The sequence below is a fragment of the Mus caroli genome, unplaced genomic scaffold (assembly GCF_978045245.1).
Source record: "Mus caroli unplaced genomic scaffold, Mus_caroli_1 scaffold_8, whole genome shotgun sequence".
In the NCBI taxonomy this organism is placed as follows: domain Eukaryota; kingdom Metazoa; phylum Chordata; class Mammalia; order Rodentia; family Muridae; genus Mus; species Mus caroli.
This window is the reverse complement of record NW_028227263.1, coordinates 59,700,331-59,844,509: the sequence shown is the minus strand read 5'-3', so window position 1 is coordinate 59,844,509 and position 144,179 is coordinate 59,700,331. Positions and strand designations below refer to the sequence as shown.

Genomic DNA, 144,179 nt, shown 5'->3' with positions numbered 1-144,179 from the left:
GATTTCTTTTGGCAAGATAGCCATTTTTACTATATTGATCCTGCCCATCCATGAGCATGGGAGATCTTTCCATCTTCTGAGATCTTCTTTAATTTCTTTCTTCAGAGACTTGAAGTTCTTGTCATACAGATCTTTCACATCCTTAGTTAGAGTCACGCCAAGGTATTTTATATTGTTTGTGACTATTGAGAAGGGTGTTGTTTCCCTAATTTCTCTCTTAGCCTGTTTATCCTTTGTGTAGAGAAAGGCCATTGACTTATTTGAGTTAATTTTATATCCACCTGCTTCACCGAAGCTGTTTTTCAGGTTTAGGATTTCTCTTGTGGAATTTTTACGGTCACTGATACATACTATTATATCATCTGCAAGTAGTGATATTTTGACTTCTTCCTTTCCATTTTGTATCCCCTTGATCTCCTTTTGTTGTAGAATTGCTCTGGGTAGGACTTCAAGTAGAATGTTGAAGAGGTAGGGAGGAATTGGGCAGCCTTGTCTAGTCCCTGATTTTAGTGGGATTGTTCCAGTTTCTCACCATTTACTTTGATGTTGGCTACTGGTTTGCTGTAGAATGCTTTTATTATGTTTAGCGATGGTCCTTGAATTCCTGATCTTTCCAAGATTTTTATCATGACATGGCTGCTGGATTTTGTCAAATGCTTTCTCCACATCTAATGAGATGATTAATGTGGTTTTTTTGAGTTTGTTTACATAATGGATTACATTGATGGATTTTTGTATATTAAAACATCCCTGCATCCCTGGAATGAAACCTTCTTTTTCACGATGCATTATTGTTTTGATGTGTTCTTGGATTTGGTTAGCGAGAATTTTATTGGGTATTTTTGCATCGATATTCATTAGGGAAATTAGTCTGAAGTTCTCTATTTTTGTTGGATCTTTCTGTGGTTTAGTTATCAGAGTAATTGTGGCTTCATAGAATGAATTGGGTAGAGTACCTTCTGCCTCTATTTTGTGGAATAGTTTGTGAAGAACTGGAATTAGGTCTTCTTTGAAGGTCTGATATAACTCTGCCCTAAATCCATCTGGTCCTGGGCTTTTTTTGGTTGGGAGACTCTTAATGACTGCATCTATTTCTTTAGGGGATATAGGATTGTTTAGATCATTAACCTGATTCTGATTTAAATTAGGTACCTGGTGTCATTCTAGAAATTTGTCTATTTCATCCAGGTTCTCCAGTTTTGTTGAGTTTAGCCTTTTGTAGAAGGATCTAATGGTGTTTTGGATTTCTTCAGGATCTCTTGTTATGTCTCCCTTTTCCTTTCTGATTTTGTTAATTAGGATGCTGTCCATGTGCCCTCTAGTGAGTCTTGCTAAGTGTTCATCTTTATTATTGATGTTCTCAAAGAACCAGCTCCTCATTTGGTTGATTCTTTGAATAGTTCTTCTTGTTTCCACTTGGTTGTTTTCGACTCTGAGTTTGATTATTTCCTGTTGTCTACTTCTCTTGTGTGAATTTGCTTCCCTTTGTTCTAGAGCTTTTAGGTGTGTTGTCAGGCCGCTAGTGTGTGCTCTCACTAGTTTCTTTTTGGGGGCACTCAGAGCTATGAGTTTTCCTCTTAGAAATGCTTTCATTGTGTCCTATAAGTTTGGGTATGTTGTGGCTTCATTTTCATTAAATTCTGAAAAGTCCTTAATTTCTTAGTTTATTCCTTCCTTGACCAAGGTATCATTGAGAAGAGTGTTGTTCAGTTTCCACATGAATGTTGGCTTTCTATTATTTATTTTGTTATTGAAGATCAGCCCTAGTCCATGGTGATATGATAGGATGTATGTGCCAATTTCAATATTTTTGTATATGTTGAGGTCTGTTTTGTGACCAATTATATGGTCACTTTTGGGGAACATATCATGAGGTGCTGAGAAGAAGTTATATCCTTTTGTTTTAGGATAAAATGTTCTGTAGATATCTGTTATATCCATTTGCTTCATAACTTCTCTTAATTTTAATGTTTCCCTGTTTATTTTCTGTTTCCATGATCTGTTCATTGATGAAAGTGGTGTGTTGAAGTCTCCCACTATTATTGTGTGAGGTGCTATGTGTGCTTTGAGATTCACTAAAGTCTCTTTAATGAATGTGGCTGCTCTTGCATTTGGAGCATAAATATTCAGAATTGAGAGTTCCTCCTGGAATATTTTTTATCTTTGATGAGTATGAAGTACCCCTCCTTATATTTTTGATAACTTTGGGTCAGAAGTCGATTTTATTCGGTATTAGAATGACTACTCCAGCTTGTTTCTTCAGATCATTTGCTTGGAAAATTGTTTTCCAGCCTTTCACTCTGAGGTAGTGTCTGTCTTTTTCCCTGAGATGGGTTTCCTGTAAGCAGCAAAATGTTAGCTCCTGTTTGTGTAGCCAATTAGTCTATGTCTTTTAATAGAGGAATGGAGTCCATTGATATTAAGAGATATTATGGAAAAGTAATTGTTGCTTCTTCTGAGGTAGTGTCTGTCTTTTTCCCTGAGATGGGTTTCCTGTAAGCAGCAAAATGTTAGCTCCTGTTTGTGTAGCCAATTAGTCTATGTCTTTTAATAGAGGAATGGAGTCCATTGATATTAAGAGATATTATAGAAAAGTAATTGTTGCTTCCTATTATTTTTGTTGTTAGAGTTGGCATTCTGTTCTTGTGGCTCTCTTCTTTTTGGTTTGTTGAAGGATTACTTTCTTGCATTTTCTAGGACCTGGTTTCTGTTCTTGTATTGGTTTTTCTATTATTATCCTTTGAAGGGCAGGAGTCATGGAAAGATAATGTGTGAAATTGGTTTTGTTGTGAAATACTTTGGTTTCTCCATCTAAGGTAATTGAAAGTTTGGCTGGGTATAGTAGCCTGGACTGGCACTTGTGTTCTCTTAGTGTCTGTAAAACATCTGTCCAGCATCTTCTGACTTTCATTGTCTCTGGTGCAAAATCTAGTGTAATTCTGATAGGCTTGCTTTTATATGTTACTTGACCCATTTCCCTTACTGCTTTTAATATTCTATCTTTATTTAGTGCATTTGTTGTTCTGTTTATTTTGTGTTGGGAGGAATTTTTTTCTGGCCCAGTCTATTTGGAGTTCTTTAGGCTTCTTGTATGTTCATGGGCATCTCTTTCTTTAGGTTGGGGAAGTTTTCTTCTATAATTTTGTTGAAGATATTTGCTGGACCTGTAAATTGAAAGTCTTCATTCTCAACTATACCTATTATCCATAGGTTAGGTCTTATCATTGTGTTCTGTATTTTCTGGATGTTTTGAGTTAGGACCTTTTTGCATTTTGTATTTTCTTTGATTGTTGTGCATATTTTCACTATGGAATCTTCTGCACCTGAGATTCTTTCTTCAATCTCTTGTGTTCTGTTGCTGATCCTCACATCTATGGTTCCAGATTTCTTTCCTAGGGTTTCTATCTCCAGCGTTGCCTCACTTTGGGTTTTCTTTATTGTGTCTACTTCCCTTTTTAGGTCTAGTATGGTTATGTTCATTTCCATCACCTGTTTGGATATGTTTTCCTGTTTTTCTTTAAGGACTTGTAACTCTTTAGCAGTGTTCTCCTGTATTTCTTTAATGAGTTATTAAAGTCCGTCTTGATGTCCTCTACCATCATCATGAGATATGCTTTTAAATCCAGGTCTAGCTTTTTGGGTGTGTTGGGGTGCCCAGGACTGGCTGAGGTGGTAGTGCTGGGTTCTGATGATGGTGAGTGGTCTTGGTTTCTGTTAGTAAGATTCCTTCCTTTGCCTTTCACCATCTGGTAATCTCTGGAGTTAGTTGTTATAGTTGTCTCTGGTTAGAGCTTGTTCCTCTCATGATTCTGTTAGCCTCTATCAGCAGACCTGGGATACTAGCTCTCTCTTGAGTGTCAGTGGTTAGAGCACTCTCTGCAGGCAAGCTCTCCTCTTGCAGGGAATGTGTACAGATATCTGGCATTCCAACCTTCCTCCTGGCAGAAGATGAATGCCCAAAACAGGGCTTGTCCCAGCATCTGTGTAGCTTCTGTAGTCCACACTCTCATCTGTGCAGACTAGTCTCGGTGGGATCCAGGAACCAACATGTTTCTCCCAGATGCCTTGTCAAAGCCCTCCCAGGTGTGGAGGACACCTGTTCTTTGGCAGGGAAGGTGCCTGGATGTCTGGAGCCTGAAACGTGGTCTGCCTCAGAAGCTCTGTGGCTTCCACCTGTCCCAGAAGCTGTTAGATTCTGTACTCCACAGTCTCACCTGTACAGACTAGTCTTGGAAGAATTTGGGAACCAAGATGGCTCGAGTTGAGATTTCTTGTCTGAAACTGTTTCTGTGTGCTGGCGAAGTTTGGAAGTTTTTGTTTGCAGTCATGACATCTCACAGTAGATGGAGACCCATGTCTTGAGATGAGACCTGGAGTGTGATTGGCAAACATGCTAGGATCCCCAACTGCCACTCTGGGGGAAACCTCAGAGCGAGGGGAAGGACTCCAGGAGTCCAACTGGGACAGCAGTGAGGAACAGCCCGACCTTCTGCATCCTTGGTTTGTTTTTGTATATTTGTCAGTCTTTGTGTGTGTATCTCTTGTGTCTGTTTTGTATTTTTCATGACTTGGACAATGGAACAGAATGTGACAAGCCCCCTAGTTTGACATTAGATCACTGGACTGAAGTTAGGTGGAGGGCCCACAACCTTTCAGTGGAAATCAAGATGAGACATTGGCAGACATTTTATGCCTCTGAGTGACCAACAGTTGAGGTGGGCTGGCCATCAGTTGGGACTTTTGACTTGACTGTAATCTTTGAAGTTAAAGCTGTTGTCTTTCAGGACGAACCTGGTTCCCACCTGGACCAGCAGCCCTAAATAACTGTGTGGCAAGACCTCCTCCAGAATCCACCCCCATGGGTCAAACTGTAGATCCTGCAGGCTCCCAAGCCCTGACTCTGTGTGGACCAAAAGTGAAAATATACAGACAGGATACCTGAGCAACAGGGAAACTAGATATGGTGAAAGAATACTGTTCAGAAAACTTTAGAAAAAGACCAATGTGCATACTGCAAGGAGAAAGACACTGGGCATGAGAATGCCCTAAGAAGGGGAAGGCCCCTAATGTCCTGGCTCTAGAGGAAAACCATAGGAATTGCTGCCAAAGCCAGAAACAATACCCTTGGACCACTGCATGTACTGTAGACTTAGGCAAAGGACAAGTGAGTCACTCTTTCTTGGTCATCCCTGAGTGTCCCACACAGCTTCTGCAGAGAGACCTTTTGACTAAACTGAAGGCCTAGATCAGATTCACTCAAAAGGGGACAAGAGTAAGTTGGGATCTCCTGCTTCCATATTCCTGGCCCTAAATCTTGAGGAAGAGTATTGACTGCTTGAATATATGAAGCAAGCGGTGGGGCTAGACCAAAGAGACTGGCTGAATGCCTTCCCTGGGGCATGGGTGGAGACTTGGAGAATAGGGATGGCTGTAAGAGTAACCCCTGTGGTTGTGGGACTGAAGATGGATGCTACCCCAGTGGGGATATGGCAATATCTAATGAGCCCTGAGGTTAGTGATGGGATTAGCCCACATATTCAGAGACTATTACAACAAGGTATTTTGGTGCTTTGACAGCTGCCCTGGAATACCCCTCTGTTGCTCTTAAAGAAACCCAGCAGGAGTGCTTATCGACAAGAGGATCCAAGACATTCACCCAACTGTTCCTAATCCCTATAAAATTGCAAAGGTCATGGTCAAGAAGATCCTGAAGGAAATTTTTCCACGATTCAGGATTCCCAAGGGAATGGGGTCTGACAATGGACCTGCTTTTGTGCCCTAGGTAAGTCAGGGAATGGCCACCCATCTGGGGATTAATTGGAAATTACATTGTGCTTATAGTCCCCAGAGTTCAAGACAGGTAGAGAGGATGAATAGAACCTTAAAAGAAACCTTAACCCAATTGACCATAGAGACCAGCGGGAATGACTGGATAGCTCTCCTTCCCTTTGCCTTGTTCCTTGTCAGGAACACCCCAGGAAAGCTTAAAGCCTTTATGGGTGGGTCACCCACTCACCGAGGCGGGGCGGGGTGCTAGAATTTAACCCTAGTCCTTCATTGTTTGCATGTATGAATGTCTTGGAAGTGGTCAGAAACATCCCCTGGGAGCAGCTCAAAGAGGCTTATGAACCAGGAGATTTGATGGTGCTACACCAGTTCCAGGTGGGAGACGCAGTTCTCATCCAACAATATAAAGCAGGAAATCTAGAATCTCATTTGAAGGGCCCCTATATCATGCTGCTGACCACCCCCCACCACTGTTACAGTAGAAGGCATTTCCGCTTGGATCCACACCTCCCATGTAAAGTGAGCTCCTGAGCAACTCCAGGATGATTGGAAATTGGAAAAGACTGCTGATCCTTTTAAGCTGTGCCTATGCCACCAGCGCAATTCAGAAAAAGGAGTGACAACCCATATCAGCCCATGACTCCTTCAAAAACGGAACACCCAGGGGCGTGGTGGCCGAAGGCCTCTTTAATAACCACCCTCATTTCCACTTTGATAGGACCTTTTTGCTGCTAAACTTTGGCCCGCTGATTCTTAATTGGTCAGTGACCTTTATAAGGAAAGGATTAGTGCAGTCCATCTATTGGTGCTGTGACAACAGTACCAGTCTCTGCAGAACCTTGAAGAAAAGATGGAAGTGTAGTTCTACGATTAAAACTAGTAACTAGAAGAAGTGGGGAATAAAAGATCCTGATAGCGAGTAAAAAAGTTATTTAAGCCCTTAGACCTGTATCCAAAATATCCCCAATGTTCCAGGATGCCAGGTTGTCTTATTCAGGGTTTCTATTCCTGCACAAACATCATGACCAAGAAGCAGTTGGGGAGGAAAGGGCTTATTTGGCTTATACTTCCATACTGCTGTTTATCACCAAGGAAGTCAGAACTGGAACTCAAACAGGTCAGGAAGCAGGAGCTGATGCAGAGGCCATGGAGGGATGTTCTTTACTCGCTTGCTTCCCCTGGCTTGCTCAGCCTGCTCTCTTATAGAACCAAGACTACCAGCCCAGAGATGGTCCCACCCACAAGGGGCTTTTCCCACTTGATCACTAATTGAGAAAATGCCTTACAGTTGGATCTCATAGAGGCATTTCCTCAACTGAAGCTCCTTTCTCTGTGATAACTCCAGATGTGTCAAGTTGACACAAAACTAGCCAGTGCACAGATGTTTGCGTTTTTTTTGCCAGGTGTTTGTGGATTTTGCCTTTCTATAGCCCAATGACTGGTGTTTGTGGTTTGTGTGTCTATATAAATCCCTTATCCCTTGAGCTCATTGACAACTCCTCTATCCCTGCATGGGATTCAAGTTGTCCCCAGTGCACTGGTATTTCCCGAATAAACCTCTTGCAGGTTGCATCAAGACTGTTTCTCATGAGTGATTTATGGTATAGCCTCTCCTGAATCAGAACATGGGGGAGTCCTCAAACTGTGGGTCTTTCAGTATCATATTGATTTTTGTAATGTCTGTATATTTTCACACCCACCAGTAATAGATTTGGCTTTTAAGTCCCTGATAAATAATTGTGTTAGACATTTTTTTAAAAAGTTTCTCAGCCATTTAAATTTCCTCTTTTGAGAATTCTTGGTTAGAAATGTATACATTTCTTAAGTGGATTCTTTATTTTCTTAATATGTAGTTTCTTGAGTTTTTAAGATAGTTTGAATATTAGCTCTCTATGGGATATGGAGTTGTAAGAAATCTTTTTTCCATTCTATAGGCTTCCAGTTTGTTTGAATGAATAATGACATACTATAAAAGACAACCACCTCTGTGTAAAAAACAAAACAAATCTTTTTTTTTTTTTTTTTTTTTTTTTTGAGAGCAGGGTTTAAACTCCAATTCCAGCAGAAAAAAAAAATCACAAATTCCACCTGAGTAAACATCCTATGCCAACCCACCCTTCTTATCCACAACCAGTAAAGCTCAATAACAGGACTATGGAACAGAGATAACCTAGTAAGTCCTGCAGAGAATAGATAGCCTGATCATCCTACTTGTCAGGTGGTTCTGCCCTCTGTACAAATCCTGCATATTATACAAGAAATGAAGTTTTTAAAATATTAACTTGCTGATATGTATGGAAATTCCCCAAGTTTGATGTAACTACAATAAAACCCTGAACCCCTAGACCAGGTGCTCTCACTCTGATTCACAGTGAAGTGGGAGATCTTCCTCTAGAGCTCATAATAATGACCCTTACGAGTTTTACATAGATATTGGTTCTTTGGTGGTCGTATGGAAGCTGAAAGTTGGGAATAACAATAGAACCTAAGTTTCATGAGGGACCATTTAATGGTTTTCTTAGATCTGTGTCCCAATAGTTTTCTGAGCCTGACAAATACTGATGCTGATACTTGCAGACAACCATTGCACTGAGTATAGGGATTCCAGTGGAAGTGCTAGGGAAAGGATTGATAGAGCTAAAGGGGTTTGCAACCCCAATAGGAAAAACAGTGTCAAACAACCAGACTCCTCAAAGCTCCCAGGGACTAAATTACTAATCAAAGAGTATACATGGAGGGAACCATGGCTCCAGCTGTATATGTAGCAGAGGAAGACCTTATCTGGCATCAATGGGAGGAGAAACCCTTGGTCTTTTGTAGGCTCTATGCCTAGTGTAGGGGAATGCCAGGGTGGGGGCAAGGGAGTGGGTGTGTAGGTGATATAGCACCCTCATAGAAGCAGGGGGAGGGTAAGGGGTAGGGCACTTGTGGAGGAGGTACAGGGAATCTGGATAACATTTGGAATGTAAATAGATGAACTATCCAATTAAAGAAAAACATTTTCCTTTGCTGTGGATAGCCTTTGATGCTGCTTCTAGGATATTGGTAAGTATATTTACACTAGGCTAGGAGGACAAGGGTACAGGCTCTGATAAGAATATTTACATTTGGGCTAATGCAAGGCTCAAGAAAATACAGACAAAGAATGTATGGTATTCGTTTTAAATTGGTCATTCTGGTAAGTCCTTAGAAAGAGTGACAATGGAACTTTATTTATTGTCTCTTTGATTATGTTGTTTTTTATCTAAGAACTGATCCTCTTCTTAGCAACTACCCAGAATGGTGTAAAAGCATTCTGGGAAAAAATAAACCCTCTTCAGTATTAGCTAGTGGCGTGTTATAAAATTGTCTAATTGTCTTTACTCTCTTTAATCCTTACTCACTCTCCTGAGACCCTGTGACTGACTGAGTTGGCTTGATCACTTTGCCAGTGAATTCAAGGTTATTCCTCACTTTCTCTCTATAAAATTCCAATATATCCACATTTATGTGTATATCTTTCACACATTAGTAATTTTGTCTTATTCAAGGAGATATGTGTCTATTTATATTTCTCTTCTACAAGTAGCTATTCAGATACAGGACCAGTACCATTTGTGGAAGATGGAGTCTTCTCTCCACTGCATATTTATGACTTCTTTATCACAACTCAGATGTTAGTAGGTATATGGACCTATGCCTGGACTGTTAACTTGATTGATTAATGTGTTTGTTTAATGCCAGGGGCATATGTTTATTTTTCAATATTTCTGTAGTACATTTTGAGGTCATTAATGGTGATACTTTTAGCACCTCTTTTATTAATCATGGTTATTTTAGTTACCCTGTATAGTTTTATGTTGTTTTGTATCTGTGTTTTCATATTAAGCTAAAAATTGTTCTTTCAAACTCTGTGAAAAGTTTTGTTGACATTTTGATGGGAATTGTATTGAGTTTGTAGATTGCTATTGGTAGCATGGTTATTGTTACTATATTAATTCTATCAATTCATGAGCATGGAAGATCTTTCCATCTTCTGATACCTTCTTCATTTTCTTTTCTTAATGTCTTAAATAAACGTTGTCTTACTCAGTATTTCCTTCCTAGGAAGAGATATCAAAACCACAGGAAATCTTATTTAAAGAAAGCATTTAATTGGTAATTGCTTATAGTTTCAGAAACTCAGTTAATTATGTTCATCATGAAAGCATCACAGCATGCAGGCATTCATGGTTTGCTAACTTTGGATTTTCTCTCTGCCTTTACTTAATTTGAATAAAAGTTGACCATTCTCATCAATTTCTCCTCGACCCCCCAAAAAAGAAGAAAAAGAGACTGTTACCATGATTCATAGTAGTTTTTCTTTTGTTTTCATTATTGTTTTTTTATTTCAGCCCTTAGTTTGATTATTTCTTGCCATGTAATCATTTTGTGTGATTATTTCTTTTTATTGTAAAGCTTTCAGGTGTGCTCTTATGTTACTAGTATTAGATCTCTCTAGTTTGTTTATTTGCTTTTTGTATTTGTTTTGGTTTGGTTTTCTTTTCTTTTCTTTTTTTTTTTTTCAGACACTTATTGCTCTGGCATAGCCACTTGCAAGCACCTTACATGAAAAAATTAATAAAAACAAGAAAACAATTGAATGAGTTTTTGTTTGCCAGTTACTCCTGGACCAGGAGTCTGTCCTGGAGTGTGATTGGTATACCCAGAGACACCCTAGTGAAGAAAACTCATTTGCCTTTCCCAGGAGATATCAATTGCTACCACCTCCTTTGTTAAAGTTGGGACTTTAAATCCACTTCCCCTTTTCTGTTCCCCCACCCCTGGATTTGTTTTTGTTGTTGTTGTTGCTTTTTTTTTTTTTTTTTGTTACTTATTTATTTAGCCTTGAACCCACACAGGATTTCTGCATCCCGAAAGTCTTGTTGTATTTCTTGCTTTGATTTTTGGTTTCTATTTTTATCTTTTGAGAGTGAGAGCAGAGGTTGGATTTAAAAGGTTGGATCAGTAGCATGTTGAGGAGGATCTAGGAAGAGAGTGATTCCCAGTACAGTGATCAATCCTAATAGCTTCTATGCATATGCAAATTGCTCTTTACTTTTCAGATGGAAATGATTCAAAGTACCAACTCTAATATAACTAGTCATTTCTTCTGAATTCTCCTTTTACATCTCACTGGGTGATTTCTTTGCTTTTTTTTTTTTTTTTTCAAACTTTACTGAGTAAATGTCACATTTACTTAGGCATTGAGTTTGGGATGTTTATAGATTTATTGAAAATTTTCTTTAATGAATTTTTCTTTGTCAGATGATGACTTAGTCAGGGTTTCTATTTGCACAAACATCATGACCAAGAAGCAAGATGAGGTGGGGCATGGTGGCACACACCTTTAATCCCAGCACTTGGGAGGCAGAGTCAGGTGGATTTCTGAGTTCAAGGCCAGCCTGGTCTACAAAGTGAGTTCCAGGACAGCCTGGGCTATACAGAGAGTCCATGGGGCAGGGGGGAAAAAAGCAAGGTGGCAAGGAAAGGAAAGGATTTATTCAGCATAAACTTCCATGTTGAGGTTCATCATCAAAGGAAGTCAGGACTAAACTCAAGCAGGTCAGGAAGAAGGAGTTGATGCAGAGGCCTTGAAGGGATATTATTTACAGGCTGGCTTCCCCTGACTTGCTCAGCTTGCCCTCTCTGTCTCTCTCTCTCTGTCTCTCTGTCTCTCTGTCTCTCTCTGTCTCTCTCTCTGTCTGTCTCTCTCTCTCTTTTTGTCTTTTTTTTAATTTTTAAAAAAAATTTTATTACATATTTTCCTCTATTACATTTCCAACCTATCCCAAAAGTCCCCCATACCCCCCCCCCCACTTCCAGAATAACAAAAAACCTAGGATAGCAAAAACTCTTCTCAAGGTGTCTTTTGCCTTGCAGAAGCTTTGCAATTTTATGAGGTCCCTTTTGTTGATTCTCCATCTTACAGCACAAGCCATTGGTGTTCTATTCAGGAATTTCCCCCCTGTATCCATATCTTCGAGGCATTTCCCTACCTTCTCCTCTATAAGTTTCAGTGTCTCTGGTTTTATGTGGAGTTCCATAATCCACTTAGATTTGATCTTATTACAAGGAGATAGGAATGGATCAATTCGCATTCTTCTACATGATAACCACCAGTTGTGCCAGCACCATTTCTTTCTAATGTCATTTTACATCACACACAGTTGAAAATTACTGTAAGCCATGATAGTCTCATTCTTTGCCAACTTTATACACAAATGTTTAATGTTTACACAATATCATATCACTCCTGGTATCAAAACTTTCAGTTTCATTTCACAATGAAAAATTTACTTTATCTTTTAATGTTTATAAAGTTTTAACAGCACCATTATTGTTCAGGAGTCTTCTCTTCAAATTTCTTTTGAAACTGAAGTTGACCCATGATCCGTGACCCTTTATAAAATCAAAATATAAATTACAAATTGTAAAAGCACAATGGCACAGTGTAAGAATTCCCACTGCAAAAATGAAAGGGATGGCAGTTCATAGCATAAAAAGAAAATGGTTCTAAACAAAACTAAGACATTAAAGAAACATCAAATGCTGCAGCTCCATATCTGATATTTGGGACATAGGATGGTATCATGTGGGCTTAAATAGCTTTTGGCAATTCCACAGCTCTACCTCTGGCACTCCCTCACTGTTATCCTTATTGAAACTGGACCATCTCTGCACTGACCATCTTTGGTAGATGTTCCAGAATCCTGGCATCACCCAAATTATAAAGTTCCCACTGCAATTTTGGATTCTTTTTCTATTTACATGGAATGACCAATCAAGGGCCTCTTGTGAGGAATTTTACCTTGCCACACATTCTCTAGCCTCTGCAGCCTGAAGGAACTTTGGTGTCAGCATCCATATTGCCTACAGTATAGAATCCTGACTGCAAATCAGTTCCACATGGTTGAGTATTCCAAGTTAGCCTAACACATATTGAAGATATAGCCAACATTCTTAGATGACAGTTATGGTACCAGTCTAGGGTATTGATGATGACCTCTTGGAAACTCTTTTCTGTACGGCTATTTGTGTGCAGAGGATCCCATTAGCATTTCTACTTTTAGTTGTTACATTTGAAGGGAGATTTCTTTTAAGTAATTTGGAGACTTTGATAGGAAGGTTTTGCCATTGGATCAATCCTCCTGTTGTCTGTGTAACAGCTTTTGCCACATCCTTAGTTAGACTCACCTATTTAGGAATTATAGACATTTGCCTTTACTACATTTACTTAAAACTTTTACCTTTCTTATAATTTTTCAGACAAACTGTCCATTGACCATATTTTCAGAAGATTAAATGAACAACCATCTAATCATCTGAAAAATATGAACTATTTTACTGTACAAGGTTAACTGGCCAGTACATGGTGATCAAACAGAGGTAACTGGAGCTTTGAGCATTCCTGTGATATTTAGGAAACTGACATCTGAGGCATCTGAGGGGTGAGCCTCAAAGAAATGCATCAGAGCTCTTATGCATGAATGAAAAAGGAGAGGGCATTTTGCCATAAACATGGACAGCATGTGAAATGACTAGTGTGGAGAAAAACATAGCCAATGCATGATGACAGGATTCTCAACAGCAAACTTACTTAGGTGAAAGAAGAAAAAAGTTTAGTGTTGTGATTTGCACTTATAATACCTGGAAGGCTGAGGTAAGATAATTACCATCCTGGGATATACAGATAGTTCTAGGATAGCCTTGGTTACAATATAAGGATTTTGTTTGAAATAATAGTAGTGGCAGTAGTAGTTGTTTTAGTAGTAGTAGTAGCCCTAATAAAATATCTGATAGCTTATCACACAGTTTTCTAAGCTCACAGTTCATGGGTCAACTTAAGTTTCAAATGAAATTTGAAGAGAAGACTCCTGAAGAATAATGGTACTGTTAAAATTTATGAACCTGAAAAGACAAAATGTCAGCCATGTTATTACAGAAAATATAGACATTTGAACTTTAGATGAGGATAGAAATATGTTTTAAATGACATTATGAAATGTTCTTTCTGGTACTGGTGTAGAAGGCGTTTTGAAAAAGAATCTAGAGGAAAGAAATTCACCCCTGAGGCCAGTAGACATGAAAACTACAGATTTAGGATTCATATAATAATGAGATATAATAGAAAAGAATATGGTAGTGAAATCAGAATTAGATTTTCTTGTACATGAATAGTGAGTAATTCATTTATAATTATAAGAATAGGGTAGTTTTATTTTTCTTAAGGGGAATGGAAATAACTGAGTTTAAAATTTTATTTTGTATAGCTCACAACTCAAGCTTTGAGAATATAATTGAGGGTACTGGCACATGTCTAAATTGAAATTCAACACACCAGTGCTTCAAAAACACATGACAACAAATGTATTATTCAAAATATAAATGGTAGTATTGATTTTAGCAAATGTACATGTCTTAGTTAGGGTTTCCTTTGTTGTGAAGAAACACGATGAGCAAAGGTGACCAAAAGCAACTCTTTCCTTTCTTTGTAATTCTGCAATATATATATATATATATATATATATATATATATATATATATATATGTTAATATATGAGATATAATATATAATATATATTATAATATATATTAGGGTATGAAGAAAAAGTTAAGAAGTTTGAGGGAAACTTTTTCTTCTTTTTTTAATTGGTTATTTTGTTTATTGATATTTCAAATATTATCCCTCTTCTTTGTCCCTCCCCCCAGAAACTCCCATCCCCTCTCCACTTCCCCTCCATTTATGAGGGTGCTCACCCACCTACCCACTCTTGCTTCAGCACCCTAGCATTCCCCTTTCCTGGGTCATTGAGCCTCCACAGGACCAAGGGGCTCCCTTTCTAGTGATGCCCAATAAGGCCATTCTCTGCTACATATCCAGCTGTAACCATGGGTCCCCTCATGTTTACTCTTTGATTGATAGTTTAGTTCCTGGGACCCTTGGGGTCTCTGGTTGGTTGATATTGTTGTTCTTCCTATGGAGTTGCAAAACCCCTTCATCTCCTTCAGTCACTACTCTAACTTCTCTATTGGGTACTGGACACTCAGTCTGATGTTTGGCTTTTCTTTTTATAGATTTTTTTTATGTGTATAAGTACACTATAGCTGTAGACAGAAGAAGAAGTCATGATATCCCATTGCAGATGGTTGCAAGCCAACATGTGGTTGCTGGGAGTTGAACTCAGGACCTCTGGGAGAGTAGTCAGTGCTTTTAAGCATGAAGCCATGTCTCCAGCCCTCTAAGGCAACTATTATAAAAGAAAACATTTCATTGGGGCATAGTTTACAGTATCTGAGATTCAATCTATTATCATTATGGCAGCATGCAAGCAGACATGGTGCTGGAGGAGCAAAGAATTCTATATTTTGATACAAAGGCAGTGAGTAGTCTGTCATCCAACATCAGATAGGAAAAGGGTTTCATCTACACTGGGCAGAGCTTGAGCATAGGACCTCAAAACCCATGCCCACAGTGACATGCTTTCTCCAACAAGACCACAGCTATTTCAACAAGTTCCATACCTTCGAATATTGTGACTTCCCATGGGCTAAACAATTCCAAGTCACCACAATACACAACAGAATATACTGCTAATGATGTACTTAAAATAAATTTTAACTAGGAAGTTACATAAATATTTACAAATGGCAAACATGACCACATTTCACTTGATATTGTTTGTATGAATGAATCAACAGGTAATGCAGACCTAACATCAAATGTAATAAAAGACTATTATATTCTCATATTAGAAGGACTGGGACTAAACTTTGTCCCATTAAATTTTAAAATGAATTGCATTGCATAGGCATAATACTTATATAAGAGTTGAACTAATATATATATTGTTATTACAAAATTTGTTTTATATTTTGTATCAATATTTAAAGATTCATATCAATGAAAACCTTAAACCTGTATCAATCTAGAAATTTTCACCTATTTGAATCTATAAAAATATTTATGTAACAAAGTATAATGTGAATTTCACATCAAAATATAACGATCTCTATCAGTACAAGATTATGAATATATTATTTGGTTTATGAGTAGATTCCATAATCCATGCCTATTTGTATAATTTCTGATATTTCATATACCCCAGTTTTCTTCTTAACCCCATTCCCTTACCAAAGGAAGAAAGAAAGAAAAAAGAAATCACAGAATATAACTTCCTATTTTGTTTCTTCCCTGTAAATCAAAACAACTTGTAAATCATCCCCTAAAATGACAACACATCTATAATGCAGATAATGACCAAAACCCATCCAACCCAACTTAAGGTATTGGGATGATGACAGTGTTCTCATAATTGCTTTCTGCTGAGTTGGGACAAAGAATTCCTGTTTGGGGGCCCAAAAGTAAATTGGAAAAATGGTTAAGTTAAAAGTATGTCAGTTGGCATCATTTGTTGTTGAGTCTCTATATGCTGAGAAAGTTTATGTCTTTACTGAAGTCGTAATTGCAACAATCTGAAAGGTTGGGTAAACCAAGGTCATAATATTCTTTTCTTTTTTTAAAGATTATTTCCTGTATATGAGTACACTGTAGCTGTACAGATGGTTGTGAGCTTTCATGTGGTTGTTGGGAATTGAATTTAGTACCTCTGCTTACTCCAGTTAGCCCTGCTCGTTTCGGTCAAATCTGCTTGCTCAGTCCCTGATTGCTCTGGCTCAAAGATTTATTTTATTATTATACATAAGTGCACTGTAGCTGTCATCAGACACACCAGAAGAGGGCATCAGATCTCATTACGGGTAGTTGTAAGCCACCATGTGGTTACTGGGATTTGAACTCAGGACCTTCAGAAGAGCAGTAAGTGCTCTTACGTGCTGAGTCATCTAAAATTTAAAATTATGAACTCTTTACAATAGAAACTCAGAGTATATACCTCATATCATAATAACTGCATCAGTAGAACTGAAACATGGTCAGTTTGGTTTCTGTCTGCAGTTTCTTATTTCAAATCTTTCTGGATGTTTCAATTATAAATTCCATTGAAACAGTATATGTTCATACTTGTTTCCATAGGGTTATTACTCCCCAGTTCTATTGTTTATGTAAAGGAGAATTTTTCTGGGAAAATTATTTATTAGAAATATTTAAAAGGCCAAGTAATATTAGTACGTTGATGACATATTTTTATCACCTATTTGAATTTATAAAAATATTTATTCCTAAAATGTGCTGAAGCTGGTTCCACATTCTGCAGCAATAACAACAACAACAAAAAAAAAACCAATATCATTTGTGGGTATAAGTTCATTCAAGGAAATTTGAGAAAATAAGTAGAACTAGTAATTCAGGAAAATACATTATAAGAAAGAACTTGAAATAATTGTTAAGTGTTAACACATTTTCAAAATATTGATCTTTAAGAATGATATGATATCTATGCTTTTAAGAAAAAGCTGAATTCCTAAGTGATTTTTATTATTTTTGTTATCAGCATCTTTGTTTATTGATACTCTGATTTTTTATGAGTTACACAACATGCAAGTAAATTCCACTCATCTCCCTCTACTTTTGTATCTGCCCTCTGCCCCTAAAACATCACACTAAAAGTAGAGACAGACAGACAGACAAACATATAGATAGATAGATGGATAGAGAAATAAACAACACATAAAAACATATTGCTTTGGACACTTTAACTTGTCACAGTTAATCCCACAATATACCTATTAATTGCTCACACCTTTACTTACAAATGATTGTTGTACTGAGTGATTGGTTTTTTTTTTTTTTTCTTTTTTCTTTTTTTTTTTCAGGTCATCTGGCTTGCCTACACTGTCAATACTGGATCCTCATGGAGTCTCTACACAGAAATCCTGTTGTTTCCTGTGTCATGAAGATCCTGCTACTTTGGGTCTGCTCTAGCAGTTCATAGATGAGGTAGATGTTAGGGTGGGCTGACATAAAACCCTGCATGTAGGTCTAGATGGTACCTAAATTGTGTATCCCACTATATCTCCTGCATACACAAAACCAGAGTGAACTCTCCAGCATAGCTGCTGCTAGCTCACCCAATTGTGCAGGTGGCAAGGGACAGGGCCATCACTTCCACTGTCAGGACCTCAGTGCTAATTTACCTGCACCCCTTCTTTAGGGTCATGTCAACTGTGCTTCTTAGATGAGGTGTAGGGCCTGATAACCCAACTGCTGCTGGGGAGGAGCAGGGTCACTTTTTCCATTCTCATGAACCTGGAGCCAATTCTACAGGAGCTGTAGGTGGAATGGGGTGGGGAGGATTCACCCTGTCTCATACAAAAGCACTACAGAATACTGGCAGAACAAGGTCTCTCCTATGCTTATGACCTAGGGCCAGTTTACCTGAACCTTTGCCACCAAATTCAGCTCTACTGTACTGCCCAGGTGAAGGGCTGTGCCTGCTCTCCCAAATCCTGCAGCCAATGAAGGATGGGGCTAGTTCTCCTTCTCTTATGATGTTTGGTTCAGCTCTCATGACATCTGTCACAGCTCTCCTACATGCAGCAGGAAGCAAGAGATGAGAAGGGAATATGTTATCTCTCCCTTGCCCAGGCTATACCAAGGCAGATAAATGGAACTGACAACTCTCTCATACTTAAACCACCAGCACCAAGTCTATTGTGCTTCTCGGGTATGGTGCAGGGCCCACTCTCATGAGTGCTGCAACCAGAGAGGAATGTATCCAAGCTATCCAGGGTACAACAGACAGTGGGGGTAGGCACAGCTCTGTACAACCCTTGTACATCAACATGATCCGAGGCAGCACTCAGACACGGGATGTCCACAAGTTCTTTAATAGTAAATATGAGCTTCAAATATTAACATAGACTGTGTTGCATGGTCAGAGATCCCAATATGACCTTTAATGACAGCACCAGCTGGGAGTTCACCATAGCCTCAGGTGGCAGAGCAGGCATACCTCAGGGTATCCTCTCCATCTTCATAGCTCCAATTCCACTTGTGTTCATAGTGCTCAAATCATTCTACTTCTTTTTTTCTCCTAGATCTCCACTACATAAAAACACATCATAGTTGTTCCTGTTTCTGGTGAGTCACACTACTGGGAGACCTGAATTTGATGTTGGCAGGAGGGACTCTAATAGAATAATTTATAGATTAGGTATACTAAACAAGTGTTTTATGGTACTTTGGTCTTCATTGGGCAGTGATTTTTATTATTTTAAGGAGACAGATTTTGCATAGTTTTCACTTTACTATTAAGAAAACAAGATACTCTATAAAAGAATCAAATTGATGTCTTCTCCTTCCAAAAGCCATGTTACTTTACCAAATGACATGATTGTTCTAAATCTGCCCCTGTAAATAACAGAATAGCACTTTCTTCAGTTTTTTAGCATAATACTCAATCATAAGAAACAATTCAAACATAATTTTACATTTTTAACATATATGATAAAATCATTCACTCTACATGCAAAATGCATACATTAAAAGGAACATTGCCTCACTTTAATAACATTGTCAAAATCACAAACGTCCTATTGGTAGTTATTTGAATGAGTCCTCCATTACCTGCAGATACTGAGGAAAGAAATGTACAATTCCCCCTAACTGTCCTTTGGGTGGTCTGCTTTGTTATTTTCCACAAACATAATATTATCAGTTAAGTACTGTCTGAATATTCCTTTTCGGCAAATATGTATAGCAAGCCTACTTATCAGTAAACTTAAAGGGAATGAGGCATCTCTTCCTTGCAATCATGGTCATGATGCACCCCCTGTGCACTTGGTAGTACCACAGTCTTTCTTCTTTCTCAGTTGCTTTTTCTTTTTTTATTCCTGTAGTGGACAGGTTACAGGAACATGTACATTGAGAAATCTTCTCTGAGAAGAATCATAATGTCATTCTTGTCAAAATAGTTTTCTCTAGGTATTCTCTTTGTTAAGGGTCAAAATGTTTGGCCCTGGGGACAGGAGCAGAGCAGAGATTCTTCCCAGCATAGAAACTAAGGATGGTGTTCCAAATGACTTAATCAATTGCAACTGCTATTGTTAGGACTCTTGAAATTATGACTATAGAAATATAGCCTTAGATATTTCAGCCTGAACAATTTTTCTTTCTCTAAAAGACAAAAAAAAAATATTATATGCAAACTATGAATTCCTCTGGATAGTTTTAGCTCCCTTGTCATATAGATCAAGTGACCATAGGTGTGTGAGTGAATTGAACAATATAGAAAAGCCTTCATTTATCTTGTTCTTAATCTATCTTAATCTATCTTAAATATTGTTTAAGAAGTATAAAACAAGAATACTAGTTTGGTATCATATAAAAAATTAAAATGTTTGGGAGGAAAAAAAGATATGCTGCAGTAGAAAAAGTCTGACAGTTTCAAGAAAATCATAGCTTCTACCATATTCAGAATGCATGCACAGATGAGTCTGACAGTTTCAAGAAAAGCATAGCTTCTACCATATTCAGAATGCATGCACAGATGGCAAGGTGGGTGAGAGAAGATTAAAATGCTGTTGAGTGAATACTGAGTTAGTAATTATGTTTTGTTAGAAAGAAAGAGAAAAAAAATTGCATTCAACAAAACATCTTGACCCCTTAAATATTTTGTTGTTTAGCAATAAATTATTGTTGTATATATTTTGAGACAGATAATGAAACCATGAGGTTTTTTTTTTATTTTGCTAAAAATGTATTGCTGTATATCAATCATATGCAATAATCAGATTATGACATCTTCTCAATGCTTAATTTTCCCTCTTTCTTTTTCTCCCAAATCTACTCTCAAGTATTCTGATTTTTCCTTCTAATTATTACTTTTCTTTGTAAAACTCTTGTATTCAAGTGAACACATGATAAATGTATTTCTCCCTTTGGGTTATTTTGTTAAACATGCCTGCATAAGATAGGGGACCAATAACAGACTCAAAAAAAATTCAACTTAAGTCCAATATGGTGAGCCCATGTGTCTTAGTCAGGGTTTCTATTCCTGCACAAGCATCACGACCAAGAAGCAAGTTGGGGAGGAAAGGGTTTATTCAGCTTACACTTCCATGCTGCTGTTCATCACCAAAGGAAGTCAGGACTGGAACTCAGACAGGTCAGGGAGCAGGAGCTGATACAGAGGCCAAGGCGGGATGTTCTTTACTGGCTTGCCTCTCCTGGCTTCCTCAGCCTACTCTCTTATAGAACCCAAGACTACCAGCCCAGGGATGGTCCCTCCCACAAGGGGCCTTTCCCCCTTGATCACTAATTGAGAAAATGTCTTACAGTTGGATCTCATGGAGGCATTTCCTCAACTGAAGCTCCTTTCTCTGTGATAACTCCAGCTGTGTCAAGTTGACACAAAAATAGGCAGTACAATTGACCCCTTGTCAACTTGACACACAGACACATCACTAGTAAGCCTCAACTCTTACATTCTTATTCATCCCCAAGATCTAAATAACTTTAAAAGTCCCACAGTCTTTACATATTCTTAAAATTTCAGTCTCTTTAAAATATCCATCTCTTTTAAAATCCAAAGTCTTTTTACAATTAAAAGTCTCTTAACTGTGGGCTCCACTAAAACAGTTTCTTCCTTCAAGAGGGAAAATATCAGGGCACAGTCACAATCAAAGCAAAAATCAATCTCCAACCGTCCAACGTCTGGGATCCAACTCACGATCTTCTGGGCTCCTCCAAGGGCTTGGGTCACTTCTCCAGCCATGCCCTTTGTAGCACACACGTCGTCCTCTGGGCTCCAGATGCCTGTACTCCACTGCTGCTGCTGTTCTTAGTGGTCATCTCATGGTACTGGCATCTCCAAAACACTGCATGACTCCTTCAGTCCTGGGCCTTCAATTACAACTGAGGCTGCACCTTCACCAATGGCCTTCCATGGCCTCTCACAGTGCCAAGCCTGAGCTGCTCTGCATGACCCCTTCATGCCTTCAAAACCAGTACCACCTGGGTGACCCTTACATATTACCAAGTCCCGCTGCAGAAGGAGTACAACCTTGGCTATCTCTGGAACACAGCCTCTTTGTGCTTTCAGAAAACACTTCCCAGAAGATGTCACCTCAATGATGCTGGTCTCTTCTTAATCACCGCTAATTTCTTAGCTCCAGCTAACCAGCATCAATAGTCCCAGTAATGCAAAGTTTTTGCTTTAGTAGTTCTGGTATCTTATTAATCACAGCTGATTCTTCAGCCCCAGCTATCCAGAACTACAGAATCTTCACAATCAAAACAGCAATGGCCCTGAAAAGTCTTTAATTTTCCCTCTGAAATTTCATAAGCCAGGCCTCCATCTTCTGCACTGTTCTCAACATTATCTTCCAAGCTCCTACAAAACATCTGACAGAGCTCTTAACAATGAATGGATATTCAAGCCCAAAGTTCCAAAGTCCTTCCACAGTCCTCCCCAAAACATGGTCAGGTTGTCACAGGAATACCCCACTCTGCTGGTACCAATTTGTCTTAGTCAGAGTTTCTATTCCTGCACAAGCATCACGACCAAGAAGCAAGTTGGGGAGGAAAGGGTTTATTCAGCTTACACTTCCATGCTGCTGTTCATCACCAAAGGAAGTCAGGACTGGAACTCAGACAGGTCAGGGAGCAGGAGCTAATACAGAGGCCAAGGCGGGATGTTCTTTACTGGCTTGCCTCTCCTGGCTTCCTCAGCCTACTCTCTTATAGAACCCAAGACTACCAGCCCAGGGATGGTCCCTCCCACAAGGGGCCTTTCCCCCTTGATCACTAATTGAGAAAATGCCTTACAGTTGGATCTCATGGAGGCATTTCCTCAACTGAAGCTCCTTTCTCTGTGATAACTCCAGCTGTGTCAAGTTGACACAAAAATAGCCAGTACACCATGAATGTACTAAGAGAACTAGAAGACTACTTTTAAGGTACTACTTGCAAGAGTATGGATTAATTAAAACAGTTGCATCACCAAATTATCTCAAACTAGTATAAAGAAAAAAAAAAACTCATTAGTGCTTTGTTATGGAGTTCCACATTTGATAAACCTTTTACTTCTTGTATAGGTAGACACTTTGCCGAAGACCATGAAAAGCAAAGAGTCAGGTGACATCATAGATGGAATCTAAAATTAAGATATTTGATTTCTCTGCTACCTTTTTCTTCTAGAAAGTCTTAATAACTCAATTACCAATATGCTAGACCTAGAAGTCACTATATTATCTCAGATAATTTTGTTGCCAAGACTACATTGACAAGTCACCCCAATAAGCCTCTATAGTGGCTAATAAACATGTCAAAATCTGATGAAACTCGTTTATATCAACATGCTGACAGTGCCCAATCTCTCAGTCTCACAATAGTAAGGAAAACCATGTTGTGGTGTTATTATTATTTGTTGTTGTTATTATTATTATTATTATTATTATTATTATTATTTTGTTGACTTCTTGTTGACTTGAAATTCAAACACAACTTTAACCCATTATAATTCACCATCGTACCTCAAGTCTCATGGTCTTTTTGGGTATCAACTAAAGAAGGCAAGTTGGACATGGCTTTAAGCTAATAATTAGCCTTATTAGCTGGTCTGAGACTCCACTTTGTGTTAAGGAACCAATTGTAACCCCACCCTTTCTGAATATGACCTTTTAAGCACAAAACACTGCAGCTATCTTTTTGTTGATGTTATTTTGTTTTGTTTTTAGAGTCTAGGATCCATTTTAATATTTTTTTCATTTGTTTCTATTTCATGGTTCCACCTGTGCAGAATGTGTGCTAAGATTCATAAAAGTCATTTGTCAGTTTGGAAAACATCTGTAGAGGCACATTTGGTCAAGTCATTAATGCATTAGTAATCTCAAGGGCCTATTAATGATTCCTGTTTGCCAGATGAGTGAAAACATAAGTTAGAATAACAGGCATCAAAATAATGGAAAGTGCCTAGGTTTAAGTTTTAAATATTAGACATGTTATAGCCCCTTTATAGTCCTCCAATATTAATTTGGACAGCACAAGTCACAGTGAATTTTGTCACTCAATGGCTTGACAGTGTGGTTAGTTTTTCTCTTTCTATGTAGTACAGGGGTCAGGTGTCTAAGCATAACCAACAATTCTAGATGACGTATGGCTTGGATTGAATAAGTTCAAGATGGAATATAGGTTGTTTTTCTGTAGTCCAAATAGTTATCTCTCCAGTATCTGGTCCAGGACAGAGGGTTGTGGGTGTTGTACCATGATTCTATCTATACTCATGACAAAGCCCAAAATATAAGACTCAGGAGGAGGTAGGGATTCAGGAAGTGAAAATATCTATGACCTAATGAAACCGTAATTTGTTCAAGTTCATACAGTCAATTGGGGACAGTCAATTTGGAGCTGTATTCCATCATTTCCATTATCTCCCTGGGTGTGGTGAATCCATACTGTAATGACAGCTACCTTAATGGTCATAGGAGAATCCTTTGCAAGTTGTTTTCAATGGGCTCAAACAAGGGGAATCTTGTAATGGACTTAGTTGTTGGCTGAGTCTTTTGGATACTCTGATGCATAGCCTCCATGGATGACTGGAGGACCTGCACTCACATAAAAAAAGAAATGATTAAAAAAAGAGTTCTGCCAAGTTTATAACTCTGGGCTATGAAAGGAATGAAGAAAGTTTTCTACCATAATCTCATAGTAAGTAAATCATCCCTATATGAAGCACACCAGGCATGAAGCAAAGCAAAGGAAGGAGGTCTATCTATTCTTTACACTAATAAGGGTTTTTTTTTTCTGAGAATTCTGAGGATTGTATTCACAATGACATTTTTTTATCTATGCCTAAATCTTGAGTTACTAATTGAGAAGTTTGGGTTATGAACATCAGGACATTCTTGGACCCTATTGCAGGGAGATGCCAAGTGATGAGACTAGTTCCTGAAGAAGTTTTTAAGCTACTTGAGGTTTACAGTCCATGTTGTAACTACTTCTAGATATCCTGAAAATGTTTATAAAGACTATCAAATATGCATATCCTTTCTTGGCAGGCTGCACCTCAGGCAACTGCTACCCATGTTTTCTGTCATGTTGAGCTCTTTTAAGACCTCTGCATGGGTAAGGGTTCTCTGTGTTGGATAGATTTAAGCATAAACCTGGCATTTGGCTGGGACATCACATGTCAGGTGTCCAATCTAGGTGTATCATACCATACCATGGGGCTGAGCAAATCAGAAAGTTTTGTGGACCCCAGATGAGTGGTTTGGTGAGAATTTATCTGCAGAGGTGACAGAATAGGCAACATAGTCCTATATTTCCCTAGGAGGTAGGTTTCAGATTCTTCTGAAGCATTAGGCAGTGATTGATCAAAAAGAGTCCAGGGGACCTGGAACGTCTAAGGCTGTATACTCCTTGAACCCCCTTGCCCACTACATTCTTCTCCACTGTCTTTGGCTATGAGAGTCCAGACATCTTGAGGTCTTTTGGGACTTCACTGCAGCCTCCAGATATGCTATGGGATATCTACCAAAGAGAAGGACTTTTATATAAATTTAATCCAGTAGAAATTATTTATTAGTCATTCAGAAACTATACTAGGTATTCTGTATTCCAGTGTTGCACTTAGCCATTTTGGGTATGATTTTTTACGCACAAATACTATGTAATGAATGGACATATTTTAGTTCACAAGAACAGTTAGCCAGAAGCAGAAATACAGAAGCCAAAAAATAAGGGTAGTACATTTATAGATTTTCTCAGAACTAAGACCTTTGAAAGGCTAGGTATTTTGTTTTATATTGGCAAGTAGCAGTGCCTGCCTGCTGAGTTTATGGCCTGATTGTTACTTACATGATGGAGGCAGTTATGCTAAGTTCTGGAATTCTGCTAAAAAACAATGGTCATATAAATACAAAATACACTCAGCCAATTTATAAAACCTCCAAATCTCAACAATTTTAATATGGTACAAAGCCCAGAAAGTATCTTCTGAATCTCAAAGCACTCTTAAATATGAATACTGTAAGTTAAAAAAATACTACCATTAAAATATGGTTCAGAATAATCATTCCCATTCCAAAAGGGGAAATAGGAGATAAACAATGGTAGACAAGACAAAAGAAAACTCAAAACCCAAACAGGGAAACCACAAAATCAGTCACCTTCATGTCTAGATCTGGAGTACTTCAGTGGCATCCTTAGAACTCCATGAGGCTTGGAAGTTCCAAAAATCCACTTCTAGTACTTACAGCAAATATGGTCTCTCTTAGGGTCACTTCACACTGTTTCTACAGGATTCTTAGGCAAATCTCTCACTGTGTTGGCACCTCCATTGTCCTAAAGTCTCCACTGTAATGTCAGCTTTATCTTCACAGCTTCCTACCACAACATCCCAGGGCTCTGATAAAGCAATGCAATCCTGACATTCATGCCTGACCTCATTGATATTATTGATCTTGATATATTCTTCCTGTGCCCAAAACATATTTGCATGTCCATTAATTGTGCATTGAATTGGTGATACTTTGGAATTATTCTACCAACTTGATATATAGCCTGGCCTTGTCTGCCATGACTTCTGAGTGTCTTAGTAATGGAACCTGGAAAGATGGAACCTGAGAAAATACTTGCAAAAAGGCTGTTTTGAGCAGGGAATCCTTAGTTGCATTCTCAGCTCATTCACTCACATTTTTAAATAAATCAGAATGTTTGTAAAATACAACTGTTGATAAATATGAATTAGTTTTCAACTTACTTTTTCTATTGTATCAGTGAAAAGTACATACTTTCCAATTGTTCTGCACTCAATTGTCTACAATTTTAACATTACTCATGTTTTGTTTTGTTTTGTTTTTTTTCAGAAGCTACAAATTCTTCTTTGGTTTTTTTTTTTTTTGGCTTTTTGGTTTTTTTTTTAGTTTGTTTTTTGTTTTTTTTTTTTTGTTTTGTTTTTTTTTTTATTTTACATCCCTATTATAAGCCTCAGTCAACAGGGTGATAAATAACCATGCTCAGCCTCAATTTTACAGTGTACCATTTTTTTCTCCATCAAACAACTTAGTTTAATTCTTTGAATTCAGTCCCACTTAAGTGTTCAGTGTGCATGGATATAGCCAGATTCTCCCACAGTAAACAAAAATTTTTGCTGCTAAAACTGACCCATCAAATGGCTGTTTCCTTCTAAAACCTCTTGAGATAGACAGCTACATTTCACATTTACTCTTGGCACTTTGGTCTTCTCAAATCCCACCAGAGTGGCCCATTAAGCTCTAATTACACCGTGCTAGACCTTTTCTGGTTCAAAATTCCAAATTCTTTCACATCCCTACCACAAACTACTTCCAATATTGTACTGGCTAGTTTTGTGTTAACTTGACACAGGCTGGAGTTATCACAGAGAAAGAAGCTTCAGTTGGGGAAATACCTCTACGAGATCCAGCTGCAAGGCATTTTCTCAATTAGTGATCAAGCTGAGGTGGGGGGGTCCCCTTGTGGGTGGTGCCATCTCTGGGATGGTAGTCTTGGTTCTATAAGAGAGCAGGCTGAGCAAGCTAGTGGAAGCATGCCAGTAAGTAACATCTCTCCATGGCCTCTGCATCAGCTCCTGCTTCCTCACCTGCTTGAGTTCCAGTCCTGACTTCCTTGGAGATGAACAGCAATGTGGAAGTGTAAGCTGAATAAACCCTTTCCTCCCCAACTTGCTTCTTGGTCATGATGTTTTGTCCAGGAATAGAAACCCTGACTAAGACAAATTGGAACCAGCAGAGTGGAGTATTCCTGTGACAACCTGACCATGTTTTCGGGAGGACTGTGGAAGGACTTTCGACTTTGGGCTAGAAGATCCATTCGATATTAAGAGATCTGTGGGATGTTGTGTAGGAACTTGGAAGATAATTTTGAGAACAGTGCAGAAGATGGAGGCCTGGCTTGTGAAATTTCAGGGAAGATTAAAGACTCTTTTCAGGGCCATTTCTATTTTGATTGTGAAGATTCTGTAGTTCTGGATAGCTGGGGCTGAAGAATCAGCTCTGAGTAACAAGATACCAGAACTACTAAAGCAAAAACTTTGCATTACTGGGACTATTGATGCTGGTTAGCTGGAGCTAAGAAATTGGCAGTGATTAAGAAGAGACCAGCATCACTGAGGTGACATCTTCTGGGAAGTGTTTTCTGAAAGCACAGAGGCCATGTTCCAGAGATAGCCAAGGTTGTACCTTGTGCTGTGGCTGGACTTAGTAATGTGTAAGAGTTACCCAGGTGGTACTGGTTTTGAAGGCATCAAGGGGTCATGCAGAACAGCTGAGGCTCACCACTGTGAGAGTCCATGGAAGGCCATTGGTGAAGGTGCAGTCTCAGTTGCAATTGATGGCTCAGGACTGAAGGCATCATGCAGTGTTTTGGAGATGCCAGTACCATGAGATGACCACCAAGAACAACAGCAGCAGTGGAGTACAGGCATCTGGAGTCCACAGGGCAAGGTGTGGGTTATAGAGGGCAGAGCTGGAGAAGTGACCCAAGCCTTTGGAGGAATCCAGAAGATTGTGAGTGGATCCCAGACATTGGACAGTTGGAGTTTGATTTTGCTTTTCATTGTGACTGTGCTCTGATGCTTTTCCCTCTTGAAAGAAGATATTTTATTGGAGTCCACAGTTAAGAGACTTTGAATTTTTAAAAGTCTTTGAATTTTAAAAGATATTGGATCTTTTAAAGGGATTGAACTTTTAATATGTAAAGACTGTGGGACTTTTAACGTTATTAAGATCTTGGGGAAAAATAAGCAAGTAAGGGTTGAGGCTTGATAGTGATGTGTTTGTTTGTTAAGTTGACAAGGGGTCAATTGTACTGGCTAGTTTTGTGTCAACATGACACAGGCTGGAGTTATCACAGAGAAAGTAGCTTCAGTTGGGGAAATGCCTCCATGAGATGCAGCTGCAAGGCATGTTCTCAGTTAGTGATCAAGGGGGGAGGTCCTTTTGTGGGTGGTGTCATCTCTGAGCTGGTAGTCTTGGTTCTATAAGAGGGCAGGCTGAGCAAGCCAGTGGAAGCAAGCCAGTAAGTAACATCTCTCCATGGCCTCTGCATCAGCTCCTGCTTCCTGACCTGCTTGATTTCAGTCCTGACTTCCTTGGTGATGAACAGCAATGTAGAAGTGTATGCTGAATAAACCCTTTCTCCCCTACTTGCTTTTTGTTCATGAAGTTTTATCCAGGAATAAAAACCCTGACTAAGACAAATATTCAATCAACTAAGAACAAAATGGAGCTGGTGGGCATAAAAGGGAGGGACAGAAATGATATGATTATATTTTAATTCAAATGTAAACTAAGTAATAAAATAAAATAATATTTTCAAAATCTTAAAAATGAAACAAAATAAATTCAGGGCAAATTCAGACCTCCCCCTTTGAAGAAATAAGCTGGGAACATAACATATATGCTTACCATCTCCTTACATACATTCTATGTCTTTCAGACTCAAACTGTGGTACTAGAATTATTGCTACTTCTAATCTTTATGTCTAAATAGGGATGTTAGATTCGTAGATATTTTACTTCCCAGTACCCAACACTGTAAGAACCAGGTTCAAAAAGTCTAATATTCAAACCTCCTAAGATTTTATGGGTATGGAGGTACAGTGTTGTAAAACATTTTTTTTTTAAATTATTTGACTGTGATTCCTAATTTACATTTTGGCATAATTTTAATAAAATTACAAATACTAAGAAAAGGAATTGGAAGATTTAAATATGTTTTTATAAACTCATGAAACTGAAAGGTGATATTTGTATGTGAGTGTAGGTATTAAAGAGATCCTGTTGCTGTCTCTATGTTGTGATAATTAATGGATGTTCAAAGTCTTACATCTGTTTTCAATCCTTTGGAGTCAATTTTTTTTTCCTTTTCTTCCTTTTGATTTTACAGAGGATGATAACTGGTGTGTGTGTGTGTGTGTGTGTGTGTGTGTGTGTGTGTGTGTGTGTGTGTGTTTGATGTCTCATAGATAATGATATTGTCTTGAAGAGAAGAGAGAAGGAGAGACTGAATATCTGCTTTGTTTTTTGGTTTCGAAAACTACAGATGATTTTGTCCTGAACTCTGTACAGGTGCCATACATATTGCTTCATATGAAGGATATGTTTCATATATTTTTTGCAGTGTTTCATTATCTCTATTATCATCTCCGTACTTTCAGGTGACTTAGGTGACACAATGTCTGGACCTTCAGACTGTGTCTAATGGTAAATTTTAATTGGGTCCATTCTTACCAGTTCTATGGAAACTATTACCTATCTAAATTCCATCTGGGCATTTTGTCCCAATTAAGGGCTGTGTTCTAAGAGTCTTTGTACTCAGGAGGATGCCAACATTTTAGATAAAAGAGAACAAGACTGGTGATTTCTTAAAATGCAAGAATGGTACTTTGCTAAAATGAGTACTTGTACAATCAGTTCTAGACAGGAATATTTGACTGACCTATCTATAAGATTTTGAATATTTTAAAGTGAGCAACACTAGCTTCATTCTCATTTTTGAGTGAAAAAACAATGCCTGGGTAAGTATACTGAGACCATGGTTTTTCCCTTGACCTTCCCCTTTTATTTACTGGTGAATTCTCCAGTAACTCTTTGCTTCAATTTGAAAGGTTAAAGAAGAAAAAGGAATTCTATCTAAAAGTATGGAATATTTAGGAAAAAATGCATGTCATATTTTTAAACTGACATACAACTAGTAATTTCCTTAAGAGGATATATGGAGACAAAGTATATTACTTTAAGAGAAAAGCAATCGCAGAAAAATCTTGCTATTTTATTGAGGTTTTATCTTAAGTGTGACAGCAATATCATGGAGTATGGTACATTACAGGGACATACAATATTATAACAGCTGATTATAGTGTTTCTGTGCCACTTGCCTAACATTTCACTGTAATAAATTCCTTTTCTTCATTCCATAGTAACAAAAAGTGTACAGATTATGTAAGCAAATTCCAGTGTATCTGTTTTTTAAATTTACATCATATTATATAATATTATTTATATATATATATATATATATGTATTATATACATGTATTGCACACATAAGTAGATATATATTGCTTTTTGTAAAAATTATGTAAATCTACTTTCATGACATTTTGAAAGATTTATTTTTTTAGTTTTTTTAAATTATAATAAAAGTATGTTCTTTCTAAATTCCCTTTCCTAACCCCAAAACATCCCATATGCTCTCCTTGCTGTCTTACAATTTCATGATCTCCTTTTTCATTTATAGATTTTATACACACACACACACACACACACACATTCCTAACACATATGTAGTATGGATGTTTTGCTGGCATGGATGTGTGCATATCATTTTCATGCAGTGACCTTAGTGCCCATAAAAGAATGTTGTATCGTCTAGAATTGGAGTTATAAATGGTGGGAACCACAATCTGCATGTTGAAATCTGAACCCAGTTTCTCTGCATGACCAGAAAATATCCCTAACAACTTAGCTAGGTCTCTAGTTTCTCTCCCAAAGGCTGTAAAGTTTTTTATGGTGGTGGGCTGAATCAAGAAGACTTTCCTTTGTGTATTTTGATACTTTATTTTAGTATAAATATATATTTAATATATGGAAATCATATAGATTCTTTTTTAAAGAGATAAATGATGCTTACTGTATCAAGTATATGAAACCACTCTTATGAATACTGATAAAGAGAATGTTCATTCTTATTAAACTCAACTTTCAAAGTTCCATTTCAACTATACATGACTTTAAGCAGAAAACCAAGAATTTTTTTTTAACATGTTAAAGTAAAAGTAATAAAATTTAATGGAAATTGATATAAAAACAGTTATAAATTTTAACCTTTTTATAAACATGAAATTACCACCTTTAAGACTGACTTAAGCTCTTCTGGTCAGAAAAGCACCGGGGCAGCTAGGGCTCAGGCTGACACTCGCCAGCTACCCACAAAACCCTCCACAGGATCTTAAGACTTCTGGTGAGTGGAACACAGCTTCTGCTCCAATCCAATTGCGCACGGGACCTGAGACTGCATTAGTTAGGGAAGCAGAAACAGGCCTGAGTAGGACCACAGGCCTCATCCAGCCGGATCAGCGCCGGGGTAGCTAGAGCACAGGGTTGCCTGACACCCGCCAGCTACCCACGACCCCCGCCACAGGATTTTGGGACCGCTGGTGAGTGGAACACAGCTTCTGCTCCAGTCCAATCACGCGGGACCTGAGACTGTTCTGGTTGGGGAGAGAGAAATCTGGCCTACATAGGGCCACAAGCCTCTTCCGGTCAGAAAAGCACCAGGGCAGCTAGGGCGCAGGGTCAGCTGACACTCGCCAGCTACCCACAACACCCACCACAGGATCTTAAGACTTCTGGTGAGTGGAACACAGCTTCTGCTCCAATCCAATTGTGCGCGGGACCAGAGACTGCAATAGTTAGGGAAGCAGAAAACTTGCCTGAGTAGGACCACAGGCCTCTTCCGGCTGGACCAGCACCAGGGTACCGCCAGCTACCCACTACCCCCGCCGCAGGATTTTGAGACTGCTGGTGAGTGGAACACAGCTTCTGCTCCAATCTTTAAACAGTGACAACGATAACAACTAACCCCAGAGATTACCAGATGGCGAAAGGTAAACGTGATAATCTTACTAACAGAAACCAAGACCACTCACCATCATCAGAAACCAGCACCCCCACTTCGCCCAGTCCAGGGCACCCCAACACACCGGAAAAGCTAGACACGGATCTAAAAGCATATCTCATGATGATGGTAGAGGACATCAAGAAGGACTTTAATAACTCACTTAAAGAATTACAGGAGAACATGGCTAAAGAGTTACAAGTCCTTAAAGCAAAACAGGATAACACAATCAAACAGGTAGAAGTCCTTAAAGAAAAACAGGATAACACAATCAAACAGGTAGAAGTCCTTAAAGAAAAACAGGAAAACACATCCAAATAGATGATGGAAATGAACAAAACCATACTAGACCTAAAAAGGGAAGTAGACACAATAAAGAAAACCCAAAATGAGGCAACACTGGAGATAGAAACCCTAGGAAAGAAATCTGGAAACATAGATACGAGCATCAGCAACAGAATACAAGAGATGGAAGAGAGAATCTCAGGTGCAGAAGATTCCATAGAGAACATCGGCACAACAATCAAGGAAAATGTAAAATGCAAAAAGATCCTAACTGAAAACATCCAAGAAATACAGGACACAATGAGAAGACCAAACCTACGGATAATAGGAGTGGATGAGAATGAAGATTTTCAACTCAAAGGACCAGCAAACATCTTCAACAAAATTATAGAAGAAAACTTCCCAAATCTAAAGAAAGAGATGCCCATGAACATACATGAAGCCTACAGAACTCCAAATAGACTGGACCAGAAAAGAAATACCTCCCGACACATAATAATCAGAACAACAAATGCTCTAAATAAAGATAGAATACTAAAAGCAGTAAGAGAAAAAGGCCAAGTAACATATAAAGGCAAGCCTATCAGAATTACACCAGATTTCTCACCAGAGACTATGAAAGCCAGAAGATCCTGGACAGATGTTATACAGACACTAAAAGAACACAAATTCCAGCCCAGGCTACTATACCCAGCCAAACTCTCAATTAACATAGATGGAGAAACCAAAGTATTCCACGACAAAACCAAATTCACATATTATCTCTCCATGAATCCAGCCCTTCAAAGGATAATAACAGAAAAAAACCAATACAAGGACAGGAACCACGCCCTAGACACAACAAGAAGGTAATCCCTCAACAAACCTAAAAGAAGACAGCCACAAGAACAGAATGCCAACTTTAACAACAAAAATAACAGGAAACAACAATTACTTTTCCTTAATATCTCTTAATATCAATGGACTCAACTCCCCGATAAAAAGACATAGACTAAAAACTGGCTACACAAACAAGACCCAACATTTTGCTGCTTACAGGAAACTCATCTCAGAGAGAAAGATAGACACTACCTCTGAATGAAAGGCTGGAAAACAATTTTCCAAGCAAATGGTATGAAGAAACAAGACGGAGTAGCCATTCTAATATCTGATAAAATTGACTTCCAACCCAAAGTTATTAAAAAAGACAGGGAGGGACACTTCATACTCATCAAAGGTAAAATCCTCCAAGAGGAACTATCAATCCTGAATATTATGCTCCAAATACAAAGGCAGCCACATTCATTTAAGAAACTTTTGTAAATCTCAAAGCACACATTGCACCTCATACAATAATAGTGGGAGACTTCAACACACCACTTTCACCAATGGACAGATCATGGAAACAGAAACTAAACAGGGACACAGAGAAACTAAGAGAAATTATGAATCAAATGGATCTGGCAGATATCTACAGAACATTCTATCCTAAAACAAAAGGATATACCTTCTTCTCAGCACCTCATGGCACCTTCTCCAAAATTGACCACATAATTGGTCACAAAACAGGCCTCAACAGATACAAAAATATTGAAATTGTCCCATGCACCCTATCAGATCACCATGGACTAAAGCTGATCTTCAATAACAAAATAAATAATAGAAAGCCAACCCTCACGTGGAAACTGAACAACACTCTTCTCAATGATACCTTGGTCAAGGAAGGAATAAAGAAAGAAATTAAGGACTTTTTAGAGTTCAATGAAAATGAGGCCACAACATACCCAAACTTATGGGACACAATGAAATAATTTCTAAGAGGAAAACTCATAGCTCTGAGTGCCTCCAAAAGGAAACTAGAGAGAGCACACATTAGCAGCTTGACAAAACACCTAAAAGCCCTAGAACAAAAGGAAGCAAATTCACCCAAGAGGAGTAGAAGGCAGGAAATAATCAAACTCAGGGGTGAAATCAACCAAGTGGAAACAAGAAAAACTATTCAAAGAATCAACCAATCAAGGAGCTGGTTTTTTGAGAAAATCAACAAGATAAATAAACCCTTAGCCAGACTCACTAGAGGGCACAGGGAAAGCATCCTAATTAACAAAATCAGAAATGAAAAAGGAGACATAACAACAGATCCTGAAGACATCCAAAACACCATCAGATCCTTCTACCAAAGGCTATACTCAACAAAACTGGAGAACCTGGATGAAATGGAGAAGTTCCTAGACAGATACCAGGTACCAAAGTTGAATCGAGATCAGGTTAATGATCTAAACAGCCCTATATCCCCCAAAGAAATAGAAGCAGTCATTAATAGTCTCCCAACTAAAAAAAGCCCAGGACCAGATGGGTTTAGTGCAGAGTTCTATCAGACCTTCAAAGAAGATCTAATCCCAGTTCTTCACAAACTATTCCACAAAATAGAAACAGAAGGTACTCTACCCAACTCACTCTATGAAGCCACAATTACTCTGATACCTAAACCACAAAAAGACCCAACAAAGATAGAAAACTTCAGACCAATATCCCTTATGAATATTGATGCAAAAATCCTCAATAATGTTCTTGCTAACCGAATCCAAGAACACATCAAAACAATCATCCATCCTGACCAAGTAGGTTTCATCCCAGGGATGCAGGGATGGTTCAATATACGGAAATCCATCAACGTAATCCAGTATATAAACAAACTCAAAGACAAAAACCACACGGTCATCTCGTTAGATGTGGAAAAAGCATTTGACAAGATCCAACACCCATTCATCATAAAAGTCTTGGAAAGATCAGGAATTCAAGGCCCATACCTAAACATGATAAAAGCAATCTACAGCAAACCAGTAGCCAACATCAAAGTAAATGGTCAGAAGCTTGAAGCAATCCCTCTAAAATCAGGGACTAGACAAGGATGTCCACTTTCTCCATACCTATTCAACATTGTACTTGAAGTCCTAGCCAGAGCAATTCGACAACAAAAGGAGATCAAAGGGATACAAATTGGAAAAGATGAAGTCAAAATATCACTTTTTGCAGATGATATGATAGTATATATAAGTGACCCTAAAAATTCCACCAGAGAACTCCTAAGCCTGATAAACAGCTTCGGTGAAGTAGCTGGATATAAAATTAACTCAAACAAATCAATGGCCTTTCTCTACACAAAGAATAAACAGGCTGAGAAAGAAATTAGGGAAACAACACCCTTCTCAATAGTCACAAATAATATAAAATATCTTGGCGTGACTCTAACTAAGGAAGTGAAAGATCTGTATGATAAAAACTTCAAGTCTCTGAAGAAAGAAATTATAGAAGATCTCAGAAGATGGAAAGATCTCCCATGCTCATGGATTGGCAGGATCAACATTGTAAAAATGGCTATCTTGCCAAAAGCAATCTACAGATTCAATGCAATCCCCATCAAAATTCTAAATCAATTCTTCAACGAATTAGAAAGTGCAATCTGCAAATTCGTGTGGAATAACAAAAAACCTAGGATAGCAAAAACTCTTCTCAAGGATAAAAGAACCTCTGGTGGAATCACCATGCCGGACCTAAAGCTCTACTACAGAGCAATTGTGATAAAAACTGCATGGTACTGGTATAGTGACAGACAAATAGACCAATGGAATAGAATTGAAGACCCAGAAATGAACCCACACACCTACGGTAACTTGATCTTTGACAAGGGAGCTAAAAACATCCAGTGGAAGAAAGACAGCATTTTCAACAAATGGTGCTGGCACAACTGGTTGTTAACATGTAGAAGAATGCGAATCGATCCATTCCTATCTCCTTGCACTAAGGTCAAGTCTAAGTGGATCAAGGAACTTTACATAAAACCAGAGATACTGAAACTTATAGAGGAGAAAGTGGGGAAAAGCCTTGAAGATATGGGCACAGGGGAAAAATTCCTGAATAGAACAGTAATGGCTTGTGCTGTAAGATTGAGAATTGACAAGTGGGACCTCATGAAACTACAAAGCTTCTGCAAGGCTAAAGACACCATCAATAAGACAAAAAAACCACCAACAGATTGGGAAAGGATCTTCACCTATCCTAAATCAGATAAGGGACTAATATCCAACATATATAAAGAACTCAAGAAGGTGGACTCCAGAATGTCAAATAACCCCATTAAAAAATGGGGCTCAGAACTGAACAAAGAATTCTCACCTGAGGAATACCGAATGGCAGAGAAACACCTGAAAAAATATTCAACATCCTTAATCATCAGGGAAATGCAAATCAAAACAACCCTGAGATTCCACCTCACACCAGTCAGAATGGCTAAGATCAAAAATTCAGGTGACAGCAGATGCTGGCGAGGATGTGGAGAAAGAGGAACACTCCTCCATTGTTGGTGGGATTGCAAGCTTGTTCAACCACTCTGGAAATCAGTCTGGCGGTTCCTCAGAAAATTGGACATAGTACTACAGGAGGATCCAACAATACCTCTCCTGGGCATATATCCAGAAGATGTCCCAACCAGTAAAAAGGACACATGCTCCACCATGTTCATAGCAGCCCTATTTATAATAGCCAGAAGCTGGAAAGAACCCAGATGTCCCTCAACAGAGGAATGGATATAGAAATTATGGTACATTTACACAATGGAGTACTACTCAGCTATTAAAAAGAATGAATTTATGAAATTCCTAGCCAAATGGATGGACCTGGAGGGCATCATCTTGAGTGAAGTAACACAATCACAAAAGAACTCACACAATATGTATTCACTGATAAGTGGATATTAGCCCAAAACTTAGGACACCCAAGATATAAGATACAATTTACTAAACGCATGAAACTCAAGAAGAATGAAGACCAAAGTGTGGACACTGTGCACCTTCTTAGAATTGGGAACAAAACACCCAGGGAAGGAGTTACAGAATCAAAGTTCTCAGCTGTGATGAAAGGATGGACCATTTAGAGACTGCCGTATCCAGGGATCCATCCCATAATCAGCTTCTAAACGCTGACACCATTGCATACACTAGCAAGATTTTGCTGAAAGTACCCAAATATAGCTGTCTCTTGTGAGATGATGCCGGGGCCTAGCAAACACAGGAGTGGATGTTCACAGTCAGCTATTGGATGTATCACAGGGCTCCCAATGGAGAAGCTAGAGAAAGTACCCAAGGAGCTAAAGGGATCTGCAACCCTATTGTTGGAACAACATGATGTACTAACCAGAACCCCGGAGCTCTTGTCTCTAGCTCCATATGTATCGAAAGATGGCCTAGTCAGCCATTAATGGAAAGAGAGGCCCATTGGACTTGCAAACTTTATATGCCCCAATAAAGGGGAATGCCAGGGCCAAAAGAATGGGAATGGGTGGGTAGGGAAGTGGGGGGCGCTATGGGGGACTTTTGGGATAGCATTGGAAATGTAATTGAGGAAAATATGTAATAAAAATATTAAAAATAAAAAAAAAAGACTGACTTAAAAACATGAAATTATCCTTTTAAGACTGACTCAATCCTATAATCAGATTTTATAAGAAGGTTTAAAATTATCTTTATAGATGGATGTGTCTAATTTTGATTATAAAAAATGTTAGTATATTACTCCCAGAAAATTCATTCTTTTCTCTAGGCTTATAAAGAACTTGATATATTTAATTAAAGTAGATATTTGTATTTTGCATTCAGTGTTTTCTACAACATTTGCTACTATACATGATGTTGCTACTATACATATATATTGACATATATGCTTGTATATTTTTTTCAAGTTTTTAATAGTTTGAATAAAAATATTAAATGCATCTGTATTGTACCAGTCTTAAAAGTATGCAAATATCAATATCCATCCTTGAAGGAAATGTTCAGACAATCAGAATATAATAAATTTACTTAGATATTTCTACAGAAATTAACATAGTGCTGGCTTGATTTTTAAACATCAATATTTAAATTTGCCAATTAAACACTATAGTATTTGAATTTTATCAATGCTAATTGGTTTTTAAAGATATCTAGTAAATATCTTACATTGACTGCCTGAAAACCCTTATACAAGAAATATACAGACTACACAAGCTTACTAAGAATATGCATGTGTATACAAACAATTAATGTATGCAATAGCTCATTGAAAATAGTGGCTATGGATATGAAGAAGAGTAGAACGATATTTAAGGAAAGATTTGGGTTAAAAGGTAATTATAATGTAATCTAAAACCAAAAATTAACAAAGAAACAACAACCACCTACACAGAAGCCCAGTGGAATACGTCAGGTTCCTTAATTTTATTTTATTATTTATATGCATGCTTTGGAAAATTTTTCCCTATAATATATTCTGTTGAGGTGATAAAAACAAGAGTGTCAATTTTGCCTTGGATCAAACCTTAGGAGGCGATTTTGCTTTCACAGAATAAACAATTTCTTTAATAGAAAGTTAAAAGCTATATAAATTGAGTGGTATTGAACATTATAAAATGTTTTTCCTCTTTGGTTGTAATTAACATGTGATTTTTATCTTTACATCTATTAATATGTCAAGATTATTGATTTCTTATGTTGAAATTTCTCCAATGCAAAGATAAATTATATTTATTGAAGAAGTTTGACATATTTAACGCACTAAATATAAGATCTGCAAATACTTGTATATCTTAAAATTTATAATTCTGGAAGTTAATTCACATCTGATTATTGAATGTGTTGGTATACATATAATATTCTTAGTTCTTTTTATTTCTATGCCATTATCTTTATTTATTCTTTCAATGAATTTTACCTAAAATATTACATCATTCTCCTATTTCCCTTGTATCCCTCTAGGCATTTCTATGTTCCCTCACTCCAACACCTAGTCTCAAATTGATGCCCTATATTCTTTATCATATATATAAAATATATGCACAAATATAAAAGCACAACCTTATTTGTTGTTGTTAAATATTATTTACTGATTAACTTGCTGAATAAAATAACTGTCATACTGTACTTCTTTGACATGCTGTATTTTCTAAGTTGTTTTTTATATCTTTAATCTATTTTTTAAATGGAATTCATGGCCATTTATGATTTTCTATTTTATCATTGATTTCTACTTCATTTGGATGTAGAAAAATGAATTTGATGTAATTGATTTGTCTTTTAAATCATTAAGACTTATTTCACCTCTACATATGATGCACCAGCCTTGTTTCACTCAGTGTAGTATTATCCAGGACCACCCATGCTGCTGCATAAGGATGAAACATGGAATGCAGGGGTCTTCACAGCTGGGGATTACCAGACTAAACACCTGATGGATTTTTTTATTAGATATTTTCTTCATTTACATTTCAAATGCTATCCCCAAAGCCCCCTATACCCTCCCCCAACCCCGCCCTGCTCCCCAACCCACCCACTTCTGCTTCCTGGCCCTGTCATTCCCCTGTGCTGGGGCATATAATCTTCACAGCTAGGGAATACTTTGTGTGCATTTATCTTGATACTTTTCAGGAATTTTTTCTTATATTTCTCTTAGATTATATTGGTATGTAGTATTCATACTTATGACTTTTAATTGAATTTCAGTAAGTTTGAGGTTGAATATTAAAATATTTTACATGTTTTCATTGTGATAGTTATTAAAAATTTTGTCATTTTGTTTTTAAAATCAGATGCTCAGAAGTTGATAGCACAGATATCTATAATTTGATTAGTTCCTTTTGATACCTTTTATTTGGTAATAATCTTTGGCTCTAGTAATGGCTTTTTACCCTAAGTTCCAAACTGTCCTAAAGCAGTTTTGAAGGATCTCCTAAGCACAATCATAAACTTTCTTAGGCTCTTGGCGGCTAATCAGCGCAGCTGCAGTTGAACAATTCCTTTTAAGTATGGTACAAACTTCTTGAAGACCTAATACAAAACTACATTGTGCATTCTTTCTGCTTCCTATAGTTTCATATAACTTCCAACATAATTTTTATAGTAGAAGTATATAAATACAGTTTAAAAAATCTTTTCACAGACATTTAAATTTTACAATATTTATGCCTTGACACCTTCTAAAAGTAGCTAGGTCTAGCTTTTCATTATCCTGTGGAGTTTAAACACAATAACAACTTATAATTTTTTCAAAAACTGGTGTTACATAATCATTCTGACATGGCCACCCTAAACCTTTGAGAAAAGATGCTCTTTGGAGGTATCCTTCACACTACCTTTTCTCTAGCATACTGCAGCTATAATTAAAATGAATGCTGCTTCCTGATCTGATCCCCAGTTATTCATTACAAATTGTCACTCTACGCTGCTGCTAAAGGTGACTCAGAACATATCGCAGACACTAGACTTCTCAATACTTGTAAGGCAGGTTGTCTACTGATAAAATTTGTATTCAGTATCATTTAGACTACAACCAGAAATGGGTTAGGTGATGTCATATTTAATTTAGATTTACATTTTAATTATGCTGCTCCCTTTATAATAACTCTCAACTAATTTATGGGCATTTTAGATTGTGATCTTGATGAAAATATGTCAAATATAACATAGTACAGATATGCCGATCTACTCAATAGATGTCATACTAATATACCTACTGGGACAAGTATTTTTCCTTTTGCTGCATTTGACAAAATGTATTATTACCCTTTTTAAAGATAAAATAAATTATTCAAATAAGAATTAAATTAGTTAATCTTCATGAGGTAATGCCATTATTTAATGGTTTCTTTAACCTTTGTGAATTTCATTCTGTTAGAATTTTGAACTTTCCAAAATAATTTACTCAATACATGCAACTGTTTCAAGGAAAAAAAAGTAACTCTCACTATTTCATCACTTGCCATTGCATTGTTGCCTACCTCTGTCTCTTTCATAGCTGCTATGTTGGACTCTTAAGCTGTTTTGTTTATAATTAATTTTATCACATTTTATAACATTTATAACATATAAAATTTTATACCATTAATATTTTATAACATGTAGAATCATTGGTGGTCGCCATGAGTATTTGATAAAAAGTGTTAGCTTATTTCAATAAGCTAATGGGAATTTATATTTAATTTCATACTCTGAACTCTTCACCAACCCTATATTTAATAATGAATTTTAGAACTTAAGTATTTATATACCACTCCTTATTCTGGGAAATTGACAGTATGTTGATCTCTACTAGGAAAACATGGTGTGCAATTTCATAGGGTACTTTGACATCAGCTACACTTGACTCAAACTGATAAGAACATAAAAGTTATCATGCATTGTATCATGTTTAGCTATATGTACAAAGCTGTCTTTGTTCCAGGATTTAGCTAGCAGAGCAATATTTCAGGTTTTACTATTCATATATCCAAGTACTCATTTTTAAGAAATTGAAATCATCATCTATAATATGACTAAATTTCTAGAAAACCGAAGGATCCCCCAAAAAGAAAAAATTCTATCTTAAGCATGTTACTTAACTCTGCCTAGGTTTTCAAGCAAATGGCCTATTTTAAAAGACTCACACATGCTAAAACATGAGTAAGATAATTTCCTCAGCTTTCACTTCTATCTTGATCAACTTTAGTTCTCTTTCCCAAACTATTTTTATGTCTTTGTGTCTCATCTTCATTTCTTTTCTCCAGCCCATTCCATATTGATAGACATATATGTGTATATTTGAAATAATCATACAACATAACTACATTTAATATCTAAGTACATATATTTTAATAAATACACGAACAGTTTTACAAATATATTCCACATGTTAAATACTCTGGGCATTCCTAATTGATGCTAGTAGTTTATCTAGAAGAGGAACTTACCATATTATATAACTTTATATTAAACAACATAATACTTATTAAGATAATAGTATTCATGAGACAGCTATCATTATGGAAATTAATTGAGTACTTAACGTCATGCCATACCATTTGACAGACAGCCAAATATATGTGTATTAACAACAAAGCATAATAAAAACATATGCAAGTCAAAGAAAAAATACTTGATTTTTCACACATAAAGGCCAGTTTTAGAAAACAAAAATAAAGTTTCAAGAGAAATGCTAGTGCTCTATCAATTAAGTTATTCTCAGTTGCTGCTTTTCTCTTCCAGATAAACCTCCTGTACTTTGAGACTATGATGAATTCTACCATGGTGACTGAGTTCCTCCTGGAGGTTTTTGCTGAAACTTGGGAGCTCAGAATCCTACTCAGTGTGCTGTTCCTGTTGGCATATCTGGGCAGCCTGTTAGGGAATCTTATCATCATCATTGTTACTACAGTTGACCAGACACTGAACACACCCATGTACTTTTTCCTCAGGAATCTATCCATTTTAGATATATGCTACATTTCTGTTACTGTGCCCAATGCTTGTATCAACTCTCTCACTGACCACAGGAATATTTCTGTGGCTGGGTGTGCAGCACAAATCTTTTTGGTCATCTTTTGTTCATGTGTAGAGGTTCAATTTCTTACCACCATGGCCCAAGACCGCTATGTGGCCATCTGTAAACCTCTCATGTACCCTGTGATTATGACCTACCAATTCTGTGTTCAGATGACACTGGCTTCTCTACTTACCTCTCTTATCCTTGCAAGTGTGCACACATTCAAAACTTTCCAGCTGTCCTTCTGTCACTCTAATATAGTCCCTCAGTTCTTCTGTGATATCCCCTCTTTGCTGAGGATTTCTTGCTCTGACACCTTTAACAACAAACTCTTACTTTTGCTGACTGCCATTGGGTTCAGTGGTAGCTGCTTTACCTTCATTGCCATATCATATGTTCTCATATTATCAACAGTGTTAAAGGTTCCTGTCAAAGGAGAAAGAGGGAAGGCCTTTTCCACCTGTGTCCCTCACATTATTGTGGTGTCTGTGTTTCTTAGTTCTGGTGCCTATGTGTATCTAAGACCTCCAGCAACCCCAGAAATAATTGAGGATATGACTCTTTCTGTATTTTATACCATTGTTCCACCATTCTTAAACCCTATTATCTATAGTCTTAGAAACAAACAGATAAAGGAGGCTGTGAAGAAAGTAATATTCAGATTTCTTTCATAGTTGAATAAAATAAAGAAAAATATGAACACACAAATACATACACACATTAAAAACATTTTAGACTATTGGACAGATTTTTTTGCATTATATATACTCCTTATAATTTTCCCTCAATCTACTCATCCCAGTTCCTTGCTCCACACCTGTCCTCACATCCTTATCCTCCCATCCATGTCCTCATATATAGACAGAATAAAAATTTAAAGAGAGAAGATTAAAGAAAAAAAGAATAAGACTTGACAATAAATCATTTTACAAGAATGTCTAATTGTATCCCTTGAGTTTGTTTTATCTTGGCCATCTACTGCCAGGCATGTAGACCAACTTTAATTGCAACTGATTTATCCAGTGAGTTTCCCTTGGAGGAAACTACATTTAAACTTAAAAGTATTCATCAATTAGAGATTTTTTTTTCTGGGTTAGAGATAGGGGCATGTGTCTACTTCTCATTTCAACTCTAGGACCCTGTCTGTTTGGAACCATTTATGCCCATGCATGCTTCATACGTTTCTGGGAATTACTATGTGCATAGACCAATTTAGAAAAAGAATTTTTTAGTGTCCTCCATCATCTCTAGCTCAAATACTACTTATGCATCTTCTTGCACAATGCTCACAGATCCCAGATGGGAGAGATTTGATTAGGGCATCCCACAATTTAGAGATGATTGTTCCAATGTCTCTCAGTCTTTGCATAGCATCTGGCTATGGGTCTTTGTATTTGTTCTCATCTACTGCAAGGTGAAATGTCTCTGATGAGGGCTGAGGAAGGCACTAATTTATGACGATAGTGGATTGTCATTAAGATTTATTGTATTGCTAAGTTCTAAAATTTAATATAATTTAAAACTTTGGGAAGGGTAGTATTTGTTATCACTTTATGTCCTGGGGCTACCAAATCTCAGGATCACTACAGTGGTGGTGGGTATGTTTTCTGAAGTCGGCATTCCTGTCAGTGTTTGGAGAGCAATGCATACACATGGCAATTCATTAGTTGTTTTGCAGATTACTATGGGATACTTTTATCGAACTATTCAATTTAACATAACCAATCCTAGTATTTAGGACTTCATTTGCTGATGGCACTCTGTCTTCTCCATTATTTTGCAATTCCCTGTGGATTGCCTTCATATGTGTTTATATTTTAAGAAGGTTCTACTTCATTAGGTTTCTGTAATACTCTTGCAACAAGCCATTGTTGTGAGCTAGGTTGCCTTCCTTATCCTCTTCTCCTCTCCCTTAACACTCCTTAATTCTTCCATTTTGGTTGCCACATCCCTGCCATAACAATTTATACTATTTAAACTTTCTATTGATATCTATCATTCTTACATACTTCTTTACTCTATAACCAATTTCAGTGGTTCTGTGGATTGTAGATTATCATTGACTGAGAGGCCAATATTCAGAAATAAGTTAATACATACCATATTTGTCTATCTGGGTCTGGGTTACTTCACTCAGGATCATTTTTTTTTTCTAGTTCCACCAGTATACCTGTGACATTTCTTGAATTCATGATTTCAACTTTTATTATTTTTTTCTCTTACATGATACATCCCAACTGCCATTTCCTCTCCTTCCCCTGCCTCCAGTGTTTCTACCTCATCTCTTCTCCAAATCAACTCCTCACATCATGGTTAGAAAACACAATCCAGTAAGAGGGGAAGGGTTTCACAAGCAGGAAAAAGACAGAGAGACCCCAACTCTGATTGCTAGAAGTCATGGGGTTTTTTGTTTTGTTTTGTTTTGTTTTTTCTTTTTTGTTTTTGTTTTTTTAAACAATGAGTTTATTATATAGTTAAGGAAGCTCATGTTTTGTTTTGTTTTGTTTTAAGATTTATTTATTATATGTAAGTACACTGTAGCTGTCTTCAGACACTCCAGAAGAGGGCGTCAGATCTTGTTGCAGATGGTTGTGAGCCACCATGTGGTTGCTGGGATTTGAACTCTGGACCTTCGGAAGAGCAGTCGGGTGCTCTTAACCACTGAGCCATCTTACCAGCCCCAGAAGTCATGTTTTTAACAAATGTTTCATATCCCTTTGTGTAAATGTATCACATTTTCTTCAGTAGAGAAATTCCTAAATTGTTTGAAATTTCTGCATATTATAAATAAAACAGCCATAAGCATGGTTGAACATTTTTCTCTGTGGTAAGATAAAGTGACACCCAGGTATTTGTCCCAGAACAATATAGCTGGATTTTGAGATAAATTGATTTCCACTTTCCTGAGGAAATGCTAAACTTATTTCCATAGTGTCTACAAATTTTCATATCAAACAGCAGCAGATTTGATTTGCATTTCCTTAATGATGAGGTGTTCTGGACATTTATTTAAATGTTTCTCAGCCATTTGATCTTCTTACTCTGAAGATTTTCTGTTTAGAAATATACTTCATTTTTTTACCTGGGTTATTGTTTTCTTGGTATCTACTTTCTTGAGTTCTTTGTACATTTTGAATTTTAGCCTTCTGTTTGATGTAGAGTTGTTGAAAATATTTTCTCAGTCTCTAGGCTATCACTTTGAATGATGTTTTCCTTTGGTATGCAGAAACTTCTCAGTTTCAAAAAGTTCTTTTTTATAAAACCATTTATTTTTTGTGAACTTCACAGTATTTTCTCCAGTCCCACTTATCTCCCCTTCAGCTCATATCTGGTTTTCATGCTTGCAACATACACACACAAAATAACACACACACACACACACACACACACACACACACACACACATACACATACATATACATATACACACACCATGTATAGAGAGTCATGGAAGCTGTAGTATGTCACAGTGTTTCCCACACTACATCCCTTTGTTCACACCTGTTCACCTGTAAATATTCATTGCAGTGAGTCATTAGTCTGGTTCCAGGTTTATGGCTTCTGTGACACCATTAATATTTCATTCTCACTAAGACTGCTCCCCTTTTTACTGTGTTTAATCATTAAATCCTGAAGTTTTGGGTCAGCATGATTGTCACTTTCATAATCATTCCCAGATGATATAGATTTAGTGGTGATTGAAAACAGAGCGTTGGATATGGGCCTAGCTATTTCCTGAGCTGGTCAGTGAGCTGCCTCTTCCTTTCTGCACTGCAAGTGCAAGCTCTCCAGCAGTGCTTCAACTAGGTCACCCTAGGCTGCCATCAGGCTGAGGCAGTCAGTTCTAGTGCTCTCATGCTCCCAGGGCCATTTTATCTATGAGCACACACACACAACTTCAGAGTAAGATCCATTGTGCCGCTTAATCAAGGCACAGGGCCTACTCTCCCAACTAATGCATCCTTACTAAGACTTTTCCTGGTTTTCCTCCTGCAGCTTTGGATCAGCAGGATTTGCACTTTCCCAATCATTCCCACATGGTATAGATTTACTGATTTTTTAACTCAGCCTGGGATCTGAGCTGGTCAGTGAGCTGCCTCTTGCTTTCTGCACTTCTCTTCCCAGCACTGCTCCAGCTAGATCACCATATGCTGCCACCAGAGTGAGGCAGAGTCATCTGTCCTGCTCTCATGCCCTCAGGTCCATTTTATTTGCAAGCACACACACCTTCAGAGAGGAAGCTCCATTGTGCTGCCCAGTCAAGGCACAGAGTCTACTCTCCCAAGTGTTGCAGTCTCTGAAGGGACAGAATCTCTCACCTGTTCTGATAACCTCAAAACTGGTTCATCTGTGCCTTTTCCATCAAATCTAGCTCCACTGTGATGCCGAAGTGCTAGAGCCAGTGAGGGGGCAGGCTCCCATGCCCTCAGAGGCTAAAACAGGTGACAAATGGGGAACAGGGGACAGGACAGCATCAACTTCATACCCAGGCCACCTCACCACAGGAGAGTAGGAGGGCCAGATCTTCAAGATATCACCTTCATGAGTGGCTCACCACAGACTAACCACCAGGGACATCTGTTCTGCACAGCCTGTGGACATGTATGTGGATCAATTTAGATTCTTCTAAGTGCAGCCATCCAGTTTTTTCAGCATTATTTGTTGAAGATGCTTTCTTTTTTCCAGTGTACATTTCTGGCTTCTTCATCAAAAATCAATTGTCATAAGTGTTCTATAGGTATGTGTATTTCAATGAACAACACATTGGATTCCAATGAAAAACATCTCCTTGATGGTAGTATCATTTTCTGTAGCACCTTTTGAAGTAATCAATGGTGGTACCTCTCATATCTCTTTTATTATTTAGGGTTATTTTAGCTATCCTGGCATTGCTTTGTTTGAGATATAGCTGTGTGGGTGAGTGTGTTTGTGTTTCCATATTAAGGTGAAAATTGTTCTTTCAATATATGTGAAAGTTGTGTTAGAATTTTTATGGGAATTGCACTATAGATAGATTTTGGTAGAATAGTCAATTTTACTATATTAATTCTACCAATCTATAAGCAAGAGAGATCTTTCTATCTTCTGATACGTTCTTCACTCTTTCATCAACATCTTAAAGCTTTGGTCATACAAGTTGTCTTAGTATTCTCTTGCTATGAAGAGACTCCATGACTACTGAAACTCTTATAAAAGATAACGTTTAATCTGAGATTGCTTACTTCTTCAAAGATTTAGTATATTATCATCAGAGTGGAGAACACAGGAGCATCCCAGCAGACATGGCTCTGGGAAAGTAGCTGAGAGTTCTACATTCACTTCTATTGCTATAAGGAATTGACATAAGGAAGAGATGTCAATAGAAGTGAATGTTGGACCTGTCTTGGACTTTTGTTTTTTTGTTTGTTTGTTTGTTTGTTTTTTTCACTTTTAAAAATCACTTTATTGGACCAGGATTGTAGTACACACCTTTAATCCCAGAGGCAGAGGCAGGTGAATCAACAAATTTGAGGCCAGCTTGGTTTACATTGTGAGTTCTAGGAAAGAGTGAAAACCTGTGAGTTCTAGGCTACATAGTGAAACCCTATCTCAAAAAAAGTTATTGTAATAAAGTCGCAAATAGAATCATCATGTAGCTATATTAATGTTCCTATGTAGACATCTGTCCAGTTCCAAATGCTATATATACATCTCAGTGATGATATACATCCATGCAGGTAGAATAGTTTTTCTGATCCCAAGGTTCACTTCATGGTTCATGCTTTTACTATCAATTACATTTTCATGTGTCTATCACACAAAAGTATATGTGTGTTCATTTGTATTGCTCTCTTGACTTTGTCCTCCATCTCTGAAATCATTCTTCTGCTTGTTCTTGTCTGTCCATGATGGCATCTGTTGTTTTTATTTGCCTGACCATCTCATTTACTTCAAGTGTTTCTGTTCATTTTGGTGGGTTTTTTTTAATTTTTAATATTTTCATTACACATTTTCCTCAGTTACATTTCTAATGCTATCCCAAAAGTCCCCCATAGCGCCCTCCACTTCCCTACCCACCCATTCCCATTCTTTTGGCCCTGGCATTCCCCTTTATTGGGGCATATAAAGTTTGCAAGTCCAATGGGCCTCTCTTTCCATTGATGGCCGAATAGGCCATCTTTCGATACATATGCAGCTGGAGACAAGAGCTCCAGGGTTCTGGTTAGTACATCATGTTGTTCCAACAATAGGGTTGCAGATCCCTTTAGCTCCTTGAGTACTTTCTCTAGCTTCTCCATTGGGAGCCCTGTGATACATCCAATAGCTGACTGTGAACATCCACTCCTGTGTTTGCTAGGCCCCGGCATCGTCTCACAAGAGACAGCTATATTTGGGTCCTTTCAGCAAAATCTTGCTAGTGTATGCAATGGTGTCAGCGTTTAGAGGCTGCTTATGGGAAGGATCCCTGGATACGGCAGTCTCTAAATGGTCCATCCTTTCATCACAGCTACGAACTTTGTCTCTGTAACTCCTTCCCTGGGTGTTTTGTTCCCAATTCTAAGAAGGGGCACAGTGTCCACACTTTGGTCTTCATTCTTCTTGAGTTTCATGCGTTTAGTAAATTGTATCTTATATCTTGGGTGTCCTAAGTTTTGGGCTAATATCCACTTGTCAGTGAATACATATTGTGTGAGTTCTTTTGTGATTGTGTTACTTCACTCAAGATGATGCCCTCCAGGTCCATCCATTTGGCTAGGAATTTCATAAATTCATTCTTTTTAATAGCTGAGTAGTACTCCATTGTGTAAATGTACCATAATTTCTGTATCCATTCCTCTGTTGAGGGACATCTGGGTTCTTTCCAGCTTCTGGCTATTATAAATAGGGCTGCTATGAACATAGTGGAGCATGTGTCCTTTTTACCGGTTGGGACATCTTCTGGATATATGCCCAGGAGAGGTATTGCTGGATCCTCCGGTAGTACTATGTCCAATTTTCTGAGGAACCGCCAGACTGATTTCCAGAGTGGTTGTACAAGCTTGCAATCCCACCAACAATGGAGGAGTGTTCCTCTTTCTCCACATCCTCGCCAGCATCTGCTGTCACCTGAATTTTTCATCTTAGCCATTCTGACTGGTGTGAGGTGGAATCTCAGGGTTGTTTTGAGTTGCATTTCCCTGATGATTAAGGGTGTTGAACATTTTTTCAGGTGCTTCTCTGCCATTCGGTATTCCTTGGGAGAGAATTCTTTGTTCAGTTCTGAGCCCCATTTTTTAATGGGGTTATTTGACTTTCTGGAGTCCACCTTCTTGAGTTCTTTATATATATTGGATATTAGTCCCTTATCTGATTTAGGATAGGTGAAGATCCTTTCCCAATCTGTTGGTGGTTTTTTTGTCTTATTGATGGTGTCTTTAGCCTTGTAGAAGCTTTGCAGTTTCATGAGGTCCCATTTGTCAATTCTCAATCTTACAGCACAAGCCATTACTGTTCTATTCAAGAATTTTTCCCCTGTGCCCATATCTTCAAGGCTTTTCCCCACTTTCTCCTCTATAAGTTTCAGTGTCTCTGGTTTTATGTGAAGTTCCTTGATCCACTTAGACTTGACCTTAGTACAAGGACATAGGAATGGATCGATTCGCATTCTTCTACATGTTAACAACCAGTTGTGCCAGCACCATTTGTTGAAAATGCTGTCTTTCTTCCACTGGATGTTTTTAGCTCTCATGTCGAAGATCAAGTGACCATAGGTGTGTGGGTTCATTTCTGGATCTTCAATTCTATTCCATTGGTCTATTTGTCTGTCACTATACCAGTACCATGCAGTTTTTATCACAATTGCTCTGTAGTAAAGATTTAGGTCCAGCATGGTGATTCCACCAGAGGTTCTTTTATCCTTGAGAAGAGTTTTTGCTATACTAGGTTTTTTGTTATTCCAGATGAATTTTCAGATTGCACTTTCTAATTCGTTGAAGAATTGAGTTGGAACTTTGATGGGGATTGCATTGAATCTGTAGATTGCTTTTGGCAAGATAGCCATTTTTACAATGTTGATCCTGCCAATCCATGAGCATGGGAGATCTTTCCATCTTCTGAGATCTTCTATAATTTCTTTCTTCAGAGACTTGAAGTTTTTATTATACAGATCTTTCACTTCCTTAGTTAGAGTCACGCCAAGATATTTTATATTATTTGTGTCTATTGAAAAGGGTGTTGGTTCCCTAATTTCTTTCTCAGCCTGTTTATTCTTTGTGTAGAGAAAGGCCATTGATTTGTTTGAGTTAATTTTATATCCAGCTACTTCACCGAAGCTGTTTATCAGGCTTAGGAGTTCTCTGGTGGAATTTTTAGGGTCACTCATATATACTATCATATCATCTGCAAAAAGTGATATTTTGACTTCATCTTTTCCAATTTTTATCCCTTTGATCTCCTTTTGTTGTCGAAATGCTCTGGCTAGGACTTCAAGTACAATGTTGAATAGGTATGGAGAAAGTGGACAGCCTTGTCTAGTCCCTGATTTTAGAGGGATTGCTTCAAGCTTCTGACCATTTACTTTGATGTTGGCTACTGGTTTGCTGTAGATTGCTTTTATCATGTTTAGGTATGGGCCTTGAATTCCTGATCTTTCCAAGACTTATCATGAATGGGTGTTGGATCTTGTCAAATGCTTTTTCCGCATCTAACGAGATGACCATGTGGTTTTTGTCTTTGAGTTTGTTTATATACTGGATTACGTTGATGGATTTCCATATATTGAACCATCCCTGCATCCCTGGGATGAAACCTACTTAGTCAGGATGGATGATTGTTTTGATGTGTTCTTGGATTCAGTTAGGAAGAACTTTATTGAGGATTTTTGCATCAATATTCATAAGGGATATTGGTCTGAAGTTTTCTATCTTTGTTGGGTCTTTTTGTGGTTTAGGTATCAGAGTAATTGTGGCTTCATAGAATGAGTTGGGTAGAGTACCTTCTGTTTCTATTTTGTGGAATAGTTTGTGAAGAACTGGGATTAGATCTTCTTTGAAGGTCTGATAGAACTCTGCACTAAACCCGTCTGGCCCTGGGCTTTTTTTAGTTGGGAGACTATCAATGACTGCTTCTATTTCTTTGGGGGATATAGGGCTTTTTAGATCATTAACCTGATCTTGATTCTACTTTGGTACCTGGTATCTGTCTAGGAACTTCTCCATTTCATCCAGGTTCTCCAGTTTTGTTGAGTATAGCCTTTGGTAGAAGGATCTGATGGTGTTTTGGATGTCTTCAGGATCTGTTGTTATGTCTCCTTTTTCATTTCTGATTTTGTTAATTAGGATGCTTTCCCTGTGCCCTCTAGTGAGTCTGGCTAAGGGTTTATCTATCTTGTTGATTTTCTCAAAGAACCAGCTCCTTGATTGGTTGATTCTTTGAATAGTTCTTCTTGTTTCCACTTGGTTGATTTCGCCCCTGAGTTTGATTATTTCCTGCCATCTACTCCTCTTGGGTGAATTTGCTTCCTTTTGTTCTAGTGCTTTTATGTATGTTGTCAAGCTGCTAATGTGTGCTCTCTCTAGTTTCCTTTTGGAGTCACTCAGAGCTATGAGTTTTCCTCTTAGAAATGCTTTCATTGCGTCCCATAAGTTTGGGTATGTTGTGGCTTCATTTTCATTGAACTCTAAAAAGTCCTTAATTTCTTTCTTCATTCCTTCCTTGACCAAGGTATCATTGAGAAGAGTGTTGTTCAGTTTCCACGTGAAGGTTGGCTTTCTATTATTTATTTTGTTATGGAAGATCAGCCTTAGTCCATGGTGATCTGATAGGATGCATGGGACAATTTCAATAATTTTGTATCTGTTGAGGCCTGTTTTGTGACCAATTATGTGGTCAATTTTGGAGAAGTTACCATGAGGTGCTGAAAAGAAGGTATATCCTTTTGTTTTAGGATAGAATGTTCTGTAGATATCTGCCAGATCCATTTGATTCATAATTTCTCTTAGTTTCACTGTGTCCCTGTTTAGTTTCTGTTTCCATGATCTGTCCATTGGTGAAAGTGGTGTGTTGAAGTCTCCCACTATTATTGTATGAGGTGCAATGTGCTCTTTGAAATTTACTAAAGTTTCTTTAATGAATGTGGCTGCCTTTGTATTTGGAGCATAGATATTCAGGATTGATAGTTCCTCTTGGAGGATTTTACCTTTGATGAGTATGAAGTGTCCCTCCCTGTCTTTTTTAATGACTTTGGGTTGGAAGTCAATCTTATCAGATATTAGAATGGCTATTCCAGCTTGTTTCTTCATACCATTTGCTTGGAAAATTGTTTTCCAGCCTTTCATTCTGAGGTAGTGTCTATCTTTTTCTCTGAGATGAGTTTCCTGTAAGCAGCAAAATGTTGGGTCTTGTTTGTGTAGCCAGTTTGTTAGTCTATGTCTTTTTATCGGGGAGTTGAGTCCATTGATATTAAGAGATATTAAGGAAAAGTAATTGTTGTTTCCTGTTATTTTTGTTGTTAAAGTTGGCATTCTGTTCTTGTGGCTGTCTTCTTTTAGGTTTGTTGAGGGATTACCTTCTTGTTGTTTCTAGGGGGTGGTTCCTGTCCTTGTATTGTTTTTTTTCTGTTATTATCCTTTGAAGGGCTGGATTCATGGAGAGATAATGTGTGAATTTGGTTTTGTCGTGGAATACTTTGGTTTCTCCGTCTATGTTAATTGAGAGTTTGGCTGGGTATAGTAGCCTGGGCTGGAATTTGTGTTCTTTTAGTGTCTGTATAATATCCGTCCAGGATCTTCTGGCTTTCATAGTCTCTGGTGAGAAATCTGGTGTAATTCTGATAGGCTTGCCTTTATATGTTACTTGGCCTTTTTCTCTTACTGCTTTTAGTATTCTGTCTTTATTTAGAGCATTTGTTGTTCTGATTATTATGTGTCGGGAGGAATTTCTTTTCTGGTCCAGTCTATTTGAAGTTCTGTAGGCTTCTTGTATGTTCATGGGCATCTCTTTCTTTAGATTTGGGAAGTTTTCTTCTATAATTTTGTTGAAGATGTTTGCTGGTCCTTTGAGTTGAAAATCTTCATTCTCATCCACTCCTATTATCCGTAGGTTTGGTCTTCTCATTGTGTCCTGTATTTCTTGGATGTTTTGAGTTAGGATCTTTTTGCATTTTACATTTTCCTTGATGTTGTGCCGATGTTCTCTATGGAATCTTCTGCACCTGAGATTCTCTCTTCCATCTCTTGTATTCTGTTGCTGATGCTCGTATCTATGGTTCCAGATTTCTTTCCTAGGGTTTCTATCTCCAGTGTTGCCTCATTTTGGGTTTTTTTTTATTGTGTCTACTTCCCTTTTTAGGTCTAGTATGGTTTTGTTCATTTCCATCATCTATTTGAATGTGTTTTCCTGTTTTTCTGTAGGGACTTCTACCCTTTTGATTATGTTATCCTGTTTTTCTTTAAGGATTTGTAACTCTTTAGCAGTGTTCTCCTGCAATTCTTTAAGGGATTTTTGTGCTTCCTCTTTAATGTCTTCTACCTGTTTACCAGTGTTCCTTTGTATTTCTTTAAGTGTGTTATTAAAGTCCTTCTTGAAGTCCTCTACCATCATCATGAGATATGCTTTTAGATCCATGTCTAGCTTTTCCGGTGTGTTGGGGTGCCCTGGACTGGGCGAAGTGGGAGTGCTGGGTTCTGATGATGGTGAGTGGTCTTGGTTTCTGTTAGTAAGATTATTACGTTTACCTTTCGCCATCTGGTAATCTCTGGGATTAGTTGTTGTTATTGTCACTGTTTAAAGATTAGAGCAGAAGCTGTGTTCCACTCACCAGCAGTCTCAAAATCCTGTGGCGGGGGTCCTGCCTAGCTGGCGGGTGTCAGCCGACCCTGCGCTCTAGCTTCCCCGGTGCTGGTCCGGCCGGAAGTGGCCTGTGGTCCTACTCAGGCTGTTTTTCTGCTTCCCTAACTAATGCAGTCTCAGGTCCCGCACACAATTGGATTGGAGCAGAAGCTGTGTTCCACTCACCAGAAGTCTTAAGATCCTGTGGTGGGTGTTGTGGGTATTTGGCGAGTGTCAGCCGACCCTGCGCCCTAGCTACCCCGGCGCTTTTCTGACCGGAGAGGCTTGTGGCCCTACTGAGGCCGGATTTCTGCCTCCCCAACCAAAGCAGTCTCAGGTCCCGCGCAATTGGATTGGAGCAGAAGCTGTGTTCCACTCACCAGAATTCTTAAGATCCTGTGGCGGGTGTTGTGGGTAGCTGGCGAGTGTCAGACGACCCTGTGCCCTAGCTACCCCGGCGCTTTTCTCTGTCTTGGACTTTTGAAACATCATTGCATCTACAGTGACACACTTTCTCCAACCAGGACACACTTACTCAACTAAGGACTAATGCCAAATCCTTCTCAAGTAGCATCACACCCTTAGGACTAAGCAATCCAATATATTATCCTATCTAGGCCATTATTATTCAAATAACAGCACAAATCTTTCACTTGGTGGGTTAGAGTTACTCCAAGATATTTTATATCATTTTTTTTACTTTCTCTCCATTAAATATTTTATATATTTATATTTCACTGTTATACCCTTTCCCAATTTCCACCCCAGAAACACCCTATCACATCTGTCCTCCTTCTGGTTCTATAAGGGTGTGCCTCCACCCACCCATTCACTCTCACCTACCCACCCTCACATTCCCCTACACTGAGGCATCAAGCCATCACTGAACCAAGTGATTCTTCTCACATTGTTGCCCAACAAGGTCATTCTCTGCTACAAATATGGCTGGAGCCATGGGTTACTCCACATGTACTCCTTGGTTGGTGGTTTAGACCCTGAGAGCTCTGCTTCGTTGATACTGCTGTTCTTCCTATGGTGTTGCAAACCCCTTCAGCTCCTTCAGTCCTTTCTCTAACTCCTCTACTGTGGACCCTTTGCTCAGTCCAGTGATGGCCTTGAGCACCTGCCTCTGTGTTTTTCAGGCTCTGACAGAGCCTCTCAGGAGTCAGCTCTATCAGGCTCCTGTCAGCATGCACTTCTTGGTATCACCAATAGTGTCTGTGTTTGGTGACTGTGTGGAGATGGATCCCCAGGTGAGGCAATCTTTGGATGGCTTTTCTTGGAGTCTCTGCTCCACATTTTTCTCCATATTTGTTACAATGATATTTTATTTCCCGTTTTAGAAGGACTGAAGCATCCACACTTTGGTCTTCCTTCTTGATATTTATGTTTTCTGTGAATTTTATCTTGGGTATTCTAAGATGTGGGGCTCATATCCACTTATCAGTGAGTTGATAACATGTGTGTTCTTTTGTGATTGGGTTACCTTACTTAGGATGATACTTTCTAGTACCATCCATTTGCATGTGAATTTCAGGAAGTCGGTGTTTTTAATAGCTGAGTAGTATTCCATTGTGAAAATGTACCACATTTTCTGTATCCTTTCCTTTGTTTAGGAACATCTGGGTTGTTTCCATCTTGTGGCTATTATAAATAAGGCTGCCATGAGCATAGTGAAGCATGTGTTCTTGTTATATGTTGGAGCATATTTTGGTAAATGCCCAGGAGTGATATAGCTGGGTCCTCAGGTTGTACTATGTCCAATTTTCTGAGTAACCTCCCACTGATTTCCAGAGTGCTTGTACCACCTTCAATCCAATGGAGGAGTGTTCGTTTTTCTCCCTATCCTTACCAGCAACTGCTGTCAATTGAGTTTTGATCTTAGCTATTCCAACTGGTATGAGGTAGAATCTTAGGGCCATTTTGATTTGCATTTCCCTGATGACAAAGGATGTTGAACATTTCTTTAGGTGCTTCTCAGCCATTCCAGTTTCCTCAATTGAGAATTCTTTATCTGTGTACCCAGTTTGTAAATAGGGTTCGTTGGTTCTCTGGACTTCTTGAGTTCTTTGAATATATTAGATATTAGCCCTCTATTGCATGGCTGATTTGTAAAGATCCTTTCCTAATTTGTTGGTTGCTGTTTTGTCCTATTGACAGTGTCCTTTGCCTTATAAAATCTTTGCAGTTTTATGAGGCATCCTTTGTCTATTGTTGATCTTAGAGCATAAGGCATTGGTGTTCTGTTCAGAAAATTTCCCACTGTTCTCATGTGTTTTAGGCTTTTCATCATATTCTCTTTTATTAGTTTCAGTGTATCTGGTTTTATGTGGAGGTCCTTGATCCACTTGAATTTGAGCTTTGTACAGTAAGATAAGAATGGATCAATTTGGATTCTTCTACATGTTGACCACAAGTTGAACCAGTACCATAAATTCAAAATGCTGTCTTTTATCCACAAAATAGTTTTAGCTCCTTTGTCAAAAATCAAATGACCATAGGTGCATGGGTTGGAAATTTTAATGGGATCTCATTGAATCTGTAGATTGCTTTCAGCAAGATGATCATTTTTTACTATATTAATCCTGCCAATCCATGAGATTGGGAGAACTTTCTATCTCCTGTGGTCTGCTTCAATTTCTTTCTTCAGAGAATCTATGTTCTTCTCATACAGATCTTTCTCTTGTTTGGTTAGAGTCACACCAAGATATTTTCTATTGTTTGTGACTATTCTGAAGGGTGTGGCTTCCCTAATTTCCTTCTCAGCCCATTTATCTTTTGAGTATAGGAAGGTTACTGATTTGTTGAAGTTCACTTTATATCCAGCCACTTTGCTGAAGTTGTTTTCAGCTTTAGGAGTTCTCTGGTGGAACATTTGTGGACACTTAAGTAAACTATCTTATCTGCAAATAGTGACATTTTGACTTCTTCCTTTCAAATTTGTATCTCTCTGACCTCCTGTTGTTGTCTAATTGCTATAGCTAGAACTTCAAGTACTATATTGAATAGATAGGGAGAGAGTAGGCAGCCTAGTCTAGTCCCTGATTTTAGTGGGATTGCTTCAAGTTTCTCTCCATTTAGTTTGATGTTGACTATAGGTTTGTTGTATACTGCTTTTACTATGTTTAGGTATCGGCCTTGAATTCCAGATCTTTCCAAGACTTTTAATATGAAAGTATGTTTTGCATCAATATTCATAAGGGAAATTGGTTTGAAGCTCTCTTTCTTTGTTGGGTCTTTTTGTGGTTTTGGTGTCAGCATAACTGTGACATCATAGAGTGAATTTGGTAGTGTTCCTTCTGTTTCTGTTTTGTGGAATAGTTTCAAGAGTACTGTGTATTAGGTCTTCTTTGAAGGTTTGATAGATTTTCGTACTACATCTATATGGTCCTGGGCTGGTTTTGGTTGTGAGAATTTTAATGACTGCTTCTTTTTCTTTAGGGTCTATAAGAGTGTTAAATGGTTTAACTGATCCTGATTTAACTTTAGTAACTGGTATCTGTCTAGAAAATTGTCCATTTCATCCGTATTTTTCAGTTCCACTGAGTATAGGCTTTTGTAGTAGAATCTGATGATTTTTTTTAAATTCCTCTATTGATGTATCTCCCATTTCATTTCTGATTTGTTATTTTGAATACTGTCTCTGTGCCCTCTGGTTAGTCTGGCTAAGGGTTTATCTATCTTGTTGATTTTCTCAAAGAACCAGCTCTTGTTTTGTTGATTATTTGTATAGTTCTTTTTTATTCTACTTGGTTGATTTCAGCCCTGAGTTTGATTATTTCCTGCTATCTACTCCACATGGTATCTTTGCTCTTTTGGTTAGAACTATCAGGGGTGCTTTTAAGCTGCTAGTGTATGCTCTCTTCAGTTTCTTACAGTAAACTAAAGGCAATGTCTTTTCCTATTAGCACTGTTTTCATTGTGTCCCATAAGTTTTGGTTCCTTTACTTTCATAAAATTCTAAAAAATATTTAATTTCTTTCTTTAGTTCTTCCTTGACCAAGTTATTGTTGAGTAGGGAATTGTTCAACCTCCATGTATATGTTGGCTTTCTTTTGTTTTTGTTGATTTTGAAAACCAACCTTAGTCTGTGAGGATCTGATAGGATGCATTGGATAATTTCAGTCTTCCATTGAGGTCTGTTTTGTAACCAATTATATGGTCAATTTTGGAGAAGGTACCATAAGGTGCTGAGAAGAAGGTATATTCTTTTGTTTTAGAATGAATGTTCTATAGACATCTATAAAATCCATTTGTTCTGTAACTTCTGTTATTTCCAACTTGTCTCTGTTTATTATCTAGTTTGATGATAAGTCCATTAATGAGAGTGGGGGGTGGGTTGAAGTCTCCCACTATTATTGTGTGATATACTTTGTGTGCTTTGAGCCGTAGTAGAGTTTCTGTTATGAATGTAGGTGCCCTTGCATTTGGAGCCTAGATGTTCAGAAATGAGAGTTATTCTTGGTGGATTTTTCCCTTGATGAGCATGAAATGTCCCTCCTTATCTTTTTATATAACTTTTAGTTGAAGTTGATATTCGATATTAGAATGGTTACTCCAGGTTTTTTCTCGGGACATTTACTTGGAAAATTGTTTTCCAATCCCTTACTCTGAGGTAGTTTCTGTGTTTGACACTGAGGTGAGTTTCCTGTATGCAGCAAAATGCCAGGTCCTGTTTACATATCAAGTCTTTATGTTTTTCATTGGGGAAATGAGTCCTTTGATGTTAAGAGGTATTAAGGAAAAGTGATTGCTGCTTCTTGTTATTTTTGTTGTTAGAGTTTGAATTATGTTTGTGTGTCTATCTTCTTTTAAGTTTATTGAAGGAAGATTACTTTCTTGATTTTTCTGGGGTGTGGTTCCCCTTCTTGTGTTGGCATTTTCTATCTATTTTCCTTTGCACATCTGTATTTATGGAAACATATAGTGTAGATTTGGATTTTTCATGATAATGTCATGTCTTGATCATCTTTATTTCTCTTTTCCAGTCCATCTTTTTATGCCCTTGTCTCTCAGATTCACCCCTTTCCACCATACTTCCCTGTATGGATATACAAATATGTGTATATATGAAATTCACACAACATAAATGCACTTTGTATGTTAATGCATACATGTTGAAAAATACATAAACAGTTTTAAAACTATATTCCACAGGTTAAATGTCTCTTGGCATTCCTAACTAGTGCAGGAAGTTTATCTAGAAGAGGAAATTGCAGCATTAGATAACTTTCTATCAAACAACTTAATGTTTATTAAGATAACAGTATTCAGCCAGGCGTGGTGGCGCACGCCTTTAATCCCAGCACTCGGGAGGCAGAGGCAGGTGGATTTCTGAGTTCAAGGCCAGCATGGTATACAGAGTGAGTTCAGGACAGCCAGGGCTACACAGAGAATCCCTGTCTCAAAATACCAATATATATATATATATATATATATATATATATATATATATATATATATATATATATAAGATAATAGTATTCATGAGACAGCTATTTTCATGAAAATTAATTCTAAGTGCTTAACATCATACCATACATTGACAGACATCCACAAATATGTGTATTAACAACTAAGTATAATAAAAACATAGGCAAACCAAAGAAAAAATACTTGATTTTTTTCACACATAAATAGAGGACAAAAATAAGCAGTTTGTAGAGAAATGCTAGTGATTTTATCAATTAATTTAAGTTATTCTCAGTTGCTGCTTTTCTCTTCCAGATAAACCTGTATTTGATACTATGATGAATTCTACCATGGTGACTGAGTTTCTCCTGGAAGTTTTTGCTGAGACTTGGGAGCTCAGGATCCTACTCAGTGTGCTGTTCCTGCTGGTGTACCTGGGCCTCCTGTTACGGAACCTTATCATCATCATTGCTACTACAGTTGACCATACCCTGAACATACCCATGTACTTCTTCCTCAGGAATCTGTCCATCTTAGACATGGGCTACGTTTCTGTTACTGTGCCAAATGCCTGTATTAGCTCACTTACTGACCACAGGAGCATTTCTGTGGCTGGGTGTGCAGCACAGGTATTTTTGTTCTTCTTTTGTGCATGTGTAAAGATTCAGTTTCTCACCATCATGTCTCACGACCACTATGTGGCCATCTGTAAGCCACTCCTTTATGCCATGATTATGAACCATCAATTCTGTGTTCAGATGACACTAGTTTCCGTGCTTACCTCTGTTATCCTTGTAAGTGTGCACACGTTCAAAACTTTCCAACTGTCCTTTTGTCACTCAAATGAAGTCCCTCAGTTCTTCTGTGATATCTCTTCTTTGCTGAGGCTTTCTTGCTCTGACACCTTTAACAACAAACTCTTAATTCTTCTGTCTGCTATGGGGCCCAGTGGTAGCTGCTTTACCTTCATTGCTATATCATATGTTCGCATATTATCAACAGTGTTAAAGGTTCCTTTCAAAGGAAAGTGAGGGAAGGCCTTTTCCACCTGTGTCCCTCACATTATTGTGGTGTCTATGTTTCTTAGTTTTCTTGCTTATGTATATTTAAGAACTCCAGCAATCTCAGAAATAGTTGAGGATATGACTCTTTCTGTATTTAATACCATTGTTCCACCATTCTTAAACCCTATTATCTGTAGTCTTAGAAACAAAGGAGGCTGTGAAGAAAGTAATATTCAGATCTTTTCATAGTTGAATAAAATAAAGAAAAATATGAGTACACAAATATGCACAAACACATTAAAGCATTTTTAGACTATTTATTGGAGAGATTTTTTTATATTATATATACACTGCTTATAATTTCCCCTTCCTTTACTCATCCTAGTTCCTTTTTCCTCACATCCTTATCCCCCATCCATGTCCTCCAATATAGACATATTAAAATTTGAAAAAAAGATTAAAGAAAAAAGATGCCTCGATGAAAAATTATGTGGCAAGAACCTCTAATATTACTCTCACATTTGTTTTCGTTTGGCCATCCACTGCTAGACATGCAGACTTCCCTTAATTGTAATTTATTGACCCAGTGAGTCTCACTTGGAGGAAACTACCTTTACCCTTAAAAGTGCTTATCAATTAGAATTTTTTTTTATGGGTTAGAGATGGGGGCATGTGTTCAATTCTCATTTCCACTCTAGGACCCCATCTGGTTAGATCCATGTATGTCCATGCATGCTGCATAAGTGTCTGGGTATACATGTGCATACTTCATGTTAATTGAGAAACATCTGTTTTCTTAGTGTCCTTCATCATCTCAAATACTACTTCTCCTTCCTCTTGCACTATGCTTGCTGATCCCAGACGAGAAAGATTTGATATAGGCATCCCATCATTTAAAGATGATTGTTCTAAGGTCTCCCAATCTTTGCATAACATCTGGATGTGAGTCTTTGTATTTTTTCTCATCTGTTGCAAGAGGAAGTTTCTCTGATGAGGGCTGAGCAAGGCACTAATTTATGACTATAGTGGATTGTCATTAAGAGTTATTTTATTGCTAAGTTTTAAATTTTGATGTAATCTAAAACATTCAGATGAGTAGTATTAGTTAATACCCTGTGTACTGGGGCTATCAATTTGCAGGTTCACCACAGCAGTGTTGAGTATGTGTTCTCTCTCAGGACATAAACATAATGTCAAGTCAGACATTGGTCAGTTACTCCCACAAAATTTGTGTCACTGTTGCACTAATTTATCTTGAAGGGAGGAAACTATTTTAGCTTAAAGAGTTTATTTCTGGGTTTATTTTTAAACATCTGGTTTGCTAGTATGCAAAATACCATTATTTAAAATCTACACTAAATATAGGAGTTAACGCACACTGTACCAGCACCAGCTTGACATCTCCACACTCAATGAAGAAGTATAGGTTTGCCTTCAGCAATAGGCCTTATTGTCAGTGTTTGGAGAGCAATCCATAGGCATGGCAGTACATGAGTTGTTTTCATTATCACTATGGGATCCCTTTATCGAACAATGCAATTTAACATAGCCCATCCTGATACTGAGGACTTCATTTGATGATTTCCAGCTAGAACTCTGTCTTCTCCATTATTTTGCAATTCCCTGTGGATCGCCTTCATGTATATTTATATTTTAAGAAGCTTCTACTTCATTTGGTTTCTGTAATACTCTTACAACAAACCCTGGTTGTCAGCTGTGTCTTCCCACATTGCCTTCCTCATCCTCTTTTTCTTATATCCCTCAACAATACTTAATTCTCCCGTTTTGGTCCCCACATGCCTGCCATACTATTTATTCTTGTTCAATTTTCTAATTATATCTATCTGTCCCCCCTACTCCCTAAACAATTTCTATGGTTCTGTAGATTGTAGCTTGGTTATCATTGACTGAATTGCTAGTATTCACAAATAAGTAAATACATACCATATTTGTCTATCTGGGTCTGGGTTACTTTACTCAGGATGGTTTATTTCTAGTTCTATCCTTATACCTGTGGCAATTCTTGAATTCATGATTTTAACTTTTATTTATTGTTCTCTCATACAATGCATCCCAACTGCCATCTCCTCTCTCTCCCCTTCTCCTGGTGTTTCTACCTCATCTCTTCTCCAAATCAACTGCTCCTCTCAATTTCCCATAAGAAAAGAGCAAGTGTCAAAATGAAATTACATGAACTTGGCATAACAAGATGCAAAGATACTAGGCCTGTATCCTCACACCAAGTCTAGGAAATGCAACGCAGTAAGAGGAAAAGGGTTTTTCAGGCAGGAAAAAGACATAAAAGCACCCTGACTCTGATTGCTAAAAGTCATTTTCTTTAACAAATGATTAATATCCTATTGTATAAGTGTGCTATATTTTCTTTCTTCATTCTTCAGTACAGAAATTACTAAATTGCCTCAAATTTCTGAATATTATAAATAGAATAGCCATTATTATGGTTGAGCATTTGTCACTGTGGTAGGGTAAAGTGACACCCAGGTATTTGTCCCAAAACAGTATAGCTGGATCTTGAGTCATGATTTCCATTTTCCTGAGGAAATGCTAAACTTATCTCCATAGTGTCTACAAATTGCCATGTCAACCAGTCACAGATTTGATTTGCATTTCCTAAATAATGAAGCATAGTGGACATTCATTGAAATGTTTCTCAGCCAATTGAGCCTCTTCCTCTGAAGATTTTCTGTTTAGAAATATACTTCATTTTTAACTCGGGTTATTTGTTTTCCTGATATCTAGTTTCTTGAGTTCTTTGTATATTTTTAATTTTAGCCTTCTACTTGATGTAGAGTTGAAAATATTTTCATAGTCTCTATGCTTCCAAGTTGAATGATATTTTCTTTTGGAATGGAGAAACTTCTCCATATTAAGAAGTTCCTTTTTAATAAAACTTTGATTCTTTATGAATTACACAGTATTCGCTTTAGCCTCACCCCTCTCCTGGCCAACTAATGTCTGGCCTTCATTCTTGCAATGTACCCCCAAAATAACACACACACACACACACACACACACACACACACACATGAACATCATGGAAGCTGTCACAGTGTCTCCCACACCACATCCCTTTATTCATAGACCTGGAAATGTTCATTGCAATGAGTCATTGATCTGGTTCAAAGTCTCTGGCTTCTGTGACACTCACTAAGACTCCTCCTGATTTTCCTATTGTTACCCTGTGTCATGGAGATCCTGCAGCTTTGGATCAGCATGATTGGCACTTTCTCAATCATTCACACATAATATAGATTTAGTGGTGGTTGAACTCAAACCCTTGGACCTGGGCCTGGCTGGTACCTGAATGGTCAGCGAGCTGCCTCTTCCTTTCTGCACCATGAAAGCAAGCATTCCAGCATTGCTACAACTAGGTCACCCTATGCTGCCATAGGAGTGAGGCAGGGTCAGCTCTCCTGTTCTGATTCCCTCGGGTCCATTTTATCTGAAAGCACACACACCTTCAGAGAAAGCTCCATTGTTTTTCAAACAAGGCACAGGGCCTACTCTTCAAAGTGCTGCAGCCTCCAAGTGATGGGCCATCTCACCTGTTCTGATAACCTCAAAGCTGGTTTATCTGTGCCTTTGCCATCAAATCCAGTTCCACTCTGATTCCCAGGTGAAGTACAGGGTACTCTCTCCCAAGTGCTACAGTGAGGGGGCAGAGCTCGCTCTCTGACTCTCATGCCCTCAGAGACTGCTCTCCCAGCTATGGCAGTTGGCAAATGGGGAATGTGGAAAGCATCATCTTCACATCCAGGACACCTCACCTAGAGAGGAGAGTAGGAGGGCCAGTTCTCCAACTATCACCCTCATGACTGGCTAACTACTGAATAGCCACCAGGGCCAGCTTCACTTTTATGCCTTGGCAAGCCACAGGGCCTATTCTCCTTAGTGCTACCACCTGTCAGAGGGGGACCAGCTCTCTAGAATGGCCCGGCTAGTAAGAGATTTGTCTAGTTCTGCACAGCCTATGGACATTCATGTGGGTCAATTTAGATTCTTCTTTTAAGTGCAACCATCCAGTCTTTCCAGCACCATTTGTTAAAGGTGCTTTATTTTTCCCAGTGTATATTTCTGCCTTCTTTATCAAAAATCAGTTGTCTATAGGTGCTTTATAGGTGTGTGGTTTCATACCTAGATTCCAATGAACAACACATTTCTTTAATGCTAGTACCATTTTCTGTAGCACATTTTGAAGTCATCAATAGTGATAACTGTTGCTTCTGTTTTATTATTATTCAGGGTTATTTTAGCTATCCTGACTTTTCTTTGTTTGGGTTATAGTTGTATGTATGGAGTGTGAGTGTGTGTGTGTGTGTGTGTGTGTGTGTGTGTTTCCATATTAAGCTGAAAATTGTTCTTTCAATATCTGTGAAGAGTTGTGCTGGAATTTCAAGGGAATTGTGCTGTAGATAGTTTTTGGCAGGATGGCCGTTATTACTATATTAAATCCACCAATCTATGACCATGAGAGATCTTTACATCTTGTGATATACTCACTTTCTTTCATCAACATCTTTTTTTCCGTATTTCTTTTTTTAAAATTTTTTTAATTAGGTATTTTCTTCATTTACATTTCAAATGCTATCCCAAAAGTCCCCCATACCTGCCCTCCCCCGACACACATCTTAAAGCTTTTGTTATACAAGTTGTCTTAGTATACTCTTGCTGTGACGAGACCCTATGACCACTGAAACTCTTATAAAAGATAGCATTTAATTGGAGATTGCTTACTTCTTCAAAGATTTAGTCTATTATCATCAGAGTGGACAACACACCAGCATGCCAGCTGACAAGATGCTGGAGAAGTAGGTGAGCTTTCAGCATCCAGGTCTATAGGGACAAGGAAGAGAAGAGACTTTGGGCCTGCCTTGGGCTTTTGGGAGCTTGCATCTCCATTGACAGACTTCCTCAAACAAGGACACACTTATCCAAAGACAAAAGTCTAAATCCTCTCAAGTAGTGCCACACCCTAATGAGTAAGCATTCAAATATAGTAGCCCATCAAGGCAATTCTTATTCAAACAACAGCACTAATCTTTTACTTGGTTGCTTAGAGTTACTCCAAGATATTTTTTCCTGTTTGTTTTTTTAAATAATTCCATTTGTTTACATCTTAAATGATATCCTACTTCCTGATTACCCCCTCCACCAAAACTTCATTCCATGATATCTCACTTCCCAGTTACCCCTCCACCAACCCCCGTCATCTCACATCTCTCCTCCCCACTCCCCTTTGCCTGTATGAGAGTGCTCCCCCACTCACCCATTCTCTCCCTCCCCACTGCTCCAGCATCCCCCTACTCTGGGGCATTAAACCTCCCCAAGACCAAGGGCCTCCCCTCCCATTGCTGTCCTCTGCTACATATGGATCTGGTGCCATGGATCCTTCCAGGTGGGTGTTCTAGGCAGGTTTCCTGAGTTCATTCTGATGGTTGGCTCCAAGTATCTGCATATGCATTGGTCAGTTGCTGGTCAGACCTCCCAAGGAACCTCCACACTAGGTTCCTATGAGCAAGCACCTCTTGGTCATGGCAATAGTGTTGGGTTTGTTGTCTGCAGACATGATGTATCCTCAGGTGGGGTCGTTCTCTGGTCCCTGGTTGGCCATTCCTTCAGTCTCTGTTCCAGTTTTTGGCCCTGTTCTTTTTTTTTTTTTTTTTTTGACAGGAATATTTCTGGGTTAAAAATCTGAGATGGATGGTTAGCCCCATCCCAAAACCAGAGGCCATGCCTATCTACTAGAGGTGGTCTTTACAAGTTCTATTTCCCCATTCTCTGTGCATTACTGCTAAATCAATCTCATTGGTGTCTTCACAGCCTCATGCTTCTCTGGTGTCTGGGACTCTCCAGTGGTTATCCTTAATTCCTCATGAGTCCTGCCACCTATTTTTGTTCAATTTCCTGACCCTCTGTTCCTCTTTCACATCTCCAGTTTCTGATACTGCGACCCTAATTTCCTCCCCCTCCTCTGTCCCTCACTTGTCCCTCTCACCTTCCACTTCCCACAATTTTCCTGTTCACCCCTCAATGAAGGACTGAAACATCCACCCTCTGATCTTCCTTCCTTATATGCTCCATATGGTCTATAGGTTATATCATGGGCATTGTGAGCTTTTGGAATAGTATCCACTTATTAGTGAATAGATACCAAGTGTGTTCTTTTGTTTCTGGGTTACCTCACTCAGGATGATATTGTCTAGTTCCATCCATTTGCCTACGAATTTCATAGTCATTATTTTGAATTGCTGGCTAGTAGTATTCCATGGTGTATATGTACCACGTTTTCTGTATCAATTCTTCTTTTGAGAGACATCTGGGTTCTTTCCAACTTCTGGCTATTATAAATAAGGCTCCTATGAACATAGTGGAATAATGTGTTCTTGTTATATGATGGAGCATTTTTACTCTAAGATATTTTATATTATTTAAGGTTACTGGGAAGATGGCATGGCCTTGGTTTGTTTCTCAACCTGCATGCTGTTTTAAAGACTTATATTTTTTATGAATTGATTTTGTATCCAGCTACTGTGCTGAAGTGCTTATGAGTTATAGGAGCTTTCCAATGGAGATCTTAGGGTCACTTAAGTATATTATCATGTGATCTGCAAATAAAGATGATGAATTCTTTCTTTCCAATTTCTGTACACTTGATGTCCTACAGTAGTCTTATTGATCTGGGTAAGACTTCAAGTATTAAATTAAGTAGGTACGAAGAGAGTGGACAACCTTTTTTTATTGCCGATTTGAAATTTTCTTTTGATTACTCTTCATTTAATTTTATGTTACTTATGGACTTGAAAACTGCCTTTAGTAGGTTATGCTATGTTCTTGTATCCATGACTTTCATCATGAGAAATGATGTCAAAAGTCTTTTTTACATTTAATGTCATGTGGGTTTTGTTTTACAGTGTTTATATGATAGAGTTCATTTATTGATTTACATATGTTGAAGCATCTCTGCACCTCTGGGATGAAGCTTATTTGATTATGATGGATGATCATTTTGATGTATTCCCAGATTCAATTTGCCAGTATTAAACTGAGAATCTTTGCATCTATGTTCATAAGAGAAATTGGTCTGTAATTCTCTTTCTTTGTTTGGTCTATATGTAGTTTAAAAATCAGATTGACTCTGTCCTTATAAAACAAATTGACAACTGATATATTTAAATTGCTTATCCGATCTTGATTTAACTCCAATAATTGGTAACTACATGAAAATTATCGATTTTGTTTAGATTTTTCAGATTGGTAAAATACCACTTTGTAAAGTCTGTCCTTTTAATTCTCAGGAATTCCTTAATGTCCTATATTATGCACTGCTTGTCTTTCATAATTGTGTGAATTTGGACATTCTCTCTCTGGCCGGGCGTGGTGGCGCACGCCTTTAATCCCAGCACTCGGGAGGCAGAGGCAGGCGGATTTCTGAGTTCGAGGCCAGCCTGGTCTACAAAGTGAGTTCCAGGACAGCCAGGGCTATACAGAGAAACCCTGTCTCAAAAAAAAACAAAAAAACCAAAAAAACAAAAAACAAAAAACAAAAAAAAAAATAAAAACAACCAAAAAATAGAAAAACATGGATTCTCTTTGTGTTGGCCAACTACTCCTGAGTTTGGGGCATGCCTTGGAATATGGTTGATATACCCTGTGACAATCCATTAGAGAAATGTGGTTTTCCCTTTCCTAGAAGGAGTCAATTGTGATTACCTCCTTATTTAGAAGTAGGACTTGTTCCTCTTTTCAGTTCTTTAATTCATTTGCCTTGAACCTGTGGAAGCCTTTTAAATTTTGACAAGATTTGGTATTTTTGCCTTATTGGTCTTTTTATTTGTTGTTTTGATTTTTGGTTTTGGTTTTCTGTTTTTTTTCAGAGAGCATGTATAAAGTTGGATATGATAGAAGGTGACAGGGCTCCAAGAGGATATAAATTGTCAGCATAGTGACCACTTCTTATACCTTCTATATATAAAAAATTTTCTTTCCTTTTCTGATTTCAACAATTCAAATTATTAATACTGATATAACTTGTCATTCTTTCTGATATCTCTTCCTGCTAATCACTCTATGTGATTATGTCAACTCTTTGTACAACTCTGAGTAAAAGTTGTAAAAAAGTAAAAGTAAAACTCATCTCAATGTGGTTTCACAAAAATCTGGTAAACTACAAGACTAACTCAAAGGCAAATAGAAAAGATGACACTGAAAAATATAAAATTGTGTACATATTCAAGATATGTAATGAATATAGCCATGTTTGGTGACTTCTATATAAATAAGGAAATCATAAACATAAAATTTAAGACCAGGATTATATTTGATATAAAGGATTCAACTATTTAGAAGTACATGGTTATTGGGATTAATTAATTAATTATTGGTTGTGCATTTATATTTTATACAGTTTCATAAAATGATATTTTTCCTAAGTCTAAATAATTAAATGTTATAATGCAAAGTGGTGAGATTTATAAGATATGAGAATAGATTATAACTTGTCAGCTATTGTGGCTAACATGATCTTCCCAGCCTTTGGTGGCCAGAGTGCATCTAGTCCCCCAGGTGGAGCAGACTTATGAACTATTCCAGCTGTGTTCCATAAGGAATTGATGCTTGTTTTTATTGAAATGACCGAGTAGATCTGGGAAGGCTGTATTATATTTCTGATAATTGTTTGATACTGTCAAATGTATTATTTGATTAGACTGTTCACCTTAGTTTTAATACTTACTTGAATTTTAAATTTTATGAATACATGCTGAAATGAAAGAAAGAAATTATCCACTTTTGTTTTTTGATGCATATGAAAAAATATGAATATATGTATGTGTATATATATGTATATTTGTGTATATACATGTGTGTATATATATATGTATATATATATATATATATATATATATATATATATATATATATATATATATATGTGTGTATATCAGCTCCATACCATAGTTCCGTAGGGATTCTGTGATTCTGTAGAATGTGTTTAAGCTATTTCCCTCAGAGTCTCTGCTGCAGCTTGCACTGTAAAGGTTGCAATAGAAATCTGTCTCTTCACTTCGCTCCAGGCCTTAGAAGCGTTGACTTTGCTACTAATATCAAAAAGGGCATCATAAATCCCAGGGAATGATACTCCTGCATACTTGTTGTGGCTGCTTGGAGCATAGATGATATGCCTGTTGATGAAACATATCCTTGTCCATTAATCGTGCAAGCAACATACAAGAGAACAAAGGCATTATACACACATGTCATACTCCTGATTTTCTGGCTTGAATAAGTCACTTGTTACCTGAACTTAAAATGCAATAATATGCAGGCACATAAATACATATAATTCTTGCTTTAATGAATTATATATGTCTGATCCACTCAAAGTCGTTCAGACCTATAAAAATAACAGTAAGAACAGTTGATGTAAACTGTGCTTAATACTTAAAAAGGTGATTTACATTTTTTATTTTTACTAAAAATAAACTCTATAATGCAGATATTGATGTTGCTTAAGGAGACAACTGATCTGAGAATAAAAGTGAAAAACTAATTTTTGTTAATCATATTTGCAGTAAGTGATGCTGTTTACAACATACTCCATGCTGAGACAGTGTGATCCTGAAATCATGTGTATAGCCAGCCTACTGTCTAGTACATTTTTATACTTTGGAAAAGATGCATTCACAATTTACTTAAAGTTCACTTAAATCATGACCAATCATTATAAATGACCTACGTGTATGACTATTTTTGAAGTGGCCAAAGAACTTACATATACTGATTCAGGAATAGCAGGGGCCAGGATAGAATCCACAGAACTCAAGAAGGTTAACAAGCCAAAGGGTCCAAGTAAGGATATTTCAGTCCCACTTTGGAGGGAGAATAAAGCAATCATGGGGGCAGAAGCAGGGAGGGACTTGGATGATAGAGGAGAAGAGGAGGGAAAAGGAGGATCATTATCAGAAATGGGACCAGAGCAGAATGAAGACCTGAGTGTCAGCAGAATGATTGGAAACAGACAACCTCTGGAGGTGGGATGTAGGTGACCCCCTACAATGTACTAGAGACCTGAGAGGTGAGGGATCCTGAGGACTGAAATGGATGGACCTTAGATGAAATGCCCAACAGTGCAGAGAGGGAACTTGTAGAGTCCACCTCCAGTAGAAAGACAGGGTATCAAGTGGAGAGATGGGGTTGCCATCCCACAGTCAATATTTCTGACCCATATTGTATCTGTCTGAATGAATTGGAGGGACAAAAGTGGAGAAGAAACTGAAGGAAAGGAAGTCAGGTCGAAACTAGGATCCATCTCAAGGGGAAGCTCCAATGCCTAACAGTATTACTTATACTGTGTACTTATAGACAGTAGCCTAGCATGGCTGCCTTCCAAGAGGCCCAACAAGTATCTGACTAATACTGATGCAGATACACCAAACCAATGGACTGAAGTCGTGGACTGCTGTGGTTGAATTAGAGAAAGGCTGGGAAAAGTTTAGGAGGGCAAACCTATAGGAAGACCAGCAGCCTCAACTGCCCTGGACTCCTGAGATATCTCAGACACTGAACCACTAAGGGAGGCCTTGCAGATTCAGATGGGGTGGGGTGGTGGGGTTTAGGGGGTTGGGACATAGTCTTGGAGACCGGGGAGGAGGAATGGAATGAAGCACTGCAGGAGTGCAGACCAGGAGATAGATAACGACCAAACTGCATAAAAAAGATTTTAAAAGAAAAAAAGACTAAAGATATATATTTTTTTAATTACCAAATTAAAAAGTCTCTAAAAGGGGTGAAAGGGTCAGGGGTTATACCAAGCACTGTAATCCATTATCATCTGAATTCTGCCCCATTCAATTTCATAAAACTTAGCCCAGTAGTGTCAACCATCTAATGCTGAGACCACTTAATAAACTACCTCACATATTTAAACATCTCATGTGAGATGAACACCTATTCTTTATTCCTCTAGTCATATTAACTCTCAATAAATGGGGCTCAACAATGTCTGCTTACCCTATTTTAGGGCTTTATCTTCAAATTCTCCCACATTCTACCCACAAACTTATTCCAAAGACCGTGAACAACAGTGAGATTATGGGAGCAACAATCCCCTATCTGCACAAGTTTTCTGTATGACTTTCTTTTTCTTGCTGTGACAGTATACCTGCCAAAATCAAGGTAAGGAAGGAAGCTCTCACAATTTAAGGGTACAGACAACTATAGTGGAAGAGACATGGTAATAGAAGCTAAGCACGTTGCATTCATAGTCAGACAGCAGAGAGATGAAGACTGGGGGTCATTTCATAATGCTGCCTACACTAAGTGTGTGAGACCCTAATTTTGTTAAAAATGTTAGTTAAAAATAAATGACTTCACACTCAGAAGTTTGTTTCATATTGATTCTAAATGTCATCAGGTTGACTATAAATAAAATTAACCATCATAGTCTCCAACAATTCAAATGATTTGGAGAAAAAGGAATAAGGCTGCAGGTATCACAAAACTTGATTTCAAGACACACTACAAGGACTTTTGGAAAAGAACTCCAATTGCTAACAAATAGTGCCAAGAATTACCAAAAGTGATTTCATGAAATTTTAACAGTTCTGGGAATCAAAGAGAACGATCAAATGAGGGGAATACCAATGAAATTTGAGAAAAATCTTTACTAAATAAACATCTATCAGATCATTGAAATCTAGAATATACAAATAAAACATTTATTACATGTCCAAACCCTGGCACATGAAATAGAAAATGTTCTGCAAAGATGAACAACAAATATCCAATAAACAAAGAAAGTGTTTAGCATATTAATAATCAGAGAAATTTTAATCATAACCAGCTTGGAATTCTTTCTCTCTCCAGTAACTATCAAATAAGTACAAATGCTGATGAGAATGTGTGGAGATGAGGAAACATATACAATAATAGTTGGGGTGCATTTAGTGTATTTACTATGGGAATCAATATGAAGGTACTTCAAGAAATCTGTGATCAGAACTACCACATGAGTCACCTACACCAGTTCTGTGTGCATGACTGAAGAACTCTCTACATATGACAGAGATAACTGCTTAACTGTGCTTATTGTTGCACTATTCATTGAAGGCAAGTTATGGAACCACCCTAGATATCAGTCAATGATTAATGGAAAAGAAGATGGTATATATGAACAGTGTAACTTAATTCAATTACAAAGGAAAATGAAATTATGCTGTTTGATAAATGTGGGTGTAGCTAGATATCATCATACTAAATAAAATAAGGAATACACAGAAGAACAAATACATGTTTTCTCTAACTTGCATTTTCTAGAATCGTATAAGATGGGACACAGGAGGAACTAAGGAGGGTAGAAGGACTGGGACAAGGGACAACTTACTGAGGGTAGTGAATGAGAAGGGATGAAGAACAATGTGCATGTAAAATCCCAAATAAAATGTTTATGTGCAACATAATTCTGCATAACTCTACATAATTCTATATAAACTCTAAGTACAGTGAGTTTGTATCACTAAAGTAGTTTGTATATTAAAAACAAACATACCATATTTTTTATACACTGTTAACAACATTTAACTAATATTAGACTATAGAATCATTTTTCTGTACCTGTAGAATGGCCTCCCAGGTAAGCCTAAAGGATCAATGAATGCACGTTCCAGATACATCAGCTGGTCATTCATAATTCTCAGTAATATGGGGCTAAAAGTGAAATTAATAAAGTTATATCTTTATGCCAATATAAATATTACCTAATATACTAAAAGTTTACAACAAAATAAAGCTCAATGGTGCATTTTAAAATATTATACCATGCAAATTAATAACAGAAGTAACATTAGAGAAACTGAACAGGTTGCATTTATATATTCAGAAATATTTGTAACAACAATTAGTGATAAAATGAGGTCATGACAAAAGGTATCCAGTAGGTACCCAGGGAGGACTACCCCTTCTAAGAGGTGAAAGGAAGGGATAGTGTTGGAGGGTACTTATATCAGGGAGGGCAGGGAATTAGCAAGCTGTGTTTGGGATGTAAAGTGAACGAATAAAGAAACTCATGGCAAAAAAAAAAAAAACTATTTTAAGTAATATTATAGGAAAAATATAATGTTGAACAGGTAGTACTTATAAATTAAAAAATATGATAACAACTTTACTGAAAACTGAGGTCCTGATTTCTAAAACTGGGCAAAGGAGATATGGAATGTTTGAAGGGAGGTAAAGATAGAGATGATGTAATTATATTCTAATCTCAAAACCTAAAGTAATAAATTAAATGCAAATATCAGCACATATTCTCTCCAAATACCAGGAATCCAATAAAATATTATTCTACTAAAACATAAACTATAAAGCAGTAACATACTGGTGGGAAAATGTGATATTAAATTTAATGTATACAGAAATGAGACTTAATCAGTCTGAGTTTATATTTACTATCAAGATTAGAGATCCTCATCAAAATTGAAATGAGAAATGCTATTAATTTCTATTAAGTTTATACAAACTACGAATATTTAACAGGTGACACTGTATAATATTCCTTCTATTAAAGAAGAATTTGTCGGCCTGAGCATCAGCAGCAGACATCTTGGTTCCGGGACCCAGCAGAGAGTATTCTGCACAGGTGAGAGTACGGAATACAGAAGCTAAAAGTTTCTGGGACAGGCGGGAGCCACAAAGCTTCTAAGGCAGCCCCCTTTTCGGGCCCCAGACATCCGTCCACTTCCCAGCCAGAGGAAAGGGGTCCGCCCAGCACAGGAGCACTTTGCCTGTGAATCAGCAGCAGGCATCTTGGTTCCAGGACCCCGCCAAGTGTATTCTGCACAGCTCCAGAGATTACCAGATGGCAAAGGCAAATGTAAGAATCCTACTAACAGAAATCAAGACCACTCACCATCATTAGAATGCAGCACTCCCAACCCACATAGTCCTGGGGACCCCAACACAACTGAAAAGCTAGACCCGGATTTAAAAGCATACCTCATGATGATGGTAGAGGACATAAAGAAGGACTTTTATAATTCATTTAAAGAAATACAGGAGAACAGTGCTAAATAGTTACAAGCCCTTAAAGAAAAATAGGAAAATACAACCAAATAGATAAAAGTCCTTAAAGAAAACCAGGAAAACACATCCAAACAGGTGATGGAAATGAACAAAACCATACTAGACCTAAAAAGGGAAGTAGACACAATAAAGAAAACCCAAAGTGAGGCAACGCTGGAGATAGAAACCTAGGAAAGAAATCTGGAACCATAGATGTGAGCATCAGCAACAGAATACAATAGATGGAAAAGAGAATCTCAGGTGCAGAAGATTCCATAGAGAACATCGGCACAAAAATCAAAGAAAATACAAAACGCAAAAGGATCCTAACTCAAAACATCCAGGAAATACAGGACACAATGAGAAGACCAAACCTACAGATAATAAGAGTAGATGAGAATGAAGATTTTCAACTTAAAGGGCCAGCAAATATCTTCAACAAATTTATAGAATAAAACTTTCCAAACCTAAAGAAAGAGATGCCCATGAACATACAGCAAGCATACAGAACTCCAAATAGAGTGGACCAGAAAAGAAATTCCTCCCGACACATAATAATCAGAACAACAAATGCACTAAATAAAGATAGAATATTAAAAGCAGTAAGGGAGAAAGGTCAAGTAACATATAAAGGCAGGCCTATCAGAATTACACCAGAGACTATAAAAGCCAGAATTTCCTGGACAGATGTTATACAGACACGAAGGAACACAAATAACAGCCCAGGCTACTATACCCAGCCAAACTCTCAATTACCATAGATGGAGAAACCAAAGTATTCCATGACAAAAACAAAATTCAAACATTATTAGCCCTTCAAAGGATAATAACAGGAAAAAACCAATACAAGGACAGAAATCAAGCACTAAAAAATCAAGAAAGTAACCCCTCAACAAACCTAAAAAGAAGACAGCCACAAGAACAGAATGCCAACTCTAACAACAAAAATAAAAGGAAGCAACAATTACTTTTCCTTAATATCTCTTAGTATCAATAGACTCAATTGCCCAATAAAAAGACATAGACTAACAGACTGGCTACACAAACAGGACCCAACATTTTTTTTAATTAATTTTTTAATAGGTATTTTCCTCCTTTACATATCAATGCTATCCCAAAAGTCCCACATACCCACCTCCCCAATCCCTTACCCACCCACTCCCCCTTTTTGGCCCTGGGATTCCCCTGTACTGGGGCATATAAAGTTTGCAAGTCCAATGGGACTCTCTTTGCAGTGATGGCTGACTAGGCCATCTTTTGATGCATATGCAGCTAGAGACAAGAGCTCCGGGGTACTGGTTAGTTCATATTGTTGTTCCACATATAGGGTTGCAGTTCCCTTTAGCTCCTTGGGTAATTTCTGTAGCTCCTCCATTGGGGGCTGTGTGATCCATCCAATAGCTGACTGTGATCATCCACTTCTGTGTTTGGTAGGCCCTGGCATAGTCTCACAAGAGACAGCTATATCTGGAGGACCCAACATTCTGCTTCTTACAGGAAAGGCATCTCAGGGAAAAAGACAGACACTACCTCAGAGTGTAAGGCTGGAAAACAATTTTCCAAGTAAATGGTAGGAAGAAACAAGCTGGAGTAGCCATTTTAATATCGAATAATATCGACTTCCAACCCAAAGTTATCAAAAAAAGACAAGGAGGGATACTTCATACTCATCAAAGATAAAATACTCCAAGAGGAACTCTCAATTATGAATATCTATGCTCCAAATGCAAGGGCAGCCACATTCATTAAAGACACGTTAGTAAAGCTCAAAGCACACATTGCACCTCACAAAATAATAGTGGGAGACTTCAACACACCACTTTCATCAATGGACAGATCATGGAGACAGAAACTAAACAGGGACACAGTGAAACTAACACAAGTTATGAAACAAATGGACTTAACAGCTATCTACAGAACATTTTAACCTAAAACAAAAGGATATACCTTCTTCTCAGCACCTCACGGAACCTTTTCCAAAATTGACCATATAATTAATTGGTCACAAAACAGGCCTCAACAGATACAAAAATATTGAAATTGTCCCAAGTATCCTATCAGACCACCATGGACTAAGGCTGATCTTCAATAACAACATAAATAATGGAAAGCCAACCATTTACGTGGAAAATGAACAACACTCTTCTCAATGATACCTTGGTCAAAGAAGGAATAAAGAAAGAAATTAAGGACTTTTTAGAGTTTAATAAAAATGAAGCCACAACATACCCAAACCTATGGGACACAATGAAAGCATTTCTAAGAGGAAAACTCATAGCTCTGAGTGCATCCAAAAAGAAACTGGAGAAAGCACACACTAGCAGCTTGACAACACATCAAAAAGCTCTAGAAAAAAAGGAAGAAAATTCACCCATGAGGAGTAGACAGCAGGCAATAATCAAACTCATGGGTGAAATCAACCAAGTGGAAACAAGAAGTAATATTCAAAGAATTAACCAAATGAGGAGGAAATAAAAAAGATAAATAAACCCTTAGCTAGACTCACTAGGGGGCACAGGGACAACATCCTAATTAACAAAATCAGAAACGAAAAGGAATACATAACAACAGATCCTGAAGAAATCCAAAACACCATCATATCCTTCTACAAAAGGCTATACTCAACAAAACTGAAAAACCTGTACGAAATGGACAAATTTCTAGACAGATACGATGTACCAAAGTTAAATCAGGATCAAGTTAACGATCCAAACAGTCCCATATCCCCTAAGAAATAGAAGCAGTCATTAATAGTCTCCCAGCCAAAAAAAAGCCCAGGACCAGATGGGATTAGTGCAGAGTTCTATCAGACCTTCAAGGAAGATCTAATCCCAGTTCTGCACAAACTATTCCACAAAATACAAACAGAAGGTACTCTACCCAACTCATTCTATGAAGCCATAATTACTCTGATACCTAAAACACAGAAAGATCCAACAAAGATAAAGAACTTCAGACCAATTTCCCTTATGAATATAGATGCAAAAATCCTCAATAAAATTCTCGCTAACCGAATCCAAGAACACATTAAAGCAATCATCCATCCTGACCAAGTAGGTTTTATTCCAGGGATGCAGGGATGGTTTAATATACAGAAATTCATCAATGTAAACTATTATATAAACAAACTCAAAGACAAAAACCACATGATCATATCGTTAGATGCAGAAAAAGCACTCCACAAGATCCAACACCCATTCATGGTAAAAGTTTTGCAAAGATCAGGAATTCAAGGCCCATAACTAAACATGATTAAAGCAATCTACAGCAAACCAGTAGCCAACATCAAAGTAAATGGTGAGAAGCTGGAAGAAATCCCACTAAAATCAGGGACTAGACAAGGCTGTCCACTATATGCATACCTATTCAACATTGTACTTGAAGTCCTAGACAGAGCAATTCGAAAACAAAAGGAGATAAAGGGAATACAAATTGAAAAAGATGATGTCAAAATATCACATTTTGCAGATTATATGATAGTATATGTAAGTGACCCTAAAAATTCCACCAGAGAACTCCTAAACCTGATAAACAGCTTCAGTGAAGAAGCTGGATATAAAATTTACTCAAACAAGTCAATGGCTTTTCTATACACAAAGAACAAACAGGCTGAGAAAGAAATTAGGGAAACAATACCCTTCTCAATAGTTACAAATAATATAAAATATCTTGGCATGACCCTAACTAAGGAAGTGAAAGTTCTGTATGATAAAAACTTCAAGTCTCTGAAGAAAAAAATTAAAGAAGATCTCAGAGGATGGAAAGATCTCCCATGCTCATAGATTGGCAGGATCAACATTGTAAAAATGGTTATCTTCCCAAAAGCAATCTAGAGATTCAATGCAATCCCCATCAAAATTCCAACTCAATTCTTCAACGAATTAGAAAGAGCAATCTGCAATTTTATCTGGAATATCAAAAAAACCTAGGATAGCAAAAACTCTTCTCAAGGATAAAAGAACCTCTGGTGGAATCACCATGCCTGACCTAAAGCTTTACTACAGAGCAATTGTGATAAAAACTGCATGGTACTGGTATAGTAACAGAAAAGTAGACCAATGGAATAGAATTGAAGACCCAGTAATAAAACCACACAACTATGGTCACTTGATCTTCAACAAGGGCGCTAAAACCATCCAATGGAAGAAAGACAGCATTTTCAACAATTGGTGCTGGCACAACTGGTTGTTATCATGTAGAAGAATGCAAATCGATCTATTCCTATCTCCTTGTACTAAGGTCAAATCTAAGTGGATCAAAGAACTTCACATAAAACCAGAGACACTGAAAATTATAGAAGAGAAAGTGGGGAAAAGCCTTGAAGATATGGGCACAGGGGAAAAATTCCTGAATAGAAAAGCAATGGCTTGCACTGTAAGATTGAGAATTGACAAATGGGACCTCATGAAACTCCAAAGCTTCTGCAAGGCAACAGACACCATCAATAAGACAAAAAGACCACCAACAGATTGGGAAAGGATCTTTACATATCCTAAATCAGATAGGGGACTAATATCCAATATATAAAAAGAACTCAAGAAGGTGGACTAGAGAAAATCAAATAACACCATTAAAAAATGGGGCTCAGAACTGAACAAAGAATTCTTACCTGAGAAATACCGAATGGCAGAGAAGCATCTGAAAAAATGTTCAGCATCATTAATAATCTGGGAAATGCAAATCAAAACAACCCTGAGATTCCACCTCATGCCAGTCAGAATGGATAAGATCAAAAATTCAGATGACAGCATATTCTGGAGAGGATGTGGAGAAAGAGGAACAGTCCTCCATTGTTGGTGGGATTGCAACTGTCCCACCACTCTGGAAATCAGTCTGGCGGTTCCTTAGAAAATTGGACATAGTACTACTGGAGGATCCAGCAATACCTCTCCTGGGCATATATCCAGAAGATGTCCCAACCAGTAAGAAGGATACATGCTCTACTATGTTCATAGCAGCCTTATTTATAATAGCCAGAAGCTGGAAAGAACCCAGATGCCCCTCAACAGAAGAATGGATACAGAAAATGTGGTACATTTACACAATGGAGTACTACTCAGCTATTAAAAATAATGAACTTATGAAATTTCTAGGCAAATGGATGGACCTGGAGGGTATCATCCTGAGTGAGGTAACACAATCACAAAGGAACTCACACAATATGTACTCACTGATAAGTGGATATTAGCCCAAAACTTAGGACACCCAATATAGAAGATACAATTTGCTAAACGCATGAAACTCAAGAAGAATGAAGACCAAAGTGTGGACACTGTGCCCCTTCTTAGAATTGGGAACAAAACACCCATGGAAGGAGTTACTGGGACAATGTTTGGAGCTGTGACCAAAGGAAGGACCATCTAGAGACTGCCATATCCGGGAATCCACCCCATAATCATCTTCCAAAAGCTGACACCATTGCATACACTAGCAAGATTTTGCTGAAAGGACCCAGATATAGCTATCTCTTGTGAGACTATGCTGGGGCCTAGCAAACACAGAAGTGGATGCTCATAGTCAGCTAATGGATGGATCACAAGGCTCCCAATGGAGGAGCTAGAGAAAGTACCCAAGGAGCTAAAGGGATCTGCAACCCTATAGGTGGAACAATATTATGAACTAACCAGTACCCCGGAGCTCTTTACTCTAGCTGCATATGTATCAAAAGATGGCCTAGTTGGCCATCACTGGAAAGAGAGGCCCATTGGACACACAAACTTTATATGCCCCAGTACAGGGGAATGCCAGGGCCAAAAGAATGTGAATGGGTGGGTAGGGAATTGGGGGTAGGGTATGGGGGATTTTTGGGATAGCATTGGAAATGTAATTGAGGAAAATACATAATAAAAATATTAAAAATAAAAAAGAAGAATTTGTCAAATATATCATCCTTACTTTCTATTTTCATCAGCATTCAAATGTCATACAGCAAACACTCTTACAGATTCCAAGTTCCTAAGGGCCATGTGTTATTAAGGTTGTAATTGTAAATAAAAATTTACACCAAAAAAAATTCCACCAAAAAGCCCTTGGGTAGCTCATCTGATTTTAGCACAATTAAGCCAGGATACAATTTAGTGAAAATTATCACTTTAATAAATAGTGTTATTTTATCCATTAGTTTATCTATATTTTCATTTTATATTACTTTTAATGAGAATAATATGAAACTGTCACTGATACTTTTTTGTTTTGTTCTGTTTTTGTTTGTTTGTTTTGTTTTTTTTTTTCAAGACAGGGTTTCTCTGTATAGCCCTAGCTGTCCTGGAAATCACTTTGTAGACTAGGCTGACCTCGAACTCACAAATCCACCTGCATCTGCCTCCCAAGTGCTGGGATTAAATGCTTGTGCAACCATGCCTGGCTGATTCTTCTGACTGCTTTTATAGAAAGTTTTAATTTTAAAACAACCCTGCACATTATACAGGATTGCAACTTCATTTTGCAAACTAAGGATCTGTTTGCCAGTTTATACTTTTGCAATGAAACAGGGTAAATATTGTAATATTTTAAAACTCTTCTTATGGTTCAGTGGTTCCGTTTTACACAGAATTAATATTTGTCTAGGAGTTCACATATTTACTTCACAGTATTTATTATTATTATTATTTTAGAATTTTTACTAGAGGTGGAGAGGATGGTCTGTGTGTAGACATAATGACTTCTAGTAGAAGTTGAGAAGCACCCTGCAAGAATAAAGGAATCAGGATGGAGAATGATGCAAAGTGAAACCAAATTATATTTGAGCCAACACTGTAGTTGCCTAGTTGCATCCAATAGTCTGGCATGAGGAAGGCACTGCCATCTAGCTGCAATTCATGTCAAATAAAATCTGAATGACAGGCAATACTGAACACAATGCATTAGAGGGAAGACAGAAATATAAAACAATTTTCAAAGGTATTTCAGCAATGCAAATATGAATTAATGATATTTTACATATATAGTCATGTATATAATTATATATTTTGATTAATTGATTAATTGAGGACATACTTGCTTTTGTCTAACTCTTGTAGTCTCTGATTGAACTTAGATGCAACATCTGTAAAATTATTTACTGCAGAAAACAGTGAATCTGAAAGAGAAATCCAAGTTAGCAAAAGTTTTAAAAACATGGTTTCTAAAGCAGGTAAGGTAGTAATGTCTGCAGTCTCATCATTTTGGAAGCCAAAACAGAAAGATCACTCCAGCCCATGAGTTTAAAACTGGTCAATGTAAGACTTGCAAGCTCATTTCAGTAAAAGAAACAAAGCCTCGGGGGTTTTAATGGTCTCTATACAGATAAAAAATGTGGAAACAATATAGAAAACTATTTTATGAAGTATTTATATATTTTGAGCATCTATGTAATTCAGAACAGATCTTAAGAGAAAAAGAATATCTGATCTAGTACAATAGAAATAACAATGAGAAATATTTAGAAACACAGGAGTCAAATTGAAAGGTAAACTGCAACATACCAAATGATATCATGTAAACCTTCATCTCTTGTGGATGCTTCATTGAAATATTGTAGATAGTGTCAGCATACTTCTTCAGAGCTACAGCATAACTTTGGCAGTCAAAGGGAAGCACTATAGAATTGGCAAGTTCAAATACCATCACTCCTCGAACCTGGGCCACAGTGAGGTGGTATTTATATGTTGGATCATAAAATTTTGCTACCAACTCATATGTTTCATAGACACTGTGATAGAGAGGATAGCTGCTGACTTTGTTAGTTTTCTAGGAGAAAAAAAAAAAAAACAAAAACAAAATGCATCTCTTTAAGATAGCTTATAACAACCCCTATTCCACAACCCCTATTCCACAACCCCTATTCCATGATATTTACTGCAGTGTTATTATGGTGGTTTGAAAACTAGGCATTAGTTAGGGAAGCAGAAAACCCGGCCTGAGTAGGGGCACAAGCCTCTTCCGTTCTGACCAGCACTGAGGTAGCTAGGGCGCAGAGTCTGCTGACACCTGCCAGCTACTCACAACACCAGCCATGGGATCTTAATAGTACAGGTGATCCAGCCACCCTCCCAGCCAGAGGACAGATGTCCGCCCGGCTCGGGAGCCCTTTGCCTCAGGAGCAGCAGAAGCCATCTTGGTTCCGGTTCTCCACCGAACTTAGGAACTTAGTCTGCACAGGTGAGAGTTTACACCACAGAAGCTGACAGTTTCTGGGACAAGCGGGAGCCACACAGCCTCTGAGGCAGCACCCTTTTCGGGCCCCAGACATCTGGCCACCCTCCAGGCCAGAGGACAGGTGTCCACCCGGCTCAGGAGGCTTTTGCCTCTAGATTGGCAGTAGCCATCTTGATTCCGAGACTCCAACAAACATAGTGTGCACAGGTGAGAGTGTGTACCACACAAACTGACAGCTTCTGTGACCCGCCAAAGCAACACAGCTTCTGGGAAAGGTCCTGTTTTGGGCCTTCATCTTCGGCCAGAAGGAGGTCCAAACACCAGATGTCTGTGCACCTTCCCTGTAAGAGGAGAGCTTGCCTGCAGAGACTGCTCTGACCACTGAAACTCAGAGGAGAGAGCCTGTCTCCCAGGTCTGCTTATAGAGGATAACAGAATCACCAGAAGAACAATCTCTAAACAGAGACAACTATAACAACTAACTTCAGAGATTACCAGATGGCGAAAGGTAAACGTAATAATCTTACTAACAGAAACCAAGACCACTCACCATCATCAGACCCCAGCACTCCCACTTTGCCCAGTCCAGGGCACCCCAACACACCGGAAAAGCTAGACCCGGATCTAAAAGCATATTTCATGATGATGGTAGAGGACATCAATAAGGACTTTAATAGCACATTTAAAGAAATATAGGAGAACACTGCTAAACAGGTAGAAGACATTAAAGAGGAAGCACAAAAATCCCTTAAAGAATTGCAGGAGAACACTGCAAAACAGGTAGAAGATATTAAAGAGGAAGCACAAAAATCCCTTAAAGAATTGCAGGAAAACAATACCAAACAGGTGATGGAATTGAATAAAACCATCCAAGACCTAAAAAGGGAAGTAGACACAATAAAGAAAACCCAAATTGAGGCAACACTGGAGATAGAAACCCTAGAAAAAAATCTGGAAACATAGATTCTAGCATCAGCAACAGAATACAAGAGATGGAAGAGAGATTCTCAGGTGCAAAAGACTCCATAGAGAACATCAGCAAAACAATCAAAGAAAATACAAAATCCAAAAAGATCCTAACTCAAAACATCCAGGAAATCCAGGACACAATGAGAAGAACAAACCTATCAATAATAGTAGTAGATGAGAATGAAGATTTTTCAACTCAAAGGACCAGCAAATATCTTCAACAAAATTATAGAACAAAACTTCCCAAACCTAAAGAAAGAGATGCCCATGAACATGCAAGAAGCCTACAGAACTCCAAATAGACTGGACCAGAAAAGAAATTCCTCCCCACACATAATAATCAGAACAACAAATGCACTAAATAAAGATAGAATACTAAAAGCATTAAGGGAAAAAGGTCAAGTAACATATAAAGGCAAGCCTATCAGAATTACACCAGATTTTTCACCAGAGACTATGAAAGCCAGAAGGGCCTGGACAGATGTTATACAGAAACTAAGAGAACACAAATTCCAGTCCAGGCTACTATACCCAGCCAAACTCTCAATTACCATAGATGGAGAAACCAAATTATTCCACAACAAAGCCAATTTCACATATTATCTTTTCATGAATCCAGCCCTTCAAAGGATAATAACAGAAAAAAAAAAAAAAAAAAAAAAAAAAAAAACAATACAAGGACGGAAACCACATCCTAGAAAAAGCAAGGAGGTAATCCCTCAACAAACGTAAAAGAAGACAGCCACAAGAACAGAATGCCAACTCTAACAACAAAAATAAAAGGAAGCAATAATAACTATTCCTTAATATCTCTTAATATCAATGGACTCAACTCCCCAATAAAAAGAGATAGACTAACAGATTGGCTACACAAATAGGACACAACATTTTGCTGCTTACAGGAAACTCACCTCGGAGAAAAAGATAGACATTACCTCAGCAAGATTTTGCTGAAAGGACTCAGATATAGCTGTCTCTTGTGAGACAATGCAGGGACCTAGCAAACACAGAAGTGGATGCTCACAGTCAGCCATTGGATGGATCACAGGGCCCCCAATGGAGGAGGTAGAGAAAGTACCCAAGGAGCTAAAGGGATCTGCAACCCTATAGGTGGAACAGCATTATGAACTAACCAGTACCCCAGAGCTCTTGACTCTAGCTGCATATATATCAAAAGATGGCCTAGTTAGCCATCACTGGAAAGAGAGGCCCATTGGATTTGCAAACTTTATATGACCCAGTACAGGGGAACTCCAAGGCCAAAAAGTGGGAGTGTGTGCATAGGGGAGTGGGGGGGGGTGTATTGGGGACTTTTTGGATAGCATTGGAAATGTAAATTAGGAAAATACCTAATAAAAAATTAATTCTAAAAAAAAAAAGAAAGAAAAAAAAAAGAAAACTAGCAGACAGGGATCATGTAAACTAAGATTCTTATAACTTAATAAAGGACTACCCTAGGCATGTACAGATAGACACACGTGTACACATGCTGCAAAAATAATATGAAAACATTCCCTAAGAAACACACCTAAGACTTTTCAACCAAAATATAAGAGATATAGAAGTTTGTAAAGAGGCCAAAGAAAGGACTATGTAGTACTGCATTAGAAAATCAATTATTTAAGGAGAGAGTTGAGGAATAAATAAACACCAGTGGAGCAAATTTATGAATTTATGAAGTAGAACTCTGTATCACTGAAAATCCTCCAAATAAAACTCTGAGAGATAGTATGCTGACCAGTGGAGAAAACAGAGAGAGCCCCATAGTGAACTTGGGGTCTTTCTAAGGAGAGAGAGGTGATGCTCATGAGAGGCCAAATCTTTTAAGTTCATACTCCATTTTAGAAAACCAAACCTAAGTTAGAATTTAGTTAAACTAACAGGTAGTACCTAGCAGTAGTTTCCAAGTTGACCTGCAACAAAACCCAGTCTCTAAGCTAATCCCCAACAATACTAGCATTTCCATACTACACCCTCAACAAGACCAGAGTCTCCAGGTTATTCCCCTAACAAACCTGCACCCCTCTGATTATAATTTCCCCCCTTCTTAAAGACCAGCAATGCAGAGGGGAGCAGAAATTAAGTTATGATATGACTCTCAGCACCAAACAATTTTTGTTAAAGACCACAGTAGCTTTCCAATTAGATGCTTGCACACTTATCTCCTGCTTGCTGCTTATTTTAAAGTCTTCCCCTGATAGACATTTGGGAGTTCCCCACCATCAAAACCCTCCTGCATGTTGGAGGCGAGTGGGGATGGGGGGATGCGGAGGCTAGCTCAAATAGAATAATATAGAATAAATAGAATAAAATAAATAAATATCCAGATATAAAGAACACTTTATTTAGTATAATTCTGAGAGACAGAGACTGTGACATTATTAATTTGGATGAGTTTAATTCTGAATTCAAAGTTGATTCATTTGGCAATTCCCTGGATTTGATTGGTTTAGTTTCATATGTCAAATGTATTTATTTTCATCTTAACCCCCATAAAAACTCAACTTTTTACCCCCAAAAGATCTCTGGCTGAGGGCAAGTAACTTGATCAAGTGATAATACATACAAAGATTCACTGATGTCTGAATAATCCCCTCTGACTTTAGAGTTTAAGCACAATAGGAATTTAGAGTTGGGTCCAATCTTTTTTCCTGTGACTATATTCTTCCTTTTAATCATCTTTAGTGAATTGAATAATCAGTTTAATAATTGTGCTGGCTAGTTTTATGTCAACTTGCCAAAAGCTGGAGTTATCTGAGAGGAGGAAAACTCAACTGAGATAATGCTTCCATAAGATCAGGCTGTAGACAAGCATGTAGGGTCTTTTATTAATTAGTGATTGATGGAGGAAGTACCAAAATTATTGTGGGTAGATGCCATCTTTGGGCTGGTGATCCTGTTTTTATAATAAGGCAGGCTGAGCAAGTCAGAACAAGCAAGTCAGTAAGCAGCACCTATCTATGGATTATGCATCAGCTCTTTGCCTATAGGTTTAATCCCTGACTTCCTGTGATAATGACCAGTGACATGGAAGTGTGAACCTATTAAACCTTTCTTTCCCAAGCTCATTTGGTCAGGAAGTTTCATCACAGCATTAATAAACCTAAGTAAGACAATAACTATTGCTTTTTTTCTTTAATAACATATATTTGAAAATGAAAGTATATGTATAAGATATTACTTACAAATTAAAAATTAAAATTAGGTTAAAATTAGTACAAAATTAAAAAGAAAAACCTCAGTATAAAACAGAAAACATGGGTGCAGTTAACATATGATTCATAAATTGCTAGCAAGAAGCTTTTACAGAACTAATACAGATTTTATAATGTATACATTTTTTTAAATGATTTTTCGAGACAGGATTTCTCTGTGTAGCCCTGGCTGTTCTGGAACTCACTTTGTAGACAAGGATGGCTTCAAACTCAGAAATCTGCCTGCCTTTGCCTCCCGAGTTCTGGGATTAAAGTGTGTGCCACTACACCCTCAATCTATACATTTTTAAAGCTTACTAAAGATTTATCAATCACTAAATACAAGAAATAAAAATGATTTATGGTTTTGTTGCTTTATATCAATATTTATTAAGTGATTTTTTTTTGTTTGATGATCTGAGCTACAATAACAGACAGAAGTCCAAATATTGTCATATCTTACTTGGTTTGATAAATTTGGAGTGAAAGTAAGTAAAGATGAGCCCAACATAATTCTCAGGAACTTAAATTATGAAGTAAATATTGAGTCACTGAATCAATAAAACATAATATATTTAAGGCAGTGTTTTTCAACCTTACTAATGTTGTGACCCTTTAACAGGGTACCTCATATTGTGGTGACACCAAATCATAAAACTGTATTTGTTACTACTTTATAATTGTAACTTTGTTACTATTATGGATCATAACATTAAGATCTGATAAGAAGGATATATAATAATGACCTCTAGGAGGGACATTTGACCCACAAGGGGTCAAGACACACAACCTGAGAACTGTTGATTTAAGGGAAAACATTAGGAAAAGATCAGGGGAAAAGATGAGTGCAACTGGAATGTGAATACAGGCTCAGGGTAACAAAGGCAGGACAAAGAACCAATGAGACATCTCTATGACTTTCCAGTACTCCCCTTCCTCTAATAAGTCTTAAAGTAAAACTTATTAATTTGGTTAAAACATACCCATACTTAATCTGTAAGGATTCTCTAACTCAGACTTACCCAATTTTTAGTATATCGGGCTCTGCCAGAAGCAATTCCAAGTCTTTGGAAGAATACTTCAAAATCATTGCCAGACCCCAGCTTGCTAATTCTGAGAGACAAAAATCAGTATAATTAGTTCAGAGTACTCTGTTCATTCTATAAAGACCAAAGATCAGTTTCTACATTCTAGTCATACCATTTTAAATATGAGAGCATTAGACATACAGTTGAAATAAGATATTTTTTTCTGGTACTGAAAAATGTACTTCTTCTTCAATACTATTCCATGGATGGTCACTTTCATAAATCACAATTTATTTTAAGATTTTGGAGGTTGGAAAATACTTTTGCTCAAAATATTTGTTTCATTTTTGTTGTACAAATTAGTGAATGGAAAAAGTCTTTTTCAGATTAGGATATAAATTTGGTCAGATCAACATATTCACTCTGTAGATCTCTACCTCTACAAACTATTGAGATATTTGTTTCCCTTCTCTTGCATGTAAAGATAAAACCACTAAGTTGTAGTTATAATATTATCAGAGTAGATGCAGTATTTGTTAAATACATGGTATTCAGTAAAAGAAATAGTTATAGACAGACATGTGAGAAATGTTTGGCAGGAATTGTGTTCCATTTTCTCCATTGTGACCATTAACATGGACCATGTACAAATATCAGGTATTCTAATGGGCACCATAGTTTTCACTTTATTTTATAAATTGTTAGTTATTTCTCACAGAATAATTTGAAGGGCCCTTGGCATTAGAAGCTTGGCTGTCAAGGCCTTTGAAAGAGGAACAACAGTTTAACTTACAGAATGCAGACCACCAGTTAGAACTAAATACATGTATGTTCTTCAGAAAGGCAGAGACCCAAGTACTAAGTGTCCTGAGTAATTGATGCTGTATTGGTGCATCTCTCTGCTGGTTGTTCTCATGGTCTTCATGTCCTTTGTAATTTATGTGTTGGATGAAGATTCTAAGCGGGCCCCAGCTGTCCACTGGGCCATATGATTAGCAGTCAAAGTTATAGTGCTTGGTGATTTTTTTCAAGCATTGCTTCTGGAACATATCATTGATTCAGTCACCACCCTTGGAAAGTTCTTAAACATGTAGATTGTTAGCAATGACCTCCACCCTTAGAAAGAATTTTGAGAAGTTTGTTAAGATGTTTTTGTCAATGGCTCTGATGTAAAAAAATCTTAAAAACAAACTGAAGTTCAGGAAGGCAGCTCCACTAAATAGTTGAACTGGGGATTTTTTAAGCTCAGGGAATAAGAGCAATGGCAGATCGAATAGAACTGACTTACATGACTTTTGCTGAAGGTAGGCTAGTAATCAAATGTGATAAAAAAATGTGATAAAAAATGTGAAATAAAGAATTATTTCCATTTTTTTCCTCAGCTTCCTGATAAGATTTAATAAAAACTGTTAGTGAGTAGTTATGTACCTTGAAGATTTAAAATAGAAATGACTGGTTTTTTTTTAAAGATTTATTTATTTATTATATGTAAGTACACTGTAGCTGTCTTTAGACACTCCAGAAGAGGGAGTCAGGTCTCATTACGGATGGTTGTGAGCCACCATGTAGTTGCTGGGATTTGAACTCAGGGCCCTCAGAAGAGCAGACAGTGCTCTTAACTGCTAAGCCATCTCTGCAGCCCCTGTAATGACTGTTTTTTAAATAAATGTTTACATTTGTAATTCTTTTAAAATGTTTATATGATTACTTCTTTAAATAATTACTGAGATAACTGATTCTTTCTTTGTAACCACAAAATGTAGCCTGTCAGTTAAGAGGACCTGCTGAGAAAATTACCTTGTTTGCTTAAACTTTTGTTAATTTATAATAAGTTGCTTAGTTAAAAATGTATGTAGGTTCTTGGGAACGATTTTCTGTTTCTTCACCTGTAATACATAAAGTGTTTTTTTGGTTTTTTTTATGTAAAGGTATTGAGGAACATACATTTTAAAACTATAATCATTCACTAAAAGAAAAATAGAATGTAGCTGCATTGTAATTTTTATGCTCCTTGAAAGTTTTTAAAGGGATGTATAAGATATAAGAGAAAAAAAATAAAATTCTTAGAACTTGTTGAAGATTGCTTCATTCATCTTGTGTGTGTGTGTGTGTGTGTGTGTGTGTGTGTGTGTGTGTGTGTGTGTGCATGTGATCAAGAAAGCAATAGAGAGAGAGAGAGAGAGAGATTCTCATACTATCTTTTTATTTCTTTCTTCATTGTCCAACAATGAACAATGTCCAACAATTTTCTTGCCTCTTCTGAAGGAAATTTTTATTCTGGCCTTTAGCAATCACTCAAGATAATTTCAAAGGCACACTCTACATGCCACCTCAGTTTGCATTAAATGTCAAATTTGTTCTTTGATACTTGGATGCTGCCTCTTGCATATAGCTTGCTTAAAAATAAATTTTGAAACCATCAGAAATAATTTCAAAACATAGAAAAATATTTTATTTTAAACACAACCTTTTATTATGAAGACAAATATTTCTTTTCAGATATTAGAGCATTTTGAAAGCTACTTCTTAGTAAAATATTAAGGCAAATATACACTTTTATATCCAAAACATTCCCGCAGTGACCATCTTGGTAGAATGGTTGTGTTGTTGCTGTACCTGGGCATTCCAGTGAACTCAGGTGAAGGACTCTTTTCTTTCCAGCTATCATAAAGAGATTTTCCTTCAAAACCTTCATCTGGGCTTTGCAGCTATACAAAATATAAACAGGAGAATTCTCACAAATCTGATGAATAAGCTTAAATGTCCATTATAAGAATGTGAAGAGTTAAACTACATTTCAGCAAAATAAGAGATAAGATCTCTATATTAGTAGTTGTGAATTATGTGGTTGCTATAGGATTCCTTGATATACTCTTGGTTTTGGGATCAATAAAAAGCATAGGGATCAGAGAGTTACAATAAAAAGTTCTGAAGAGAAAATGTTTGTATATGTATAGTGTGCAAGTGTGAAGATAAGGGATATATAGAAAAGAATTCACAAATTAGCAAGTCATTGTCTGTGGAGAAAACAAGCATAGGCCAATTTTCCTAGATCAAAGAAAACTATTCTCAAAACCATATACTTCTCCTACTAAAGAAAATATTCCTTTATTACTGCCTCTTATCTGTAGGACTGCAGAAGTCTTACATGATCCATAATGAAATCATTATATAACATAAATAAAGGAATGTAATGACTAGTTCTTTTACTTGATTGATTTTTATAATTTTGCTAAGCAAATAGGGTTTAAAATCATTGTCTGGTTTTATGAGTGAAAAAAAAGAAGTAAAAAAAAACCCAATATTATTAAATTTTAGAATTATAGCATATAAAATTGTACCAAGAGTATGTAATAAGTTGAACATCACTAAGGTTCCATAGTTATTTAAGTTCAGTGGAAGAATCTTTGGAATGTTTTATACCTAATACCTAAGTGTAATAGTTTAAAACATTTGAAATGTAAATAAAGAAAATATCTAAAAAATAAAAAATACTTTAAAAATATAAAAATCTATTGAACACTTACAATATTTAATAGTTTATATAAAAATGTAGAGGTTCATGTAGTATATACTGTAATAAATGTATCCATTAATAATTATATATACACAAGTTAGATTTATTTCACATTAGAAGAAAATTAGAAGATATATCTATATCTTAATAAATAAAATAGGAATAAAGAAACAAAATTACTTTATTCACATTTATAAACTCACTTCCATTTTCTTAAGGAACATAAATTTAAAAGAACAATACTATATTATTAAAAATATCAGTCTATCAAATAAACATATTTAAATAATAGCAAAAACTCTCTTCAAACAAAGAAAATAGAGAAAGAAGGAAACAAAGAAGGAAACAAAGAAAGAAATAAAGGAAAGTTTTATAAATTACAAATATTAAGCCTGACCCAGCAGTGTTTTTACAGCTGTAGCAGAAGGTCACTAACTCAGGAGATGAACAAAACAGTCAAGCTTCCTCATAATTTGCCATAAATTATTGAACAGTTTGATTTCTCTGAAACACTGGATTTAAGACATTTAAGTTTCACATGCTATATAGTAACTAATAAAACTGCCTTTAAATGATACAGATACTAAATAACTAAATGCTAATACTAATTAATATATTTCTTATACCTGTAGTAGGAATCATGTTTCCTGACTTAATTCCATGCTTTGAATACAAAGATTTATTTATAAATCCTATGTAAAGTAATTATGATTTTTTTTAGAAATGCAGTATTGGTAAATATGTCCAATGATCTGGTTTTGTGGGTTGCTTGATTTTTGCAGTAATTTGAGATCAGTCTCAAAAGTCTGTCATGCAGCTACAATGATGATACACTCCTGCAACTCCGGAAATCTGGAGGCTAGACAGGAAGATCTGGATCTCATGTATAGGTAGATCTGAACTACCTATCAAAACCCTCTCTTAAAGATCCTTTCACATAGAAGTGTAAACGGTGCCTCCAAACAACTTCAGTATCTGCTGCTGCTAAGAGAGCTAGAAGGAAGGTCAGACCCTCATGGTAAAGTCAAAGATTGGAGTACAAGGAAAAAAAAAATCAAGAAGGAATCACCTAGGTTTTGTCCACAAATGGGTGCATTTCATTAAATTTATTCAGTCATCCGTACCTTGTGAGTTACCTAATTTTACCATACAAGGGGACATAAAGTAATTATAGAGTAAAGGAATTAAACAGTAGTTCCAGTTACAGTGTGACTCTAGTGGCTGCTTTGTAAGGTCTATTTTGTCATTTCCAAAGTACAGATGGTAGACAGAATGCAGCCTATAGGCTGACTCACAGAGGTGGGAAAAATAGCAGATAATATATGGAGAAAGAGTTGGTTAGCTGAGAAAATTCTGAAAGAATATTTTTCATGAGAAAAGAAAGTTAGCTACAAACAATATAAATATTTAAAATAACAGTTGCATCCAAAATATTATTTTCAGAGTTTCTGCAAAGATTTTCCCACCTCTTTACCTCTTTTGTTAGGTTGTACACTAAGCTGTACATCAGTGGTGTGCAATCAACTCTTAGAGTGTAATTTCCTGAAACAGAAGGAATTGCCTGGTTTATTTCTTTCATTTATGTTATTTATTTACCCAAAGACCATTGTTAAACTGTAGATAAACTTATTCCTTCAAAAATACACTTTATAAAACACCCTATATTGTTCTCAATCTTAAGCTATAAAAACAAATTTTATGACACTGACTGCTAAATCTTGTCCTGAAGATTAGGGAGAGAGCTCAACAGGCCATCTCTCCAAGTCTTTACTTCCTATTCTACCTAAAAATTTTTCCTTAAGCATTTTTCAAATACTGTTCCCTCAGCTTGAATCAGTATCCTACACCATATCTGCATGACTTCTTCAGCCTTTGGGCTCATGTTACATTTTCAGAGGGATCTCATTGACTCCTGGATGTAACACTCCATAGAATCTGTTCTTTTTTCTTGTCCTTGGTCTGTTTTTCACATAACTCAAAATCTGGATCACAGGTGATCCATTCAATTCTGGAATGTAGTTTAATCCATATATAGTCAAGTTGACAACAAGGAATAGCCATTACATGTGTCCTGAACATGGGACTGTTAGGTATTTTTTATTCACAAAGTAAGATCCAGGTCACTGAAGGCTGAGTGGCGTGGGCTTTTAATCCCAGCACTCAGGAAACTGAAGCAGAATGTTCGTGAGTTCTATGTCTCATATAGATAGATAGATAGATAGATAGATAGATAGATAGATAGATAGATAGATAGATAGATAGATAGATAGATAGACAAGTGTTTTATATGAGTAACTAGGAAGGAGATAAGGCATTTCTTACAATATAAATACACGTAATATGGGATCAAAGAATTACATACATGGCTCTCTATTCAGTTGAAATTTCATATAGAAAAGTACATATGCATCACTGACAATCTCTACAACATCAGCTACAGAACTGAAATGTAAAGGCACTATTAAATGTGCTACAAAATTTCTATTGTTTTACTGTAGTGACTTTGCTTTTTTGTGTGAGGTGGTTTATTTAGGTTGTTATTATACTACATAAGTATAATAAATCAAGGTATACTCATTAAATGAAACATTTTATCTTTTCTGTGTGAAAATGTGGATTTCCAATCATTTACCTGTAATACCAAAGTTCTGTAAGATATAACAGGAGGTAAGAAAGCATAATAGATAGGAAAGACTGAACTCAACCCTCTCCTCTCAGGTAACCCTTGGGAAGTTGACTGACATCTGAGTCACAGCTTTCTCTTCTGTACAGTATGGAAAATAAGTACTTATATCACATGAGAGCTATATCACATAAATATTACATGGGCAAGAATTAAGAGAGCATTAAATATATTTCTGGCATATTCCTCAGATAAATGAGAGTTCATAGGACAGAAACACTACAATTCAAGGAGAACAGATCTTTTGGAGAAGACATTAAGGGTAATCTGAGTAAAGCTTTAATTTTTTTCAATTTTACATACTTTATTATTTATAAAACTTTCAAATAAATAAAAATATCACTTTAGTTTTGTGTTATATTTATGTTTATATTTTAACATATATTTACAGGTATGTGTTATTACATCCCTTGAGAAATAAACATTTAACCAAAGAATGGAGGGTTGTATTTCTCAATCACATTGAACTTATGCATATTTGTTCTTAATCCTAAAAATTATGGTCCAGTTTCAGATATGACATAATTATCTAAGCCCAGTGATTGCTAAAATACTGGACAAATCAAATGTTCAAAACTAGCAATAATAATAATAACATCATTTAGCTATACCTCCAGCTCCCAAATCATATGATTTAAGAATGGTCATTATTTATCACATAAAAAGTGTGTGTGTGTGTGTGTGTGTGTGTGTGTGTGCGTGCGTGTGTGTATCATTGTATACACATGGAAGTGAAAATAAAACTTTTTGGAGTTAGTTCTCACAGTCCATCTTTAAATAGGTTCACATGATACACCTGAGTTTGTCAGGCTTCTCTCAAATTGCCTTTGATGGCTTATCCATTTCACTAGTCCCTAAACATAAATGTCATATATGTAATTCAAAAACAAATGATTCTTCAAGTTTGTGACTTAGGCATTCAACAGGTAAGAACCATATTTAAGATACTCTGGTAGAAGAGGCATGTTAAGTAATGCAGTCTTCCTGAACTAGCATTGATATACAGCGGGGGGGGGGGGGGGGGGAGATGCCTCTTAATTACTCATGAAGTCAGTCCTGAATCAAAGGGAAAGATGTGAAATCAGCCATAGGTATCTTAACTTCATCTTAATGGGCTTCTTTCTGTGCTAGGATGAAATTCTACCTCCAGAATAACCATTGTTCTCTAATGGGGCCAACAATATTCACCTTCTATGGAAGAATCAGCATTAATATAAGCCACACCTCGTTCTTGTAGGAGTCTTGAATGTTCCTATAACAAAAAACTTAATAAACTATAAGGATAAATTTAACTCTCTCCCACCCAAGGCACTTCTGCCATTCTTTAATGTATATATTTGAATGAAATTGCAACACAATTCCCACAAGTTTGGCATATAAAGTCTCAAAAAAAAAAAAAAAAACGTACTTTACAATGAGAAACAACACCAATTGACAGATCTTCTAGACAGAAACTAAACAGAAACAATGAAACCAACTGAGGTTAAGATTTAAATATACCTACCAGATAATTATAGAAAAATTAACCCAAACACAAAAGAATAGACCTTCTTCTTGGGACCTAATGGAACCTTTTCCAAAATTGACCATATAATTTGTCTCAAAAGAATTAAACCACAATAGATAAAAGAAAATCGAAATAACCCCTTGCATCTTGTCAGAACACCATGGATTAAAGTTGGTTTCAACAACAACAGTAATTGTTGGGGACTGTTTTGAGTACTTTGTCTTAATTTGACTCCCAAAAGCTGCACTTCCAGATGCTGAGGGTCCCTGCCCCCAGCTGGCTTTGGTAATAAAGAATTGCCATACAGACAATGGATGGGCAGGAAGACTAAGGTGGGACTTTTAGATTGCATGGGCAAGGGACAGAGGGGGTCAGGGGGATAGGATGGGGAAACAGTGATATTAGAAGTAAAGGCCCACGGACATGTAAGAATTCTGGGAAGTGGCCCCAGGGACAACTTTCCTGCTTGGGTCTGGGAAGCCAAAGATTAAAAAAAAAAAAAAAAAATTTAGAAAATGTTAACCCACAAATACTAGAGGGAGTATATGCTAGCTGTGGGGAGGTTTAGAAGTATGCAAACACTGAGCTAGTTAGACATATTAAAAATTAAGCCGATATGTGTGTGTGTGTGTGTGTGTGTGTGTTTCATTCTTTAAACAAGAGAGCTCTGGAGGGTGGCTAGAATTAAAAATTTACCACTACAAAAAAACAACAGAAGGCCAAAATACTCCTGGAAACTGAACTCTCTCCTCCATGATCACTGAATCAGGGAAAAAAATAAAGAAAGAAACTAAAGACTTTCTAGAATTCAGCAATAATGAGGGCACTGCATTCTCAGACTTATGGGACACTATAATACCAGTGCTAAGAAGAAAGTTCATAGCATTAAATGTCTTCATAAAGAAATTGGAGAGTTTTTTTTTTCATTTTTATTGGTTATTTTATTTATTGACATTTCAAATGTTATCCCCCCCTTTCCATGTTTCCCGTCCACAAGCCCTGTACCTCCTCCTACCTCCCCCTGCCTCTATGAAGGTGCTCCCACACCCCCAAACTCAGTCTGCCTCAGCGCCCTATCATTCACCTAACCTGGGTCATCAAGACTCCGCAGGACCAAAGGGCTCCCCTCCCAGTGTTGCCAGATAAGGCCATCCTCTGCTACAAATCCAGCTGGAGACATGGATACTCCTTGTACTATTTGGTTGGTGGTTTAGTCCCTGGGTGATTTAGGGAATCTGGTTGGTGGGTATCGTTGTTCCTATGAGGTTGCAAAGCCCTCCAGCTAGAATTCTCATACTAATAAATTAAAAGTATGCCTGAAAGCTTAGAGAAAAAATTAAAAGAAGCAAACAAACTGGAGAGGAGTAGATGCCAAGTCATAATCAAACTCGGAGCTAAAAAAAAAAAAAAAAAGAAAAGAAAAGAAAAAGAAAAAGAAAAAAAGAAAAAAAAAAACTTTGGGAAAAAATAGACAATACCTTAGCCAAATTAACTGAAAGACAGAGATACAAAATTAAAAAATGAATCAGAAATTAAAATGAATACATAAGCATGGACAATGAGGCACTTAAAAAATCAAAAGGTATTATGTCAAAAGTCTGTACGCCACAAAATTGGAAATCTAAGTGAAATTGATAATTTTCTGTACAGATACTAATAGCAATCCACAGATTCAATGGAATCTCCATTAACATTTCATAAAAATGCTTTACAGAAAAACTCTCAGGCCTAACAAGGGTCACAAGTCCCTTCCAGTCCACACCAGCACTGGGGCACTTTGGGTGCAGAGTCTGAAGACACCCCCAAGGTTCCCAAAGGACTCTCCACGACATCTTAGGACCTCTGGTGAGTGGATCAAAACTTCTGCCAGGAGGCAGGTTCGAACACCAGATATCTGGGCACCTTCCCTGCAAGAGGAGAACTTGCCTGCAGAGAGTACTCTGAACACTGAAACTCAGGAGAGAGCTAGTCTCCTAGGTCTGCTGATAGAGGCTAACATAATCACCTGATGAAAAAGCTCTAACCAGAAAAAAACTATAACAACTAACTCCAGAGATTACCAGATGGGGAAAGGCAAACGTAAGAATCTTACTAACAGAAACCAAGACCACTCACCATCATCAGAACCCAGTACTCCCACCCCACTCAGTCCTGGGCACCCCAACACACCCGAAAAGATAGACCCGGATTTAAAAGCATATCTCATGATGATGGTAGAGGACATCAAGAAGGACTTTAATAACTCACTTAAAGAAATAGAGGAGAACACTGCTAAACAGGTATAAAAACCTTAAAGAGGAAGCACAAAAATCCCTTAAAGAATTGCAGGAAAACACGATTAAACAGGTGATGGAATTGAATAAAACCATCCAAGACCTAAAAAGGGAAGTAGATACAATAAAGAAAACCCAAAGTGAGGCAACGCTGGAGATAGAAACCCTAGGAAAGAAATCTGGAACCATAGATTCTAGCATCAGCAACAGAATACAAGAGATAGAAGAGAGAATCTCAGGTGCAGAAGATTCCATAGAGAATATCGGCACAACAATCAAATAAAATACAAAATGCAAAAATTCTAACTCAAAACATCCAGGAAATCCAGGACACAATGAGAAGATCAAACCTATCAATAATAGGAGTAGATGAGAATGAAGATTTTCAACTTAAAGGGCCAGCAAATATCTTCAACAAAATTATACAAGAAAACTTTCCAAAGCTAAAGAAAGAGATGCCCATGAACATACAAGAAGCCTACAGAACTCCAAATAGACTGGACCAGAAAAGAAATTCCTCCCGACACATAATAATCAGAACAGCAAATGCACTAAATAAAGATAGAATATTAAAAGCAGTAAGGGAAAAGGGTGAAGTAACATATAAAGGCAGACCTATCAGAATTGCATCACACACTTTTCAACAGAGACTATGAAAGCCAGTAGAGCCTGGACAGATGTTATACAGACACTAAGAGAACACAAATGCCAGCCCAGGCTACTATACCCAGCCAAACTCTCAATTACCATAGATGGAGTAACCAAAGTATTCCATGACGAAACGAAATTCACACATTATCTTTCCACGAATCCAGCCCTTCAAAGGATAATAACAAAAAAAAAAAAAAAACAATACAAAGACGGAAACCATGCCCTAAAAAAAGCAAGAGAGTAATCCCTCAACAAACCAAAACGAAGACAGCCACAAGAACAGAATGCCAACTCTAACAACAAAAATAATAGGAAGCAACAATTACTTTTCTTTAATATCTCTTAATATCAATGGACTCATTTCCCCAATAAAAAGACATAGAATAATGGACTGGCTACACAGTCAGGACACAACGTTCTTCTTCTTACAGGAAACCCATCTCAGGGAAAAAGACAGACACTACCTCAGCGTGAAAGGCTGGAAAACAATTTTCTAAGCAAATGGTCTGAAGAAACAAGCTGGAGTAGCCATTCTAATATCAAATAAAATCGACTTCCAACCGAAATTTATCAAAAAAGTCAAGGAGGGACACTTCATACTCATCAAAGGTAAAATACTCCAAGAGGAACTCTTAATTCTGAATATCTTTCCTCCAATGCAAGGACAGCCACATTAATTAAAGAAACTTTAGTAAAGCTCAAAGCACACATTGCACCTCACACAACAATAGTGGGAGATTTCAACACACCACTTTCATCAATGGACAGTTCGTGGAAACAGAAACTAATATCCAATATATATAAAGAAATCAAGAAGGTGGACTCCAGAAAATCAAATAACCCCATTAAAAAATGGGGCTTAGAGCTAAACAAAGAATTCTTACCTGAGGAATATCAAATGGCTGAGAAGCACCTGAAAAAATGTTCAGCATCCTTAATCATGAGGGAAATACAAATCAAAACAACCCTGAGATTCCATCTCATACCAGTCAGAATGGCTAAAATCAAAAATTCAGGTGACAGCAGATGCTGGTGAGGATGTGGAGAAAGAGGAACACTCCTCCACTGTTGGTGGGATTGCAAGCTTGTATAACCACTCTGGAAATCAGTCTGGCGGTTCCTCAGAAAATTGGACATAGTACTACAGGAGGATCCCGCAATACCACTACTGGGCATATACCCAGAAGATGGTCCAACTAGTAAGAAAGACACATGCTCCACTATGTTCATAGCAGCCTTATTTATAATAGCCAGAAGCTGGAAAGAACCCAGATGCCCCTCAACAGAGGAATGGATACAAAAAAATGTGGTACATTTACACAATGGAGTACTAATCAGCTATTAAAAAGAATGAATTTATGAAATTCCTAGGCAAATGGTTGGACCTGGAGGGCATCATCCTGACTGAGGTAACACAATCACAAAAGAGCTCAAATGATATGTACTCACTGATAAGTGGATATTAGCCCAGAATCTTAGAATACCCAAGATATAAGATACAATTTGCGAAACACATGAAACTCAAGAAGAACGAAGACCAAAGTGTGGACACTTTGCCCTTTCTTAGAATTGGGAACAAACACCCATGGAAGGAGTTACAGAGACAAAGTTTGGAGCTGAGACAAATGATAGACCATCTAGAGATTGCCATACCCAGGGATCCATCCCATAATCAGCCTCCAAACGCTGACACCATTGCATACACTAGCAAGATTTTGCTGAAAGGATCCTGATATAGCTATCTCTTGTGAGACTATGCTGGGGCCTAGCAAACACATAAGTGGGTGCTCACAGTCAGCTATTGGATAGATCATAGGGCCCCCAATGGAGAAGCTAGATAAAGTACCCAAGGAGCTAAAGGGATCTGCAACCCTATAGGTGGATCAATATTATGAATTAACCACTACCCAGGAGCTCTTGACTCTAGCTGCATATGTATCAAAAGATTGCCTAGTTAGCCACCACTGGAAAGAGAGGCCCTTTAGACATGCAAACTTTATATGCCCCAGTACAGGGAAACACCAGGGCCAAAAAGTGGGAGTGGGTGGGTAGGGGGTTGGGGGGGAGGGTATGGGGGACTTTTGGGATAGCACTGGAATTGTAAATCAGGAAAATACTTAATAAAAATAAATAAATTTAAAAAAAAGAAAAAAAAGAACAATTCTCAACTTTATATGGAAAAGCAAAACACCCAGGGTACCTAAAACAATCCTGAGCAATAAAAGAACTTTTGGAGATACCACAATCCTTGACTTCTAGCTGTACTACAGAATAATAGTAAGAAAAAAAAACCACATGGTATTATTATAGAAATAGACAGGTGGACCAATGGAATCAAATTAAAAATCTAGAATAAACCCACATTTCAACAGACTACTTAGTTTTTACAAAGAAGCCAAAACTTTACATTAGAAAAAAGAAAGCATCTTAGCAAATGTTGCTTGTCTAAATGGATGTCTGCATGAAAAAGAATGCACATAGATCCATATAATCAACCTGTACAGAACTCAAGTCCACATGGACCAAAGATTCAGCCTAAAACAAGATACACTAACAGAAACTGGGGAATGGCTTTGCACTCATTGGTACAGGAGACAACTTCCTGAACAGAACACTAATGATGTAGGCACTAAGATTAACCCTTAATAAATGGAACCCCATGAAGTTGAAAAGCTTCTGTAAGGAAAAAAAAATTAACATCATTAGAACAAAATGAGAGCTTACAGATTGTGACAAGATCTTCACCAACCATACATCTGAGAGAGGAATAAGTATCTAAAATATGTAAATAACAGAAGAAGTCAGACACCAAAAAATCATACAATCAAATTAAAAAACTGGACACAGAACTAAACAGAAAATTGTCAACAGAGGAATCTCGAATGTCCAAGAAGCACTTAAAAATATTCACTATTCTTAGTCATTCAGGGAAATGAAATGAAAACCACTTTGAGATTCTTCTTAACATACATCAGAATAGCTAAGGCCAAAACCTCAAGGGGTAGCTCATGGTGGCAAGGGTCTGGAGCAAGAGACACACTCTTCTATCAGTGGTAGGATTACAAACTTATACAACCACTATGGAAAGCAATTTGGCAGTTTCTGAGAAAATTGGAAATAATTCTACCTGTAGACCCAGTTATACCACTCCAGGGCATACACTCAAAAGATGCTCCATTTTCCTATAAGAACACTTGTCCAAAAATGTTCTTAGTAACTTTATTTGTAATATCCATAAACTAGAAATAATCTAGATGTCCTTCCACTAAATAAAAGATAAAGAAAATGTGGTTTATTTACACAATGCAGTACTACTCAGTTATTAAAAACAAGGACACCATGAATTTTTCAGGTAAATGGATAGAACAAAAAATATCACCCTGAGTGAGGTGATAGTTCACCCCAAAGCCATGCATGGTATGTTCTCACTTATAATTAGATATTAGCAATAGTGAGGTAAGCAAGTTACAAAAGGACATGTATGGCATGTACTCACTTTTAAGTGGATATAGGAATAAAGTACAGGATAACCACTCTATAATCAACAGACCCAAACAAGCCAAATAACAAGGAGGGCCAATGAAAGGATGGATGCCTTTTTCTCAGAGGGGGAAATAAAAGAGAAATCTGAGGTAGATAGGAGGGAAGTGGGTGAGAGAGGGAATGGAGAGCAGAGCAGGACAGGGGTCAGGGGACAGATGCAGGAAGAGTGGGGGACTCTAGATTGTGAAAGAGACCAAGGATAGCTAAGCCCTGGGCCTCTATGGGGGAAGCTCTACTTGAGACTCCCAGCAGTGGGGGATATTGATTGTGAACTACTTCCTATAGCCAGACAGGACCAGCAGTGGAGGGATAAAGACAACAACCCATCCACAAAGCCTTCAACTCAAAATATGTCCTACCTATAAGATGTACAGAGACAAAGAACAGATACTGAGCACATGGCCAACCTATGACTGTCCCAAGTTGAAACCCATTGCTTGAGTAATAACCAATCCATGACACTATTAATAATACTACGTTATGCTTGCAGATAGGGGCAGAGCATAACTGTAATGAGAGGCTTCATCCTGCAACCAGTGAAAAAGTCAAACATTAGATGGAGCTCCAGGAGCCTTATTGAAGATTTGGGGGAAGTAATGAAGGAATGTAAAAGGACAGGTACTCCACAGGAAGACCAACAGTCAACTAACCTAGACCCCTTTGGCTCCCAGAGACTGAAACACCAAACAAATAGCAATCATGGATTGTATGGAATTAGGGTCCCTGCATATATATATATACATATATATATATGTGTGTGTGTGTGTGTGTATGTATATATATGTGTGTGTATGTGTGTGTGTGTGTGTGTGTATGTATATATATATGTGTGTGTGTGTGTGTGTGTGTGTGTGTGTGTGTGTGTGTGTATACATCAGATGAAAAGCTTTCTTTTCATGTCAGGGCCCCTCAACATCAGAAGAAGGGGCTCTCCCTGAATCTGTTTCCTGCCTGCATGTGGATCTTATTCCCTTACATGCACCATTTTATCTGGCCTCAGTGGGAGAAGATATACCTAGTCCTAAAGAGAATTTAATGTGCTAGGGTGGTACAGGGGTGGCAATATAGGGTTTATATCAAGAGGGAGCTTCTCCTTCTTAAAGGAGAAGGGAAGGGAATAATAGGAGGAGTTTCTGTGTGAGGGAATAGTGGGAAGAGAGAGGGGACTGATATCAGCATGTAAAGTGAATAATAAATTTAATTTAAAAAAGAAACTGCCAAATTTTTGTTTTTTTGTTTTGTTTTGGCTTTGTATTTTGCTTCCAGTACACTGATTTACTTATTATATTACATTATCTAAAACAAAATTAAATTTCAATAATTGAAATGAGGTGTTTCTAAAATTGGAACAGAAGTGAATTCTTCAAGTGAGACAATTTTGTTGATTTTTAAAAATGTATTATATTCTTACTAATATATTTATGTATTTAGTGCCTGTATGTGTGTAATGTGAACAAGCATGTCATCTCATGTAAGTGGCGGTCAGAGGAGAGAATGTCAGTTCTCTCCTCCTACCATCTAGGTACCAATAACTAGTGAAATCATCAGCTTGGCAGCAAGTGCCTTAACCAGCTGAGTTATATTATTGACCTCTTGTAGATTTTTTTTAACAATAACATAATCCTTTTGCATAAAAAGATGTCTAAGCTGTGCCCCTGGGCCACATGCAGCCAAGTAATATATACGAATGTAGTAATGTAGTCCAACAAAAAATTGTAAACATAGTTAAAATATGATGAGATGATTTTTATTTGGTCACTTATTAAGTAACTTGATGTGTGAGTCTGAAACATGAATTTTGTATATAGAACATTATGTTGTAAGAGTAAAAGGTTGAACACATATCCAAGAAATTTTAGCAAAAATCAAAACATTGTTTCACTGGATTTACTTGTCATTTTTTTAAGCTTCAAAGTAAAGTCCCAACTCTTTTGTCACTTTGGAAAATTTATGTGGAAGAAAATTGTCAACCAACCTCTGCCCACTCAGTAGAACCAAGAAGGCCAAATTCTTCTGCATCCCAGCTTGCAAACAAAATTGTCCTTCTAGGCCTCCATCCTAAAAGACATGGGAATAACACATAAATTCTTGAAAAATACATAGCCCCCAAGATAAGGAGAAGTCTCCAAGATGGGAAATCACAAAATGTTGAAGACTTTTATTGTGAAAAGTAAGACCTGTTGTTCTCACACCCTTAGTCACACAACTTCATTTTGTATGTTTTTAAAATGATACTTGCTAGAATCAAATAGTATAGTTGTATTATAAAAGGAAGAATGTAGACAGTAAAAGTCTCATGAAGTCAGAAAATAATTTCTCTAATTTACAATTTTCCAAGAGCAAGAAAACCCTCTCATCTGCATATGCCTGACACAGAGGGAGAAACCCCTGGTACAGCCAGTGCTGCAGTGGCAGGCAGAAATGTGGGAAACTATTTAGAAACCTCCCAAGTTGTTCTGAAATAGCATGATCATCTGCTTCTGTGATTTTTTTCCCTCCACTATTATGTAAAATCAAATACCAAGGGCTCACTTTTAGGTAGCAGTATCCATTAATAGTGAAAATTTTACACTTTGATAAGTAGGCTCTGAGGTAATTAACAGTGACATTGGAGGTGAAGAAAAATGTGGCTTTAAACTTTGATTCTCACACTTCCTAGATGCTAGTAAGTCTGTGCCATAAAAAAAAAAAAAGAGTACTTTTTTGTTGTTGTTTCTGTTTTTTGTTTTTTTCAAGACAGGGTTTCTCTGTATAGCCCTGGCTGTCCTGGAACTCACTTTGTAGACCAGGCTGGCTTCAAACTCAGGAATCCGCCTGCCTCTGCCTCCCAAGTGCTTGGATTAAAGGTGTGTGCTACCACTGCCCAGCTAAAAACCTACTTTTATGAAGATAAAATCCACTATAGTAGAGTAAGGAGAAGATATGATTTGACTATCAGGATCATTAAATAGAATACTATTTCAGAAGAACTTAGTAAGTGCTATAAGGACCTTGTAACTATCTCAACTATATTTATGAAATATTATAAAGGGGCTGGAGAGATGGCTCAGCAGTTAAGAGCACTGTATGCTCTTCCACAGGTCCTGAATTCAGTTCCCCACACCCACATCTGTAATGAAATATGATGCCCTCTGCTGGTGGGTAAGAAAGCAAAAACTGAGCAGTGGTCGTGTACACCTTTATTCCTAGCTTTTAGGTAGCAGAGTCAGGCTAGTCTCTGAGTTTGAGACCAGCCTGATCTACAGAGTAAGTTCCAGGACATTCAGTGTGGTTACACAGAGAAACCTTTGCACAAAACAAACAAACAAACAAAAACAAGGAAAAGAGAAAGTGTGTGTGTGCGTGTGTGTGTGTGTGTGTGTGTGTGTGTGTGTGTGGAGAGACAGAGAGAGAGAGAGAGAGAGAGAGAATATTTCCTATTTCCCTATAACTATTGAATTCAACAGTTTCTTTTTGTCTAATGTTATGTATCATTTAATTTCCCTATTCACTCGTTCCTTATCATCTCATTCTTTGAGTATATTCCTTACTTTTGACAATGCTGATTTGCATTCATTATTAAAAAAAAAAATTCTTGTTAAATCATGAAACCTTTTGTATAGAGATTAAATACAACCAATTTCATGAACAATGTACACACTTATTTGACAAATTTCATTGTTAAAATGTAAATGGTGCACCTCTGTCTTATTTGGAAAAAAGACACCGTGAGTTTGCAATGTGTCAACCCTAATTTTGAGCTCTGTCACATATTACATAGCTAATATCTATAAAATGGAAACAGAACTCACAAAATATTTCAAAGGTTGCTACAGTATCAAAATAGATGACACATGTGTAAACAATTTCTCAGTATGCAAAGTAAACATTTGCTGTTATTGTTGATTTATAGCTAAGAGCTACAAGATGTCTCTGCTTATAAATGAACTTGAAGTGTCCTATAAATTGAATAATGTAATAAAACTTAAACAAGTATAATTAACCAACATTAATATTTGTACTATTATTGTTACTTTTTCACTGATGGTATTGAGTTGTCATTTGTCTATTTGGTTTTCTATTATGTACTAGGGATCTAGGAAAGTGCTTCTGGCCCACCAGACATATGCTATAGCACTTAGGCACTTCCCAGACCCTGAGATCGTATTTTCACACTCACTTTACAAAAGATTAAGCTGAAGTTCCCAGAAGTTGGTTTTCCCACTCACTGTTTCTCTTACCTTTCTTCTTCAGGGTTCCAAAGCTCCGCACAATTTCATGAACAACAGCTGCTCCACTCTGAGGGTCAATGCCACCAAACACCCAAGCATCTCGGTGACCTCCAAGAATAACATATCTGTCTACAAATCAACAGATCATTGATATCAGACAGAGGAACCTGCAAATGACTCAATAGTTTTCACAACTTTGAGAAAAGGTATTAAGGTTCCTAAGGCTTGTGCCCATTGGTTATTTGCTCAGATTTTACTGTTTGTTTCATCTATCTGCTGAAAGTATGACTCTAATTTAAAAATTAATTTGATGTATTATTGAACCTATACACATATGGGTAACAGAAACATAGAAAATTATCCACCTAGCTCCTCATAGTTCTTTAAACTTGTGGCTACAGTGTGCTCATCATTTTCACAGAGAACGCAGCTCTTCCCTTCTTAGACTTATTCTATAAGCTTCTCAATAACTGTCTGTGACCATTTCTGTCTACTATAGGAAGAAAAAACTGCATGGGTTGAAAGTATAGTGAACAATCTTTTCACATTAGTTTAGGTATTTATCACCCTTAAATGTCAAACTCTTCTTTTAAATCACGATAACCTTGACCTTGATTTAGGAGTGTTTCAACACTCCCCCAATTCCAATGTGTGTCACAGACCCTGTACAAAATAATCATCTAATAATATTCAATATGTCACTTATGTATACACATACACATATATATGTACTCATATATTGCTAAACTATATATACATATATACATATATGTATAAACTAAACTATATATATGTATGAAGAACACATATAGTTTAGTACATATAAATATCACTTTTATAAAACGCTTGGTCTGAAGTAAAAGATTGTTTATTCTTGTTACAGTATTCCACATAACAGCAATTTCCACACTTGGAAGGAAATAATATAAAATTGAGTCCAATTATATGAGAACTTGTCTCAAAAAATAAATAACATATGTTTGTAAGAATATATGTGACTAAATTGAACTATTTATGTTAAAACTAATAATAATCAAGTAAATCATAAGGAAGCAAGAACCAAACCCTAAAGGATCAAAAGATATAATAAAATATGCATAATTCTCCAACTGAGTCTCACAATGTTACACCTAAGGAAGGCACCATGCTCAGCAGTAGATAGACAACAGAAAATTAAATTAGCAGTACATACATTTGGAGATTGTTTTGTCTCATATGGCTATGATCGTGCAATTTTCAACTTTTCTGATCCTTTATTTATCAATGATGTTGTTTTTATTTTTATCAGTTTTGTGCGTGTGTATTTTTACACATATGTACTATTCATCATTCTTTTTTCTCTCTCTTCTTTAAAATTTTCTTTTATTATAATTTTACTTTATTTTATTTTGTTTGTTTGCATGTCTATTTGTTTTATAACAACAGAAAAGTAAAGCATGGAGATGTATGGATAGGAAGGTAGGGAGGATCTGAGAGAACATGAGGGATGGGAAAATGTGTTTAGAACACAGTGTATAAAACAATTTTCATCAATTAACAATCAAACAAATAAAGCAGCTTATCACTCTCGCTTGTCCCCATACTTCCCTGTTTCTGTTCTTTAAACACAAGTGACAAATGATAGACTATAACTGGGATGTCTTACTTTGTTTTTTGATGAGCTTCACTTAGGCAGCAGTGGTTCAAGGCATTTGATTCACCAGTATTTTCAAAACACATACTCCATTTACCTGGTTCCAGAGCTCCTTTGAGGGTGCCAATGACATTATAGATTCTTGTCACTTTACTGTAGGAGTGAATATGCATCTTGACCTTTCTAGTTCAAGTATAAAAAATATGTTATTAGAATACTAGTTAACAGATTTAACACTCACATTTCTTAAATCCTCCATCATTATTTAAAATGATTTATAGTTGTTCCCAAAAGAAAAGTAACCCAATTTTTTTAAATCATTTTTACAGTCCAGTTATTATCCCCTTTCCAATATGTCCTCTGATAGTTCCTCATCCCATTCCTTCTCCCCCATCTCTAAGAGGATGTCCCCATCACCAACCCCACCCCTCCAGACCTCCCCACTCCCTAGGGCCTCAAGTCTTTAGAGGGTTAAGAGTATCTTCTCTCATTGAGGCCAGACCAGGCAATCCTCTATTGTATTGTTAGGTGCCTCCAGACCACCTAGTATGTGCTCCCTGGTCAAGTGGTTCAGTGTCTGAGAGATCTCAAGGCTCCCAGATGTCTCAAATAACACTGACTAATTCTAATGATTCAAATTCATTGTCTTTTTCAATTTCTGTTTTTATTGTTCAATAGTAGCAACTACACTTTATAATTTCCTTCATCTTTGATAACTGTCTTCTTTTAAAGTATTTTGAACAAAATCATTAGAAAAATATCTCAACTGTATTGAAAAGTTTCCAGCAAAGCCAGGTCCCACGTTGTAAGGCACTTTTAATCCTCCCTTCCAGCTACTGTCAGGGGGTGCTGGACCACCCATGTGTCTGTTGGACATGAAAAGAAATTATTACCTATATAAAATTTGATACACCATGTTAAAATGCAAGGTCATTTACTGGTCTAGGTTATCTTCTCATGATAGCTTCTATAAACAAACAGTAGACAGTGTTTTGCATGTAATAACCATTGAACTTTCTTACCACTCCTGCATGGTAGTGTCCACTATCAAATCAACTTTGTAGATGAGTAACATGAGGGCAAGATTGAACAAATAGCAATGGTCAAAGTTATTGTGGTAAGAAGTGCAACTGATATTTAAATTATTTACAAGAATCTAAACTTAGTTACTACTGTATAATGGAAAACCATATTTTAAAACTCTGATTCTCTAGCACATGCACTATAAGAAGAATCTGAAGTCTGTCTGGAGCCTTTCACTTTACTTTCTCCTACTAAAAGATTTCTCTCTCTCTCTCTCTCTCTCTCTCTCTCTCTATATATATATATATATATATATATATGTGTGTGTGTGTGTGTGTATGTATATATATATATGTATATATATACACACATATATATATATACATGTATATATATACATATATATATATACAGATATAGATACATGTATGTTTGTGTCTGTAAGGAGAGGAATCTTTTAATATATAGTATTATATTACTATATATACATTAGATATATATGTAGTCATTTTTCATTATCACTAAGTGTTCTCTCACATACCTATTAGGAAGAAACAAATAACAAAGGAACAGATAATTTTATTCCCAGCAGAGGTTCCTAAAATTTCAAATTATCATTTCACACACACACACACAAAACCTAGGCAGATCAAAAATTTTGGGTGAACCAGCTACCATATAGCTCTACCCTTCAAGTATCTATCTTCAACAGATCTGAAAAGCTGATATTTTAAGATTTCTAATGAAAATTTGTATTCACATCTCTGTAACTGCTACTTGAGAATAGACTTTTTAAAAAAATTTTTGATATGAAAATAAAAACAGACCTTCACTAAGCAAATTGGTGAATGTAGTTATAGAAAACTGGAACTTACAGTTGAATAATAATAAATTATTCCTTTTGTTGTTTTTGTTTGTTTGTTTGTTTTTGTTTTTGTTTGTTTTTTTGTTTTGTTTTGTTTGTTTTGTTTTGTTTTGTTTTGTATTGTGTATAGCTCTGGCTGTCCTGGGTTCAACCTAGAAATCCTCCTGCCTCTGCCTCCCAAGTGCTGGGATTAAAGGTGTACACCACGACTGCCCGGCCTAAAAATGATTCCTTAATCCTAATTAATTTTGTTTGCATTCTGCTATAAGGACAAAAGAGTATTAGGGAGCCGCCAAGATCATCTTGTACTTCTTTAAAGATTATTCTTGTCCTGAGATGCAGTTCTAATTACTCGTAGCCTGTAAAAATAAATTTTCTTACTTAAAATGATATAAAGTCCCTGAAATTTGAAATGTAGAGTTGGAAAGCTCCGTCTGTTTTTTTGGGGTTTTTTGTGTGCATTTTTATTATGTTTTTTTTTTCTCACCAGACCATGTGTGCACACTTATTGCATACACTAAACTTTGTAAGGTTCTATGTTCTACAGTTTGCTTGTTTTGTTTGCTTGTTTGTTCATTTGTTTGTTTTTTAGTTTTACACAAGTACTTGTCCATTCCTCATATGCTTGAAGAAGTTTTAATATTTCAGCTCGGTTTATAATCTACTGCACTATGCAATAATAAAATATGACTCTGGGGTATTTCATCTTGTACATGATCAATTAAAACAATGACAGCTGATGCTGGTGAGGATGTGGGTTAAGGTTAACACTCATTCATTGCAGGTGGGAGTAAAAACTTACTTTTATACTTAGACCACACAAGAACCCAGCAAAAAAAGAGAACTTCAGACCAGTTCTGGTTTTCCGAGACAAGGTTTCTCTGTATAGGCCTGGCTGTCCAGGGACTCACTTTGTAGACCAGGCTGGCCTTGAACTCAGAAATCTGCCTGCCTCTGCCTCCCAAGTGCTGGGATTAAAGTCGTGCGCCAACATGCCCGGCTCCACACTGGTGAATTTTAAGCACTATAATCAAAACTATTCAACACTAAACTGAGAAGAAAAATGACTTTAAAATAACAAACAAAGGGCTGGAGAGATGGCTCAGCGGTTAAGAGCACTGACTGTTCTTCCAAAGGTCCTGAGCTGAAATCCCAGCAACCACATGGTGGGTGGCTCACAACCATCTGTACAGCTACAGTGTACTCACATACATAAAATAAGACAACAAAAGGAGATCAAGGGAATACAAATTGCAAAAGAAGTAAAGGTATCACTGTTTGTAGATGACATGATAACATATATAAGCAATCCCCAAATTCTACCAGAGAATTTGTACAGCTGATAAAAAAATTTCAACAAAGTGGCTGGGGACAAAATTTACTCAAATAAATCAGTAGCCTTCCTTTATACAAATGTTAAATGGGACAAAGAAAGAAATTAGGGAAACAACACCCTTCACAATGGTCATAAATAATATAAAATATCTTGGGGTAAGTCGAATCAATAAAGTGAAAGATCTGTATGACAAGAACTTGAAGTCTCTCAAGAAAGAAATCAAAGAAGACATCAGAAAATGGAGAAATCTCCCACTCTCATGGATAGGTAGAATTAACTTAGTAAAAATGGTCATCTTTTTTTGCTTCCAAAAGCAATCTACGAATTCAATGGAATTCCCATCAAAATCCCAACATAATTCTTCAAAGACATAGAAAGAACATTTCTGAAATTCATCTGGAAACACAAAAAATACAGAATAGCAAAAACAATTATTAACAATAAAAGACATTCTTGGGGAATCACCATCCTTTCTCAGGTGTACAGTTTACAAAGAACTGCCAGCAGAACCTGTAAGCTCGTAGAGGTGACAAGAGCTGAGACTTCTAGGGAAGCCAAGGCAGACAGTTTCTAGAGCAGTGTGTGCTCAGAGAACTTCTAACAGGTCATTTAATTCAACTGAGTATTGATCAATTTACGAGTGTCCAGTGTCAAGAAAATACCTGAGCCTTTTTGAGAGAGGGTCTTTCTCTATGGTCCAGGCTAGAACTCTTGCTCCTCCTGAGTGCTGGGGTAGCAAGCATGTACCACCACACCTTGCTCAGGTAATTTAAAAAAAAAAAAAAAACAAAACCAACCAAACAAAAACTATTGCTACACTTGGTCTCCTGCAGTTTCGGCTGGCTTTGATCTCTCTTATGTTGCTAAGAATGACCTTGAACTCGAGATTCACCTTCCCCTACCTTCCAAAAACCAGCAGAATGACTGATATGCACCAACCTAGGCTCAGGTAGCTTCTTGACATTTATAAGCTAATCCAAAAAGGAGAAAGAAAAAGAAATTTTGTTCCCACCGGTAAATCTCAGCCCATAATAGGCTGAAGCAGGGGGATTGCCTTTAGTTTAAGGCTAGCCTGGGGCACACAGTGAACTCCAATTTGGGCTACTGAGTGAAACCTGGTGTTATAAAAACAAAAGAAAGGGAAGGAGCAGGGGAGCAAGCTGGGGAGGGAGGGACAAAAGAAGGAAACTACCTGAGGCCTAGAGGAATTAGAGCAAAAGGCACCAACATTCTCATGCTGATGGTGATGAGGTCACCCATTCCCATCAGGAGGACTGGAGAAGCTCTAATTCTATGAATACTGAGGACTGTGTTGTAAATCCCCTTGCTTCCCACTGGGGAATAATTAATCCTGTTCAAAACCCACAGATCTCTACCTAGAAAAATGTAAAAGGAAGATCTAGAAAGGTGAAACTGTTTCCAAGCCTAACCACATCTGGGAACAAAGCTTTGTAACAACACAAAAATACACAGCAGCTAAAAAGTAACAGGCCAACTTCCGAGGTCCACCTGAAGACCAGTGGGCAAAGCCCTACCTGCTTGCCTGTGGTGGGGAGAATGATAAAGGAGCTGATTGTAGGCAGGAAAATGCAACACACAGTGTGGTCAACAATAAACCAGTCAAAACCAACAAAGAACTACCAAGGATGTGATTGTTAGAAAAAGATTCTGCAAAGTACTACAAATGAATACTAGATGTTTAAAAATAATTGGATTAATAAAAATACTAAAAATATCCCTACTAAAAGTACCAAAAATTTTTGTAAAATGTCATCTCACATTGAGATACAATAACTTTAATTGAATCCACATCAGATCAGACAGCACCACAGACTAGTGAATTTTAAGCACCATAATCAAAACTATTCAACACTAAACTGAGAAGAAAAATGATTTTAAAATAACAAACAAAGGGCTGGAGAGATGGCTCAGCAGTTAAGAACACTGACTGTTCTTCCAAAGGTCCTGAGCTGAAATCCCAGCAACCACATGGTAGCTCACAACCATCTGTACAGCTACAGTGTACTCATATACATAAAATAAATAAATAAATCTTTAAAAAATTAAAAAAATAATGAACAAAGTATCAGTGAACCATGGAACAACACCAAAGGGACTTATATAATAACTATTGTCTTTAAAGAACATGAGAGAGGACAGGATAGAAAAAGAATATTGAAAACTTAGTACTCAAATATAGTAGCATATTCCTGTAATTCCTCACTTTGGAGGCAGAGGCAGGAGGATCCCCATGAGCTGAAGGCTAGCTTCATCTATGTGCCAAGCTCTAGGCTAGCCAGAGCTATAAAGAAACACCTGTCTCAAGGAGGATGGAACAGAAAGAAAGAGAAAAGAAAAAGCAAAACCCAGTGACTCAATTGGATAAATACTATAAATCCACAGGAGAAAGATTAATAGACACTAAGAAACATGAAGAAAATGATGCAGTATGTCAAATCATAGCATAGACAAAAATTTCAGAACCAGCAAAAGAAAAAAAAAAGAGAGAGAGAGAGAGAGAAACACAACCAAGGTTGTTCCTGGCCACGCATGTTCTTCCAGGGAGGCTGAGGCAGGGAAGTCATGAGTTTGGGGCCAGCCTGGTCTATATAGTGAGCTCAGTATGAAAACAAACAAGCAAAGACATAAGGCCCAAGCAAATGAAAACCAGATCCCTCCCTCTGCTCCCTGCCTCCTAGTGCAAGCTTACCTTACTTCACACTCTACTGCTTGCCCTATTAACCATGAGCTAAATCTCTGTTCACCTTGAGTGGCTTCTGTCAAGTGTATTGCCAAAACAATGAAGAAAGTAACTAACTCTCAAAATTGGTATGAAGAAGTCAGGCCACTGCTGTGGTAAATCTGATCACATGACTTACACACACACACACACACACACACACACACACATGCGGAAAGAGACTGGATTTCACAACACTGGGCAGAGCTTGAACATAGGAGAACTCAAAGCAAGCCGTCACAGTGACATATTTCCTCCAACAAGACCATACCTATTCCAACATGGACACACCTCTTAATAGTGCCATTCCTTATGTCCAAGCATTCAAACACATGAGTCTATAGGGACCATACCTATTCAAAGCATGCACACACATACACACACACACACACACACACACACACTGGCTGTCTACCAACAGAAAGTCCAAGAATCTAGTAATTGTTCAGTCACTACAGAGTGACAAAAACTGGATGGTATTGGTACAGAGACAGACAGGTTGCTCAATGGAATAGAATTGAAGACCCAGAAATAAAACCACACACTTATGGACACTTGATCTTTGACAAAGAAGCTGAAAATACGCAATGCAAAAAGAAAGTATCTTCAATAAATTATGCTAGTCTAACTGGAAGTCTGTATGTAGAAAAATAAAAATAGATCCGTATTTGCCACCTTGCACAAAGCTCAAATCCGAGTGGATAAAGGACCTCAACATAAATCCAAATACACTGAATATAATAGAAGAGAAAGTGGGAAAGAGCCTTGAACTCATTACCATGGGGTGAGAGAGGAGATTTCTTAAACAGAGCTCCTACTACAAATCAGCAACCTACAGATTGGGAAAAAAAATTCACTAACCCCACATCCTATAAAGGTCTAATATCTAAAATATATAAAGAACTCAAGAAACTAACCACCAAAAAACAAACAAACCAATCAAAAATTGGGGTATATAACTAAAGAGAGAACTCACATCAGAGGAATCTTGAATGACTAAGAAACAAAGAAAAATACAAAGTCCTTGGTGATCAGGGAAATACAAATCAAAACGGCTCTGAGATTCCACCATACACCAATCAAAACGACTAGGATCAAAAACTCAGGTGACAGCACATGTTGGCAAGGATGTGGAGAAAAAGAAAGAGATCTTCCTTGCTGGAGGTTCTCCAGAAAATTGGAAATATATCTACTGGAAGACCCAGCTACACCACTCTTTGGAATATACCCAAATGATGCCCCAACATTCCAGAGGGGCACATGTTCTACTATGATCATAGTGGCCTTATTTGTGATAGCCAGAAGCTGGAAAGTATCCATATGTCTGACAAAGGAAGAATGGATAAAAAAAAAAAATAATGGTGTTCAATTACACAATGGAATACTACTCTGCTATTAAGAATGAGGACATCATGAGTTTTGCAGGCAAATGGTTAGAACTAGATAATATCATCCTGAGTAAGGTAACTCAGACCCAAAAGGACAGTATGGAAAGTGCTCACTAAGAAGTGTATATTAGCCAAAAATGTATAGGATTCAATCCACAGAACTCATGAAGGTTAACAAGGATAAGAACCCAAGTGAGGATGCTTGGGTCTGTGTTAATTCAGAGATGATGCACCTAACCTTCAAGAGACTGGAGGCCCAAGGGAGTTTAGCGGTCAGGTGGGGTAGGCAGTGGGGGCATCCACATTGAGATAAGGGAGTGGGGAGGAGGGATGGGATGCAAAATAGTAGGAGAGTGGATGGATAAGGGAATAAAATATGGAGTGTAAATAAATAAATAAATAAAAGTGAACATTAGTGGTTCTGACATTGTTATTCTGTGCCTCAAAGAGCAACAAATTTTAAAAGAAAATATTGACGAATAAGAGATACATTGAGAAATCGGTGAAGAAAGCACAGAATATGAAGCCAGAGAAGGTTGAGAAAGTGTCCAAATGTCCAATGCCATTCTGATACAAGATAAAGGAAAAGGGAAGGGAAGAGAAGATAAAGAAATGGCAATGACAGTATGACATTTAATTTAGCAAGTTAATCAAGTAGTCATCAATTAACAGACTTGCCTCTAAGGAGTACTAGGCTCCCAGAACAAATCTGTCTTATCATTCTTGTCACAATCAGCCATTGCCTTCCTGAGAACATGATGGAAGCATGACTGTGTCACAAACAGGGACATGGGTCTTTTGGCATCATACCTCCAGGAGTTGATCAATGTTCATTTTCATGGATGTCACACATTGATTATCCAAATACAAAACAAATTCCAGAATCAGAAGCAGTATTCTTTAAATTTATGAAAACATTTGTACATTGCATCAATGAACTAGAGTATAGTACTAAAATTTGAACATTCTCAAATATGTGAAAATTCTCAAGAATGAGAAATAAATACCAAAAGAAGTATTTTTTTTTCTGTCAAACTTACTCTAAGAGTTTCTGTGCATCATCATATCCAATAGGATGGACAGGAATACTTGGAAGGCCAACAGCCTCTGTCAACTCATGCCTATAAGCATGTTCTGAAGGAAAAAAAAGACATAATTGTCCAGTAAAACAGTATTTTTCAAAGAAAACCAAATATTACTTTTCTGTTAAATGAATGTAGCAATAAAATGTCTCTAAATGTCATTCTGCTAGTCTTATATCAATGCTTCACTCAGACATCATCAGAGAAGCTTATACCTTCAATAGATTCACAATGGGATGATATGCAGAGTGAGAGACCTTGGGACATTCAATCTTTAAAAGAATGTTTAAATTGCTTCCTTCCTTCATGTATCAGGGAACCCTCCCAAAGAGGACACAAAGAGTTTAACAACCAGAGGGGATGAAGCATACCAATGAAACAAGGTTTTTAAATACAACATAAATGAAGCACATATGAACTCACAGACACTGGGGCAACATGCACAGTGTCTGTATAGGTCTATGATAGATGGGTTCTTAGAGCTGAAAGGAGGAGGAGACAAAAGTCTCTATCCCTAACCCAGGAGTTATCTCCAGCAGATAATAAATCACAAAAGAAAAATTAGTTTTCTCCAAGAGAATTTCACTGGGAATACAAAACATTCTTAAGAGCAATTGCAATGTCCGACAGAAAATGATTAACGAAAAATGTACTCAACAATATCCTTGAAGTTTCTACATCTTATAATTCTTTTTAACATCATGGAAGAAACTTGTTTTAAGTGTAGAAATGAAAACTTAGAGTAAATAAAAATTTTATTGCATTTCTTTCCATTTACATGTCCCTTTATGTGTTTATATTGGAAGGTTCTTTTCTTTTTAATATCCTTTGAAATTTTCATGAATGTGTACATATATTTTGATTGTATTAATTCCCACTCCCTCCCTCCAACTCCCCATGAACCTAGTATTAATAACTACTGAGCCCATTTAATACTGCTCCTATGTAGATGAGAGTGGGGTCCTATACTGAATCATGAAAAGTTTACCTGTGGCTGCCCACCACAATGTGACTCTGCTTAACAGTAGAGTAATATAAAGTTATTTTAAATAATTGTCAGTGCTCTGTATTTTAATAATAGGTTTAAGAACAAACCTTCCAAATATAAGCTTTTCAGATATATATGATTTGATAGATCAGAGATGAAAAATCAATATGTAAACATCATAGGTATGTGGTCAAACTCTTATTTGAGCAAAAACTTGCTCTGTTCCAAACTATGCAAACAAAGTGAACACAGATTCTTGTAGACATCATCTGATATTTGAATACAGTCAAAACAATTTAGCTTGTTTGTTAATGCTTGACTAGGCAGTGTTTCATCAAAAGACAAGAATGTGGACTCTGAGGCCACACTGTGACTTTGAACTCCAGTGCTCTACTTAGTGGCGTAGTGAATATGGCCATACTGTTAACACTTAGTCTCATTTTCCCCCAAGACAGAGATCATAACATCTCTTGCCTGTAAGATTCTTAAGGTATTCAGGTGTCATTTAGAAAACATTACTTGGCAATTTTTACTATCATTGCAAAGCAGCAAAGACTTCTATATCATTATTGCACTGTCTAGATTCTGTACCCTAGGTGAACTATTTAATCACTTTTTGAGGCCTTTTGATTTTCTATTCATTCTTAGAAAATTAAAAAATTATCCTCATGAAAAATATATATTCTGAGTACATTTTTTTTCATATAAATGGCCAACCTGGACAAAACTCATCATCAGAAAAAAAGCAGAGTAGAACAGACATGAGTCCACTCATTTTAACCCATATTCAAAGTTGGTATTCACACATGCTGCTGCAAAATTATTTTAAATATATTCTTGGTATGCTCTGTTTCTACCCACATTTGTCATGTATCATATTAACCATTGACTATATAATATTTTAATATTTCAAAAAGTCAGAGTTCCAAGGTTGCAGTCTTAAATTATGAGGTAAGGAACATAATTAAATAATCTTCATAATTTTAAACATTTTTATTTCTAGCATGAAAAACAATAAGAAAATATGTTCTTAGTCATTTTGACAAAGACATTTTTTTTACATCATTTGAAATGGTCAATTGATATGATGGTTGGGATCTGGCCACTTACCATTTGCTGGGTAACCTGGTGTGAGTGGGTCACCTGCACCATTAAGATTTAAGACATTTCCACGTTGGACACCACCTCCAGGGAGGTTCCAGCCATCTGGATAGGACTTCACCCCAGGAACAAAGTAGTCAGCAGGGTCTGAGTACAGAATCATTCCTTTTGCCCCTGCCAGTTGAGCATTTTTAACCTAGAAAACATCATGTTTCTTTTCTCAGTTTAGGTTAGTTGTTACAGACTTAATAATGGCAGATCCCAAAATCATATTACACAAATAGCTAAGTTTCATGTTCTATTTTAAAGACCAGGTACCAGTGAGATTTCAAGGCTGAACACTAATTCACTTTGTAGTCTAGGAAGGGCTTAAACATGTTATATTCCTGTCTCAGAGTCCTAAGTGGCTACAGCTAAGTGCCAGTAGGCATAGATTCTATGTTATGATCTAAAAATTAATGGTTTTGCAGAGTAGCAAATGTTGAACTCTCTCATCACAGTGGGAAAAAGAATTTGCTATCCCCTCTTGTTTTCTAGAAGCAGAATAAGAGTGTAGAATCCCTAAGATAAGTTCCCATTAAATGTATGGCTGAAAATGAGTAAAGACTTCTTGCACTACTTATAATAATGATCCATATTGAATTTAAATAGAAAATCTTTGAAGGTGATATGTAAAACAAAGGTACTAGAAACTAGTAGGAAACCCATTATGAATTTCTTTGTGTTTGTTGGTAGGACACATAATCTTGCAGGTACAGAATACCTGCTGCATCCACTCTGGCAAATACAGACAGAATTTCAACAGCACAACTCAAAAACACTTTCTCTGTTAGTGTGTCTTCTTTATAAAATGGGATGTACATAGATAAGAAAATCATGATCTCAGAAAAATTGTAAAATATATCATATTATAATATTTTAGATTGGTGAGAGATGAACTTTAAAAACATTATCAATTTGTATGAATTGTAAAAAACAGTGGAGTTAATTATAACAAATCCACACATGAATAGCATATGCTCAGATTATACTCATCCACCTATGATCCTATCTCCCTCCATCCTTTCTATTTCTCCCCTACCTTCTAACAAATAGGCCCATCACTCCTACTTATCTGTGAATGTTTTGCTCTTACTTTTTTGAAAGAAGATTTTACTTATAAGGAAACAATGTAGTATTAATCTACTTAACTTAACCCTATGCTCGCCAGCCTGTCAACTATCCTGAAAAGACATCATTTCTTTACCATATTTCCTCTGAACACTTTCCCATATCTGGCAATCACAATCTTCCCAGAACAATTGATCTTCATTTCCCGTTCCAGTTTAAAGAAGTCTTCAGTTCGTGCATAGTTGACATACACAAGATCACCCTGTTGAGATCAGGAATGATTTATTATAAAATGTAGCATATGGAGGTATCTCTGAATGACAGATGTTTGATCTTTAAAGAGGGATAAAGCTAAAACACCAAGAGCACCATGACAGATGAGCCTCAATTAGGGCAGTCAATGGAAAGGTTAACTTAAATTAAAAACGTTATTTGACAGGTTGGGAGACACATGAATTAAATGATAAATTTTCCCTTTACTTTTCTTGAATAAGTAAAGACGTCGAAATACCCCCAAAAGAATTACATAAGTATTCAAGTTGCTACATGTAATCTGAAAAATATCAGTCACCATACACTGAGCAGCATTTGGTGAAAGAAAGTTTTCTTCTCTTTAATGTGCACATTCAAATTGGAGCATAATGAGTCTTCACAAATGTCAGAGACCACAAAGGCCCTGTGATTCAGGAGGACCTGTTTTAATCATTTGTATGGTCACATGCAAGCATCACGGTATTCTTACGTCCCAACACTGTTATTTGTAAAGGGATTTTCCAACATTCTTTTCAACCTTTAATCTAGTCCAAAAGGAATTCTGAAAAGTAACATACACATTCATTTTTTTGCACAAATATCTAAAAAAAATTTTTATCACACCTTTATGAAAGCAAATGCTTGCATTGTAATATCATTTCCAGCAAACTATAAATAGCAATGTTTTAGAAACAATTACATAGGTGTTCATTTACATATGAAGGAATTTAAAAACTATTTGTACATATTTATTACTTAACTACTTCCATTTTAAAAATATGGACAAGGTGTGAAAACATAGCTTAGTGGTGTAACATTTATTCAGTATGTAACAAGCTCTAGGCTCAATAAACACTACCACAAAAAGATTAGCTTTAATCAAAACCACAAACCACCTGACTATATTTTGCTGTACTGTTATAATTTTGTCAATTCCTTTTTTCCTTAAATATTAACTTAGAAACTTTTGCTATGGGCTTGCTCTAAAATGTACTGCCAAGATTCCTCTTCAATGAATGATCTGCTTCAGATGTATGGAAAACTCTTCAAAAGAATGTAAGATCTGAGGATGGAGATAAATACTCTAAAATGTTGTTTTCTTGAGGCAGTGGCAGTTGCATTCAGGAACTCTGAGCCCCCATGGTTAGCAGCAGAAGAATATGCCAGCCAAAATTCCTGAGTAGATGGGTGAAGCCCTGCCTTTTAGGAACTATTGGCAGTTGTTAACTGAAAAAAAAAAAAAGAGGGAGAATCATTCTTTCATCAAAGATTGGTCACGGGTAGGTTTCCTATGCTCCAGGAGATGACCTCACAACTATGCATGTATTGGTACCACTAACTTATCATTTGAAAAAAAAAAGAAGGAAAGAAAAAGAGAGAGACAATAGAGAAAAGAATGGAGAGTGAGATACAGAGGAAGACATATTAAATTGGTCTACTCACACTTCTTAACTTTACCAGTAAGTTCTCACTCAAAAAAATAACAAAAAACAAAAAACAAACAAACAAAAAAAAACAAGAAAAACAAAACAAACAAGCAAATACGTTTAGAATTTTGGGAAATATATCCCCTGTAAAGGTTACAAAATAATAGCTATCTTTTGATAAAACTGCACTCATCATAAAAGAAATTTGTTCTGGAGATGAGATTAGGGAAGATATTGGTTTAAAACCTTGCAAACAAAAGTAGCAAATACATAACGCTCTATGCAAATTGTATTATGAGTTAGAAAACCACTTTGTTTTTAGACAATGGGCTTCTTGTATGATTTACACTGTGTTATTGTTCTGACTGTGAATAAAATGATACCCTTGGCCTAGAATTCTTTCTTTTCCCTTCAAGCTTCTATTTGCCCTCCCTTATCAACATGAAAATTTTGGTGAGAAAATCAGTGATTCTCAGAGAATAGTTCTGGAGAGCTACATCACAAAGGACCTTGTGAGAACCAGAATCTGGGCTTTGTAAACCCTACACTTATGTCACACACTAAGGCCTGAGAAATACTACAGTATTTTTATTTTTTTTATTTATTTATTTTTTGGCTGACTAGACCATCTTTTTTTTTTATTACGTATTTTCCTCAATTACATTTCCAATGCTATCCCAAAAGTCCCCCATACCCCCCCCCCACTTCCCTACCCACCCATTTCCACTTGTTGGCCCTGGTGTTCCCCTGTACTGGGGCATATAAAGTTTGCGTGTCCAGTGGGCCTCTCTTTCCAGTGATGGCCGACTAGGCCATCTTTTGATACATATGCAGCTAGAGTCAAGAGCTCCGGGGTACTGATTAGTTCATAATGTTGTTGCACCTACAGGGTTGCAGATCTCTTTAGCTCCTTGGATACTTTCTCTAGCTCCTCCATTGGGGGCCCTGTGATCCATCCAATAGCTGACTGTGAGCATCCACCTCTGTGTTTGCTAGGCCCCGGCCTAGTCTCACAAGAGACAGCTATATCAGGGTCCTTTCAGCAAAATCTTGCTAGTATATGCAATGGTGTCAGAGTTTGGAGGCTAATTATGGGATGGATCCCTGGATATGGCAGTCTCTAGATGGTCCATCCTTTTGTCTCAGCTCCAAACTTTGTCTCTGTAACTCCTTCCATGGGTGATTGTTTCCAATTCTAAGAAGGGCAAAGGGTTGGTCTTCGTTCTTCTTCAGTTTCATGTGTTTTACAAATTGTCTCTTATATCTCTGGTATACTAAGTTTCTGGGCTAATATCCACTTATTAGTGAGTACATGTCATTTGAGTTCTTTTGTGATTGTGTTACCTCACTCAGGATGATGCCCTCCAGGTCCAACCATTTGCCTAGGAATTTCATAAATTCATTTTTTTAAGAGCTGAGTAGTACTCCATTGTGTAAATGTACCACATTTTTTGTATCCATTCCTCTGTTGAGGGGAGTCTGGGTTCTTTCCAGCTTCTACAGTATTTTTAAACACATTGTGGAGTTACAAATTTTAATCATCTAATGCTTGGACCAGTGTTATTCCTTCTACAGAATTCAGATAACATAGACTCAAGAATGAGTAATAGAGACATTTTTGCATCTATACAAGATAAATATATAGTTAAGAAAGAATAAATACTCTACTGGCTTGGTTACAGTTGGCCCAATGTTTATAGCAGTCAACACTAGCCTTCTCTTGGTGTGCATATATCAATCTCATGTAGAATGTGCTCCTTCTTTTGCTGTTCAATGTGAAAGCATTTAAGCATGTTTGAAAGAAAGAAAAATAACTATGTTTAGGATTTCTTTTTAGAGAGGAGAGGAAAAAAGAACATATAAGCCAGTCTGGTCTCATTCTTATGTCCTCTGGAGTTATAAGCCTCAGCCAACATGCCTATATTACTGTAATTTCTTAAGAATGGAATAATCATATAATGACAAATTTAGTGGGTTTCAATGAGTTACTCTATAAAACATCAAACTAATCTGTGTATGACTATACTTTTGTCTTCATAATACACTATAAACCTATTTAGATGTATAATCTGTTTTCACATACAACCTTTTTTACACCACAATACATGGTGCTCCTTGACTGGTGTACATTAAAATAGATCTCTAAGATTTTTGAGGTGTTCCAGTAATTCTAAACTGCATTTCATTGCTGCTAGTGCCTTGTTTTCTGGGCACTGATCTGGCAAACGAATCTTATCTTTGAAATTAAGCTTTGTTAGTATTTGCAATACTATATGCTTCTCTTGATGGAAACATATTACAAATAATGTAGCCAATTTTTGATTGTCTATAGTACCAAAATACATGAAGAAAATTGACAAAATCAATATTTGACATGTTTTGAAATAAAGAGAAATGTAGAGAAAAGCCGGGCGTAGTGGCGCATGCCTTTATTCCCATCACTTGTTGTCCAGGTGAGTAGGGGGTCTGCTTGTCCTCTGAAAACTAGGGAAACTCCATGCTCTGATAGTCCTCACCTTTTCTGTTTTCTCTGCCTCAAGGGTGAGGCAGGGAGCTGAGGCTGGCACTACCCTGGTTTTTGTACTCAAACTGAAGGGCTTGCTGAGGACTCAAGGCTTTCAACCAATTGTTTTCTATTGTATAAAACCCATCTCCACAATGCCACCCAAATAGGTATAGACCAGCACCTTTCCTTTGCCATCTCTTCTAGCAGGAAAGACCTGTCCTCAGTGAAAAAAAAAAGATAAAAAATAAATACTAAAGTTGAAAATAAAATTTGGGACAGCATGGAATAAAAAGAGAGAAAGAAAAAGCAGTCAATGATTTTCCTTTTAGCTAAGATACTTCAATTGGATCAGAGAGGCCTCTTTCCTGATCCCTTTCTTCTCACCATTCTTTTTTTTTTTTGTTTGTTTTTTTGTTTTTTTTTCGAGACAGGGTTTCTCTGTGTAGCCCTGGATGTCCTGGCACTCACTTTGTAGACCAGGCTGGCCTCGAACTCAGAAATCTGCCTGCCTCTGCCTCCCGAGTGCTGGGATTAAAGGCGTGCGCCACCACCGCCCGGCTCTTCTCACCATTCTTTGGTGGTGTGTTTGGGCTAAGGGATGCTTGGATGGTTATGGATTCAATAGTGCATGGTAGAAACACAGCTCTACGCTCTCACATACACATACACACACACACACACACACACACAGACACACACACACACCAGAGCAATGATTGCCTCAATGGTGTATGAAATTGAGAAGTGGCTTAAGGGAATTTTCTGAACTAATGTCAACACTTTATATATCAATAAAGTTTTGATTACACAGAAGTGGATGTTTATAGACGTGGCCCCTAGTTGAGCCAGGCAAGCTACGAAATTTTTAACTCAGAATTGTTCCTTTCCAAAGGAAATGTAGGGACAAAAAATGGAGCAGAGACTGAGAAAGACCACCCTGTTCCTGGCCCAACTTGGGATACATCCCAAGTGCACACACCAAATCCTGATACTATTATAGTGGCCATCTTGTACATGCAGACAGAAAAAGCTCTACTAAAAACTGACTGGATCGAATGCAGGTACCTTCAACCAACCATTGGATTAAGATCTGGGACAAATATGGAAGAGTTAACGGAAGTACTGAAGGAAATGAGGGGACTGCAACCCATAGGAAAAACAGCTGTGTCAACTAACTCAGAACCATCAAAGTTCCTACAGACTAAGCCAAAAACCAAGTTCATGGGGCTGGTTCATGGCCCCAGGAACATGTGTAGCTGAGGGCTGCCTTGTATGGCTTCAGTGGGAGAGGATGTGCTTAATCTTGTGGAAACTTGATGTCCCTGGGAAGTGGAATGTTTGTGGGGGTTAGAGGGGAAGGGGATGATGTGAAGAACTCAAGGAGGGGGACAGGAAAGGGGGTAACTTTTTGAATGGAAATAAGTAAAGTAATTTAATAAAATGAAAAGTAGGTGTTTGTGAAATGTCAATAAATGTGTAAATTTGTACATCTTATTGCAGCTTATTTTATTTTCAAAAGCACCATGAAAAAATTAATACTTTTTATTAAGGAAACCTAGTTTTTTAAATGTGGAAATGGTATGATTTTGAATTACATAGAAATTCTCTTGTTATCTTTTAATTATTGGCTAAATATGGAAGCAAATGATGCTTCTGCTTATCATTTGTATTGTGCTGTGCTGCATTGTTACCTCTGGTGTCCCTTGTGGAGAGAAGGCACTGTATGGTGGCACTACATCTGATATATTCTCATATCCTGGGGGTGGCTGTTCAGATAATGATGTTTTGAAAATCTAGAGAAATAAACAAGAGAAACAGGAGTGATTCAGTTAAAGTTTATCACAAGCAAACAAGAAATGTGCATCCATGTCTCCTTCCAGTTATCATTTAATGATTTCAAAACTCATATCTGTACCTAATTCTGTGAGCAATGTGCAGAGATGGAAAAATTTAGACCTTGTTCTCAGATTTAGGTATAAATCTATAATAATAATCCTTAGCATTGTCAGGGACTAACTATATTCTGTTTGTGAGTGAATAAAAAGGAAGTTCAAACAGACATGGCTTCCCCAAAAGGAAGACAGTTGTATCATAAGTAAACGAAGAACTGATGACAGATTTTATAGAGAAACACACATCCCTGTCTTCTATAAACAACAAATACACAGCCCAAACACCAGGTGTTACCTATATCTTTAGTTATTGCATACATTATAAAACATGAGAATATGTGAAGAATAATGTTTGCCAAAGCCATAAATATCTAGTCAAAGTGGAAAAATACATCTTACTTTTATTTATACTTTTTAAATTTAAGTTTGTATTTCTTACTGTAGTGATACCTGTTGTAGAAAGTCTTTAATATTATTTGACATATTTAATATCCCATCCCCTCACTCCCAGTTCTCAGATAGAAAATGTGCAACCTTTAGATTATAAAAGCCTAAATCATCAATAAAGCTGGGCAGATATCTACCATCAATGCTATTATGTGTACTTTTCTATCAAGAACCCCAAGTTATAACTTGCTATGTTCCTATTGGGCTGCTACTAACTCCAATTGGCCAGCCCTTATGGCCAAGTTTTGAAGATTCTTACCCTATGGCATCTTTTACTCACTCTACATTCTCCCTTTTCCCCTAGTGGTTCTCCTCTGATCTCAATTCAGAAATCCCAAACCCTACCTATTTTCTCCCCAGACCTTGACTGTTGGCATTTTTATTTAACCAATAGTTTTAAAGTAAGGAGCAAGGCTATATTTTGTGTTCAGATATTCTGGATTTTTTGTTCCTGTGAGCAACCAGGCCTTGGGGATCAATACTTAGCATAGTAAAAGACCAAACCTCAACAGATGCATCAACAAAACATCTTTGTACCAGCTTATTAATACATCAGCAGTAAGTTATAACTTCCTAATACACCACCACACCTGTTACAATAGTCCTTTTGTAATCCAAGTTAGACTACAATTCATGAAGTAGTCAATACTGTTCTTGAACCTCATGATTATCATCCTTACACAGGTTTCCTAATTCTGGTAATCGAGACAGACAATATCACAATTGAATAAAATGTGATTAAAAATGAAAGCTCATATAAAATATGTATTTTAAAAAGATCAATATTATGTCAACTTGAAATTATACTAGGTATTTTAGTTCTTCCATATAATACATGTATCAGAATCAGCTGATTTTTTGAATTTGAAATATTAAAGAATAATTTCATGTTGAATATGTAGTTTGACAAAAAAATATTTTTTAATTGTAAGAAATATGTGATAGTACATGAACATTGCATTAGATCTGAGCAATAAACCTGGACGTGAATGATCAAAGTGCAAATGAGAGTGCATATATCTGAAATAAAAGCAATGCAAACATGTTGCTTACAGAAAATAAGCACATGGTTTAAAGAACCATCTCATAGTTGAATAATTTTTGCCCTAGAAAGGGGAACAGAGCAAGAAGCATGATGTACTGTAGAACTGTGATTAAAAGACTGATACATTAGTAGTAAGAAAAGTTTAATAGCAATTTGAAAAGAAAGTCAAATATGAAAATGATCTAATTTGTAGATAGCTTGGAAAATGCTATTGATAATATAATAACCTCAGTTACAAAATAACTATTGGAAGCATTGTAGACTGTACCAGATATATCAAGTTGGCTGCAGAAAATTTACTGATATAAATAAATGTTTTAATTATACTTTATTGTTTTCCTATTGAACATACATCTTTGTTTGATCAATCTCAGCTGTATTATAATGTCTTAGGCAAGTATGCACCTGGACTTATAATAAGTATTGTAAATTCTTTGCTATAACTATACTGTCTCCAGTTTGCATTTTGCTTCTAGAGGACTAACATAAAGTCTTAGTAAAAGCCTATGCACAGGGTCATTTGAAAATTAATTTTTCAGTGTGTCTAGGTTTTTGGCTAAAATCAAGTGAAAATACAAAGTTTTCAAACAACAAGTCCTTGCTAGCTGAAAACCCACACTAGGTCTCTAAATATACAGCTTAACTCTAAATCTAGTCTTTATGATTTAAATCTGTGATGAGTGTCTGTTTAGATATTGAAAATCTTAACCTTATATTACTTTTGAAATTCAGATATAATGCTATAAACACAGAAAGTAACTATAATGAAGCTTCCTTTTACAAAATATTCCCCAAATCACACTAAGTTCAAACACTCTAAGAAATAAACTGACATTGATAAAGAGTTTCTAAAGGTAAATCACAACAGTCTTAATTAATTTGGATCCCTGATATCTTTCAAACACTGGACCACCAAACAGACAGCATATACCAGCTTATATGGGACCACCCAGTACTACACATGCAGTGGAGAACTTTAGGGTCTGTGTTCATTCAGGGATGGTGCACCTGACCCTTGGGAGACTGGAGGCTCCAGGGAGTTTAGAGGTCAGATGGGGTGGGGGTGGGGGCATCTACGTGGAGATGGGGTGGGGTGGGGAGGAAGTGTGGGACTTGGGGCAATCAGAGGGTGGATGGGGGAGTGCAGGGAGTGGTATATGGAAATAAAACTATGATTCATTTTAGTAAAAATAAATACACATGAAAATGTTAACTTACTGAGGAAAATTTTTTCCTTAAGAAAAAAGATATATGGTATAGATGAAATATACACTAAAATCTTTTTTTTTTTCCGAATCAAATGAAAAAATGTAGAGAAAGGAAAAGAGCTACAAAACAAGGTAGAAATTTATTTCATTTTTATATTATTCAAGATTTTTAAAAAAGTTAGGGCTGGAGAAATGGCTCAGCGGTTGAGAGCACTGACTGCTCTTTCAGGGGTCCTGAGTTAAATTCCCAGTAACCACATGGTGGGTCCCAACCATCTGTAATGGGATCTGATGCCCTCTTCTGGTGTGTATGAAGAGAACAATGGCGTACTCATATACATAAATAAACAAATAAATATTTTTTAAAAAGTTTAAAATATGAACTAAAAATGAAAAAAATAAAAAGAAAATACTCCCCAAATCACACTAAGTTCAAACACTCCAAGCAATAAACTGACATTGATAAAGAGCTTTTAAAGGGAAATCACAAATGTCAATAATATTGAATTCATAATTACATGGAGATGATGCAACTAAAGTGAAATCTTTCTGCTTATCTTTTTTACTTACCTCATTTCCATCTTCATCAATTATTGAGATATAGTTAGGATGAGTTTTATTTGGATAGGACAGCAAGACATCGTAATGGGATAACTCAACCAAATCCAGGCCAAATTCTTTCCACTGGTCATGAATTAGCTTTGCAAGCTCAAAATTATTTTGTGTTCCTGCCAAGTGTGGTGTCCGTGTGAAATTGCTGGTGAAGGAAAATTGAAAATGTTTAAACATTACTTTTAGTCTGTCTGCATGTTCAATAGGCATCAAAAAAACCCCTACTTTTTTATGCCTATAATATATAATAAATGAAGTAAATATAAGATGTGGGGACTTTTCATGAAGTTTAAGCATATTGCTTCTTACTCAATTGGGCACTCCTGAAAGCAATAGTTCTCAATAATTTTAAATCTATTGTAATTAATGTACACATATATATGTATTCCTAAAGATATGAAACTTTTATCTATATGTGAATATTTAATGGTCTTTTATATCAAATCACTCTGTGTTCATTAGGAAATCCTATTAGTAGAGGGATTTTTTAAAGACTTTTGACACATATATTAATCTGATTTGTTGAAAACCTATAATGTGTTCTAGGTGAGTAGATATACTAATCCTATATACATCCACATATTATATTTTAACTAAATATAAATCTAACTTTGTTTTATGTTCTTGTACTAATGAGGATCAAACCAGTGCCTTGCACATGTTCAGGAGTAGAGTTTAAGTTTGCATGTTCAAGGGCCAATAATTTTACAGTATATTCATTTATGTCTTTTGCTTTAGAATCTTTCACAAAGAATAGAATTAGTTTTTAGTGTTTTCAGAACATCTACTTCCCAGGTTCACCCTTATCACTGCAGTATCATTATCCTTCTCTCATAGATGAGGATAGAAGCTTGGTCAGTTTCATTAGTCACTCAAAGTTAGATCCCTCATAATGAGCAGAGATGGAGCTCAAACTAAACATTGTGTGATTTTTAAATCAGCTTTTTCTTAACTAAAACCTATTATCTTCCCTTAAAGGATAAGTCACCAAAGTACGTTCCTCCATCCAAATCTGGCCATAATTTGTTTTGTACTCTCCACAGGCAAAGAGCAGCTTTATAATTTAAGTAGGTGAGGAAATAAGATGGGATTTTGTAATGCATCAACAAATAATAATCACCTTTCACTGCTCCTGAGTGCAGTTTTATCAGAACCTGCATATGTATTTGTCAGAACCTGAATATGTATTTGTCAGATACTTCCTGGGGCTTCTTTTGTGCTTATGGAGCTAAAGTTAAGAAGTTATGGCAGATATTTGTTGGCTTGCAACAGCTGGTCTTTCCCTGTACTGGAAATGTTTTCGGAGTCCTACTAAGAAAGCTTTCTGAAGATATGAAGTTAAAGCTGAAGGTGTAATCACCATATGGAATGTAATACGAGTATATTCTTACTATAAAAATTTTTTGATGTTCTCAGCCTTCAATTCATGCAAAAACTCCTTCTTCATGCTAGAATGGGAACCATTGCTAGTAGCTTCATTGGAGGGTTTTATAAACCACCCTGAAAAATACAAGCAAATATATAAATGATATATGAGCTCATGTCAGGATCTTTTTTTTTATTAGGGACACAGTTAATCAATTATTTCTCATATGATTTGTGATTTTCATGTTTTCCCCTTGCTTTCTTCTACAGAGAAAAGAGCATATCTGTATTGCTTTTAACTGCAAAGCAAGTACAACATATTTTAACCCAATTTCAGTTATGTGTGTTGCTCTTATTTCTAAGAAAAGTCAAATGTGAAAATTCAAGTATGTAGTGTTGTTTCAATTATTAGAGATAAAATGCTGTGAAAATGTAGTTTCTCTACACTTGCTTCTCTTGTCAATAATTGCTTGTTTCTCTGTAGAGCTAGAACAGCAGCTCACAATGAATTATTTATGAGTACAGTGACTGGTGAGATTTCTCAAGCAATTAAGAGAATGTAATGTTCTTGCAAGGGTCCTGACTTCGATTCTTAGCACACATTTCCCAACACAAGCCCATGGACATCCCCTTTCACATCTACATACATACATTCTCAAAGATATAACACATGAAGTTATTGAAAATCAAAGAGAATCCTAAGTATGAATATATTTCATGTATATAAATTATCTCAAAACATTTTAAAAAACAGACTTTCAATTTGCTTTGAATTAGACACGCTTTAAATTGGACACTAAGGCAAAGTGCACGGATATTTTTGTTTCTACTTGAAAATTGGCTTGAGAAACTAAAGTTCTGAAAATTATAGTAAGCTACAATATACTTCATAGCTCTGCAAGACATCCAATGCACAGAAAGCCACAGACAGGTTATAACCTGTATCTTAACCCCTGGCCTCATAAAATGATTTTAATCTGAGAAGGAGAGAACATCCTTATAGAGGTTACAGAGTACCTTACCTGAGAATAAAGAGAGTTACTGAGCCAAGCCTCATGGTGCTTTACCACTATTGATAACATATTTGAAGACATATATATGAACATTGAGACATAAGGCTGAGCAAAAGGCTTAACTAAAGGCCCTAGTGTTGACTGTGAGATTAAGAAAGAACACCCTAGGTCTGAAATAACTCACAAGTAAAAAAGATAGAGGCCTGTGGTAGAGACAGAATACTAAGAAACTAACAAACTGGGTTATTGAACAGTGAAACCAAGGGGTAGTGGGGGTAACAAAGTAGAAATGACTTGCTTTTAGGATATGTAGACTTTTGAATCCCAGGCTAACCTTTCCAAATCTTGATTCTCACTTTCAAGCTGATAACAGAAACTCAATTTAATTCAATCTCATTGGGGCTCACAGCAATCATAGGTAATTACTGATATCTTTGTGTTTAGTTTGATTGAAGTCTATGGCCAAAGGCTACACAATTGGTCCATAGCCCGTCTTTACCAATGACATAGAAATAATTCAAAATTCAGAGCAAAGACTGAATTGATGACAAGTTAGACTGGTCTGTGTACTAAAGTCCAGTAGGAAACAGATCCCTCATCAAAAAGGCCCAAGTAGTTTTCTAGTAAAGCTCCTCGTGCTAAATAGTGTCCTATTATCTGTACGTTTCTCATACAAGTTTCATCAAAAATATGGGGAAAATTAAGGTTGAAAGAAATGGGTAAATTTTTTCACAGTAAATGAGAATTAGTGATACAAACTCTGACTTTGTAAATCAGCTAGCCTCTGCTACTGATTTCTGATGCAGATGGTTTCTTACAGAGTTGGGCTAAATCTGAACTAAGCTCAGGAGGATCCTGTTAAGGATGTGTTCAGGCAGTGCTGACAGTAACTCACATTTCCCAGAATGTCTCTCTGCTTGTCCAAGGAAGAATGTGAACAGAAAGAGAATCCTTTCACAGAGATGCCTTGGATGCTATGGTATCCTTGAAATTGCCCCAAGTAGGTGAACCTCCCCCGATCCCGACCCGCAAGCAGGTAAAAGCCATTAAAACCAAGATTACTGGTAGATCTAGATCAGCAGCCACTGGGAATCTGCACTGAGAAGTGTAGTGTCCTGCAGGGTTCCAGTGGGTCAGACCTAATTCTAGTTACTGTTTCGGGTTTTTGTTTATTTTGTTTTCTTTTGTTTGTAATCTGACTTTAATCTATGCAATTCTATATACAGATAATTTATTCCTAATTCAAACCTGCTCATACCCCAGGAAACCTCTGCTTAATTCAGATACTGCTGGTTCCTTCCTCCATGCAAATCACTGCACCCTGGGAAGACCAGAAACCTCTCCTGCAGACCGAGCAGCTGGCTACAAGAGTGCAGAAGCAAGAGAAGGAACAGGGAGATTATGCACTTTACCATGCATGCAAATGTACCATACCAAAGAGGAAGCCAATGATGAAGGTCCCGGAGAAAGCCAGCACCAGAGTCCCAACACGGAGCCAGCGTTGGCGGTGTCCCAGGACCCCCGCGGAGTCTCTGTCCTGCAGTGCATTCCACATCTCTGGCAACTTTAGTTTTCCTCAGCAGTTCTCTTCTTGTCTACTGCAGAGATTCTGCGGGTTAAAATTTCCTCCCACTACTATTCCCCTGGGAAATAGAAGTCTCTCCTAAGACCTTCTCCGCCCCCAAATTCTGGCGCACTGTGAGCCAATTGTAGTTAGGCTAAGGGAAACTGCCTGCTCTGGCTTCTTTGGAGTGACGCTTCAGTTTCTCTTTGAGACTTTACTGAAGGGGCTAAATAGAGAGATAAACAAGAATATCAGAAAGCAATGATAACTTGCCAAATAGTACAGCCTGTACTCAGAAAAGTATTGCAGAGTCCTTATACTTGCTTAATGATCCGTATTAACTTCAATAAACTTTGAGGAATGTGAGAGGCTTAGTCCTGAAGAGCCAATACTTACACACATGAGTGAGCACTCTCCTTTCCCTGACAGTTTCCCTGTCTGTTAATCCTGTGCTTAAATCTCTGTTGAAAAATCTTCCTGATGAATTCCAACTCTAATAATTTCTTTTTTTGACATCTGAAATGCATGCCTCTTTCCCAAGTTATTTGTACATTGGTAGATAAATTAAAATGTCACCTGAATACTGTGTTAGAATGGTGGGTCGCGTCTCAACAGCACACTAGGCCAAGGCAGTTCCACGTAGAAGAGGTTTTATTGGGGAATTAGAGAGAAGGAGAAGGCAGAAAGAGAAGAGGGGGAAGAGAGATGGAGGGGTGTTCTTATTTATATGGAAAGGTAAAGGTGGGAGGTGAGCCAAGTGGATGTTGGGAATATGGTGCCTTTTGCCTTGACAACCGGTCTGAAGGTCACATGTCAAGCTGTCGCCTATGTGATGTCATAGGTTTGGGAGATCCTGATGCCAACAAATACCATCTTTCTTTTCTTAGTGCGGGAGTAATAGATTCAGATAGAAATACTGAATAAAGAAAATATGTTACCTTAACTGCACATCTTTTTGAGATTTTTTTTTTAATTTTTTGGATAAGAGACAGGTTCTAGAAATATCTGGCCCAGACTCTGAACACCAAGAACAAAAGCAATAAAATTAATGAAGTGATTTACATCTGTAGCTGAAAGGAAAGATGGTTCAATGCAGCCATCAATAGCAGCCTGAGGAGTTCCTTAATAATTATGAAGCTAGATCCTGGTAAAACTGGATCAATGGCTTTTACACAGAAAAGATGGTCAACATATATTAATAAAAGGCAGAATTCAGATTTATTAAAGGAATTTTCTAATTTAGAGTTTTAAGCACCAGGTTTAAAAGAAGGGAAAATTTCTAAAACAAGGTAACACGTACCTCAGCATGGGTGTGGCTTCTTGAATCAAGTTGTAATTTCTTATTTCAATGCAATGTATTCCATTTTAGGTGGATTTTGAAGCTATAATCTTTAGAGTTTTGCTAGAAACCCTAAATTACATAATAGCATATTTCCTGCAGTTCACCTGAGAGGATTATGATTGATGATAAAGTTAAAGTATAGGTCAGCAGGATACAGGAAGTTAGAATATTTTTGTAAAAAAAAAAAATCAATTGGTTTGTTTCTGTGATTCCCAGATAATAAGTATTTAAGCCTTAGTCTGGGTCCTTGAAACTCAGAAGCAAATAGCTACAAACCTATATGACAGAATCCTTCACAGCAAACATTAATTGTATGGAAATCCTTGCTTCTCAGCTGGTAAGAGACATGATCAGATTGTAGGATGAGGTGTTCTTTCCCCTCTTATGTCCCCATGCTTGATGAGTATGCTGCCTCATGAACAGACATGCACCAAGTCCTTTAGTTGTATACATTCAGCTAGTTACTTTATCTAGTCTGAAAACTAGTCTTATCATTAAAGACCATATGATGGAATGGATCACACACCTGTCAAAATCTTTATTGCCTCAAATTTTACTGAGTTAGGTTTTCTGACTGTTGGGACTTCAATGTTACATGGGTTTGAAACACTGGTTAACCCCTTCTGTGCCTGTTTTAAGTTGATTCAGTGGAAATGAAAGGAGGGCAATTATTTTAGATAGTAAGCAAATCGACTCTTATTCTCCAACTGAAATGATCTAAAATTGTTTTTGAATCAGAAGCACACTCTCACTACATAGGTATGACTGTCCTAAACCTCAGAAAGACCCACCTCCCTATTCTGTCACGTCTGTCTATAAAATGATTTTTCATCAGTAAACCTTAGAATTAGGCTGGTAACGGGACTCAGAAAACTTAATGTTACAACATCCTACTATTGCCAGATTAATTCTCCAAAACTTCTGCACTGCCTTTTTAATCATGCACCTCAGAATTCTTCAGTGCTTGCCCAGTTAACTGTAGAGTGAGTCTGAATTCTGGAACAATACACAAAAGCTCTCTACACTTTGTGCCTTCTCCAACAGTTCTGCTAACTGCCATGTATTTGTGTGCTAATTCTTTACATAAAACAGGAATAATAATAATAGTTTCTGTCAAATTCTCATATAAGGGTTAGCATAAAATTCTGGCCCCTAGAACTGAATCTTTGGGTAGATACCATACTGTACCCTCCTCTTTCAACAGAAGAGTATTAGAAAGTAACTATTTACCATCTATTTCTTGAAGACTTTTTAAATTCAACTTCACACATATATTCATCAGTTGCCTTTGTTTAAAACCAATAAATTATATTATGTTCACTAAGCTTGAATGGAATGATTGTCTTAAGAAAAGGAAGAAATAAATTCCAAACAACAAAATGAGCTAGACACCCTTACAGAAAAGAGTGTTCTTTCCCAAATTCAAAGAGGACACAGGAGCTCATGGGATCTGGTAACTGGGCTTTGGAGCAGGACCTAGATTAAGACTTCAGTTGATGATATTCCTCTTTTTATTCATCTATCATCTTTATAAGATTGGATTTAGGTCTCTCGTGTTTGGCTATCCAGGGCTTGTTGCAATGGGATAGGGTTGCTGTGTAGGTGCAATATTTCCATGGTTCTTATTGATTTTGTTTTTCAGCTAGCCCCTAGCCATCTGATTGTCTCTGGATGTTCCAGAAAGAGCAGGTATCAGGTAAGTAAGCCTAATACAGATGTTCCCACAACAGCAGGTCTCATGTGGACAGCCCTGGTCTGGATATCGTTAATATAGCAGCCCAGAATTTTTACTGTGCAGTGGTCCTAGTGGAGGCCAGCTGAGTGGTGTCCAGACAATAGATCTCAGGAGATAGCAAGAAGCTAGGTCAAGTCAGCTTGGCAGGCCATATGGGACTAAACAGGCAGATGAATATGGGTGGAAGGACATAACCTGAATATTTCTTATGTAGGGTGTCTTGTAAAGGTCTTTGTTTTCTTAATCTTTGACTTCATCCCTTATTTCACTAAATTATAATTTATTAATTGTAGATATGATTGAAATATTTTTTAAACTTTTGTTGGTGGTGGACAGCTTTAATCCATCATGTCTGACAATAGTTAGTGAGTTATTTCAATGTTATTTAGTTTCCTTTAACTTTTTTTTTACAGTCTACCATCCTGGTCTGCCATCCCACATATCCTTATCCCAATCTCCTCCCTCCTATCTCCAAGAGGATGTTGCTTGACCCAGGCCTCCCCATTCCCTAGTGCCTAAAGTATCTAGAGGGTTAGGCACCTCTACTACTACTGAGGGCAGACCAAGCAGTCCTCTGCTATATAGTATTGGGGACTTTGGACCAGCCCAAGTACACTGCATGTTTGGTGACTCAGTATCTGAGAGATACAGGGGTCATAGTTAGTTGAGACAGCTGCTCTTCCTAGGGAGTCACCATCCTCCTCAAATTCTTCCAGCTTTTCCCTAGTTCAACCACAGGGGTCCCCTACTTTAGTCCAGTGATTGGGTATAAACATCTGCCTCTGTTTCAGTCAGTTGCTTGTTGGGCCTCTCAGCATACAATCATGCTAGGCTCCTGTCTTTAAGCATGCCAAAGCATCAGCAATGATGTCAGACCTTAGAGGAGCCTCTTGAGATGGATCCCAGGTTGGACTTGTCACTGGACCTCCTTTTCCTCAGTGTTTTCTTCATTTTTATCCTTGTAATTCTATTAGACAGGAACAATTCTAGATCAGAGTTTTTGGCAAATAGGGTTGCCATCTCTACTTGATGCCCTGTCTCTCTACTGGAGGTGAACTCTATGAGTTCCCTCTCCCATGATCTGATTTGGTTTCCCATTTCCCTTCCTCCTACCATCGCCCACCCAGGTTCCTCCCTCCCTCTTCCTCCTGTGTTTGCTTTCTTCTCCTCCCAAGTGGAATTTAAGCATCCTCATTTGGGCCCTTCTGCTTGTTAACCTACTTGAGTTCTGTGGATTGTATCATGGATATTCTGTACTTTTTTGGTTAGTATCTACATATTAGTGAGGACATACCATGCATACCCTTTTGAGTTACCTTATTTGGGATGATATTTTCTAGTTCCATCCATATGCCTGCAAAACTTATGATGTCCTTGTTCTTAAGAAATGAATAGTATTCCATTGTGTAAGTTAAATACATTTTCTGTATCCACTTTTCTGTTGTGGGTTCATCTAGGTTGTTTCCAGCTATTGGCTGTCACCAATAAGGCTGCTATGAACATAATGGAGTAAATGTCTCTGTGTTATGATAGGGATTTATTTGGGTATATGCTCACTTTTGGAATAGCCGAGTCTTCAGGTAGATCTATTTCCAATTTTATGAGGAACTTCTAGATTTCTAAAGTGGTTATATCTGTTTACAATTCCACTAGCAATGGAGGAGTGTTCCTCTAACTCCACATCCATGCCAACATGTGCTGTCACCTGAGATTTTCATTTTAACTATTCTGATTGGTATAAGGTAAAAATCTCAGTATATTTTGATTTACATTTCTCTGATTAATAAAGACTTGAACGTTTCTTTTGCTGTTAGGCTATTTGAGATTCCTCTGTTGTGAATTCTCTGTTTAGGTCTATATACCACTTTTTGATAGGGTTGGTTGGTTTTTTGGAGGTTAACCTCTTTTTTTGTTTATATTTTGGATATTAAACCTCTATCAGATGTAGATGTAGTAAAGATTTTTTTTTTCCCCAATCTATAGGTTCCTTATTTGGCCTACTGTCTATGTCCTTTGCATTACAGAATCTTTTCAGATTCATGAGATCTCATTTACCATTCCTATTCTTAGATCATTGGCATTCTGGTAGGAAAATTTCCCCCATGCCAACAAGTTTGGGGCTCTATCCCACTTTCTCTTCTGTTAGATTCAGTGTACCTGGTTTTATGTTGAGGTTCTTGATCTACTTAACCTTGAGCTTTGTGCGAGGTAACACATATGACTCTATTTTAATTTTTCTACATACCTACTGCCAGTTAGACAAGCACCATTTAATGAAGATGCTTTCTTTTTTCCAATACATATTTTTTGCTTCTTTGTCAAAGATCAAATGTTCATAAACGTTTGGTTTTATTTTTGGGTCTTAAATTCTATTCCATTAATCGAACTATGTGTCTCTGTACCAATACCATGCAGTTTTCAATCACTATTGCTCTGTAGTACAGCTTGAGGTCAGGGAGGGTTTTTCCCCAGCAGATCTTTTACTGCTAAGAATTGTTTGTTATACCCTGAGTTTTGTTGTTTTACCTTATGAAATTGAGAATTGCTCTGTCCATGTCTTTTATGAATTGTGTTGGAATTTTTATGAAGTTTATGTTGAATGTGTAGATTGCTCTTGGTAGGACAGTCATTTTTAATGCTGCAATATTACCAATCCTTGGGAACAGGAAATCTCTCCATTTTCTGAGGTCTTCTTCAATTTCTTTCTTGATAAACTTGAAGATCTTATCATATAGATATTTTACTTGCTTGGTTAGAGTTACCCCAAGAAAATTTATATTATATGCCACTATTGTGAATTGTATTATTTACCTATTTTCTTTCTTAACCATTTATCATTCATATAAAGGAAAATTACTGATTTGTTTGAGTTAATTTTATATACAGACCTTTTATCCTTATGGCTGCTATACTTAGTTCATCCTTCTCCTTCCCTTCAGCATATTTCCACATGGTTGAAGGTCATGACTACTCTGGATACTCTCAGATGTGCCTACCTCTGGCTATGCCATTTCAGATGTCCATAATAAACTTTCCCCTCTACTATAACTAGAAACAGTCATGTTCTTCCCTTTCCCTTTTATTTTATTTCTCACTTTCATATATAAACTACAATTTATAAAATACCAACAATTATGCAGTCTCTCTTTTTCTCTTCTCTCTTTTTTCATCTAATATATGTTGTCTAATGTTTCTAATTTTAATCATTAGTAACTTAGCTTCCTCAGTGATTTCATGTCCATAGCATCTGGAGTTTACATATTTACATTTCAGGATATATCTAGAAATCATAGGCATGTACATATTCCATCTTGGAAAATTATGATTGGCTTAAGTACTAATGTACAGCCTTTACAAGCCGGGTTTATGAAAGTCTTGTTCTTTATACATTTACCAATGCACTTTTCTTTCCCTTGTAATGAATGGAATAAAGAAGTTTCTTTGAACTGTGTTGCACATTTAAAATCTGTTTTTTTTTTTTTTGTACTCAATGTGTTTTTAGTTTTTTTTTATTTTTTCTTTTTTTACTGAGAATATTTTCCTTTAGGTTTTTTATCAAAGGAGATTTTGCAATTAATTGTGCCTATAATTTTATTATTTAATTTATTCAATATTATGGCAATTTATACTTACATTGCTTTTCTGATACTTTAAAATGTTTATGAATTGATATGTGAATGAAAAATAGTCATTTTTTATTCATATTAAAATTTTGAAGTATACATGATTCACAAAAGCATTTACTATATATGGAGTTGTTGCAGAAGTCTATATTTAAAAGTATCAAAGAAAAAAGTGTCAATTTAAAGGAAGACAAGTCTTTCAAAATATTATTGAAAGAAGGAAAACAAGGAAAAAAGAGTCTATTGATTCCTTAAAGAGTAGAATACACCCCGAATGTCAAGGATGCTTGCCATTAAAAAACAACCTAACATCAGCACACAGCACTTTGGAACTACTCTAATTTTTTGGAACATAAAAAGTACTATCATGCAGAAACAGATTAGAAGAAATGTTAGGAAAAAAAAAAACACCATTCAATGTCTTCAGACATTAAAGAAATGAAATAAGAGCCACATTGAGATTCCAACTCAGCCACAGAATGGCTACTCTCAAGAAAACAAATGACAAATGCTGGCAAGAGCATAGGGAAAAGAACCTTTACTTACTGTTGGAATATAAATTAGTTTCCCACTGTGGAAATCTACTAAAGTGGAACTACCATTTGACCCAGCTATACCATCCATGTGCATTGCTGCAATGTAAAATGTCCCATTGGAGACAAGAGGGGTAATGGGGGATGAATATGACCATAGTATGTTGTTTTTATATACATATGATAATATGAAGAGGAAATAAGTTACTTTTAAAATCATTTTCTGGCATATAATTTCATCTAGCTCTGTGGATTTACAGAAAATATATAACTTGAATGTAATAAGCCTGGGTTATGTTGGCTCCATTTCTTTACTTTGTAATGCTAGACTTATAACATGTAATTTTTGAAGTTTTATTTTCTGCTCATCGTCAAGATGTCTGTAGTGACTAATTTCCCTTATTCTCATATTTGTTTGATACCTATAAGGATATATATGCCATTTCTGCTTAGGCAAAGTACCCTAGGACTGCTGACTCCAGAAAAATTAAAACAGTAATTGCGTGGACACTTACAAAAGCCTGGAATCTTTCATGGAATTCTTTTGAACACAGTTCCAAGTTTAAATTCAGAGGTGACTACCATTTGCCTATTTATGAGTATGAAGTTTGGAATAAATAGTTAGAAAAATCAAATCACTGTAAAAAAATTTAACCACTTCATTGAATTTGTAGAAGCTTTCCTCAGAAAAATCACCTAAAAACCACATGGTACTATGTAGTTGAATTCATACCCTTACATTTCAGAAGACAATGAACAACATTACTCACAAATAGTTATAAAGACAGAATATGTCATCTAATATATATTGTCCAAGAAAATATATTATGTTTAAATATCAACATTTTTTCATAATGACTCTATAAAAATGCTTCCTTATCTTACAAACATGGATACTGAGTTAGAGGATAATGCAATACTTTACAGAATATAGAGACCAATTATGGTTTCTTAAGGTTCTTATAGAAAAAAAAACATATTTAACTTGTTTCAGTGTTTAGATTGCTGAACCTAATCATCTATGACATTCAGCATACCTTGCAAGAAATTATGCTCAAAGGCAAGCCCAACGTTTTAGCATCCATTTTACCTGACAAAATGGAATGATGACATGATCTGATAAAGTTCTGTGTTCTACCGACTGGTCAAGTACATGAATTCTCAGCTACAATCTCATCAGTATGTGAACCAACATGACACTTTCACTATCAATAACAATTGCTCTCAAAACAAATTCTGCCATTAACCTAAAAGTACAGGCTCAGAGGTTCAGTCCATTATCATCAGGGCATGAGCATGTCAGCATCCAGGTAGGCATGGTACTGGAGGAACTGAGAGCTTTACATCTTCATCTGAAGTCGCTAGAAGACTGGCTTCCAGGCAGCTAGGATGAGGGTCTTAAAGCCCATCCTCACAGTGACACAATTCCTCCAACATGGCCACAACCTAATGCAATGAGGCCACACCTCCAAACATACTTGCTGTTTTAACAATATCAGGATTGTATTTAAAATTCTAAATTAGAAACTCATGAAGCATCTGGGTATTCTTGCAGATAATTTGTTAGTTGTTTGAAGAGAGGATGCCCATGCAAGCCATTTTCTATTTCACGTTTATGTCCTGGAATAAATGATGTTGCCTATAGTACTTGCTAACAATTGAAAGAGGAGTAATAATGTCACACGTTCATAAATATTTTCCTGAGAATAAAGGTCACTTATTGATTTCAAATTATTATAAATCATTTTCTACATATTTTCATCTATAATCTATAACCATTCCATATTTAAATTTTGTTATCCTCTTTCTCTATAAAGATTGTTGAGAATTGTGGAAATTAGTATACTATCCATATTTTGACTTATATTTTTCATATTTTCCCTTTATTTAAGAATGGGGTTGCTGTATTTGAGATCTTATCTGAAGAAATTCTGACAATTTCTTTTGAAATATGCAAACAATACTCTAAATCATCAGGTAAAAACCTATTTCAAGGGTGACATCATACATATGTGTGTGTGTGTATGTGTGTATGTGTGTATGTGTGTATGTGTGTGTGTGTGTGTGCGTGTGCACCTCAGCATTGTGATGTTTACACTTTTAGCTGAAGATTGTGTTCAATTTTAAATAGAATATTGTGGAATGAAATCAGAACAGAGAGGAATGTTTGTGACTTTAGATAAGATTAGAGAAAAAATCTCAGAAGACATAAAAACCTGCAGTAGAATGATGTCAAGGAAACTGATTATTCATTAGGAAATCTATATTTGTGGTAAAATATAGCATGGAGAAGATGATGTAGTAGTACAAATGATCAAATATAGATGAGAAAAAATCTAAGGGAAGTTGCGTAATTCTCCTGAAGAAAACATTTTTCAGACATAAATGTGTTATGTTTCCCATAAGCCTCTGATTACCTAAACATCATTGCAGGCTAGCCTTCCTCTAGATGCCAGAGTGTGTGTAATTTATTTTTATTCATTTTCAAATTTCCCTAGCTAATGAAGCAATATATCTCAGTGATGTGTTCCCCTCTTTAAAGAGTATTTGATGTTTTATATACAACATTCTGAAAAATTGAACCTGTAGAAACTTTCAGTGTATGTACTTTGATATTTTTGTGGTATAGAATGAGAGAAATTTAGAAAAATGTTTTAATTTTACCTTACTTATGAGTAATAAAGAAAATAGCAAGGTATGTATTTCCTATGTAGACTCTTGTATTTGCCTTTTTAAGAAGAAAAAAAAACTTAATGTAGAACTTCATTCAGGGATACATACATGAGTGATTGTCAAAATTTGTTATGTGGTCATGATTATTTTCTTAATTTTCTCCATATGGATATATGTGCATTACACAATAGATTGTTGCTTCTAAGTTCCCATAATGCCTTGTGTATTACATAACAAACATGTTTCCAAAACAATGTATGTTTCTCTTCTTATATTATGTCTAGACAATGACGATGTTAGATAGTAGTTCAATGTTATTTTATCAGCAATATTTAAATATTTCTATCATTATGATAAACATGCTAGTCCACTTGATAAAGCAAGTGAATATTGAGGAGTAATATATTGGATTAATTTTAGTGGTTATTTTATTTATTTACATTTCAAGTGCTGTCTTCTTTCCCAATCTCCTCTCCACAAACATTCCCATTCCCTTCCCCCTCCCCTATACTCAAAGAAGGTCCTCCCTCACACTCCCACCTCACCTTTCTAACATCCCCCTAAGCTGGGGCATCAAGTCTCTACAGGACCAAGGGCCTCCCCTCCCAGTCATGCCAGATTAGGACATCCTCTGCTACATATGTAGCTGGAGCCATGGATCCATCCATGTTTACTCTTTGGTTGGTGGTTTACTCCCCAGGAGCTCTAGGGGTTCTGGTTAGTTGATA

General features: G+C 37.0%; 2 protein-coding genes and 1 pseudogene across 4 annotated transcripts; 2 read left to right on the top strand and 1 right to left on the bottom strand.

Moving 5' to 3' along the window:
* Window positions 1–42,707: 42,707 nt before the first annotated feature.
* Window positions 42,708–43,634, top strand: LOC110297456 (olfactory receptor 14C36-like). Its single transcript, XM_021166211.2, has one exon. It carries the CDS (start codon window positions 42,708–42,710, stop codon window positions 43,632–43,634), a length of 927 nt encoding a protein of 308 aa, XP_021021870.1.
* Window positions 43,635–60,494: 16,860 nt separating this feature from the next.
* On the top strand, window positions 60,495–61,416 carry LOC110287768 (olfactory receptor 14C36-like; annotated as a pseudogene).
* Window positions 61,417–66,479: 5,063 nt separating this feature from the next.
* Window positions 66,480–133,795, bottom strand: Folh1 (folate hydrolase 1). Of its 3 annotated transcripts, none has more exons than XM_085841552.1 (19): window positions 133,416–133,794; window positions 130,995–131,103; window positions 129,562–129,748; window positions 126,091–126,192; window positions 120,351–120,476; window positions 119,114–119,300; window positions 116,974–117,067; window positions 109,349–109,447; window positions 108,679–108,764; window positions 106,958–107,077; window positions 104,713–104,795; window positions 95,952–96,015; window positions 93,555–93,622; window positions 91,180–91,271; window positions 88,558–88,648; window positions 82,700–82,964; window positions 82,233–82,314; window positions 73,794–73,886; window positions 66,481–70,363 (listed from the first exon to the last, which is right to left on the bottom strand). In XM_085841552.1, the coding sequence occupies exons 1-19, from the start codon at window positions 133,534–133,536 to the stop codon at window positions 70,174–70,176; spliced, it is 2,259 nt and encodes a 752-aa protein (XP_085697678.1). In that variant the 5' UTR covers window positions 133,537–133,794; the 3' UTR covers window positions 66,481–70,173. The 3 variants fall into 3 exon arrangements, with proteins under 3 accessions (XP_085697679.1, XP_085697678.1, XP_085697680.1); XM_085841554.1 differs by lacking the exon at window positions 66,481–70,363 and adding an exon at window positions 70,538–70,575; XM_085841553.1 differs by lacking the exons at window positions 93,555–93,622; window positions 95,952–96,015 and having other exon boundaries at window positions 66,480–70,363; window positions 133,416–133,795.
* Window positions 133,796–144,179: the final 10,384 nt, after the last annotated feature.

Coding starts and splice junctions, on each gene's coding strand:
- LOC110297456 (XM_021166211.2), top strand. CDS start 42,708: ATGATGAATTCTACCATGGTGACTGAGTTCCTCCTGGAGGTTTTTGCT.
- Folh1 (XM_085841552.1), bottom strand. CDS start 133,536: ATGTGGAATGCACTGCAGGACAGAGACTCCGCGGGGGTCCTGGGACAC. Junction 120,477..126,090: donor CTCCACAAGGGACACCAGAG/GTAACAATGCAG, acceptor TGATCTCAACAG/GGTGATCTTGTGTATGTCAA. Junction 93,623..95,951: donor TGCTGATTCTTCCATAGAAG/GTGAATATTGTT, acceptor CTTCTGTTTCAG/GAAATTACACTCTAAGAGTT.